Genomic DNA, 108573 nt, shown 5'->3' with positions numbered 1-108573 from the left:
TCTTACTTTGATTTTGCTCACATAAGTACAGTGGCGCCACCAGACCAACACATGCCGACCCCACTAGCCATTATAGACTGTGGAAGTACCACTTATGCATTTCATCCCAAATGCACAGCCTGCAGGCGGCGAGTCGCTCTGATGATCTGAACCGGCCCACACACACCCCCTCCCTGCTGCCTTTGCGTGCGCAGACATCTATAGCTAAAGATGTATGGAAGCGATTTTGTGGCATAGTTAAAATAAAAACCAGAAATGCTTTTTCATTTTCAAAATAAAGCTGCAACTTTTGACTCAAAATTAAAGTGAAAAAGCAATCCACCAAAATGCTTTTTCATTTTCTTCTTCAACACCGCTTATTCTGTCACTTATTTAAAATGATAATGAAAAGGGTATTTGACATTTCATTTTCAAAAAATTATCTGGTAAATGTGTAGCAAAATTCATTTAGAAATGTCTAATTTGACAATTAAAACGGATTAACAGAAATGCTTTTTCATTTTCAAAATGAAGCTGCATCAAATGACTCAAAGCTCAAGGCTATTTTCTGTTTTAGACCCTAAAGGCCTGTTCACACCGGGACGAATTTCACCGGCGATTTTCGCCGACGCTTAACGCCTCGTGACTAAACAAAGGGCACCAATGAGAGAGTGTGCACACCGACGCGAAAAAACGCCACGCGTCAAAGCGTCAAAAAAAAAACGCCTCGGGTTCGGTTTTTTTTCCGACGCGTCGAAATCTATTCGACCAATGAGAATGGCGCTTTTGCCCACGTGTCTGGAGCTTCTGAAGTTACAGTAAAACACAACTTGGGGGCGCTCAAACACAAAACTGCCTTGCTGAGCACACATACCAGCGAAGAAGATAGACGCCAAGTAGCGTCTACACTGCCGCGAAGAAATAATGACGGACATTCTAAAATATCCCCGAACCAAGCACCAGTAAGAGCTACTGGTGCTTGAAATATTCACGTTTTCTTTGTATTATTCTGACAAGCGTGTAAATACTTGCTCTCTTCTTCTGAGTGAAAAGCGACTTTAAGAAGCCTAAATTTGCGCAGCGCCACCTTGTGTACAGGAGTATTTCTGTTTACATTAAGCGCCATCTAATGTCAGGGAATGAAATTGCATGTTCACTCCACTCATCGTCAGCGAAAATCGCCTGAGTGTGAACACAAAAAACGTGGCGAAAAACGCTGGCGAATAACGCCTGGCGAATATTCGTCCCGGTGTGTACGGGCCTTAACAGGGTTTCTGTGGCTAAATAAAGTTAATATTTGTTGAAAGTGGATTTATGTTGCTGTTTTCTTTTGTTATTGTTAAAAGATATAATTTTAGGTATACTTAAACAATTATTATAGATACCGATCTTATTTATTGTTACCGCAGCGAGGGGGTGGTGGTGGTTGGGGGGGGGGGGGGGGGCATTGTCTTTTTCCTGGGGGGGCCTTGCAAAAAATAATTGAGAAGCACTGGTGTAATCGATGACATCATATCCGGCGTCAATAAATAAGAAAATAGTGAGCATGGTGTCTGAATTGCTTTTAAAATTCAGGGCACTACATGGTGCCGCACTATGTCGTTTTTTAGTAGTTAGGGTTCAGGGGGGGAATTTGGACAGAGCCAAAGTGTTTCCACGCATTGGACTGGAATGATGGACTGATCCATTTTCTCTGACATCACATGTGTGTTATCGGCTGTGGTTGTTTTTACGTTGCTAGGTAGTAGAATAAATCTTTTTGCCTCAATCCAAATGGTATCTTCCAAGTTCAATTATCGATTTTCTAATTTTGAGAGCATCTGTTATTAGTATAGGTTGATTTGATTCAGTTCAATTCTGCCTCAGACAGATCAATCTGGTTGGATTGAAGGAATAGGAATTGATTCATCGGTGAATCGATGAATCATCACAATCCTACTAAATATTTATCTTCAAGGAGAAAATGGAAGTTACAGTCATCTAAATGGCTTTTGGCTTTTGTTTGGTCTACGCAACAATTCTGCGACAAATTACAGCTGAATCTGCTCTAATCTGAATATTACAGCGGTGAAAACAGAACTCCACCTTCAGTTTCCCTTTTACTGTCCTCCACGTTTGAGCTCATTGATGGCATTTTTCTGTCACCACTTCAAGCAGGGGTTTGCTGACAGTCTCTGTACAAACATGGCAGCTTTTTTAAGAGTTAAGTGATCCATTAAACACCACTTGCCTCTCACAAGGTTTACATTTACTGTTAATGTTGTCGTTTTACAGCTCCTAAGGAAAAAATTGAACTAAACATAAATGAGTGCAAAAATAGAGAAAGTCTATAGTGTTTCAGTTTTCTTTATTGCATAAAGTTATTTTTTTTTAAGGTTTAGTCATTAGTAAATTGTTCTTAACTTAATAAATTACTTAATGCCCTATAATGTTTAAGCTAAACATATTAAAACAGTGATTTGTGAAGAATGAAGGAAATCAGAGGGGAAATCTCGTGATTTTTTAGAACACACTTACACACAGACTAACACACAAGTATGCAGATCAGTTATTAACTTTTACAGCATAACGAAATGAAAGAAGAAGAACAAGCGGCATCTCAGAAAAAATGAAAGCATCAACAGGAGTCTTTTAGAAACATTTTTTCCAGGACACGAAAAACATTACCATAAAAAAATAATAGTACGGTAATAAATAAATAATGAAACAAGAATTAGCTAACAGAAGAAATGTTACAATGTGTTCGCCAATTATGAGTCGACAAGCCGCCCATAAAGGTAAACAAAACTGGCCCATTGCAAATACACACTTTGCAAAAACGTATCCATCCGGCCAACCAACGTGTTCAGTCACAGGAGTCCAGAAGTCATAGAACATCTCTGACCTCAAATGAAGTTTAGCAGTTATTTTTTCCATCAAATAAACTTTCCTCAAAGCCTCCAGCCACTGTTCAAGAGTCGGGGGTGAGGTTTTAAGCCAAGATCTGGTAATCATCTTTTTTGCCACTAGTAGAAGAATTTGTATAAGTTTTGCTTTTTTCTTCTCTATACCTTCTTCAGGAAAAATGCCTATTATATAGATATAGTAAAGTAGATTTAATGGCAAATTGACTTATGCCATAACTTTAATATTGTTTTGAATTCCCTGCCAGTATGGTATCAGAATAGGGGGATCCCAAAAAATATGTGTTTGATCTCTAATTTTAATGCATTTTCTCCAACATAAATCAGATTTACTTTTGTCATATTTAGATATGGTGAAAGGCAGCTTGAAATATCTCATCATAATCTTCCAATTAAACTCATTCCATGTTGGACTGTTTGTAATTTTATGAGCCCCCTCGCAGATTGATTCCCACTTTTCTTCCTCAATGACAATGTTTGCCTCCAACTCCCATTTTCCTTTCAGATCTAATCAATTATTTGACACGTGTGCCTGCAAACATTTGTACATATTTGATACTATCTTCTTTGATTTATCGACAATGCTTCTGATCATGAAATGTTCTATTTGAGTTGGTGGTTGTCTCAAAACCTCCCATTCCCCACAAAACCTTAAGTAGACCCTTATTTGCAAATATCTATAGAAATCCTAGGAATCTATACCATATTTATCCTGTAATCGTTTGAAACACTTTAAGATGTCTCTGTCAAATAGTTGATGTATTGTTAATAAACCTTTTTTGCCCCAATCTGAGAAACCAGGATCTATGTTGTTTGGAAAAAATCAGCTAATTTGGAAATTTTTCGTACTCTTGAAGTTGTCAGGAGGGCGCCAATGTTTTCCTCACGGTTGACCATACGCTCTGTGTACACAATACCAAATCATTTTTTATTTTGAGGTCTCTCCATTTTTTCTGTCCCAAGAATGGTGCTACTTCAAATGAAACTGAGGGGGAAGCATAGTTCTCCAGTTTTATCCAATTTGTGTCCTCATCTTGACTCACCCATTCAACCAGCTCTCTTAGTTGAGCCGCCCATTAATAAAACTTGAGAATGTGGCAATCGCCGTCTTTCTTAGAACTACATAGTAATTTTTTCCGAATTCTAGGCTTTTTGTTTTGCCATACAAATGTCGAGATCATCTTATTTAATGTTTTAAAAGTGGAGGATGGGATCCATATGGAAAGAGCTTGAAAAAGATATAACAGGCGAGGGAGAACGTTCTGACCATTTCTATTCGACCTACTAAGGACAGAGGTAAGATTTCCCAGCGTATTAAGTCAGATTTTAAGTTTAAAATCAATTTACCATAATTTTCTATATACATTTTGGAATTTTGTGGCGTAACCATTACTCCTAAATATTTCAACCCTTGGGTGGTCCAATTAAATGAAACAATAAAGCACGGGTGAAATTCCATAGTCTCCAGCACACGTTCAAGATACAAGCAATTAACCCTATCAAATGCTTTTTCAGCATCTAAGCCAGGGGTCGGCAACCTTTTTTACTCAAAGAGCCATTTGGGACCGCCCCTAATGAAAAGAAAGCACTCGGAGCCACAACCCGTTTTGATATTATTATATATATTATGCATGTATATATTACATCAAGGGTGCTCATTACATCGATCTTCAAGGACATGAGTGTAGATCGCGGGCCAGAAAAGATAAAAAAAAAAAGTACTTCTTAAAAATCCACCAGCCAATCAAAATCCTCACTGAGAAGTACGGGACTTGATTGACATGTAGATTGGCCAATTGGACATCCTCTGAAACATACATCAATGCACATGCACACTGTGTTCTTAAAAGGATGATACCGCGGTCTAGTTGGGAGGAGCCACCAGCTGAAGTTCTGGTCTGATCGCTGCATGGAGCGATGTGTTTATCAATGCATGGTAGACACTGAGAATGTGGAGAGCTCAGGATTATTATTTTGAAGAGTTCTACTTGGTAATCATGTTTCCATGTTTGAGTTCATAAAATCATCCCAGGGAAAGTCTCTGCTTCAGCCCCGGCAGGGAAAGCTGCGTCTCAATCTGACGCCCGTGTTTTCATCTCTCTGACAGAGTTGGAAGGTAAAAGCCCTCCTCCGCCTCTTTGCCTGCTTTTCCTCTCTACCTGTTCACCTGTTCATATCCTCTGCAGCTGAGAGTTGGTTTCCCCCGCGCTCCTCAGTGTGTCCTACACAGAGAGCGCAAAATACGGTAGTCGGGGCGCTTCAGCGCAGCACAAGGATGAAAGAGCCGGACTCAGGTTATAGGGGGGATAGAGCGGGTTAAGAAAATGAATGGAAGAAGGCGGCCGCTGAAGAAATATTCAATATTGTACACATTTTATCATTAGTCAGAACTATCTTTTATTTAGAAAAATATTTTATTTTTCTAAATCAGTCCAGTGCGGAAAAAAACATCAACAAAAGTTATGTTGGGCGGTTTTTGGCTGGGTCTGGCAGTTTTCAGATGACTTTTGGGCTGGAAAACTGTGACTCTATCTGGCGCAAGCTCTCTGTCATCAGCAAGTTGCTCTCTGCCCCGCGGCACGTCAAGTTCCCGGCAGAAGATCACTCCGGACCGCGTTTGTCCTCCTGCTATCAGCTCTGCAGTTCTCGCCCGATAAATACGAGCTCATTTAGGAAGCTGGTTTTGACGTGGTACGCGCTTCGTACGGAGCCAGCAGATGAACAAACTAAAATAAAATTTAATTATTATAAAATACTCATTATTTTCCAAAGTCACAGGGAGCCACAACAAAAGGATGAAAGAGCCACATGTGGCTCCGGAGCCATGGGTTGCCGACCCCTGGGCTAAGCTGACAAGCATTGAAGGTTCTGGTTTCTTTTTAGCTGCCTGCACATTATTCAGCATTGTTCTTATATTATTTATTCCGAAATCTAGTGGTTGTACATTAAAATGCAGTCGGAAAGGGTAGGGAGCCAGGGCAGCTGGATTAATAATGGGGTGACATGAGAAAACCTGGATAATTTGGTTAAAAGCCTTGCAGCAGCGTTCTGGACAACCTGAAGCCGTTCTAGAGATTATTTGCTTAAACACGTGAAGATGGAGTTGCAGTGATCAAGATGGGAAGATATAAAAGCGTGGATTACCATCTCCATCTCAGAGCGTGACACAATTAGACTCAGTTTTGCAATGTTTTTTAGATGATAAAAACAAGAACGAAACAAGTGACCCGACATTAGAGTCAAGGGATAAAACCAGGTCAAGAGTCGCCCCAAGGTTCCTGACAGAGGGCTTGATAAGGGAAGCAAGAGGACAGAGCTACTGGACTGTCTGTGGGAGGCAACTGCCAGGAGCACAGACTAGGACCTCAGTTTTGGCTTCATTTAGTTGGAGAAAGTTATTATTCATCCAACTGAATCCGGACATCTGCGTAAAATCTATACTTTAAAAACATCCTGGGGTGTAAAAGACACATAAAGCGGAATATCATCAGCATAAAAATGATAGGATTAAAAGATTAAAAGAACTTAAAATATGCTGCAAAGGCAGCGGATATAAAATGAACAATAAAGGTCCCAAAACTGAGCCTTGTGGCACAGCAGAAGTGAGGGATGCAGAGGAGGACTGTAAGGATAATCTGGTTTACTTTGGTTTTGTGGTTCTTGTTCATGCTTTTGGTTTCTTTTTTGTCAGTCACACCAGTTTCAGGTTCATGACCCACAGCTGTCTTTAGTTCAGTTAGTTGCCCTCATCCTATTTAGTGTCTTGGTTTCTGTTCATCCTTGTCAGGTCATCTGCTCTTTTCTGCTTTGCCACCTTTTTGGTGCTCCCCATGGTTTTGTCATGTTTCCGTTTGTTTATTAAAATGTTTTATTTTCTGTCACCAAGCCTGGACTCCTGCATTTTGGGTCTTCCACCACCAGGTCCTGACAAGGACTTAGACTTGGAAATTACAAAAGAAAAAGATCTGCCAGTCAGATAAGAGGAGAACCAATTTAGAAAGCATTTTTCTAGTTGCATAATAGAAGTGTTGCTCAGCTATCCAGAAAGTCTTTAAACCCCTGTCTCAGTCAAATCTGTCTGTTCAGCTGGACGTTCTGACAGAAGACAAACCACACAGGTCAATCCAGTTTCTGCGTCTTTCGTGGGAATTCATCCTGCTTCATGAAATGAAATGTGAAGAATGTGCTGACAAAAGTCTCAGGTGTTTTACCTGTCGAACAGACCGAACATGCCCGCAGTCACAGTGTGTGACGACCTTCTCTCGGCTCATCTCTCTACAGTTACCTGCTTCCACGTCACACACACTCATAGGAGACGTCTATTTGTCACTTTTTTCTTTTCAAGTCTTAATTTGAGATGTTTTCCCACTGTAAAAAATTCACCCTCACAGTTAGGAAATGCTCAGTGTCCTGGTTGTAATTTCAGACCCCTCCACATGTTTCCTGCCAGAAGTATTTGTTGTTTGTGTACAGAAACCAGCATGAGAGAAAATGAGGATGCAAAGCCTGAAACACCAGTAATATTTGTGCATTCCAGTTGGATCTGGTACATCAGGGCTGGCATGGAAATGAAACCAGCATCAGGTTTTAGTCTTTGACTGTTTTTGCAGTGATTTCACTACAGCTTTAAAGATCCCAAAAGGCTTCATTTTTGGTTTATTGGTAAAACTTGACTGAATTCACTGATGACTGGGTTCAGTCACATTCATTTGTCCTTTGTTGTGCCATTGTGTGTGTTGTGTGTAAATGCCTCTCTGTTGCTAATGTTCACCTCAGACTGTTTTTCCTACACCCTATGTCCGACAGCTCTGCAAACGTGTTTGTTTTGGTTTAATTGCACCCATTTGAAAGGGTTTGTTTGAGTTTTAGCTCCTGTTCAGGTGGAAATTTGTTCAGTTGAAGAACAACCAGATGACATGCACAGATGACAGATGATGAAATAGAAGAACCGACAGCTCTCAACCAATTGTTTGGGGAAATAAAAATCACAACAGACTCCAATACTATCTGACTGAAGAGTGAATAACCAGGGTTCGATTCCCAGGGGGAGCAATGAGCGTCATCCAGCGTGGGTCCTTAGAAAAGACCCTTTGTGCTACCATGTAGCCACAAAGGGACCTAAGTCTGGATCTCCCTGTGGCAAACCACCTGTGCGAATCAGCAGAAGCTGGTTCACTGTGGCGACCACTGTGCCGAAAGGTGAACAACGACGATGATAAAAAAGAACCAACTGTCAAAGAACTACAGGATTTCTGGCTGGGGAGTTTTTGTTCTATGATTACCAACACCAATGACTGTATATGAGAACTGGACTGAGTGACTCCTCCCCCCTGGCGTTCCAAACAGGAAGTACCCGCTGGCCCCAAGAAGCCAAAATCCCATAGACTTCTATGGAGAAATTAACAGCTGTTACTCAGTCATTCTATTTGTCAGATAAACCATTATTGCCCTGATACCCTTTTTAACATGTTCTTAAAAATACTTGTTTTATTCATGATATTTTTTTCTATATTGCAAGTTCTTCAAGTTATAAACTGACCAATCAGATGCCTCAATAAAACATTTGATGCCTGCTGTCCCCCATGTTATACATTCAAAGCGTTTGATTGGCAAATCCCCCCCCCAACCCACTTTCTGTGGAGGGCAGTGCGGCCTTCCAACAAGCTCATTCCTGATTGACAAGAGTGGTTGCCATAGAAACGATGACTCAGACCCACTCAGACCAATCACTGCTTCAGTTTTTTGGTTCCAAAATGTCCTTATCACAAAAAAATGGTGACTGAATTGACTTCATTTTTTATGGTTGATGTCACACTCACTCGCTCCAGTTCTCTAATACAGTCAATGGCCAAGACTCAACTCGGTAGGGACAGATGGCCAGCAGTGTTTGCTCCTCAGTGGTGCCCTTGAGCAAGACCGATTTGCTCCAGTGGAGCAGCTTAGGTGCATTTGTGGTTGTGGAACCGTGTGAGGACGACCAAGGCGTCCTTGAAAACAGTTTTCTCTCAGTGGAGCTCAACGGTATAAATAAAGGGCCAAACAACTGCTTCTTCATTTCAGCAGCACTTCAGTTCCTGATATGTTTGTCAAACAAATCGCATTCCACGTTTGGGTTTTTAACAGGTTTCAAACTGCATCAAACGCCAGACAGACAGAGGACAAAAGCAGGAAAATGAATGACCTCGACTCACATTTTTCCATAAATAGCATTGCCCCTCACTCACCACCAAAACACAGCCAGTTAACCTCATGGCTAAGTCCTTTACATTAGTTTGATTTTCCCAAATGTAAATGTATTATGAGAAAAGTAAAAATAAGATAACTTGACTTGGTTGCTACAGGATGCTCTCTAATGCTTGTTCTTGGTAATTATTAAAGGAGAAATCACAAACATTCCGATACTGCAGCAGAATTTTTCCTTTTAAATATGTTTTTCAGTTTGCTGGTAAAATGGTTACTTCACACAAGAACAAATCCTGACAGATGATTGGCTTTTTACTGAATCAAAAACAGTTTCAACTTACATAAATATTTGTTAAAGAGTTGCACAAGTGAACCTTGTCTTTTAAAATACACACAGACCCCTGCATGAATGTGTGAAAGAAGATAAAGACAACAGACTCAACCTTTTTTTCCTGAACTTTGAGTCCTGTCCTGAAAAAATATCATTTTAGAAATCACGTTGGAACTAGAGGATTCAATCACTCATTTCATGCTTAAAGTTAAACGGTTTGCTGGTTCTGTCCATTTTCTCTTCCTGCTTTGTTCTCCATAGGTTCACGGGGCTCGTTGGAGGTTGTCCCAGCTTCTTCAGCGCGGAGATGGAGGTACAAGTCGCCAGTCCATCACAGGACCATGTTGTTCAAAGACAATGCTGAATTTTACTTGATGGAAAGTTAATCTACAAATTTGTCCCAATCTCTCAGCAGTCGTGAAGATGAGGTTTAGTGGAGTACAGAACTGGATTGAATGTGAGATTCTCTGAATATTGGTGAACATGAGGCATGGTGGCTGACAGAGCTAACGGGAAGTATATTTACAAACTTGTCTTTCAGATTTCAGAGTCATATCAGTGTTTCAAAGTGAAACCTGAACTCAGATCCGGAGAGAAAAAAGATGCACTCTGCTGACATCTGCTGATGCTAAATAAATGTGTCATGCAACAAGCAGTGCACTGTCTTCATTTGAGTTCTGTTTGACCCACAAAACCTGTTGTTTTTTTAGCAAAGGGGAACGTGCAATCAAAGGGATGTATTCTTTATACTCTTTGTGAGCGTGTTCTGAACGGAAAGTGACAGCAGAAGGAAACTGAAAAAGAAGAAAAAGCTTTAAAATCAGACAAAACGACAACTCCGATGAACACAAAATCAGTGGACCAGCTAAAACCTGTAGGCAAAGAGAAACAGGAAAAACGTTAAAAACAAGAATACAGTGGAACGTGCAAACATGAAGAGCCCATATAGTGGGGCAATATGCATTTGTCAGTCACTGGATCTGCAATTTGTTCCACCTAATAACTGAGTTTGGTCTGTAATGTTGAAACGTCAACTGTGAGAGACAGAATGTAAAAGAGAATCCAAGAAATCACATGGTTTGGTTTTTAAATACTTTTTTTTGTAAAATAGTGAAAAAAATAAGGATTTCTCACCTACAAACAACCAAGAATTCTGTCTTTCACAGACCTGTTACTTCTTCTTTCAGAAGCTCTTCCATCCTCCACTCATTGCCTGTTTTAATCTCACCTGTTTGAATTGTTTATCTATAGAAAAGACACCTGTCCACAAGACCCTGAGTGATAACCCCCTTCCATCAGTGAGTTTTGGGAATGAAACATGGATCTTCCAAACACATCACTCGAGTAACGGAGTGGCTACATGTAAGCACCTCATGATCTGGAGTGCTCTAGCCAGTCTCTGGACCTCAAGCTGAAAGTCTCTGTAGCCCAGCAACACCCCCAAGACTGCTCCTGAGCAGGGAAAAGTGGAGCAAAATGTGTGTTCAAAGCTGGTGCAAACGTATCCCTTGTGCTATCTTGTGGGGTCCGGATGACCCCACTCCCAACGTTTACGTGCCTTTTTTCTTCAATGATTTGTGCTCTTCACTGGTGTCCATGGATTACATGAAATCTTCTCACCTTTATCCACCTTTGTCATGGTAGGGAGAACACCTCAATGTAAGGGTGGGGTCATCTGGACCCCACAAAGGATATAGTATCCTCTCATTGACAACCAGGTTTACATTACAAAGTATTCAGGTGAAGCAAATTATTATTTCCGCGCCGTTAAACAAATACGTTCTTTAAGAATCAAACGCTGTGATTTCCTGGATTCTTCTTTTACATTCCGTCTCTCACAGTTCAAGTGTTAATGAACATTAAAGACCTCATCTTTTCCAATGGAACAACTTGCAGAATCTGTGCGGGGAAATACAATTTTGCCCCACTGGATAATAAGAAAAAAGGTGGCTACAGTAAAATAAAAGGTTCCTCTGCCAATGGCAAAATTAGTAAAGGAACTGTAGCACCTCAGCTTACATGTTTCCGTCAGAATACTTAAAAAAAGGAAAGTTTTAGGCGACGTGGAATCCTTGAACTGGTACCTCAACAGAAAAGCTAGTTAAGAAAAAGCTTCTGACTGCCGTGCTTCATGACAGTCGCTCTGTTTGTTGATTAACGTATCACTAAAACAGGAAAGAACATGTAACTGACATTTATGTCAGATTAGTCAGAGGATTTACTTCCATCTCTGACAGGATGTCATGAAATACAATAAAAACATCAAATTAAAAGATACAAGACGCAGAAACAAAAATGTCGCCTATCCAGTCAAAAAAGCCCTCGTCGAAGCTAACGATTAAAACAGTCCTGATCACAGGGCTGTCATGCTTTAAAGAAAGAGGGAAGAGCTGGTCATTTCATGGCTGCACTTTTGATTTTCCTCTAATCTCTACGTTTTCAAACTGAAAATGCAGATGAATTCAAAGTAAAATGATGCTGGATTGTTTCTTGATGATTAATGGTGGAGAAGCTTGACCCTGAAAGACTTTACGATCAGCACATAACAGCACAGAAGTGTTCTCATTCAAGTTTTCTTACATTTAACATTAGTTAGAGCAGGTTTTAGATTTTAATCTATTTAAAGCCTAAACTATAGATTTTTTTTTGAAAAGCTTAACAGTTGTTTAACAGGCCATCATCAGCTTCTATTACATAACCAATTTTTAAGACACCATTTAAATGACAGTTTGTATTATATGATTAAAATGTGTCTTATCTAAAAACCTTACAACCGCAAGTGCTGGTATGAAAAATAGATTTTCTAAATATTTTATTTTTTTTTCAAAGACGCCAAGATCACGGTTTACTTTTTTGAAAATTACAAACAGTCTCAGTTATGTTTACAGTTGTAAAAATGACAGGCCAATTGAACCTTCTCCATGTCTGCGGTTGCAGTTTAGGTGTAAATGAGTTTTGGTGAACATGAAAGCGCCTGTGGTGAGGCTGTGAATGGGTATGTGTGGCACAGAGCAATGTCCCTTCTGGATTTCCTTTGGCTCGGTAAGGTGGTCTGAGAAAAGGAAGCAAATGTGCTTATTTAATGAAAACCTTGAGTTTATGTGGAGCTTTAAGAACCTTTTTTTTCCAAAACTGTTTTGGTTCTGAATGAAAGATGGTGAATGTGTGCATTCCACAAGTGTTGTATCCTGTTTAGATGGAAAACAATGATTAATCTGAAAGTTATGCGGCTATTCAAACCTGTGGCTCTAGCAGTCTCTGTGACGTATTGTCCTGAGTTTCAGATTATTTTTGCTTTGTTTAAATTGTTGACTGAAGGAACAGATCAATAGCAGAATCATTAAGAAATCTAGGCACGGCAGGTTTCTGCCTGTTCAAACACAGTTCCACAAAAGCCTTAGGCAGTGTTAAAAGAAAATCACACAAAATTCAAAATATTTTAAAAATGGGGACAGTGCAGCATTTTAAAGAAGAAAGGCTTCGGGTAAGAGAGTTGTTTTGAGTTTGGATCTGAATATAAATTCAGATAGGGGAGAAAGTTTGACCGCTGCAGAAACTCAGCTGATTGGTGCAGCAAGGTTTGGTGACAGAGCTACATACAGCATACCTGTAGTGTGAAACATATGTGTGGATGATCTGACCCAGAAGGTTAAACCTACATGGGAAAGGTACGAGACTCAAACCCTGAGGCACTCCACATGATTTGTAGACCCATAGAAACAACATCACTTACAAGTTAGAGATATTGTGAAAAACTCAGTGGGTGTCATAACCCTTGTGGGCGGCTGTGGTGCAGCGGTAGTGCGGTCGTCCCATGATCGTAAGGTTGCAGGTTCGATTCCCGCCTTGCACGCCCATGAGTCGAAGTGTCCTTGGGCAAGACACTGAACCCCACCTTTCCTCTGGTGGTAGGCGGGCGCCTGTGTTTGACAGCGGAGCCGCCACCAGTGTGTGAATGTGTGAGTGAATGTGTGTGTGACTGTAAAGCACTTTGTCCTTGTAGGAAGAAAGGCGCTATACAAGTATACGCCATTTACCATTTACCTTGTGCTATCCAGATGACCCCCCCTTCCATTGACGTGTTCTCCCTACCATGACAAAGGTGGATAAAGGTGGAAAGATTTCATGTAATCCATGGACACCAGTGAAGATCACAAATCATTGAAGAAAAAAGGTTCAGAGCACTGTCTAGTGTCTTCGAGCAGCACCACCTGACCATAGTGCCTTCAGGTTGGTAGTAGGCAGTCAGACGTTGCAGGTGAACTTGTCTCAAAGTTGACAGACCACAACCATGACCAGGACCTAAGGACCTCTGACCTCAGACATAGTTTAGCAAACGCCACACAGCTGCAGGTCCGTTTACCAGATGTGGGGGGTACAAGCAAAGCACGGTGGAGTCCAGACAAGCCAACCGACTCCACCGCTTTGACTTGAATGACAGACGACCGCTGCAGGAGACTACACTGACACACGTATGCAGTACAAGACCATGTGACCTGGACAATGCAGCAACGGTATACCGTCCTGTTATGAGGAGTGTTGGGTCACCTTGTACTGGAATGATGGTTGTCAGTGTGGGTGGAGATGGCGAGGTGAGCACTACCCTGAGGTCAACATGGTCCCCAGGGTTTGCCTTGGTGGAGGAGGTGAAACAGTCTGGATAGACTTGAGTTGCTGTCAAGCCGTCATTGCAGCAAATGATGTAAATACCCACTATTGACTTTTATTTACTTTTGACTTTTACTAAACTTTTAGTCATTCATTCATCTTCTAAGCAGTGTTATCCCTTTCGGGGTCACGGGGCTGCCGGGGCCTATCTTGTGGGCGAAGGCAGGGGACACCCTGGACAGGTCGCCAGTCTGTCGTAGAGGAAACTTTTAAGTTTCATTAAAATTCAGACCAAATGGGAACAGTGGTCATGTGAAAAACAATGGGTGATTTAACACCAACATGCATGTGAAATGCTCCAGTCAGCTGTCATTAAATGAACACATCACATGAATAAAGAACACATTTAGATTTGAATGAGACTGTTTCCAGCCCAGAGGGCAAAGTCACAACCATGGCTACCAGCATGTGTTTACCTGAAAGAGAAGACGATCAGACAGAGTCATACTCAGGAAGGTTTCAGGGTGGAGTTTGTTATGATGCTGCTGTTTTTAGATTTGACTGGATCATGGCAAAGCCTCCACCTGCCTGTTCCCACCTCAAACCTGACTCCACCTGCCGGACGGGCCGGTTGTCGGTCATCCTGTCCATGTTATTTTAAGAATACCGAATACCATTTACGTACATACACAGATAATAAATCCTGCTTCTTTAAAATTTTAATTTCATACCAAGCTGAAAACATGTGCTACTTAGTTTACAACAATCTTTTTGTAAAATATTTTTTGTCATTTAATTGCAAATGAATAAAACACACTTTTAAAGTTAAGGTTGAAACAAAAAAATAAAAGACCTACAAAAAAAATTATATTTAAAGCGCTTTAGTGTAATTTGTCCCGTCTACATACTTGCTGCTCGACTCTCGCCTGGCTGCTCAGGAAAGGTGTGTCACCAGTGTGACGTCACGCACGTACCTGAGTTTCGGTAAGGCGGAAGGAGAGGAAGGTCCGAATCGGGCGAAAAGCACCGGCGGTTTGCAGCTGTCCGAGATAAGCCTTTTCTCCATCTGTTGTTGTTTATCAGTTCGTCTCGTCGAGGAATTCCTCGGCGAGCTTCGTGTTTTTTCGGAAAGTTCGGCTTCACGCAGGAAACAGACGGCGTTATTTGCAGCTGGTGGCTCTCAGTCCCACAGACAGACCTCTCCCACTTCCTGCTTCTGCTCAGGTATGGCTGCTGCTCTCTCCGCGCTCGTCTGTGTAGGTGTTTCTGCTTTTACTGCCTTTATTCTTACACACCTGTCGGTGTGTTCGCGCGCGCGCAGACAGGGTCAGTGAGTGACCTGGAGGTCACGGCGCGGCCGTGGACTGACTGTCTGCGTGGGTTTCACACTCAGCAGGAGGAGCAGTGGTGGCGCCGCGGGTGGGTGACCTGCTGGTTTCTGAGAAGGGCTTTTCCTTTCCTGTCACTCAGAGGATGTCAGTGACCCCTCGCCGCGTGCGCCTAAAGCCCTGGCTGGTCGCTCAGGTGAACAGTGGAAGGTACCCGGGTCTGGAGTGGATCGACCGTGAGGCCATGCGCTTCAAGATCCCATGGAAACACGCCACGCGCCACACACCGCAGCATGAGGACGAGGACACCATATTTAAAGTAAACACTCAACTGTTTTAGGCTTTATCACCTGGAAATGTTTGAGTAAACACCTATTTTTAATCCGAGGGGTCAGTGTTATATTATTATAAGGTTATATTTTAATTTATTATGTATTATACTAAAAATGTATCCACGCATTAGTGCGTTACTTTTTAGAAAAGTATTTGAAGTCCCACTCCAATCATCCCATTTTGATCTGTTTTCAAAGTGTTCCCAGTGGTCTTTTAATGATGATTATGCAGTTTTTAGAGGGGAAAAAAGTCCTTTTCTAGGTCATAGTTTCTGCAGAGCAGCAGGAGTTCATCAGAAAAATGCCTCTGGGTTGTGGGGCCCAGAGTAAGCCTGCCCCTACTTCCTGACATCCATCTCTTTACATGATCTCCTGCTAGCTCACTGTCCCTCACACCACAACTTTACTTCTTCTTTCTCTTTCGGCTTTTCCCATCAGGGGTCGCCACAGCGAATCATCCTTTTCCACCTCACTCTATCATGAACATCTTCTACCCTAACGTTAGCCAACTTCATGTCCTCTGTTAAGACATCCATATATCTCCTCTTTGGCCGTCCTCTTGCCCTCCGGCCAGGCAGCTCCATCTCCAACATCCTTCTACCAATATATCCACTATCCCTCCTCTGAACATGTCCAAACCATCTCAGTCTGGCTTCTCACACCACAACTTTACATTAGCGGTTAAAGCATTGAACAAAAATGGCAACAATTTCAGAGCTAACCAGCCGTACAGTTTGGTTCCAGCTTCCAGCTCAGACGAGGAAAACAAAGACGTTCACGGATCTATTTGTCTGCAAGTGGATGCATCAGAATGGAGCAGAGCATGGAGCTTGTGGCTTGCCATAGTAGCTTCTATGTCACATCTACAGGCTTTTTCCAACAGGATTTTTGTTCGTCTGTTCCTGATTCGCACCCATTTGAATAAAGAAATGCAATTAAAAAGCAGTTTAAAGCTAAATTTTCTTTAAAAATGTCCTTCATGCTACAAGAACATGTTAAAAACACCATTTGTATTGGAGTGGACCTTAAATTGCAAAATGACAAAGATCTATAACAGAATATTACTTACTAGACACTGACATAAATATATATTTTATTCATTTTACATTTAATGACTCCAGGATATTGATTTATCAATAAATTCTAGACATCTTCTCTAAATGAGACGTTTCTTACATGTATTTTTTAAATTATTATTATTAACTTACAGTAAAATGAACTGATATGAACTTTTTTTAATCACAAGAAGATATTTGCTCATCATGGCAGTTTAAAGGAAAAAAAACAAGTGATAATGCAAATGAAAGCTCACAAAATGTCAGACACGTTGTTAATCTCTGAACGTCACGTGTTTGTGAAAGTGTTGGACAAAGGGGTTTTTGGAGAAAACCTTGCGTACCACAGATGTAACTGATCCTCCTGTCTGCGTCTGACTTCTCCTGCAGGCGTGGGCCGTGGAGACCGGGAAGTTCCAGGAAGGCGTGGATGAACCCGACCCTGCAAAGTGGAAAGCCCAGCTTCGATGTGCCTTGAATAAAAGCCGAGAATTCAACCTCGTTTACGACGGCACCAAAGAGGTCCCCATGAACCCGCTGAAGATATATGACGTGTGCGACATTCCACAGCCTTCCAGTAACCAAGGTGAACGATTAGGAATGCACATCTGTCCGTTTTCCAAACCCACTTATCCCTTCTAAGGTCGCTGGAGCCTATCCTAGCCACTGTCGGGCGTCCATCCATAGCAGAGCACAATGCACGTTTTATCGATTTGATTGTTTTGTAATATGAACCTCTGTTTGTTTATTAATGTTCCTCAGATACTGGACCTTGGACACCAACAGAAGATGATGGAATTGAAGATGATGTTCCAAACACACCAGAGTCTCTTCCTCCGTACCCGTCCAACGGTGAGAGGCTGTAGCTGTAGTCTGTCAGTTGTAGTTGTGAAACAAAGAATAATTATTCAACTTTTTTATTATCATTGTGTGTACATGATTCCCCTCCATTCAGGCACCAGTCCTTCACCACTCATTCTGTGGTCCCCAATGGGTTCAGAGTCATCCATGCCCCCAGCCAGCTGTCCTCCCTCTAATGAGGCCTGGCCCAAAGAGGAGCCCATCAAAATCGAGCCTCCGGATGTGGAGATGCAGCCCACACCCATGGCTGACCTGCCTCCCGCTCCTCTTCCTGATCCAATTCTGCAACCGGCTCCTCTGTCTGATTCATTTTTTGCTTCTCCAGAAATGTGGATCAGTTCTCTCCCAAGTAAGTGTTTTAATCTGGTGTCTTTAAGTCCCACTCCAGTCGTCTTTTGACCTATCGTAAATGGGTTCCCAGTGGTCTTTTTAATTAGGATTATGATGTTTTTAGCCAAAATCAAACAATCTGTGTTGGTTTCTAAAACATAGTTTCTGCAGAGCGCCAGTAGTTTATTAGGAATTCACCTCTTGGGTAGGATCATTTGGGTGGAGCAAGCCCACCGCCCTTTCCCATCGCTAAGAGCTCAGAGCAGGCAGATTGTGGCCTACGCAGCGTCTTTTGTACGTCACAAATAAGCTCTTTTTCAAACAGCATTTTTTCGTCTGCTCCTGATTCACAACGATTTGAATAAAGAAATGCAATTTAAATGCAGTTTAAAGCTGAATTTTCTTTATGTACGTCCGCCATCATCAGAAAAAAACATGCTACAAGAACATGTTAAAAACACCACTTTCATTGGAGCAGGTCTTTAAAGAAGTCCTGCAGACACAGAAAAACTACCAATCAGGACCTAACAGCTCAAAACTCCACAGAGATGGAAGGATGCTTTCAACAAGCTCCAGTGAAGGAACGTCAAAAGACACTTCATGTTGGTGGGGTTCCCTTTTCTCTCCTAAAGTAGGACAAAAAGCTCTCATCTTGTTTTTTAGTAAATGGAGTAAACTTGTTTAGCGCTTTTCTACCTTCCTTGAAGGCGTTTTATAGTAACATTCCCATTCACCCATAACACACACATTCACACATTGGAGGCGGCTCTGCTGCCAAACACTGGCGCCACCCAATAACCACCAGAGGCAATGTGAGGACACATGGGCAGGCAACGCAGGAACCGAACCTATGATTTTCCTATCGGTCTGCACTACGTTGCCGTTGATGTTTGTTAATCTTTTGTGACCGAATGCAGACAGTGTTTCAGATCTGTGCGCTGTCCCAGTGTTGTCATTTCCTCTCCATGTCTGACCCAGTGACGGACCTGGAGGTGCAGTTTCTGTACAGAGGGAAGGAGATGTGTCCCACCATAACTGTCAGCAACCAGCAGGGCTGCAGGCTGTTTTATGGGGACCTGGGACCCATGGTCAACCAGGAGGAGCTGTTCGGGCCGGTGAACCTGGAGCAGCTGCGCTTCCCGTCCCCAGAACACATCACCAATGACAAGCAGAGGGTCTTCACTCACCGCCTGCTGGATGTGATGGACCGAGGCCTCATTCTTGAGGTCAGCGGACATGACATTTATGCAATCCGCCTCTGCCAGTGTAAGGTGTACTGGTCCGGCCCGTGCGCTCCAAACCCAGCAGCACCGAATCTTATAGAGCGGCAGAGGAAGATCAAACTCTTCTGTCTGGAGTCTTTCCTTAGCGGTACGTTTGTTTTATTTCACCATAAATACCTTTTTTTCTTCAAGGCCACAAAGCAAAGTTGGACACAGATTCTGATGCAATGCAGTTTTTAGATTCATGTTTTAAAAATAAGCATTTACTTTCTGACAAACACTGAGGACTGCATATGTAGCCCTTTAGAAGAGAAACAAAGGAGCTCTAGCTGTAGCTTAAAAAACAAATCAATGTTTTCCCCACATTCAGATGTCATCGCTCACCAACGCGGCCAGACACCAAGACCTCCCCAGTTTGAAATCAGTCTGTGTTTTGGGGAGGAGTGGCCTGATGGAAGACCCAGAGAGAGGAAGCTCATCATGGTCCAGGTGAGAAGCAGTGAGCTCTTTGACACCAAGCAAACATCCTCTATACCAGACTGCATTCCTGCTTGTTTTCCAACATTCCCAGCTCTGACATGTTTTCATTGGCTGAAATAGTGCTGTGATGCAGTCATTTTTTATGTGCAAATAAATGTTTGTGACCTGCAATTAATCTATTTTTAAATCTAGAATAATAATTGTTGTGAAAATCCTCATTCTGAGGTGTTTTCTATGAAGTTTGTGACAATGTGGCTCAGTTAAAGATCAAAATACAACATAGTGGCTTTATGATGTTTTTCACTACAACAGACTTCCAACCTTTAACTTTAGTCCATAGAACGGGATTTTACTCAAACAATTAAGAAAATATGTATATGTATCTATATCAGGTCCAGAGTGCTCTAATTTAACTCCCCAAAAAACAGAAGGAACACTTTTCTGAGCGATCCAAAACATTTTTTGCAACAAGCTTCTTATTAATACCATAATATTTCTGTTGACATACCTTATTCCACAGTTGATCACAGCAGCAAGACAGTAGAAAAGACCTGAGTGATTTTATAGTTTCCTTTAAGCTGTTTGGTGGATTGGATCGTTTTGAAAACTGGACCAAAGCAGAAGAAAATGATAGACGAGTATCTAAGAAGTAGGAAGTGAACTACTTACTCTGTTTCTTTGAAAGAAACGTTTGCTTCATCATCTAAGCGAAACCAAGAGCTCATAGGTGCACTTTACCTCTGGAATTATGTTTTGTTTAACTTATAATGAGGTATAGCAGAGTGATCTTGAAACATACAAACACACCGGCCCTCGAACCCTGGAGTTCCCCACCCCTGATCTTCATGGATCTCATCCATCCGAATGGCTCATAGTCACGAAGTAGTCGTGTCCCCAAGTTTCCCCATTTGGGCAGAAAAAAGTTTATTTATCGTCTTCGATGCTGAAACCAGATAAATGTGGAGGTTTAACAAAAAGATCCGCTTCAGCGAAACCAAAGACAGCTTACTTTACCATCTGCGTTTCCATGGTAACCCTTTCTCTCCTCACAGGTCATTCCGGTGGTGGCCCGGATGATAAGTGAGATGTTTTCCAACGATAACACCCGATCCTTCGACAGCGGCAGCGTTCGCTTGCAGATTTCCATCCCAGACATCAAAGACAACATCGTGACCCACCTCAAGCAGCTGTACTGCTTGCTGCAGACACACCAGGGTCAGGAGGGCTGGGCTTTGCCTCCTGGCCCCGGCATGAACATTGTCCAAGCCCTGCACAATCAGTGAGGTGGCCTTCTGCGCATGTGTTTTCTCACTCTGCTTCTGTTAGGAAAGAAGTACTTGACATGTAATCAAACCTACATGCATGCATAGTGTACTGTAGCCTCTGTCTCTGTTAAACCTTTGCTGTGAAAATGTTTCCTCGTAGTTAAGCCTTGAAGTCTGCATGATGCATCAAACACCCATGTGGTGTTTGAATGGGCCAAAGTCCTGTTCCTGTGAGGGAACATTCATGGTTAATAAGTTACAGATGTTGCCCCGTGTCTTATTTAGTCACATCGGACCGCTGATCGTCTGACCATTCAGTCCAGAAAGAGGTTCTGAAGCCTGTTTGTGTTTTTCCTGAAAGAACTCACATTTCCTAAGAGTCCAGCGGTCCAAGCTGGACCTGTGTGCGTTAGGGGTTTCTGGACCTCTAAAGGGCTTTGGCAGAATTCATCCTGGACTGTTATGGGCTTCTCTTCTCCCATTTTATCTTTCCATTTACACTGTAGGATATTTTTCGTGCTGTATCCTGACAGCCGTCAGCTTCACAGCTCTGTTTTTATTCTGCTGCACTTTGGGTGCTGTACTGTGTTTTATGACCTGTATATATGCTCTGTAACTGCATGTTTATTTTATCAATAAAAAGGATTACATAACTTTGGTTTTTATGGTTACAAATGACAGGATTGAAAGACATCTGTTGGTATTAAACATTTTCTTTGTTTATTCCCATTATTTTTTAAAAACAAAGTTTTTTTTCTCCTATTAACTTTTATTAATGCATCTTTTTCTGTAAAAAAGGAGTTGGGGACTTAGTAATCTTTTAGTACCTTCAAATCTGTCTGCTCAGCACAGCTGACCTTGGATCCAAGCCATTTGAATTCCTCTGGGTCTTTTAATTAAAAACCTGGAATGCAAGAAAAAAAGAGGGGGGGGGGGGGGGGCTTAAGGTGTTCATGATAGGAAGTCAGTGGGGTTAGTGTTCAGTTGAATTGTTTGCTTAGCACAGGAATCTGCAACCTGAGGCTCTAGGGCCACATGCTGGATAAAAATGCTAACAATCTGAATAAATATTTGATTTTTTAGTGACGTTTTGTCTGTTATGTTTAGATTTTGAACATGTCAGATAACTGAATAAACTGACGGTGAAAGGGTTAAACTACTTTCAGTGTGGTTTGTTGTTAGAATAAGTTAAAAGCATTTGTTTTTATCTTCTGCTGCACAGCAGTGTCTAGTTGCTGTTCAAGTTTTACTAAAATCTAGCATTTTTTTAACTTGTCCTGTCCGACAGCTAAACAAACAGATGAGAGCTGAAAGCCTTTTGTGTTGGACATATTTTACTTTTACAACAGGGGTTATGAATCTTATGATACACCAGAAATATATTTAACCACTTTACCATTGGGAGTTGGGTCATCTAGACCCACTAGACAGTGCTCTGAACCTTTTTTCTTCAATGATTTGTGATCTTCACTGGTGTCCATGGATTACATGAAATCTTTCCACCTTTATCGACCTTTGTCATGGTAGGGAGAACACCTCAATGGAAGGGGGGGGTCATCTAAGATAGCACTAGGGATAAAACAAAATGTATGAACCCGAGCAGCTGGATGGCCCAGTTGGCGCATGGGAAACCAGGGTTCGATTCCCAGGAGGTGTGGTGAGCTTCATCCAGTGTGGGTCAAGACGCTTCACGCCACGGCCTAACTATGTAGCTGCAAAGGGGTCCGGGTCTGGGTCTCCCTGTGCCGGTCCCCAGCCCGGATACAATACTGGTTTACGTCAGGAGGGGCACAGGCAGAAAAGTCTCTGCAGACCACCTGTGCCAATCAAAAACTGATTCAACAAAATGTGTTGACCCCTTCATGCCTATTGTTGCAGATGTGCATCAAACCACTTTGGAAGCAAAAATATTAGAGATTTTTGTTCAATACTGGTTATAAATTAGGAGAGAAAAGGGGTAAATATATTTTAACAAAAGTCTTTTACAAACATGGCTTTCCACGAAACAACACAACCCTGACAAATATGAGGCCAAACCAGACCTGAGACATTCAGGTTTTTGTCTTGGAAAAGACTCATTTATAATGTTTTACACCAGTGAAGATCACAAATCATTGAAGAAAAAAGGTTCAGAGCACTGTCTAGTGGGTCTAGATGACCCAACTCCCAATGTTAAAGTGCCTAGGATAGCACAAGGGTTACAGGTTTTAAAGGCAGATGCATTTCCCTGAACGTCTTGATCTTTGCCTCGCTGGGATGTAATTCTTCTGGGCTCCCTCCTCCCTCCCTGAGCCGAGACGACCTGATACTCCCCATCACTTCACGTAATGACACAGGACTTTGCACTTCTCTCCTTTCATGAGGAAGTCTGGGCGCGAGCTGCCCAGGAGCCAGGGGGAAATATGAACTGATCTGTGTTTCTTCTGAGGCACATTGAAAACTTGGAAGAAACAGTCAGCTGCTGCACCTTGCAAGGTAAATAAATTGGAGTTTTCACAATGTTTTGGATTGTTTCTTTTCTGTAAATGATATGTGGTTACGCGTCAACAGTTTGAGACTGTCAGTAGCTCCTCTATGCTGTACGAATATTCTGAAAGCAGGTGGACTAATTTTCACAATTTCAAAGCTCGTGCTGTTTAATTGATTATTTTATCCGTTCATTCCATTTATTTATGAAGCTCTTGTCCAAGCAGATCATTTACAGTACTGTGAGAATATTTGAAATCGTAGTCTTTAGAAAACAAAGTGCACTTTGCAGCACATCAGAATATAAACTTTTGTTTCCTGATGAAATGAAAGAAAGGAACACACTTATTTCTTTGAATGATAAATTCTGATTAAAAGCGACTGCATTATTCCTTATGGTGACTTTTTCTTCAACAAGGAGATAAAACACACACCTAGATGAATGATTAGCAGCCTAATTCCAGATGCCTGGCAGGTGAGTCAGAACACCCATGTGACATTTATGGCGTGTGTGTTTGACGTGGTAGGAAAGCCTGCAGGCTGCCGTGGACAGGATGTTCAGGAGCAACAGCCCCTTCAGCTGTGACACCAACAGCCACACAGGATCCATGAGGTCCAAGTAGGTCCTTTTGAGTTTCTCCTGCATGTTTTCATGGAGCCTCTTCACCTCAATACGCTTTCATGAACTCTGCTGTGCTGCTGCTCCTCAGCGGTTATTCCACGATGGATGAGACGTCATCGGAAATTTCAAACCTGTCCAGGCCTAGTGCAAAGTCCATTTACTGTGAGTTACTGCTGCACTGATTAACTCTTACACCAATTATTAATCAATAAAAAAAAAAAACTCTCTTTTTGACCTAACAGTGCAGAGAAGGCATTACGCAGCTGCAGTAACCAAGATGATGGAAAAAAATCAGTATAGGGTGGAGGTACGGCAACCCCTGAACACGAGTATGTGTGCTCCCGGACTCAGAACCCGATCCTCAGCGTGTGTTTGTGGGTCTTTACTGCAGCACCTGTTCACTTGTGATCTGGATGGGAAGGACCTGAGCAACGTCAGAGACTGTGTGGAGCGCCTGAAGCTGCTGGACCAGATGGGCCGAGTGTGGGGTCAGAACATGATGCTGGAGGTGCAGGGGGCAAACCTGCTGCTCAGTGACATTGAAACAAAGGTATACAGCATGTGTGCATCAGCATGTGTGCATCAGCATGTGTGCATCAGCATGTGTGCATCAGTGATGCAGAGGCACGAGTCCCTCACATGACACAGGAAACAAAAAATCAACTAGAATTATGAATGGACGTTTGTTACGATTCCTGGTTTTGTGAGTTTCTTTGTTTTGTGTGTATGGGTGAGTTTCAGCCCCTGCAGAAGTCCTACTTTACCTTTGCTGCCAACTTTCACCCCCTGCAGAGCTGATTTAAAGACCCGCTCCAATGAAAACTGTGTTTTTGGTGTTTATTAAGATGTTCTTCCGGCATTTTTCTGATGATAGAAGACACAAATGAAGAAAATTAAGTTTACAATGGCATTTCTGATTATTTTCTAATCGAAATTGTTGTGAATCCGGAGCAGTGGGCGGGGGTCACCGTGCCAACAGTCCCACCAAGAAACTCAGAGGTGAACTCCTGCCGCTCTGCAGACACTATGTCCTGGAAAACAACACAGATTTTAATCATATTGAAAACCCTTTAAAAAAATCAAAAGATGATCGGAGTGGGACTTTAAGGCTCCAGTAAGAAAAGAGGTTGAATAGGCGGCTGAAGTCCTGGGTGGAATCTGTTCCTCCTGCTGCCTAGAAGCTCGTTGAAGTCTGTTTTTGTCTTTTCTCTGGTGGACTTTCTAGCCCTGCTGTTGAACCCCTCTTACATTTGCTTCTGTGGTTTAGTTCTTGGCCGGTATCCTCTGCTGTTCACTGCTTTTTGAGTGGTTGCTGTGTTTTGGGGTTGTATTTCTGTTAATATTCTGTTGCTGAAAAGCCCAAACATTTATACTAATTAATTCAGACATTGCCCCACTTTTTTGTGTTTTTTTTAGTCTGTTTTGTGATTCCACTAGTCACCCCAAAATTGACTGTACTGCCTATCACTACCTCTTCCCCCTTTTTCTGTGCATCATGATCATAACTTTTTTTTTTGTTTTTTTGGAAGCTTACAAGTGGAATAGAGATAAAATATTGGGATGAACCCATCTAACAATACTTGTGGCGTTCAGTCTAACTTTTCCAAAGCATCTTCAGATTCATCCACATCTTTGTCTCCATGAAATAAAGGTTCATGCACACATGTGTGTGTTTTAGGAGGAGCTGGAGTCCATTTCTCTCAGCCACATCCTGGAGCTGAATGCCGTGTTGAATATTGAAGGGTTCAGCTCCCTCCTCATCATGTCGGTGCAGCTGCACAGAAAACCCACCACCATCTTCATGTTCCAGTGTGAGGAGATCAGGGTGAGGCTGTGCAGCTGTTAGATGTTCTCTGCAGATGCTGGAAATCTGAGGTTTCATCAACTCAACAGAGAACCTGTTTCCTGTTTCCAGGCAGATTACATTGAAAAGGATTTAAAACGAGCTCTGGCAAACAGGTTTGAGGCCTCAGACTTCAGGTACGATTAAAAACACTTTAAACCAAGTTTAAATCTCACCAACCTTTTATTTTTAAACATTCTGTTTTCTTTCTTTTGGAAGCAGCAAAGCAAGAGGGCAGAGACAACGTGGTAAGAACCTCCTCATCTCCTAGATGACCCAACGTTAAAGTGCCTAGGATAGCACAAGGGTTACAGAGGATTTGCTCTCACAGAAACTACTGTAGGTGCATCACATGTTTAGCTTTGGAACAAAGGTCGCCGAAAAAAGAAGCTGCAAACATACAAAACTGCACTCCTCACCCACTTTATTAGGTACACCTTTCTTGCTCTGGGTTTGACCCCTTTGACCTTCAGAACTGCTTTAATCCTTTGTAGAGTAGATTCAACAAGGTTCTGGAAACATTCCTCAGAGAGTTTGGTCCATAATGTCATGACAGCATCACACAGTTGCTGCAGATTTGTCAGCTGCACATCCATGATGCTGATCTCCCGTTCCATCACATTCCAAAGGTTCTGTATTGGGTTGAGATCTGGTGACTGTGGAGGCCATTTGAGTCCAGAGAACTCATAGTCATGTTCTAGAAACCAGTCTGAGATGATTCCAGCTTTATGACATGGTTCCTTATCCTACTGGAAGTAGCATCAGAAGATGGAACACTGTGGTCAGAAAGGGATGCACATGGTCAGCAACAATAGTCAGGTAGGCTGTGGTGTTGGAACCATGCTCAGCTGGAACAAAGGGGCCCAAAGTGAACCGAGAAAATATTCCCACACCATGACACCACCACCACCAGCCTGAACTGTTGTTCTGCTGCTGCAGTCCATCTGCCTCCAGGTTGGACATGTTGTGCGCTCAGAGATGCTCTTCTGCAGACCTCAGTTGGAACCAGTGGTTCTTTGAGTTCCTGTTGTCTTTCTATCAGCTGGAACCAGTCTTGCCATTCTCCTCTGACCTCTGGCATCAAGAAGGCATTTCTGCTCACATAACTGCTGCTCATTGGAAATTTTGGTTGGTTGTGAGTGAAAATCCAAGTAGATCAGCAGTTTCTGAAATCCTCAGAGCAGCATGTCTAGCACCAACAACCACGTCACATTCAAAGTCACTAAAAATCACCTTTCTTCTCCATTCTGTTGCTTCCCCTTTCAGTCTGGACCATGTCCACATGCCTAAATGCACCGAGCTGCTGCCATGTGATCGGCTGATTAGAAATGTAACGAGCAGATGGACAGGTGTGCCTAAAAAAGTGGCCAGTGTGTGTGCATCTGATTTTAGACGTGGGTGGCAGAACGAACAGAACTGCAAAACTGCAAGGTTTCTGCTCTGTGGAACTGATCTGTCTGGAAATATTTTCATTCAGCTAATAACTAAAAATAAAAAGTTACATTGTTAAATGAAACCATCCCCTTTTTATCACCGTGTCAAGAAAATGGCGAACTTGATGAGTCGAAAGTGGCTGGACCTCCTGAAGATTATGAGGAAAAAGAACCTGCGCCTCGAAAGCCTCCCAGCAGTCCGCCTCCTCCTAAAGCGTACACAGAACTCCAGAGGAAAGTGGTGCGTTCCCTTCATGTATTTACACCTAAATAATCCATCCAGCCGTCTGCAGAGCCGGCAAACCTGAATAATCACATTCAGAGTTGATTGAAATGTTCATAATTTTCAGAATTTTGAGAAAGAAAGAACATTCTTGTTTGAAAACCAGATTGGTTCTGTGTCTCTGCAGGATATTTTAAATCATATATTAAATGATGTAGAGGTCTTCATCGGGCGAATAGCAGCTGCTGGTGCCAAAAATCTAAAGAAAAATAAGAAAAAGAAAAAAGGTAATTCATCTGCATCTATAATTTGCATCATCATCCATGTGAAACAGTTAAGAGCAGGTTTTCTGTTGTGTGTTCCAGCTGTAAAAGGAATGCCGTCTACAGAGGAGTTTGCAGCATGTCTCCAGAAAATCAAATATGGTTTTAACCTCCTGGTTTGTGTCTTCTCACACGCCTGCATGGCTCCATCAGACCAAACCTCTCAGGCAGTAATGATGGGTTGTCTTTGACAGGGGGAACTCAACGGGCTGATCAAAGATCCCAGTGCTGCTGATTTTGTGCACTCCCTATTCTCTACATTAAAATTTGTGAGTTTTCTTAATTCAATTTTCCTTTTGAGTCATTTCGTATTATTTAAGAATGGTTTCAAACCCCAGAGTTATTTAGATTAAAGACCCACTTCAATGAAGAATGGTGGATGTAACCCTTGTGCTATCCTAGGCACTTTAACGTTGGGAGTTGGGTCATCTAGACCCACTAGACAGAGCTCTGAACCTTTTTTCTTCAATGATTTGTGATCTTCACTGGTGTCCATGGATTACATGAAATCTTTCCACCTTTATCCACCTTTGTCATGGTAGGGAGAACACGTCAATGTAGGGGTGGGGTTATCTAAGATAGAACAAGGGTTAACATGTTCTTGTGGCATTTCTCTCATGATGGAGGACATTTCTAAAGAATATAAAGCTCAAAACTGCATTCCTGAATGTTTCTCTGTGTCCCTCTTTGACATTGTGTTGTTTAAGTCTGACGAACTGTGAATCCCTGCTTTTCTAACCCTTGTGCTATCCTATGACCCCCCCCCCCCTACATTGACGTGTTCTCCCTACCATGACAAAGGTGGATAAAGGTGGAAAGATTTCATGTAATCCATGGACACCAGTGAAGATCACAAATCATTGAAGAAAAAAGGTTCAGAGCACTGTCTAGTGGGTCTAGATGACCCAACTCCCAATGTTAAAGTGCCTAGGATAGCACAAGGGTTAATTCTTGTGGAAAATGTTCATTAAGGCCAATAAATGGAAAATCCAGTGTTTGCACACAAACCACAGCTTGGTTGCTGTTTGCAAATCATTTTGTGGAAATGAAGTTGATTTGTTTAAAGAAAATATCAGTGCAGAGAGTAACCTGTTCCGTTTGAGTGAAGGTTGGCAACTTTTCCTGTCCATGAGATGTTCTAGTTGCTGAGACTTCAGGCTCGACCTGGACTAGAACCAGCCACTTGACAGATGTGAGAATTGCTTGTTCCTCTTAGGTGGTACCTCACTGTGCTGAAAATCTGCCTCAGACCATCATCGCGCCTCTCTTCACGCCTCAGTGTATCCGCTTCATGAGTGAAGAAGCGACACCAGAGGAGGACCAGCTGTGGCAGTCTCTGGGAGACCCCTGGAACATCCCAAGGTGCAAAAAATCCAAACTCTGTCACTGCTGTGAGAAATTCCGTACCGAGTCAGGAATGTTTTTGACCAAATCACCAGCACTCAGTGGCCAGAAGATGATGAGGACATTCCAACATACACTCTGGAGTTCTATGATGGCTGGCAGCCTCCTGAGGTCACGGCAGCATCAGAACCTGAAAGCAGACAGGAGAGTCCAGAACCTTCACCGAGTCTCAAACCCTCACATCAAACAAGCAGCAAAAATGAGCAGGTCGCCCTTCATCTTTGGGCTCCAGCTACTTGTTCGGAAACAGAACCACCGTGATGACTTTTGTTTCATTTGCAGATTCCCAGAGACCAGAAGCAGCAGCCGCAGCCGCAGTCGCAGTCGCAGCCACAGTCGCAGCCACGGCCACAGTCGCAGCAACAGCCCCGGCAGCAGCCACAGCCGCAGCCGCCTCCGCAAAGACCTCGGTGCGCTCAGACACACACTTCACTCTAAAAGAACAACCAAAAATACCTGAATCCAAACCGTTTGTGTTTTTCAGTCCAGTTCAGACAAAGATTTGTGACCTGCGTGTCAAGGTTGATTTCATTTCAAGAAACTCCAGAGAGCTCACTGTCAGAAGAGGAGAAATGGTTGAGGCAAATATCTGTTTCTATCCGCTCTGGAGTCACAAGAAACCAAAGCAGCTCGGCTATTACGAAGACCTCAACTCCTTGATCTCCTTTGTTTTCAGCTGCTGGACAAGTCAAAGCAGTGGTGGAAGGTGAGGAACAGTAGAGGGGAGGAAGGTTATGTTCCCAACAATGTCCTGGAGGATGAAGATGAGCAACCCTATGAGGTATTCACTGCCCAGCTGACTGAGAGGATGAGGAATGCTGAAGTATGAAAGGTAAAAAGATGCCCCGCTTTTACAGCAGGCTTTGGTGTCTCCTGTGCTAACAAAGAAGTCCAAACCAGCGGAGGTAAAAGCCTGGCTCGAAGACAAGGGCTTCAGCCCAATGTGAGTACTCAGAGATTTGAACTTCTATGTAACAAGGCCTCGCTAAAATGTCCGTTTCAACAGCTTTATTTGTAGTAGGCGTGCGCTGTAAGCGGGTTTCACAATCCCTGCCTTTTTGGTGTGGGTTTTCCAGACATATTTAAAGTCTTGAAGATCACTAAAGTCTGAGTAGTTGTCTCATACCTAGGTGTGTGACATTGGTTCTTCGCATTTGACCCATCCTCTGGGAGAGCGGTGAGCTGCAGACACAGCCGCTGCGCTTGGGAACCATTTGGTGCTTTAACCCCCCCAATCCGACCCCTTAAAGGGGGTAATGGTTTATACAGTATTAGCACTTTAGTACCTTCTTAAGACGCCCAAAGCGCTTTAGTCACAGTCCCATTCACACTGATGGCGGCTCTGCAGCCGAACACTGCCGCCAACCCAAAACCACCAGGAGCAACATGGGGCCCAGTGCCGTGCCCAAGGACACTTCAAATCCAAACCTGTGAATTTTCCAATCAGACACCAACCAAACTACCTCTGCACCACAGTTGCCGTCCTAAATGTTGATTAGGGAGGCAATGGGTTCTATTTTTAGACACTTTGCTGTGACTCGCCTGTGGATTTGAACTCACACTTCCGGTCTCAGGGTGGACACTCTACCACAAGGCCGCTGAGTTGGTTTTTGTGTTCCTTCATCTCCCAGCTGCCTCACCACTGTGTTCACTGTGGGAACATGGAGCATCCTGACGGCCACTCTGACAGCTTTTCATTCAGACCTCCTGCCTTTAGTTTGATCCTTTGGTTTTTGTGGATGGAAATGAGGAGGAGCACAGCTCGAGTCCTTTATGTTTATGGAGCAACATTCATGCCACCACGTTGCAAACAAAACTTTCTAAGCTGCAAATGAAAATATTAAATATTTGCTTTCAAATTTCTTTTTTTGCTTCCAAAAACTTTTCCCCCCCAATTTTTTCTTTTTTTCAATTTCTTCAATTTTGCGTCTGATGGCAGCTTTGTCACGGTAAACTGAAACTTATGTGAGCAAAATCAAAGATAGGGAAAAAAGCGAGATGAGACACAATGCATAGAAAAACATTTGTCACATAGATGTCATATTTTCATTTGCAATGTATAAAGTTTTGAGTGCAATGTTGTGGCATAAATATCACTCCATACAAGTTTGTTTCCAGCCTTGAGTATTTGTTGAGCACTTCTAAAAAATGTCATTTCCACCCGTTTGATTCGATGCATGACCCCAGAGGTGATGCGGTTTTCTTTGAAGGCATCGGTTGTGCGTCCTTCCCCTTGACAGGAAGGCTAAAAAGTGCTGAATGAAATACAAATGTATCCCTGAGGTGACTCAAACAGCCAGATACTTCCGTGTTGTTGAAGAGGTGTGATGTCATCTGTCGGGCAAACAGAAAACAAATTCTGGTCCGAAGTCTCCGAAGGCTGATTTAGAAAGTTTCCTTTGAAAAGCAAAGTTTCCCATGAAGTAACAGCGGCGCTCCCTGCAGCACCGTGCGCTGTCTGGGCGTGCTCAGCGGCTCCATGCTGCTGGGGATGAGTCGGGAGGAGCTGAAGACGGTTTGTCAGGAGGAGGGAGGACGGGTCTTCTTCCAGCTGCAAGCAGTGCGCTCAGCTTTGGCTGTGAGTGACACACCGCTTACTTCTGTTTCATCTGGAGATGAAATGATTTCATCCTGATTTATCTTTGTTTTTTAGAATAACATTTAGACGGACGGATGGAGGCTGCAGGAGATGTGAAAGTGGGATTGGCACGGCACTTCAAGAAAAACATATTTATATTTTCTAAACTAAAAATGTCACCAAATACATCTAAGTAGTTGGTTGGATCTTTAAAAAATGTTTCCTGTCTCGTCAGTGTACATAAATCAGAGCATCAAAATACCTCAAATTGCAGTTGAACTCATTTCTGCAACACACATTCAGATTGTTGTGTGTAACATGTTAATAAAAACCTTCTGACACACGTTTAGTTAATTCTCATGCTTTATTTCAAAGAAAACCCTCCTGGTGAAAAAGTACCAACAGTTTGGAGAAAACAAAGAGTCTTCAGGAAACAGAGAGAGGAAGGTTGTGTGGCAATAAAAAGGACATTTGTGCATAAAATGATCTAAAAGTGTCTGAAATGGAGCTCAGTGATTTTGTGTTTTGCCTCATTGGTTCTACGGTGCTTCAGTAAAAGTCACTTAATGCAGAATGTTGGAATCTCTCTGTTCAGAACGCACTCCTGTCTGCTACCAGAACAGTGAACAAAGCTGCTGTTTTGTTTGTGGGAATAAAAATGGCTGACTTTGATCTCAAATGACCAAACGGTTCAAACTTGAGAGTCCAGATTTACAGAAATAAAACGTCCAACGAGATGCAAGTGCAACTCTGAACCAGGGTCAAAGGAAAGTCGGAACATTTGTGAGGAAGGACGAATCGTGTGGCAGACGAGAAGAAAAAGCAGAAACCAGCTGGACGGGTTCACAGAATCAACACTTCTGATCACACCGATCAAACGACTGCAGCAAAGATTTCAACAAACTGTTCAGCAGGTGAATGTAAAACTTCAGGGAGGAATTGAATCTGTAAAATCTACAAACAAAGCGAGACAATAAATCACAGATTAGAAAATAAAGCTGAAAAGTTTCAAAAGAATACAAGTGAACACAGCAAAGCTGGAAAATGAGAATCTTTGTTTACGTTTGCCGGTTGCTAAGCAGCGACTTTGCCTCATCCATCATGGCTTTTCTCTAACATTTCATTTCAGGAACAGCTACGACAGCAACATCCAGACTGTGCTTAAAACAACAACAACAGACTTGACACCTACTGTTGGTTCTAACTACAGGATTCATTTCTTATAAAGTGTCTAATTTCACCATCAACGGCATCTTTCGCACAGAGCTCATTCAAATTCCGTAAACCACTGCCGCTCAGGCTGCAGAGAAACAAACGATCGACACATCCTAGCGGCTCTGCACCAGCCACGCACACAAACACGGCCTACATCCATAGTGGTCAAGTCTTGCTACTGATGTCGCTCTCTTTAGAGAATCTGGAGGTCAACGGTTGATGGGAGGCCGGACGGCGTCCAGCGGCGGGTGTGGGGGAGTGTGTGACGCAACACTGTTTGGGTAGAGAATGCATCAACAGAACTGGACAGCAGAATTTTGTGGCCAGTTGAAAGCGCTCCGAACGATTACGCGGCGTCACGCCAATGGCCGGCTGGTAGCAAGTCCGTCTGCTTCTGTGCAGGAGGGGGGGGGGGGGGGGGGCATGCGTGGCTGAAGAGCTGAAACTGAAAAAGGCACTGGGAAGTCTTGGTGCTGCATGCAAAAGAGGCTGGAATCAGAAGGTGCTTCGCCGCCAGCTCCACCAACACTCATTTGTGCTCTAAATACACACACACACACACACACACACACACACACACACATAGCCACTACAACATATCACCACATCTGCATGAGTTTCTGGATACGTTCTGTGCGCAGAAGGAATGATTGCAGGCAGACACTTGACATTTCCTCCTTTCTTCAAGGCCGTTGGGTTCCTCATGCTACTTGATGATCTACGGTCTTTAGAAGGCTTAAAGTAGAATCATAAAGGTGTGCGGCTCGGCGCGTGAAAGAGAGCGAACACTCAGGCTCTGTGTCGGGCTACGATTTAGCGCTGCAGCATTCGGACGGGTCAAACCCACGAGTGGCGTGATTGTTGTGCGAGTGCGGCCGAGGTCCGGCCGCCACCCCCAGCGTGCTGTTGCAGTTTCTGTGTGTCCAAGGCAGTCGGCTATATGTTGTGCAAATGCAGCAAGCGTGAATATATATGCGACCGCACGGTGGAAGTTCAGCTCTAACTGGTACGATGTCAGGCATGCCGGTGCATCCGTGCGTCACAGCAAACACGACGGGGATCATCCAGGAGCAGACCAACGCATGCAATGTCCGTCCTGATGACCCCCACATTAAGTTGATCCCAGCAAACCTTCATCAGTCATTTTCACAGGGGGCCACATCTAAGTGGCTCTCCTGGCGCCCCACAGAGACGGCAGGAAAACATCAAATCAAAGGAAAAGGGAATTCATTTAGATGATTCTCATTCCACATGTCATACAGGGAACTTAAGACCATGTTAGATCAAAAGGTGAAGAAAAAAAAAAAAGATGTCTTTTTGACAATTCTGAAGAACGCCGCCCCTCAGTACGAGGCAGCAGCGTAACCTTGGCTTTCTCAAGCAGGAAGCTGTTTTCGGCCTCATGGTGGGGTGATGGGGCGTCAGCGCCGGCCGGAGACGGGACCCATGGTCAAGGAGTCGTCCTCATCGTTGGAGTCCAGCTCTGTGCGCACGGCCTGAGTGATGAGATGCAGCTCCTCCGTCAGCGTCTCGCTGCGATACGCCACGCGGATGTCAGGAACGTTGGTGCGGCGGATGTCGTTGCTCAACGGACCTTCCTTGTAGTAGTTTGGGCCGAGCCAGTAGCTCTTAGCCTGAAATTGGAAGAAGGTCATTGGCTTCACATTCCACGCCCTGAACTGCAAGGACCAGATTGTTTTCACAATTCGTCTTCCTTACTGCGTCCTATAGAACATTCTATAGCTCCCATCTAGTTTTGATTCAATTACAGGAGCACCTTGAAGGCTCTCGTCAGGCCGACAGGATCTAAAAGCTGTGAACCATCTTACCCTGTGTGAGAATCCACTCATGAGGACGCTGTTTCTTGCCAGCTCACACATATCACATGAACTCAGTTTCCACACTTGAGCTGCGATGCTGTATTCTTCCATCAGAGGTTCCTGGGTGGAAACAAAGGCACTAATGAGAACCTTGTGTGCACAGAAACAACAGCAGAGGTTCTGCTGCTCATCTGCGAGTGCACCCACTTTGGTGAAGTGGAACTGGAGAGGGTCGTCGGTGGACAGGGAGATCATGAGGCCCCTGGACAGATACTCTGGCAGTGGGTTGCGGTGGTAGCTGAGGAACAGACTGTTGTTGCTCAGCGGCGACATGGCGATGCCAACCTGGGCCAAGTAGTACAGATACTGGAGTACCGGAGCCTGAATGCATCACAAAGGAGAAAGAACACACGGCCACAGCTGATAACAGCAGCTTTGAATGGGTTACTGTCAGCTCTGATAGGCTTTACATTGATGTAATCCCATGTTTTATCAGCTACCTGCCAGCGTGTACTGAGAGTCAATCCTGACATAACACTAAGAAGTTTTCTGTATCCTGCAAACATGTTAATGGTCTCCAACCTTTTTCAGGCTGAGGGTCAGTTTAATGTTTAATTTCTTTTTTTTTAGCTACCAGTTTCTCTTAAACTTTGAGGGTAAAGTCTATCTTCTCCTCTGTAAAATATCTGCAGCTGCTTTAAAATGCATTTTTATAATAATCGAAGAAGAAAAAATTCAAAGTTGCAGCTGTTTTTTCTAAAGGTTGTAATGGTTTCCATGAAAAATGACTTAATTTGTTGAAAATTTGCCCACTTTGTTGTTTTTCCCTCCAGTTTATTCAAATTCAATTTCATGTAAACCTCACAAAAGCCAAATAAAATTGTGTCCTTTCTAAATAGTCTTTTATTTTCACATTTTTTTTATGTTTGTACAAAAGCAGCTGTAATTTTAAAACAAATCTATAATCACAGCGTGCGACAAAAAGAACAACATTATATTCATGTTTAATTGTAACAACACAAAACATGAACATGCTGAACATTTATTAGATTTTCTTTCGGTTAAATAAAAAACGTAACAAAACCAAAAGGTTTGATTTCTTTTTGGGCGATTCAGTTATTTCATTTTAGTTGAATGTGTCTGTTGGAGACTTCACCTCAATGCTGCTTCTTTGATTTTCTTATTATACTTATATTTAAAATTAACTTTAAGTTTTTCAAAAGTGAAAGTCAAGTCTGAAACAGAATTTGTCCTTTAATCCAGACATTGTTAGAAAGCTGCTGTTTCTGTTATAAAGATGACTTGGACCAAATCATTGAATCTGCTTTTTATTTTATTTTAAGAAAATGAAACAAACCTTTTTTCTTGAATCCGTTTTATACATTTATCTCATTCCTTGAAAGTACCAAAAATAACTGAATACAACTCTGCGAAAATGGATTTAATTAGTTAAACATAAATAAGTTTTAACATTTATAACTTTCAATACTTTTACAATGGATGTGTAAAACGTTTAGCAGCAGGATGAACTATTGTTTTATTTATGGTAGAATAAATTGTTCTAAATGAAGACCAGAAGAATACTAATGGAAAGGCAGTAATCTATTACAGGGTCCCTATTATGATTTACACAAGTTCAATTTAAGGATTTAAAGACCAAGTCAAAGAAAATGAAACAAACAGGCAGAGTCTGCCGCTGCTTGCTCTACTGATGCGATTCAACCGGCTTGATCTCCAAGTTTAGATGTCTTTCAGTAAAGCGTGCAGTTTGTTTCAAAGGGATTCCCACTAACTGCTTTGAAGTCCTCCTTGTTTTCAACCCATTTCTCCATGAATCTGCACTTTCCTGCACCAATGAGCTTTAGCTAAATAGCTAACAGAGGTTAAACGATTTACGACCACAGAGAATCCTGGGAAAAAATGTTTCATCTGTGACAGGAAGTCCCATCGCATTGACAAGGCCTATTCACCTGAATTTAAGACACTTAAATGCTTTATACGTCTTTATTTGAGTAAAATTGAATTGAAGACCTTTTAAGGATCTACAGCCCTCCTGTACTGAATCTTAGCAACAACAACGCAGACTTTCTTAGACTCTATCAGCATTTATCATCATCAATACAGAGAGAAATCTAAGAAAATGGAGGTTTAAATCTAAATTGAGAAACAATGTTACATCTTGTCTACAGTTTTTTTATCTAGTCTTCTTTATTTCGTGGAAATATTTGACATGTATGGGATGTCATCAGTTAGCGGGGTAAGAGATTCATCTCTAAAAACAAATCCAACAACATAATAACCAAACGCATCTTTCATCTCAGGAGCAGATCCAAACCTCTCTACAGTCTCTACAGGACTCCAGCATAATGGAGGAGAACGTGTCGTGTTCTGACCTTTCGGAGCAGCAGTCCGTGGGAGATGTTCTCCGATAACATGAAACCTGACACCAGGTGGTGGATGGGGCCCGCTTCTCCACAGTGAGGTCGCAGCACAAACGTGTGGAGGCCTCGCTGCCTGCATCAGACGAGAAACCCGTGAATGTCACGCTCAGGTTTGTGTCATCTAAATATCTGCAGCCCGTCAAAACGTTCATTCACCCAGGAAATATCTAAGTTGTAGACCCTTATTTTAGGTGGTCTACAGCTAAAATAGTGTGGACCACCATTTTAGTGGTGGTCCACACTATTTTAGTGTAGAAAATGCACCTAAAATAGTCTACCACTATTTTAGTGGTCTACAACTCTACAACTTGGATGTTTCCTTTGTGCCCCCCCCCCCCACACACACACACAGACAGCCCATGTAAGGACCTGTAAGGACAGTCGTGACTAAAGCATAGGCTGTCTTACTTTTATGTTTTACATTGTACAGTACAAAAACCATGGAATGTGAGTGTTAAGATGATAAATGTCTGTACCTTCTGAGCTGGTTCAGAACAGTCATGTTGGCGTAGGTGTAGTACAGGTAGTAGGAGTACGGCGGATTGTCCTCTGTAGTCCAGTCAGCAGGCAAGGGACTGTCGAGGTTGAAAATGTGATGCTCGGGTTTGGACTCATCGTCGACGCTGTCGAAGCCCACCACCTACAGACAGAGTGACACCCTGACGGCAGGCCGATGGGGATAACCTGGGTTTTGGGAAGTCACACTCACGTGTTCCAGGAAGAGGTGCAGCTCAGGATGACTGCAGGGATTGATGGTGGCTTCAAAGAGAGGCATGAAAATGTTCTCCAGCATCTCCTGGAAATTAGCCAGCTGCTTCTTTGTCTGATACACATCACTAGCGAGAGGGTCAGAGAACAGGAGCTGTGGTCACAGATGTATTTATCTCATGTTTTTAATGATTTTTACATAGAAACACTTTGATTTGAGCGCCGGAAAACTCCAACTACAGTGTAATGTGACTTTATTGCCTCCTTCCTTTATCGTCAAAGAAAACCCATCTATGCTTGGCTAAAATAAGCTCAGCTTATATAAATACTTAAACAAAACACTTTTGAACTAGAGATGGGCCGATATTTTTTTCCGGTGGATACGATAACTGGTATTTCCCCTGCAACTGTGGCCGATGTCTGATATTTGCCGATGCCTAAGTGTCTGGAATAACACAACGTTTACATTTCCTTTGGTTTTTTTTATTAGAAATGCACAACTTTTCTTTTGCTATTCCATCAGATTGTACTTGACTTTTTGAACATACAGAAAGTAAGTATCACTTTAAAGCTTTGAAAATATATCTGAAACCATTTAGACCATTTATTGACTATTGGACATAACTGTAAACCATAAGCTTCCTATGGTTTTCTATTAGGAAAAAAATGTAATAAAAACAATAATGATAATGGATTACATTTATCTGTTCTTTTTCTTATTGTTCAAAGTTCTAACATTGTGTCCATTATTCATTCACTCCTCATTCATTCTTGATGATGGTAGCTACTAATGTAGCCTCAGCTGTCCTGGGGCAGACTGACAGACTGCCAGTTCACGCCTACGGCCCCTCTGACCATCACCGGGACATTCATACACATTCACACACCAGTGGAGCGGCACTGGAGGCAGGGAGGGTGAAGCGTCTTGCCAATGGACACAACAACAGTTGACTGGGGGGAGTGGGGAACCGACCCTTGGTCATTGGACGACCTGCTCATCCCCCTGTTTAACTGCTGCCAAATATACCTGAAAACAGTTGAATACTGACTATGACTGAAAACATAAGCTTCTCAGTGCACCCAGTGGTTCTATTAGAAACAAATATACATTAAAAAATAAAGTGCATCTGAAAACAGTCAGAACAATATTGGTTGATTTTATAATATCAGACCGAAAAACTAAAATTATGCAAACGTCGGCCGGTACCGCCACCGAGTTTACATAAAAAACCAGAGCGTTTTCTCTTCTCAAAAGCACCTGAAACAAAAATATAGGGCACTCACAAGAGACGAGGCACCTGGATGAGCCAGCGCACATTATCAGAGTACACCCTGTGAGTGACCGCCCACTGAGCCAGCCGGTCCCACTCGTCACGGGAGCGGCCGTAGATGGACAGACGCAGCTCAGAGTTTTGGTATTTGCTCTCCTCCAGGTCAGACATGACCTCCTGGAAAAAACATTCAGCTCAGTGTAAAAGAATCATGTTGATGAGCGTCAGAGTTTATAGAGTCTATTATGCATACCTTTACTATGTGTGCAAAGTATTTTCCTTCAATGTAGTTGTCCGTCTTAATGAAGATCTCTCTGAGGATGGATTCTCCGATAGGGTTGTACTTGGAATTGAACTTATCAAATCGATGAAATGTGTTTCGGTCCTAAAGAAAGGCCGGGGTTATTTTTAAGATCTCTACCAGTTACTCATGTTCTCTCTAAAAGACATCAGCACTCACCGCATGCATGTCGAGTGTGTCCACGCTCAGGTCGTAGGCCGTCAGGTTCATGCTCTCAAAAACATCCTTGAGGGTCTGCTCACGGCCGCACTCCACATGAACGATCTCTCCTTGGTATTTCTTCATGGCCCTCTTGATGAAGCGCAGCAGATGCTTCTGGTTCATGCAGGATGACGCGTGAATGTGTGTGTCCACCTGCAGCACAGCGGAACAGATACGCAGTAAACTTAACCCACCTTTGTCAAAGAGGTTTCATCGTTTCCGTTTGGGGGTGCAACAATTCATTTAAACAATTTGATTCATATCGTAATTTGTGGTTGATGATCCCATTCATAGTCAATGTCGGTTCCTTTTAAACGATCCGATTTGATCCGATTCTCTGACCTAAAATGGATCCAAAACTTCAACCGCTGTGACTCAGAGAGAAACACCTGGAACTGAACAGGGAAGTTTTCCAGATTCCTTAGATTTCAAGTTTAAATGAAATCTGTGTCCAAACAAACAAGTAAACTAGAATGAATGTCAAATCCATTCACAATTGAGTTTCCTAAAGTTCACCACTGTTGTTTTTCCAATCCAAAGGGAACATTCTTAGAACATTCTAGACACTGGATGGTCACATGACTTTGCTAAATTCAAAGTGTTTCCACACATTGGACTGGAATGATGGACTGATCCTATTAACAACTTGCCTCAGACAGACTGATCTGGTTGGATTGTACCATTGGAAAAATGGTAACACCCCCACAGTTTTAAGTTTATCAGCAGGTGAAACGTCCTCAGTTCTTGCCTTTCTTATGTTGTAGAAGTCGCGGTGAGGAACCCTCTTCTGAGCAGCAAGCTCTTTCATCTCATTCAGGAGGATGTGCATTTGAAATTTGGAGCTCAGGTACTGCAGGCGGCGATAGCAGAAAGACTTCCTGAAGGCCGTCCCAAAAAGAAGAAGAAAAAAATAAACAGGCGCGATTAATATTAAACCAAGCTACAGCCGTTACACGAAATATGACCTGATTGAACTTACACTGGCCCGTTGATAATGAGGGACATCATGACGTTCATGTCTGCGATGTACTCTTTTAAATCTGGATACAGCAGCTCAAGTTCTGTGCTCCTAAAAATGAATGAAGTCATTAGCATGCTGTGAAAATATTCTGCTGCTTTATGTGAATATTTCATAATACATGCAAATACGGTTCTGTGCATCTTAAACTATTAAAAAATACATTGTTTTTTTACTTTTATAAAGCTTAAAAGCAGTCTTCTATAAAAACAAATATACGTTTGACCCTTTCTAATAGTTCTTATTAAATGATCAATAGAAACAAACCAGATATTTTGGAGATTTGGTTTTATAAATGAGTAAAGTGAGGTTGACATGTCAACTCGGCTTCATTCCCCAACACTGATCTCAGTGGTTTTTTTCCAAAAACATCATTACAAATATGTTGAACACAGCTGCCACCTGCAGGGTTTCCCCTCCCACACCTGCTTCCAATTCATTTTATCAAAAGTGATCAAAAGTTCATAAACTCGTGGTACTTGTCCATGTTGTAGCTCTTGGTGAAAACATGGACCACACCATCGACCATCTTGCATCCATAACCAGCGTCCGGCGGCAGAATCATGGAGTCCATGTTGTCGTAAGGGTGCGTCTCTGAAACAGGAGGATGGACAGGAGCGTCTGGGAGAAAAAGACCAGTATGAGAAAGAAAACCACAGCAAAGGAACGATTTTTACTGCAGTACAACTTCAGTCAAAGCAGTTTAGTGTCTTAGTCACATGACCCGAACGGGTGCGCCAGGTTTTTGGATGTTTTTGAGCCTGTGGAGGATCGTAGATGAGTGAGGCCGTATCTGAAAAAGGAGTGCAGGTGTGTCTCGAAGTTCCCATGATGCCCACCTATAGTCATGTGTGGGGTTGGTGTATTGTGAAGTATTTGTGAGGATAACACAAGTTACATGGACTATGACGTACAGGTGGCGACCTTAAACCGCACCTCCGTTATTTGTAAGGTGTACGCATTGTCTTTTTGATTTGATTTATTGATTGATTTCAAGCATTGTAGTCAAAAGCAATAAAGAATTTACACATATTTATCAAACTCATTACAGAAATGTTGAAATGCAAAGTTTAAAAAGACAGAAAACAAAACAAAACAAAAAAAGTCACTTAAATGACATTTTGCTTAATTGATACAGTGATCATTAACTAAAATCAAGTAGAGCTTGAATTATTGCTTCAAAAGGAATTGAAAAGGTTCTTACTGACCATGTGCAAATTCTGCATGCACAGATGTGCGTGCGATACGCAAGTACCCGTAGGATTCCCACACACTGCACTGATTGTCAAATTTGTGCACGAACAGAGAGTGCAACAGATGTGCAAGAGCACATTTATGACCTGAGCAGCCCTAATCAGGAGCTCCCTGCACAGTGCACAGGGTTTGAGCCAGGTTAGAAAAACTGAAAAATCCATACAACAAGCCTGCATTTCACCTATTTCACCTTTACGTGTTGTTTAAGTGTTCGCTACTACCAGTCACCTGCAACATGCCCGTAAAAAAAAAAAAGCATGACTATTTATGCTCTTTAAGTTTACAGAGTGGTCTACGACCTTGATATTTCGTTTTGGCCACCTGCATGCCCTCTGCACATTTTCCCCATTTTTCCCCTGCAAACAGCCATAATCCACCCATAATGGAAGTTGTGACTAAGAAATAAAATGCAAAAAGTTCTAATAAATAAAAAAAAAAATAGTTCAGATATACCATTAGTGACAGTCTGGAAGTACAAGTCCGGCCAGTATGCTTGTTGTAAAGTAAAGTATACCGTGTGAAGTGTAGTTTTGTTCATTTTACAACAATTAAAAGCATTTAGGTCAGCTTATTGGTAGAAAACCTCCAACAGTGGGTGTAATCTGAGCTGTACAAGGATTTGAAACAGGGAAAAACATGGCCAGTCTTCTCATGAAATAATTAATGAAATTCTAAAGAGCAGTCAGGAAGACGGATGTTTTATGCGTCATAAAATATGTCACATTAGGTAGATTCACTCGAGTTTGCCGTCGACTGTGTGGCTGATCTGGGTATTGCAGGTAAATCTAGGTTATGGTTTGGATCTTTTAGTTTCCTGAATACCAATCATCCCAAAGGAAGTCAATAAAAGAATTAAAATGAGATTAAAATGAATTCAGGTGTTAAATGATAACATCGATGTCTTTGATCTGTTTAAATATTTACCTACCTTTACTCAGGACATGTGTGACTTTTGAGTCAACGGTTATCCCAATCTTGTGACTGTTTTAAAGGGTAATAAAGTGTTCAATATTCAAATGTGATGGTATCTTAATATATCTCACATTTCAAATGGTTGAAAAGTATTTATGCAAGAGCAAAAAGAGATATTTAGAAGTTAGAACTCAACACTTCTTGCTGAGGAGATAAGACAACAAACAAGTGGACCAAAACCAAAGACTACACAAGTGTCCACATGAGCATGTTCCAAACTGGATGTGTGAGAACCATACCAGCATCCACAGGAGTCTCTGAAACGTCATCATAGAATCCCATATCCAGAGTCTTGGTCCCGAGGTCGTGCAGCGCGTGAGCTGTGGTCTTACAGAAGTTCTGTAAGGAACGGTTTATGTACTTCTCCCTGATGAATAACGCCTTCACCACACATTTCGCAGCATCTACAAGGTCAGTGAAGGGCACCTGAGAAATCACAGTGACAATGAACACGTGCCAGACTCGCTTCACCCCAGTCACTCTTTCCAGGATGGACGGGTCAGAGAGTCCTACCCCGCACTTTTCGTCTCCAGATATCGAGACTCGCAGGTACTCCCTTTCCAGTGGCATCTGTCTCTCCCGAAAGCCCATATATTCAGTGTCCACACTCTTGTCCTTCAGTCTTTTGGGATACAGACACGGTTAAAGCAGTTCAAACAAAGAGACGAACAGGAGCCTCTAAAACTCAGCTGGACATTTGGTAGAAGGGTAAGCAAAGCTCTTAGTCTGAAAGTCCGATGATGTCAGCTGTTATGGGAAATGATTGTTTTGAGGAAGGTTTCTGGAAACTATTCTCCAAATGCAGGAGTAATTCAGACTTGGGGTAATTACATGCAATGAATTGAACACCGTCACAAACATTGTCAAGAACTTCCATGCAGACGTTAATTTACAGAAATCAAACACACTGGAGCAGCTGTTTCACATGTTTAGTAAGGAGCAAATGTACAAATGTAACCTCAAGAGTGTGAAATACTGAGTTTAGCTAATGTCTTCAACATGGACATCATAAATCTGATTCTTTAACTCAAATTATGAGGCTGGACGTTTATTTTCAAAAGTCAACAAAACATGAATGCATAGGTGAATCTGAAGTGACTTCTGTTGATACAAGAACCGCTCTCTGACATTGCAGAGTGCATCCCTCGTGGGTTCATGAGAAAAGTCACCTTTGTGCACTGATAAAGGTTACTGCATTTCCCAGCATGCAGCACAGGAGTTTGACCAGAGCAGACACCTTCACATGTTGCCAGTACCTGCATCTGTCCGACAGAAGCTGTTCTGAAAACCTTTTCTCAACCTGCCGTCGCCTACGTTGGCTTCTGCTAAATCTCTGCATTATGATGAGCTCGTTCTTCTTATGAGTAACTTAGAATTTCCTATAGACATCCTATCATGTAAAAAATATAAATAGTAATTGAAATCAAACAGTGGATGTGACAGTTATGGAGCTTGTGCTGTAAATGCTTGGCTTTTGACAACAAAACAGCAACTCCATGCGCTTAAACAAGCCTGATTGGTTAATTTTGTTGATGCATTTGCAGTGAAATATCAAATGTATAAATAATTGAAACAGTGCGGATGCATCACAAACACCTCTTCAATCCTTCTGAATAAAGTCTGTGAGCGCTTTAACACTACAATTATATTTTGACTCAATTGCAGGGAGATTTATGTTAAAAAAAAGTCTTCCAGTGCTTCTGTTAACTATTATTTACACGTCAATAATATACAGTGGAGGATCTCTTACTGATTTTGTATGTTTGCCCACTTAAAAAGAAATAGTCTGCCATGCTAATGGTAGGTTAATTTGTACCTAATTTGTAAAATCAAGAGCAAGAGAAAAAACCATCAAGAAACAACTTTGAGGAATGTATAAACCGGTACTTTTATTTAATTGAGGGACATAAATTTTTGAACCCTTTGTCAGAAAGACTTTGTACTTTGTGTCAAAACCCTCATTAGCAGCACAGAAGCCAGAGGGTCCTTGAAGCTGATGAAAACACATTAGGAGGAATTTTGGTCCACTCTACTATGAAAATGTTTTCTAAATCATTCCGATTTGGTGGCTGTTGCTTGGCAAAGCTGAGCTTCAGTTCTCTCCACAGGTTTTCTACAGGACTGAGGTCCAGAGACTGGCTGGACCGCTCCATGACCACGATCTGGCAGAGAGAGCCATAATAAGCCAAAATACAATTTTGTGAGAGCCATACAATGTATTTAAAACTAAAGACACAAGTAAATGTGTGCATTTTATGTAATTTCAACACTTTTAAAGTACAATAAGTCTGTGGATTCATTTTAATAACTTTGTTATTGTAGCAGACGGAGTTGGACTGGGTGGCTGTTGGGTCGCGTTCTAAGTTCCGGAATTCATTAAACGCATCAAGCAGAGATGCTGGTTGGCCCTCAGTTCTGTCGCTCAGCCTGTCGTTGGGGAGTTTGGACCAATGGGGTTCAGCTATGGGGCGAATAAGGGAAATAGGAGGGCTGGTGCGGGAGCGGGGGAAGAAAAACTTGGGGGGGGCGCTCTAGGCGGGAGAGACTCAGGAGTTGCTGAACAAGTTGTACAGAGTTGGTTACGGCTTGCAGTAACCAGAATAAAGAACCCTAAAAGAGGTTAAGACTCTGTGCCTCAGTGTGGGGAAGGGACACTACATTATGCTGTCGCTAATAAATGATGAGTATTTCTTAGCATTAATGTGACTTCTGGTGCTGCATGGTGGTTTTGTTGATGGTCTTGTCTAGTGGATCCGTGGTGAGTTTAAGTTTCATGCAGGCGTTGAGACTTTTGTTAAACGTGATCGTCTTAATGTTCTTTAGATGTGAGAAAGACTGCTCACATGCAGACGTGGAGCCAAACATTGTCAGTACAGCAATACTCACACGCTGCAGTGTGGGATATTTGACGGGCAGCGTGTTCTAAGTTTTGACAATCAGTGCGCCGTTTTCACCTCGCTGCCTGCGCCCACTACCCCTCCCCTCTTCCTTCTCAAAGACGGGAGCGCATCTGCAGGAGGGACGGCAATTCTCAGGTTTCAGGCTGGTTCAAACTCTGTGATATAACAGATAATAATAAACTGATAGTGGCACAGATTTTTTTCTCCAAGCATCACTACTACTGCGCCTGCACCGCATCGCGCCAAAATAGGACTGGTCCATTGAAACTTTTTTTTCATCAAAACTTTGGCCATCAAAAGAGCCAGATATGGCTCGTGAGCCATGGGTTCCCGACCCCTGCACTAACTGCTCTGTGTGAGCCAGAACTCTTAATGGTTACTAGAAGATCAAACACTTATTTCCTTCAATGAAATGCAAATTCATTTATATAAATTATATAAAGCTGATTTCTGGATTTCTCTATCTCTCACTGTTCAAATGAACCCACCAATAGGATGGCAGACTATCAATTACCGGTACATTTTAAGTGGGCAAACCTACCAAATCAGCAAGTAATCAAATATTTCCTCTACTGTAAAGTGTGCATACCCACATGACAAAAGCAGTGACACAAAGTAGACATTTGTATTGTAGGTTAGTCAAATAAGTATGCAAGTTCCAGATCATGCACATCTACTTTTCAGGGTACAAGCAAGCAAAACAGAGTAGATCGCAGTAGAACCAACAGAAGCAAAGAGCAGAGAAAGCATGCATACTGAGGCTGAGCTCACTCACTCTAGGTCTGCAGCACTGTCGATTTTCATGAAGTCCTGTTTGGCACGGAGCAAGATCTCTGGCTCAAGCCTTGGGGTGATGCGCAGCGGGGCGTTATTGTGTGGGAAAGGCAGGGGGGCAAACACCGAGGAAAGTTAGCACACAAGAGGAAAGACACAGTTTACAAGCAAAAAGCGGACACCCAAGCGTCCTTCCACAGATGTACGCAGAAAGAATGAAAACATCACCGGGCAACAGTCAACCCCAGCCAGTGAAACGGGGCCTAACGGGGGGCGTCGGTTCACCACCCAGTGATTGGCTTAGTAATGCAGCTGGCATCAATCTTAGTAACACAGACAGAGCCCACCTCTGGAGGAGAGTTGGTGTAGTTGAAGGTGTAACACAAGAACAGGTGGTGCACAGCTCATTAAACTGATAGCTGAGGTAAGTTAGTCACACAGTAGGCTTTTGGAGGTTGATAAGCATGTGCGCATGAACGAACAGCATCCTTTCCAACAGCAGGGAGGAGGGCTGTGTTTGTCCGTCTGGGGTCAATAAGATGATTTAGCGAGTCTGTTTGCGTTTCCTCACCTAATATCCTGACTGATCTGCCTCTCCAGGCGGTGCCGCCGCTCCTCCAGCTGTTCGATGGGGCTGTCCTCTGGAAACTCGTACGGTGCACTTCGCATATCGCTCTCCGCCATGGTGCGCGTGAAGAGCTCCTGGTGCCGGCACAGGTCATAAAATGTAGAGGCAGGAGTCATATTAAAAGCTTTGTACATGCAGACATATGGCAGACAGCGAGGCTTACACAAACACAAAACCATCTGTTATGTTAAGATGAAAAAAAGCAGGAATTATGGAGATTTCTTTCACACCAAAATAAGGAAAAGAAAGAACATTTCAACGTGTTACTCTGGATTTATAAAACTTATCTTTGTGTTTCTGCAAGTCAAGAATTAAATCTTCAAGAAGAGGCTCAACTCTAAAAGTGTTTTATTATTATTATTATATATTATTATTCAAAACCAAACCTAGTTAAGTGTTTGTCAAAGTTGTTGTAAACTAATCATTTAAATTGATGGTTCCATGAGGTTTGCATTGCGTGACGGCCTCACTGAATCCCCACCTCTGCGATCTCTTTGTATTTGTCCTCCATTGATGTGCGCAGGTCGATGGGAGAGTGAGAGAGGGAAACGGGGGTTCCTGGGAGGGATCGCTGAGGCTTGAGGGGCTTCGGCCCAGAAACGCCACGGAGGTCTGGGGAGGAGAAGAGGGGCAGCTTGGATCACACAATGTGCCACAGCAACAGTGATTTCTTTACTTCCACGTCTTCCTGAAACTAACAAGCCTGAAGAAGTTTTGTTACCAAAAAGATCTAAAACCATTTACATTTAAACCAACATTGCAGATATAAAAAAAAAGATGTTTAAAAATGATGATGTTTAAAAAAAAGACTAAACATCTCATAATAATCTTTACCAACGAAATGCATAATCGATTTAATTCAATCTTAAAAGCCATAATTTTTTTTTTATTTAACACCTTTATCAACAAAGTCTAAATGTTTGTTTAGCTTAAACCACGGGTTTATGGAAACTGTTTTTTTTATTACTAAAAGAATTAGGTCTGCAAACAGAAATGTACATAGAAAATACAAAAATAAATTTCAATAAATGAATTTCATGAATTTGTCAATCCTAACAAAATCATTTAAGGAACTACAAGATGATTACTTTTGAAGAAACTGAGATTAAAAAGTTTCAAAAAAAGATTACCCGTAAATAAGACAGAGTAAACAGCTGCATTTTGAAAGCTCTGAACATTTCATCAGCAGCAACATTTTTTTATTTGATTTGATTTACCTGTGCAGCACTTTGGATCTCTGGTAGATATTAAAGCGCTTTACAAATAAAAATCAACTGATTTAACAATTAACAATGATGGCAACCAATTGGTTGTGTGAGTTGTATTTAGATTCAAAGGGATTCTGAACTGTGTTTTATACTGGAATCAATCTGGATATTGAAACTGTCCCTCCTAGTCTAGGACACATTTTTAGCCCTTGTGCCATCTTGTGGGGTCCAGGTGACCCCACCCTTGCATTGACGTGTTCTCCCTACCATGACAAAGGTGGATAAAGGTGGAAAGAGATTTCATGTAATCCATGGAGACCAGTGAAGATCACAAATCATTGAAGAAAAAAGGTTCAGAGCACTGTCTAGTGGGTCTAGATGACCCCACAAGATAACACAAGGGTTAGAGAAGACAAACAGGGAATAACTTCTTTGTTTGAAAAAAACATACCAAAAGTTTATATGACTCTTTTCTTGAATTGTTAAAGTTTATTTTGAAAGTCTAAATATGTATCTTTAACTTACCCAAAAATGACTTTAGTGTTACAGGAAACCAAACCAACCCTTCTTTGTGGAGTGACTTGGCAGGTTTTAGAAACCTCTCTTTACTTTCTCTATTTTAGGCACAAGGTTTGTGTCTTTGCATAAAATATAAATAAAGCAGGAGTGCTCTGGGGTAAAAGAAGTTGTCTGGAAAAAGGCAGTAGAAATGTTTTGGGGGTTGTCACCACTGCCAGTCAGCACAAACGAGTCTCACATGATGGTCTAAATGGAAAGTATCCAGTCAACGTAAAAATCTAGGACACTGGCACTTAAAGAAAAGCAGTTGTTAGCAAGAAGCAGTCATCAGTGCAAATTTTATATCCTTCCGTTAAATGTAAATCTCCCTTTCTCCATATTATATGTATCCACCGTCTTAATCAGGTTTTTCTTTTGGATGAAGCGCATTGTCAGTACAGGATCTCTGACGTCTGAAGACCTCATCATCAATGCAAACAATTCAACGATAAGTTAAAAAAACAAGAAATACCACCAACAGGAGCGTCTGAACGACAATGATTAACTGCAGAAGTCTGGGAAGGTTTCTGCTGCTGAGGAAGGTCAGATCAGAGACTAGATGTCCTTCCACCTTCTGCCATAAACAGCATCGAAAAAAACTGCATCGCTGTGTGGAAGCGCCTCAGGGGGTGATGAACGCGACCCAGAAGATTGTCAACTGTTAGAAGAGCTGCGTCAAAAAGCTGAAAAGCTCCTTAAGGACACATCAGCCTGTGTGTTAGAACTGCTGCCGTCAGGTCCACGATCCAGACAAATCCAATCAGAGTAAAGCCATAAAACGGTTTTTATACAACGGCAATAACTTCACTAAACAACCAACAAATTACAGCTTAGAATGGATTGTTCACCTAGACCAAATAAATGATCTCTGGAGTTTTTATTTGTTATCTGTTTTAATATGGTTTCTATTTTAATTAGTATGAATTACTACTGACAGTCGATGTACAACTTTTGCTGTACATAAAATACGTTACATTAATGACAATCAAATCTTGTCTGGGAATGAACAGAGGAGCATGGAAAACCCTTTAAACACGGGAGAGTCGCTCTGAAAACGCGGGGGTCCTGTGACAAACCGCTTTTTAATCAACGCACACTAACGTCCGGGCTGATCCTCCTCTCCAGCATGGAGATGCACAGCTCAAATGCCACTGATCAGGCCTTCTAGTTAGAAAACAGAGTAAATAAATAAATCAACCAAAGTGAGTGACTAATAGCCAGATGAAGTCCTTCCTGTAGTGCACTGCAGATTGAAATCCACTGAGGAGCACCGACCATCTTGTTTTGTGAATTTCAAAGAGGCCAAGCGCTGTTGTGATACAGTCACACAGTCTTTCACCCAGGACTGAGTGCTCACCTCGCTCCTTCATTATTGGAGCCCTTGTTAGTGTGACATTGGTGTCAGGCTTCTGCTGCCCGAGTCTAGGCAGTGCAGTTCAGACGGAGCAGAGCCCAACTCTCATAACTACACCTACTGGCACACAGCAGCAACTTTCAGACACAAAGCTCAACCCAAGTAACAACGATGACACGGTTCCTGACATCTACCTACAGGATTGCCTGAATAAACAAGTTTTATGACCAGATGATCCAATAGCTTATATAGCAGCTCAACTACATGTTCAAAGGATACTGTGTCCGTATCAGATAACACGAATATACAAACTGTTCTTGTCAATACAGAGTGTACAGATCGTCAGATTGCTTTTTTGTTTTGTTTTTTTGCAAAACAAATAGGTGAATTTAAGTTACAAAACAAAGAATATTTTACCTGCAAGCATATGACAGTGAGCCTAAAAGGAACCTTTGCTGACAGGTTTTGCTATTCGGCACACATCTTTTCCAGCTTTGGGTTATCATTCTAAAACCCGTCATCATCAGCCCAAGCTCAATCTGTTGTTTGTAGAGCGTTTCATTAAGTCAGCGGTTCGGTTCCAAGTCTGAACCACTGAAAAAAGGGACATTTAAAAGTACTCCAAGTCATGTAACTAAACTAGAAACGCTCCATGTGGATGCAAACGAGTAAATGCTGACAGTCAGTGACAGAAACAAGACCTACATAAAGTCATCATTAAAATAAACAACTGCAGGTTGGGGAAAGAAACAGCTGTGAAGATGAACTCTAAAACACAGCAGCGCATTGCGTCTCCGTTAGAGACAGACTCAATACACACAAAGCAAGACAAGTAAAATAAAAGGTCAATTTAAATAAATCATTATGCTGCTCATGCCATAAATTCTGTTGACATTAAGTAAATTAAAACTAAATATATGGAAAACAACATTAAATATTGAATACTTCTAAAACTGACATTTTAGCAAAACCAACTAACTTTTTCAAAAGAAAAATTGATCTAGTTATGATTAAGAACTACATACTATAACTACTATATGTTGTTGCATTTCTTAGTTACTACTGGAGGTTCAAGTTAGCCATAGTTGAAATCACATCATCTGCAAAGCATTATGGGTAAAGTGTAGTTTAAGAAAAAAATTCTTGCTGTGATGAAAAGATCATTTTTGGGATGACACATTATTGTGTTTCTCAGCAACTCGTTTCTTACCGTCATCTCTTAAGACGTAATATTCAAAAAGATTTAAACAAAATGTCAAATGTATTCATGAATATACTAAAAACACAGAAAAGTGTTAATTAGCATCAAAGAGGAGACAGTTACTCCTCATTGACTCAGACTGTAAAAGGTTTTACTGGAATATGTCTGAATTTTTGCCTTAGTTCTTCTGTTAAAAAGTTGACAAACAGCTGTAATTTGTAAAATAAATATGAAACGCTTCATTTTTGTTTACATCGTCCCCAAAAACTTCAAGAAATTAGGGCAAATCATCCATATCTCCTAACAAAAGTCTTTAGTTTCTCTTGTTTTATCTTAGCATTTTGTCATGACATTACAGAGGATTTCATGAACACCTTACCCTACAAAGAGCAGCAGAAACTTTGAATAACACCAAATTCCCACCCAACAGCTGTATCCCATCGGGCACACGCAGGATAAGCAGTTATCATAAGATACAGTACCTCTGTCTGTCAGTAAGAGTCAGAGTTTCCTTTTCCGAGTGCCTGCGGGATGCTGGGACATGTAACTAGGCCCGGGACGTCTGATGAGCCCTCCCCCACTGATACAGAGAATGACAGCTAAACCGGAGTGTGCTCAGTCTCTGCACAACAAAAGCTGCACCGACACCAGAGCTAGAGTTTCCCCTTCTGTGCCGTGACTGTCGCTGCCTTCAGGGAACTGCTGAGCCACTACTTTCCCTTTTTTCACCTCCCGTTTTCTGTGTGAGCTGCTTCCTGGATCATTCAGAGCACGAACAGCAAAGCCAGCAAAGCTCCCGGATTTAAATACTGGGTTGGAATATACCATGTCCCCCCAAAAGAAGGGATGGATCTGGGTAAACCACTCCTGCTTTATTGTGTGGTAATTATGGAGGAGGCTCTGAATCGATGGCCACTCCCACTCCTCTCCTGGCTCACTAAAGCATCACTCATGAAAATATCTGATCCGTCTAAAGAGAAGGAAGGAGATTGATTCTATTATTTTCTCCCCCTTCATCTATGTGGGTTTAACTGAAGCACCTACTTTAATGCGCAGACATTTTTCCTAGCACAGATGTTAAAGCCACTTTTAATTTTCATCTTTAAATTCTATTAGGTCTAATTTACTGCCAGATGGTCAAACTAAATCTTCAAGAATAAACAAAAACAGGTGAAATGTATAGAACAAACCATTACTGAAGACTGACAAATACAGAACAGTTATTAGACTATGAAATAAGAAAAATCAAACAACTGTTTATTTCTTGTGAAAGACATTTTTCTGTACAGGACAAACATTTGATGCAATTCAGTCTAGTTTTCTGGATGGTTTCTTTGTCTGCACCTCATCAGCTGGGAGACACTTCTATTTAGAGAGCTCTTTATGTCGACAATGCTGAGGCTTTACACTTGGGACCATGTAATTATTCCACACAATACTGCAGAGCTGAGCTTCATTACTGATTGTTCTGCATAGTTCCCCAAAATAAACACCCAAATCAATTTCACGTGATCCCTAAAGGAGGGGGTCTGCACTCCTGGCACTACCCACCACCAAGGAAAACATTCAACTCTGTATGAGAACTGGATTTTATGACCCCTTCCCTCTGGCATTACAAACAGGAAGTACCCGTCCGCTCCAAGAAGCCACCATACCATAGCCTGAGTAAACAGCTATTACTCAGTCTATTTGCCAGAATAACCATTCTTGATCTACTACCTCTTTTGTGGCTGCCATAGAAACGTTGACCCAGAACAACTCTGACCAATCACTGCTTACTGACAACATCTGGCTCCAACATGGTGGCGTTCGTACCAAGTCAAAAAGGCAAACGAATTGACTTCATTCTGTTGGAGCTGTGAGTAAACCATTCTCTAAAAGTGATATCACACTCACTCGGTCCAGGTCTCATATACAGTCAATTGTAGGAGCGTAACAATTATTGGACCTAAATTATTTCTATTACTTTGATCCAATTAGATCCATCTGTCTGAGACAAGTTTTTAAATCAGGTTGACCTATACTGTTATAAAACAGTTTGAAAATTAAATAAATCAATTATATCAATATAAATACCTTTTGGATTGAGTCACGGTAGGTTTATTTTACTATAACATAAAAACGACCACGTCCATCACACTGGACAACGCACAAATGATGTCAGCAAAAACAAATCAGTCCATTGTTCCAGTCCAATATGTAGAAACACCATGAATTTAGCAAAGTCATGTGACCATACACTGTGCTAGAATGTTCCCTTTGGATTCTTTGGAAGTGGAAAAACAACAGTGGACTGAACTTTAGGAAACTAAAATGTGAATGGATTTGACATTCATTCTAGTTTGTTTGGACACATATTTCATTTACACTTGATGATCTAGAAACATTGACTATGAATTGTATCGTCAACCACCAATTATCATATGAATCGAATTTTTGTTTAACCCCTAGTCAATGGTGAGAATTAAAGACTGCACAACAGGGGCCAAAAATTGTAAGATCCAACAAAGTCAAGATAATTAGTTCAAACACCACAGATAATTGGCATGTGTAACTAAAGACCACTAAGCAGCAAAGTTTCCTTGCCTAAAAAGGTCATTTGTCCTTCATAGTTAACAAAGGTTAACAATGTCAGTAATAAAAGCTGCGGTTATATGTGCTAAATATTTGATCAAAGACCAGATTAGAATGGAACTGTGTACTTGGGCCCAGAAAAACTCTCTCTGATTATAACAAACGTTTACATACGCCACACTTTCGGTCGGAATAAATCATTTGGACATGCGCAGAACTAACTAAAAACCCTGAAACGCCCGTAGAAGAAGAAACATTGAGTTCTGTTGTAAACAAACAAAGCTGCAGCATAGAGCGAGAAGATCTTCTAAATGTGATTTTATTATTGTTAGGATTATTATTAAGTGCCTGTTAGCTCATAATTTGTTTTATTCTGTGCGGTCAGTGGTTTATTCTCGGCGGAACAGACCAAGAAGACGGGTTAGCGTTAGGCTAACACGTGCTAACAACATCTAGCTTTGGATGAACTTAAAATCCACGCAGTCAATGCTGCTATCTGCATCTTGGCTGCACGTAAATATGTGGGAATAACATCAGCCTTTATTTTGTCGGGACACGACTGGAAACACAAATTTAAATGATTGTTTACACGGTTTCTCAGGACTGTGTGGAGATGATTCAAAAGCCGCCTATGCATGACGTAAAGCCAGAGCAGTAGTGACCCATGATCGGAATGAACTGTTTATATGAAGCCCGATCGGATCAACAATCAGCATAACCCATCTATCTCCATCGGAAGGAAATTTTGATCAGAACGAGTCTGATCGGGGCAGAGTATTCCGAACGGCGTGTTTTTGATGACACATTTTTATTTTGATTGGGTGTTTATTCCGATTACTTTTGTCCATGTGACCGCAGCTAGTGAAATAAGAAAATATACAGTTAGGTTACTAAGTAGTGTGTTGTCAGCCTCAATGAAAAGAATGTGGCCTGTCCGGGTAAACAAAACTCAGCTACAAAACTGACAGAACCACTTTATCCACGTTTTAAAAGTAGGTTGTCAAACAACATTCAAGAGTTTCCTGAGAGTTTCCTGCTCTTGACATTTAGAGCAACATTTTTAGCTTAGGGATAAAACTCAGAATCTTCAGTGAAGCGTTGCTTTGCCTTTTGCTTCATAGAAGACTTTCAAAATAAGATGAAAACTTACAATTGTTTTCCCAAAGAGATTTAACATAAATATTACTTTGTATCAAGTGGAATGAAGTAGTTGGCAAATTTAGGTTTTCTAAAAGGAAAGTTTTAAAGATCATCAGATAAAGAATGCACAGCCCCTTGTCAGACAAAACTGTACTGTCCTAACAGGTTTCAGGAACCCGTCAAAAGCTTTCTGTTGGAGTTTAGTTAACCATAAAAAGCTTTAATAACAGTGTGTTTTCCCACAAATGGCACTTAAATCCAAAAATAAAATCAGAGAAGATTTATGCAACCACAAAGACAACACAAGATGCCAAAATTCAACTTAGCATGTTCATCCATCCCTTATTAGGACCAGGAACAGAGGAACAGCTCAAAATAGATGTTTGGAGACAAATACAGGGAAGCGGATGGTTTAGACACATTGAAAGGAGGAACAGTGAAGATGTTGGTGACAGGATGCGAGATTGGAGTTTCCTGGAAGATCTTAGAGGAAAACCAAAGAAGAGGATTGTGGATTAAACCCATACAAGCTTTGGGTAACTACGGTTATCTTAGGAATAAAGGATTCCATTCTAATAAAAAACCAAACAATGAAGCCAAAGTAACTGCAGATGCTGAGAAAAATGCTGGACTGATTTAATTTATGGATGACGCAATTCGCATTAGTTATAAAGGATCCTGAGAATTCTCAGGAACAATTACCGTAATTTCTTGACTGTAGAGCGCACCTGATTATAAGCCGCACCAGTTACATTTTAAAAGGATAAAACATTTTGTACATACATAAGCCGCACCAGTCTATAAGGCGCATGTGCCCGCATTGAAATGTGTTGTAGAATGAGGATGTGTATGTGCTGAAACCGCGCACGTGTGAAAGAAGGAGGGGAGAGCCCGTGCAGCATGGGAGGGAGTGAGAGCGCGCAGCGGAGGTGTGTTGGGGGTGTGCATTCATGTTTGATATACAGAGTGAAGGGGAACTGTCATAAAAGAAGCTTTCCCCCAGAAAAACAGTGAATGATTCTTTATTGACCCGCTCTGGAGACTCCGAACGGGGAAGTGAACCCCGAAGGAAGATCTGCCTTCGGTTGCATTTTCCATTGTCACATGCCTCTGCGTTATCATGACCCTATTGTGCTGCTACAACAAAGATGATTTCTCATTAAAATGCAGGGAACAACTATGATTCGAGCACACGCAGAAGCACATTTGAGCAGTTGTAATCACAGATTTGACATTGTAAGTCTAAATGAACACGTGCAAATGGGAATTTGTCAGTTGTAATTTTGTTTGTCAGACTTTACAGCAGAAGATCTTTTACACACAGATGCAAATTTTTGGTGTGTAAGTTCTCACATTCTATGTTACAAATCTCACATCAAATCTACAAGTTCGTCCTTTTTGGAACATATTTACCTTCATAGGCATGGTTTAGTTTTTGCAGGAGTAAGACAAAAATTGATGGAGTCTAAAACAGTGAAAAATGAAAGCAGTAAAAGAAAATCTAGAGCTGCAGCAGAAGATTACAGATTAGATTTTTGAACATCACAAAGAGCTTTGAAGATACTTTCAAGCTGGAGATGCACTGTGTGGAAACAACAGATGGGACCAAAGGCTAAGGCGTGACTCAGTGAGGGGGAACACAGGCGTTTTACTGATCAACAGGATGGGACGAGAACAACACTGCCAGGTGTTTTGTTTATTCCGTCACTCCTTAAAAATCAGACAATGTGATTTACTAGTTAGTTTTATACATTCCGTGTTTCACAGTTGAAGTGTATCTATGATGAACATTACAGACCTCACATCTTCACAGGTGGAACAACTTACAGGATCAGGGACTGAAAAATACTATTCTACATTCATGAATTCAACTAAACCTAAAATATAGTGGTTAGAAAGCTATCACAACACATGTGTGAGCCAACAGAACAATGACTAACAATATGAATATGTGTATATACATAGTCTTCAGTAAAGCTGTGCTCATCATCATCCTGCCCACAGATGCTGTTCCCTTTGTCACTGCGTCTGAATATAGCACGGGTACATTTGTCATTTGGCACATTTAACACAGCATACTTAGCAGCGCTTGGACATCAAAAGGTCAATATTTTGTTCCCGACACTAAATGCAGTTCAGCTCAAAGGTGTAAGAACTAATAGTTTTTATAGGCATGGCGTTGTTGAGCTCATTTTTTTTTGTTTTTCTCTCTTTTTCTCTCTTCAGCAAAACACGTGTGACGTGCAGCTACATGCATCAAAAATGAGCCACATAAATCAATGATGGATTAAAAACTCTTCTCCCAATCTTTTCCCACTGGATTACTGTACAGCACTGCGAGTAAACAAATGTCCCCAAATAAATCAGAAACATCTGCTCAATAAACTGAATTTTTCAGTGGACTTGTAGTTTGTGACCCGTTGAGGTCAGCAGACAATAAAAAGTCAGTTATGGACCAAACATCAGCTGACACTAGCTCATCCCAGGATTAAATGAAAGGAGATCTTTGTTAGGAACCATACTGGAAAGAGAAACATGCCAAAGCAGGCTACTTAACTGTACTCTAGCAATGAAATTCTACCCATCATAACTATTGAGTGTTGGGGAGCTTACTAATAACCCCACAGAGAGACGGCAGACACGCTGGCAGCCTGTTGAGCCTGCCTGTGTGTTTGTTTGTGCACATGTTATGAGCCATTTCATCGCCTTCAGGTTGGGGTGACACCTTCCAAGGCCTTGGGTCTCAGCTTTACAAAATCCCTTCTCCAGAATAGGAAGCAATGAAAACTACCAAGCTATTCCCAGAACAAGGAGGCCCTGGAATTTTCCAGGTAAACACATAGCAAGCTGGTCCTCAGTAATGCTGGGCGGTAGGTCAGGCACGGACTGGACATATTGACATCTACTTGATCCGGCAGATTCCCTGACTGTACATTTCCATGCCAGAAACTCCCTCTAGTGGTTAGAGAAGATAAAGCAGTCCTCCAGTTTTTTTAAACACCAACACAAACTGCAGAGGTTTGAGTCAGAGAGCAGAAATGGATTACAACATGAAGGAGCTTTAAGAAGTTGCCGATATTTTTTGTCGGAAAAAGCAATAAAAAAACTGAAATATTAAGTTACAATACAAATTAATCTCATCCAAAAGATTTAAAGGTCCCTTACCATGCTATTCTTAAGTAGAGTCTCTCTCTCTCTCTCTCTCTCTCTCTCTCTGATACTTTAATAGTTTCTCTTTTATTCATAAACACCTTATTTAATACAGTTTGTACTGTACCATTTCTTGGTTTTTGGTTGAAGTCACCGTTTATGTTTAGCGTCTTTTCTTTGATTTTTTTCCTAAATAAATTGACTTTCTTTACTTGTGTGTATCTCCAACACATGAGGTTGTCCATTTGTTTTCTACTGTGCTAACTCGTCTTTCAAAACACAGAGCAGAGTTAGCCCCAGTGCTGCAGATGGGTTAGAGGGTTCTAAAAAGAAGAGCCTTCATGCCAGGGAACCAAAAAAAAACAAAAAACAAAGGCAGTAGAAATTCCTCCAGCCCTCTGTGCATGATTCTTTACCAAACTCAGTAGATCCCGTCACATAAATTTGACTATAAAATCCCACAAAGTTCTGTTTTTTTCTGCAATAATATGAATATCTATGGCAGGGGTCTGCAACCTTTAACACTAAAGGAGCCACTTGGTCCAGTTTCTTACCGACTAAAACCCACCGTCTAGAAAAATACACTTTATTTATGTTTCTGTGGCCATTAAGATGTTCATTTGTAACAAGTAGCTTTTAAACGTTTATTTTTCTATTTTTGAACATTTAAATTGTTTTACTGTTGACAGCAGCTAATACAAGTTCCTTTTAAAATAAAACACATCCTGTGTTTAAAAAGATCCTCCTACTACAGCAGATTTATTTGAATTAAAAGTGCGAAAATGAAAAGTCAGACGTGACATTTTCTACCATTATGACTTTAGTGTGCCTTCATTCTTTTTCTCCTTTTATTTTCAAATATAAACATGATAATATCGGTGTGTAATCCTTTTTTTTCAAACCGTACATGTAAATGCAAATGAAGAACTTTGCCTCTGAACAGCAGCTAGACACCGTTGTTCAGCAAGAGATAAAGTTATCTTATAATAAACCACCGACAAGCCTGATGCTCATTTATCCGACATGCTGAAACCACAAAACCTGATGAAAACAAATTAACCAAAATTACAAAGCCATTACGGTATTTCTTTAAATCCTTATTTTTCTCACAACGGAAGGATAAAAGGTGCATGTGGCTCCGCAGCTTTAGGTTGCAGACACTTCAAATAAGGAAAAGAGTAGCCTTTAATAGAGCAGAAGAGTAAAGCGGATTGTTTGAACTTTTTCCATTAAACATGTAAGAAATGTGCAAAGAAGGAGAGCGATTTCTGCCAGAATTGGAAGTAACAAATATTGGTGCCAATTATTTTCGCGGCACAGCTCCAGTAAATCTCGTTTTCAGACAGGCGTGCTGTGGTGGGTCAGACAGAAGTGGCGTGGTGGTATCCTGCATATGCTGCTGAAGATGGACTGAGGAGAGCAGCGCTCAGTCAGGCGGCTAATTGAGAGGACTTAAATGACTGCATGGCTGGAGAAAGCTCTACGTTATTTATTACTGCAGCAAGCACAGGCTTCCTCAGCAAAAGCCGGAAAGTAAATGTCAGTGAGAGTTACTGCTTAGGATGTAGAGCTGCCTTCCTTCAAACATTTCATTGTGCAAAAGTCTATCAAGTTAACAGCTTTAAAGTAAATCAATATTTACATTTAACACTTTTCACTGATAAATAGCCCGGCTTGATGGTTGACCAAAACTGCCAGCTTGCATCATATCTTAAGATAAACAGTAACTTTTTTATAATTTAATAAGCATCCAGCTGTGTCAGTCGGATGAAGGCTGCTTTCCAAAATAAAATGTTGTTGTGTGTCAAGTAAGACCAGAGCCTCAGTTAACTATTTAGCCAATGAAGTGTTAGATTAGATACCTTGAGAGAAATTAAAACTAATCTGCAAAATAAAGGAAATTCTTCCAGCGTGACAAAAGATGTTTTCTGATTTAGAGGAGAAACAAGGATGCTGATGTCTGCAGCCTGACTGTTTCTACATTTTCTGTTTTCATTCAGATTTAAATTATAAGAGAAAAACTAAACCCGGATCTTATAATCACCTCTCTTGTCATTATTTTAATCCCACTTTTATTAAACAATTTGATGCCAGTTGTTTAGATCATTTGCATTTGACAGGTTTTAAAAGTGTTGTGATGTGAAAGTGAAGTCACAGTCAAAATCATTTCCCTCTGACTTCCTGAATTCTTCGTCAGTGTTTGATCCTAAAACTATTCAGAAACTACCACAGAACTGTCTGCTTCTCTCAGGATGACCTTAAATCTTATTTTGCACATGCACTTTCAGTTCAGCCAGCACTCCAGTTTGTAGAGATGCACCTGTGCAAAAAGAGTCAGTGAAATCCAAGACTTGAGTCCTTTGGTTTTAGACCATGTGACCATGACTGAACTTATTATTTTGTTGTTAATCGAGGGGGGGGGGGGGGAGGCACAGAAGTGACAGACTTTCTGTTGTGCAAAAATACTTTGCAGTTTGATGGATCTGGGAACTGAAGTACACAAAAGAAAACTGAATAATGGATACTCAGACTGTGCAAGTCGTTCAAACAGAACCAAAGCCTCAAAGACACATGAAATAATCATTAGTGAAGCTGAGCAGCCATTCCAACAAACTAACATTCTGCCATCTAAATCCAGTGACTTTTCTTTGCCTGAGCGCCTGAACCGGCGTGTTTTCTGACTCTGGAGCTGCATAACATCTGCATGTTCCCATTTCTTCCTCAGGACTCCCTGTCATCTTAACTCACCGGGGCTGGTGGTGCTCTGCAGGCTTGCTCTCTTGTTGAGCGGTGATGCAGGTTTAGGTTTTCCTTGACCATCACCAGCAGAGGAAGATGAAGATGAAGATGAAGATGACATCTTAACATGAGTACGCCTGTTAGCCCTGGACCAAAGTGTGCTGGAGCTGTGCAGCGGCCAGCAGAGGGAGAGACAAGCACCGCAAGAAACCCTACAGCTGTGACTCGGACTGGGGGAGTGCGGCGGCAGGACCCATCCTGAGCTCGGGGGAGCTCCTCTGCAGGATTGGCTCCTCCCACTCCCACCCAGCAGCTGGTCAGAACTGCACAACAACACTCTTTGCAGGGCCTTGCTGAGGGCCATCCTCTGCTGTTGTCCTGGCAACCAGGGAAAGAGCTTCCTGTAGTTGATGCAGTGAGATACAGCCATAAAAGGGGCATTGCTAAAGTGTGCTGCTAGCATGACAGCCTGCTCTGTCCGCACCCAGCCGAGGTGAACAAAAAGCAAAAAAAGTTCTTCCCCCTCTACAAGAAAAATCGGAACAATCATCCAAACAGACGGAGCAACAAAAAGAAGAAAGAAAAATAAATAAACGGGTGGTGAAGATAAGCACAGCCCCCAACCTCCTGTGCTGGAAACTTCTGAGGGGGGACAGCCTAAACACACACAGCCAGAGCTGCCTGACATGAAGTCTTATAAATAGTGACAGCCAATGCCCAGGAAGGGATAGCAACACATGACAGCTTAAGCAAGCCCTCCAACTCTTTCACATGGCTGCTGCTGCAGAGCACCATCTTCATTTTTCCACTTCACTTTCAAACGAGCAGTTATCAAATCAAAACTAAACCCGGAGATAAAAGAATACACCATCTTCCCTCTGATACGTTTCATAAAGTCTTAACATATTAGACACAATCTGTCTTTATTGCCGTATGAACACAAGAATACACTTTTTAGGGTTTTTTTTTTGTGTCACAATGGCAGGAGAATATATATTACAAGAAAAAAAATGGAAATCTTTAAGAATTCAAACGGACTTAAATGAATCAAAAACCAAAATCTACTCAATAAATGCTGATGATGGTTGGTCATTTTTGGGGGGGTTATGTTAATTCTGAAGTTCTCCATGAGTGTTTAAGGAGGCCTAGAAAGAATAAACATCTCCACCTAGTGGCACAAACAAACAAGATTCCTAACAAGTGATCTGAAGACGGTTTAAAGGCCCATCTCCAGGGTCAGCAATGTTTCTGACATGAAGTGCCAATTTGACATCTGTGACGTCACAATGTAAGCAAACCCACTCGTTTTCGTGGAGTGGGAGGGGCTGGTGCTCAGAGACCAGGTTTTCAGAGGAATGCGTGAACAGAGCAAAAATACTGCTTTGGGTTTTCTTTTGTGAGGAATGAATTAAATGAAATGAATTGAATGCAATACTCATGATTATGCCTTTTTAGCCTTTAAAATTGTTTGGTGGGACCGTTGGCACAGTGGTCTTGCTCAAAGTTTTTTCCTATGTCACTCCTGATTCACACCATTTGAATGAAGAAATTCTCAGAAATGCCTTTTTACTCATAATTCTTTTTCATACATCATCAGAAAAATATGCTACTAGAACATGTTAAAAACACCATTTGGGAGCTTCAAGGGAAAAACTAAAACTGTATTTAACCTAGTCTGATCATGGTTTTGGAACTAATCTGACATGTATAATTTTTAATAGACTGTCATTTTAGCAGAAGCGATTATAAGCATGTTCCTCCTTAAGTGACATTCTGCCAGGTTGGCTGCTGACCTCTGCATCTTGAAGAACATCCACAACATTAATAACAGGAACACTGAGAACAATAAGATGAAACCTCTAACTTTAAATGTCCCCATTTTTAACCTTTTTGTTAGGGATACCATCATTTTTGTCCAGCCCTTATTTCTATATCATTTACCAGCAGTCCAAAAGAAATGTGTAATTTTCAGTATTTTATGATATTTTAAATAGATCACAGTTTGTTGAGTGATTATTGTGGCCTTTTCTCTCACTAGCAGAGGAGTTCTAACAATTCTGTAAAAACCTGTATTTAAACCCAACAACTTTGTCTAAATGTGTCCATGCTAATTTTTCAAAGAGCTGTTGTCCAACCAGAACCTTGACAAGTTTCTCAAAAGAGTAGCAACAAAGTGAAAAATAGATTTTTGCATCAGTTCAGTCGTATACTCTACCTTTCAGAGTCAACACTCGCCATCTGTCAGCACTTCAGCAGCTAAAACAATAAACCTGTTTTTGCTTGAAAAGAGGGGAAAATACACAAACAGCTACTGGAATATCTCACCTTTTTCCTGAAAAAATAAAATAAAAAAATCAGCGTAAACCAGGTTTCAGCAGGAAACAGAAGGCAGTTGTATAATTTAATAGCCCCACTCTGGCTCTCTCTTTGCTTGTGCTGCCTGGGAAAGCGTTCTTTCTGCCAGCACGCCCGTTTGGCTAAAAATCAGACCACTGTGCAGACTACTAAGGGTTTTTTTTTTTTACTCCTTTTTCCCTTCAGAGCAAAGCTGGTGCAATTCAGCACTTTGTTTGCAGAGGCCAACAGCAAGGGAAAAACAACTCAACTGTGCTTGTTAGTATGTGAGAGCCCAAAACCCAGGCACTTTTTCAATTCCACTTCTAACATTTTATTCCCATCACATTACAATAAAACACAGCCCTTGTTGGCGCTTTAATAAGAGAAAATTGTGGTCATTTTTTAATTTAAAAAATAGAGTTTTAAGAAGATTTTGGCTTTACTATTGATCTAAAATAAAAGGGATTTTTCTCTGTTTAAACCAGAATTCATCCATGTCCAGAGCAGTCCTTATAAGTCTACCAAACCTAGAAGATTCTGACTGAAAAGCACTTTTCAAGGTCTTAGGAGAACCAGAACCAATCCCCACTGCTTTCATTCTAGCCCCATCGTCAGAGCATCAAGGAGCCCCACAGAGACACCAGCCTGCCCACTTTCACTCCTAAATTAGCTTTGATTAGTAGCATCACAATTGAATCTTTAGGCTAATGTGCTTTCCTTTTCTGTTAGATTTACCTTTAATCTTGTATATCATATTTATGAAATGCGTGCATAGAATAATCCCATATTCTTTTAGACTTATTAAAAATGAAAGCTTGACTCAAGCATGAAAAGCCCCCAATTGTTTTTTAAGAAATTGGTAAATCAAATATCCTGTAGGTCTAAGGTCACATTTGTGATCTTCCTGAGATCAAAAACCAAAGCTAATGCAAATACGTTTATTCTAAATTTTTATGTTTTTAACATAATTTTGTGGCTTTTTTTCCTAGTGGAGAACATATATAAAGAAAATTAAGATTAGAAATGCATTTCTTAGTATTTCCTTATTGAAACTGTGGTGAATCAGAAGAAGATGAAAAAATGCTGTTTGAAAAGCTTATACTTGTTTTGTACAAACTACCAATCGGTAAGCCACAAGCTCCCTGCTCCGCTCTATTCTGATGCATCCACTTGAAGACAAATAGATCCATTAATGTCCTTTTTCCTCAACTGAGTTGAAATCTGGTTCTAAACTGTAAGCTACAACATCGCTCACCATTTTCGTTAGCTAGCAGGAGAGAGTGTAAACAAAGGGATGATGGGAAGGCTTAGTCCACGCCAAGGGTCCCACCCACCACTCAGAGGTGAATTTCTAAAGAAATCCTGCCGCTCTACAGGAACTATGTCCTAGAAAACTACACAGCTTTTTGATTTTAGCTCAAAACAGCGTAATCATAATTAAAGACCGCAGGGAACGCTTTTACAATAGATAAAAAGATTATTGGAGTGAGACTTTAATTCAGTTTATTTCAGCTTGAAAAATAACCCAGTTCTTCTAAATTTCCAGGGTTGTTTGGTTGGGATTTCAGGAACATTTGCATTTAATTTGCAGTTCACTGGTTAGCAATGAAGAATAAGCTGTTCTACACACTTTTTATAGTCCCGCTCTGATAATCTTTTGATTTATTTTCAAAATTTTCCCAGTGGTCTTTTAATTATGATTAAACCGTTTTTAGACTAAATGAAAAAACCTTTTGTGTGCGGATCGATTGGCGAAGAGTAACACCCATTTACTGTATGTAGAGTACTGGACTGAGTGACCCCTCCACCCTTGCATTCCAAACAGGAAGTACTTGCTGGCTCCAAGAAGCCAAAATCCCATAGACTTCTATAGCGAAATACAAAGCTGTTATTCATTTTATTGGTCAGAATAACCACTCTGGCTCTGATACCTGAAGAGGTTTGAAATTCAAACAAGCTTACTAGCAACAGTAGTTGCCATAGAAACATTGACTCAGATCGACTCGGACCAATCACTATCGTCTGGTTCCACATGACGGCGTCCGTATCACAGAAAGATGGCGAAAGCATTTTCTATGGGTGACGTCACACTCACTAAGTCCAGTTCTCTATACAGTCACTGGTAACCCAACTTTCCCTTGTCCTCCCCATTGCTGAGAGCTCTCTGTTTACACTCCTTCCCAATAGCTTACAGCCCCTCACAATCCAAACCTTACAATACTGGTGCAACAAAAATAGTGAGCAATATCAGAGCTATCCAGCCGTCCAGTTCTGATCCAGATTCCAGCTCAGACGAGGAAAACCAAGTCGTTCATGGGTCCATTTGTCTGCAAGTGGATGCATCTGAATGGAACGTAGCAGGGGAGCTTGTTGAGTTTGTACGTCACGAAAACAACCTGTTCCCAACTGCCTTTTTTCTTCTGCTCCTGATTAACAGCGATTTCAATACAAAAACCGTCAACAACAGAAAACAACAACTTTGATCGTAGTGGGTTTTTGAACTATAGCAAATATTTACTAATGATGCCTAACTCTGTATTTAAACAGTTTACACTTGAAGGTTAACGGTTTTTGTTTGGTTCCCTGAAGAATATTTACTAACAACATGAGTTCCGTGGAAACAGCTGGAGCCCAGCGGTTGAGCGGACTGTCTTACCGTCGGTCATGGTCGTAGTCGCAGCTCCGCAGACAGTCAGACAGACAGGAACTGATCGCTCTGCAGAAAAGACTGAACACAAACACGCAGCTTTACACACTTTTAAAGCTCATTAAACCAAACGGCTAGCAAACACAGACATTAGCTAGCGACCTGTGAGTTCGTTTCAACCGAACAAAGTCCTCACTAGGTCAACCTGAAGCTGCTACTACTAAATGAACCACTAACAAGTTCAACAGCGACGCTCTAATTACTAATAATTCTACTTCCGGTGGTGGTGGGGGAGGGCTTCTGAACTGTCAGTAACTGAGTCGAGTTAAATTAAGTGCAGCTCAGAGGTAGTTTTCACCTTGTTGCGGTCCAAATGTGGTGTTTTCAGTCGAAAAAAGCGGGTCTCAGGCTGAGAAGAAGGAAGTTTGGAGGGAGCTCTCCGCTGATGGGAGTTCAAGGGTCGCCTGGTGTCCTCCAGCACTGCCGGAGCCGCGGAGGAGTGTCCTCCTGACGGTTAGATAAGACTTATCTGCGCGCGGCGGCTGTGTCCCAGAGGGTCACGAAAAACGAGCACGCGACCAAACCCCACGCGACACTTTGACATCGCATGCACGCGGCAGGAAGCGAAAGTCGCTCTGTAATGAGGAGATCTTCCCTGAAGATCCTTACCTGACCCAAACTAAAGTTTTTCACTTTTCAGAACAGAACAGCAGTTGGATGTCAAGGATCAGTGTGGGACTGTTGATCATTTTGCAGGTTCTGATTGCTTTGATGTGCATTCATTGGCTTCATGATCATCCCAGATCATTTTCCTCTCACAAAATCCACAAACCCATTAAAGCCCAATCAAATAAAACACGTTTGTTAATTACCAGTAGGGGTGTAACGATTAATCGACTTAATCTGTGAATTGATTTATATACTATAAAATCATCTCAAAATAATTTTTTTAATTGATTATATTGACTTAGGCAAATACCATTTGGTAGGTCTGTTTTACTGTAACGTAAAAACGACAGAGTGCATCACAATGAACAACACATGTAATGCAGCAAAAACTGATCAGTCCATCATTCCACTAGCAAAGTCATGTGACCATACAGTGTGCTAGAATGTTCTAAGAATGTTCCCTTTGGATTCTTTGGATGTGGAAATACAATAGTGCGCTGAACCTTAGGAAACTAAAATGTGAACGGATTTGACATTCATTCTTGTTTGCTTGGACACATTTTTCATTTACACTTGATGATCTTGAAAAAATCAAGAATCTGGAAAACTTCACCTGCACTGTTCAGTAGCAGGAATTTCTCTCTGAGTCACACTGATTGAAGTTTTGGATAAAGATGTCCTGGATCCATTTTGGGTCAATGAAACGGATGGTTCAAAATAGACTGATATCAACTATGAATCATTTTGTCAATGTAAATCGAATTGTTGTTTAACCCTTAGTCAATGGTGAGAACTAAATACAGCTCAACAGGGAGCCAAAAAATCGTAACATCCAACAAAGTCAAGATAATTAGGTCAACCACTCCAAATATTTGGCATCTTTAACTAAGGACCACCAAACGGCAAAGGTTCCTGGCCTAAAAAGCTCATTTGTCCTTCATAGTTAACAAAAGTTAACAATATCACTAACAAGAAAACATACAGTTAGGTTACTAAGTAGTGTGTTGTCAGCCTCAATGAAAAGAATGTGGCCTGTCCGGGTAAACAAAACTCAGCTACAAAACTGACAGAACCACTTTCTCCACGTTTTAAATGTAGGTTGTCCAACAACATTCAAGAGTTTCCTGAAGAGTTAGGCAATGTCCTGTTCTTGACATGTGGAGCAACATTTTTAGCTCAGAGAATCTTCAGATACGTGTTGCTATGAAGACTTTCAAAATAAGATGAAAACTTACAACTGTATTCCCAAAAAGATTTAACATGAATATTACTTTGTATCAAGTGGAATGAAGTAGTTAACCAGTTTAGCTACAACGTTACTGTCCTAACAGGTTTCAGAAAACCTTTCACTTCCTGTTTGGAGTTTAGTTAACCCTAACAAGCTTTAATAACAGTGCGTTTTTCCACAAATGGCACTTAAATCCCAAAATAAAACAGAGGAGAATTCTGCATCCACAAACACCTGAGTTTAAGACAAAGTGATGTACTTTTGATACTATGGAAAATCCAGTAACAACATCATGAGGAGAGCGCTGGACAAGGGCGCACTGAGCGCAAGGAGCAGAGACAATAGGAGCAGTTTGTTTATACACATATTTCATTTACGCTTGATTATCTTGAAGAAATACAAGGGATCTGGAGAACTTCACCTGCACTGTTCAGTACAGGTATTTCACTCTCAGTCACACTGGTTGAAGTTTTGGATAAAGATCTCCTGTTATGTGGGTTTAAGTTTTGTTTTAGATTCTTGGTTTTGTTTGTACCATTAAACTTTAAATAAAAAGTTTAATTCATAAACTCCTGACTACTTTAAAGTTAACTGATTAGTCACCATTCACAAGTAAGGAATGATCTGGATAGTGGCTCATATCTCTGATTGCGTTATGCAATCCCTGTTAATCTCTGCGCTCTACTCGTCACAGCAGCACTGTTACAGAAGTGTCATTTAGTCACTTGTATAACTAGGCAGAATAATTCCTGAACGCAGCAAAATTGAAAAAAATAGGAAGTCATATCAGTGGTTGCTGACTTGGGGCTTTCAAGACTGAAGTCTGGTTTCTACAGAAATCACGTGAAACCTTTGGCCTTTCTCAAAAGTCATTTTTAATAATTATTTGATTTAGCTGCTAATTTTACAAGTTCTAAGTTTACAAGTTTGAGTGATGATCCCATTTCTCTCATTAGTGGATGCATTAATATTTATAGAGCTGCAATTCAAACGCCACTATAATTCAAGGAGAATTTGATTAAAAACCAACATAACTTTATGGTTAAACCAAACTGAACTAAATTAATACTGTTTTAAGTAATAATAAACCCAGCCTCAGTCTGATTTTGTCTTTAAAAATTGGTGCAATAAATTAACCAAAACTGAACAAATGTTTTAATCTGAAGTGAATATGAATTCAAATGTTTTTTGTTTTTTACCCGTTATTAATTTAGCCTCTCAAGACCTGGCATCTACATGTGTGGACATCCCACTTTGGGTTATATTACCACAGTAATTTAACCCAAAGTGTCAAAGAGAAATAAAACAGGCAGATCAAATGAGATCGCAAACCTCAGTTAGGAGGTTAAGATAGTTCTGTGTTGTTAGACAGAATAGACTGAGCCAGAAGCTTTAAAACAGCAGCATGATGGGGTTGTTTGTGTCTCACCTTGATGGTTTCACCAGTAGAAGAAGCCCATGATGCTGTTATTTTTAGGAGACCCTTTCTGGTTCAGTTCCCTAATGAGACTGGCTCCTCCTACCGCCCACTACAGCAGTGAAAAATGTCACTTGGTAATAATTGCCATGGGGATGGCAGAGCGTCCTGGAGCTGGGGGCAGCCTGGCTGAGGTCATGGAGGAGCAAGGCCTGTCATGCATCAGCATCTTACAAAAAAAAAAGGCAGTCAGGACAAACCTTGCAGAGGAAAAAGCTCTCCTTTCTGCTGGAGCATCTTCTGTGTTTGTTTTATTTAAGCAGGATGAATGACAACGCTCTGCTTTGACCTTTACAACTGAACTGATCCCTATAGGTCAAAGTGTTTAGACTGTGTCCTCCCACAACCATCGCTTTGTGATAAAAAATAGAAAACAAAGAGGTTAAGACCCCACATAAATAGAAAAGTATCAAATAAAGAGCTAAAAATGAGTTTGCATCCAAAATAATTTAAAAACATAGAAACTTTTTATTACAACAGGACCTCTTCATCCATTTCAAGCAATGTTTTTTTTTTTTATCTGAACACATTCATCTTTTTTTCTTCTGTGGAAGTTATTCTTTATTTTAATCACAGCATTAAAAGATGTCTGGACAAACTTAAATAAGAACACAAATGTTCAACATCATTCACAGTTTAGACAGGATGAGAAGAAGGTAGTAAACTCAGCAAGCTATTGAGTTTCATTTGGTAATGTCACGGAAACACCCTCTGAAAAAAGCAGCGTTAAAAACCCTGTTTCCATAGTACATAAGAAATGTTCCTGGAGTCATTCGTGTGTCCAAATATCTCCACACACGTATCCCAGAACAGATTTCTAAAAAATGCCCCTCCATCAAACTGACATGTAAAGTCTTCACTCTCAGCTTTCAGTATCACATTCCCCCATCACTTCACTTTTTTAAAACCTCTAATGTGCAAATTTTATACCTGACAAAACACGTGATTAGAAAATAAGATCATTTCCTGCACTGAGGTACTGTAATAAACCCTGACAAGCAGAGTGGATCAAGGTAAAGTATCTGTATGCTCCGTCAGTAGAAAACCCCCTGAAAAGCTGAGAAATGTGAAGATGGCAGCAACTGCACTACAAAAAAACAAACAAAATATGAACCTCTTTGTCCTGAACTGAACCACGGATGCTTTATGTCACCGTATACAAAGAAGAACTCACTCACTGAGTGACACACACAACCCAAACTTACACTTTTACCAAGTTAGAACACACACTTTAGTACATAAAGCAACGTAAGAATCACATTTGAGTGTCAAGCAGTGCAACATGAAAATACTGCTTTAAGATCTATATCCAAACACATAGATAAATACAACATATGGCAGAAAGCTCAGAGAACCTCAACATGAGTTAGAAAGTTGGCTTGTAGCATAAGATTTGCTTTTTAGAATATTAAAAGAAGAATAAATAACTTTTTGGAAAGAAAAAGCTTTGTAAACAGCCTGTTTGTGAGGGTTTAGGCCACAATCTGTACACCAGGCATGTCCAAAGTCCGGCCAAATGTAGCCCACATTTAAATTTCCACCATTCCTGTCATGAAATTAATAAAATATGGCTCCCAGCTCTTTAAAGAACCGAGTGTGCAGTTTCTTAACGGTAAATTACATCATAAGCTGTTGTAAACCTGTGGCGACAGCTTGTGGCTACTGACCTTCAGAGCCTTAAGGGCCAAACGACAAGAACAGATTCCTTTCTGTGATCAAAATAAGATCACTGTTTCTGTTATTTGCCAGTTCACAAAATGTACATTTAGAAATTTACAGTGAGAATTTAATAGTGTATAGTATGTAACATTTCATATGTACCCAGATTTAATGTAAACAAAAGATTTTTTTGCCAGACAGACTTTTTCTTCATTTTATTTTTGGCCTTAAAAAATGAAGTTTACAGTGTTTTTAGTAAAACATGTTTTTAGATCTAATTCCTTCTATGTAATGAAATAAAAAGTATCCCATTTCAGGAAAATGTTCATTTGCATTTGTTAAATGCAGGCCAAACGGTTGTAGCTCACACATTGTGACCTCACCAAATCGGCCCCTCTTTGGACACCCCTGTTGTACTCTTCATCGTTGATTATTTTTAGCCTGACTCAACTAACAACCTAACAATCTTGGTAAATTTCTAAAACACAGAAACCCTTTATTCCATTTGTGGCTGTTATTTTCCATATTCCAGTCCTCTTTTCATTTTCTAATGAGTGACTTCTTAGTTAAACACAAGTTAAAATTGTGTGGAACTGCTTCCTTTTCATTGCTGACCAGTGAAGGCAAATCTTTCTAAAACACAACCAAACAAGAAGCTGGTTCTAATCTAACAAGTGTTCCTTAATTTCAACTCAGAAGAAAATTCCCCAAAATGACCCATTTGTTTCTTTGTGAAATAAAACCCTCTTCTTGCAAAGTATTTTTTTTGTTTTATTAAAAAAAGCTTTTTAAAACATGAATTCACTGAGTCGTTTACTGCTCCGAGAGGTTGCGTAAAAGGCTAATGCACAGCCAATGTAACAGTAATTTCCCTTTTTTTCCCAATCATCAAACGCATCACATTGCATTAAGCTGTATGATTTACTTAATCAGTAATTAGAGCCAAAACAATGAAAGATGAGAGAAAATCCCACAAATGAACTGTCCTGACAGTTTTTGCAACGATGGAAAAAAAAATCCTGATATTTGTAATATTTTTAGGTGTTTTCAGTATATAAAACCTCAATGAAACTTACTTGTCTGTATATATGTGGTTGCTTTTTGTGTGTTCGATTTCAATAAACTCTGACATTTCCTCTGCTATTTGTCCAGGAATACGGAAATCGATGGGGATAGGCTGGGCTGGCTCGGCCGGCTGAGAATGAGCCACGGGGCAGCAGGCCTCCCCCTTTGGACTGGAAGTGCTGCGTGAGTTCTGAGGATCCAGGTTGCAGCCAGTGCCCTGAAGAAACTGTAGAAAATTCTCCTCTATGGATCCTTCGCGGCTTGGCAGCCTGTCCTCGACTTCCACCCCGGCTCTGCGGAACAAACAGGGCAGATGCTTTCCCAGCTCCTCGCGGATCTGCCTGTTGAGGCAGCCGTAGAAAAAGGGGTTGGAGGTGAAACAGAAGTAGCCGATCCACGTGACCACCTCCTCCAGAGAGGCCAATGCAGCAGGTGGGCTGGCAGCCAGAGCCGAATACATGTGGAACGTGAAGTAAGGCAGCCAGCAGCAGAGGAACTGCCCACCCACAGCTGCCAACACCGCTGCAGCCTTTCCTCCCCCAAAGGGCCGATGTGGCGTCGCTCTGTCAGTCCCGGAGCCAGTCCCCGAGCTAGTGACCATGGTTGAACGGCTACTGAGGGACTCTGACCGCTGGCGACGCGGGGTGTCCATCCAGGTAGGCAGGGGGCCGTGGTGCATGGCCGCCACCCGAGCCACTTTGAACATGTTGCAGTACACAACTAGAATGACCAGCAGCGGACACAGGAAATACACCAGTGTGAAGAGGACCATGAAGGCTAAGCGGTTTGACCCTCCCCCAGTCCAGTGCAGTGAGCAGCGCCTGTGACCCTGAGCCGGGGGGGACGGGACGGCCCCTCCACCGCCTCCTCCAACCCCACCGCTCTCCAGAAGAGGAGTTCTCCCACCTTGGAGGAACCAAGCGATCAGTGGCAGAGCAGACATGGTGAGAGCTTTGACCCAGATCCCCACCAGCACCGAGGCCACCAGGCCAACCGTCATCTTCACCTCATAGCGCATGGGATGTATGACGTAGTAGTAACGCTCCACGTTGATGACAGAGATGGACAGAATGGCAGCACTGACGAGGCACACGCTGAGAAACAGATAGCTCCTGCACAAAGCCTCTCCGAAGAAGGCTCGGCTGGAGAGCATGCCGAGGGGCATCAGCACCAGGGCTGCCAGCAGGTCCACCACGCACAGGTGGAAAACAAAGGAAAATTTGTGGAGCTGGGGAGCCTTGGCAATGACCGCCATGACAGCCACATTACCCACCACAGCCAGCAGATCCATGAGCAGCATCGCCAGCATGGCTAGCGACTGGGACAGAGCCCAGCCCTCAGGCTGAAAGGAGGCAGACATGTTGGATGTGGGCTGTGGAGGTGTGTGGGAGGAGTTCCACACGGGCTCCATTGAAGGGTGCGGTGAGGCAGGCAGGCAGGATCAGTCACAGCTCCATCACCCATCCTTCAAAGCCAGAAGGTCAGGCCAGAAAGCAATGGCTTGAAATTTAGATCCAAAGTTGCGATGCGCTCCAGATGATGGTGCTGCGATCCAAGACGGCCGCGGGCTACCAATTCTGTCCATTCAAGAAAATCACCATTTCTGCCATCGGTCACAATTCACCCTAAAATAAAAAGAAGAAGAGGAGAGAATCTGTCTGTATGTTTGCCTATTATTTGTACAAATGAGCTTTTGTGACATTTGTGGGAATTTAAAAAACTTCTTAAACAGGCTGTTATTGCAGAGATCTACATTAACAAAAGCAAAACAATCTAAACAGATTTTGGGCAGCGTGAATGGTAATCCAGAGCTCACCCTCATATTAAGACACCTTTAAAGACCCACTCCAATGAAAATGGGGCTTTTGGTGTTTTAACATGTTGTTGTGGGATTTTTCCAAGAGAGCCTGACAGAAGTCCTGAACTGGAACCAGAAGTCCCCCCATATCCCTCGAAAAAAACTACATTTCTACTTCCGAAGCCTTTTTGTTTAGGGTTGGGGTAAGTTGTATCGTTTCCGCTTCCGGCCAATGATGTAAGGCGCCATGTTGTCTGCAGCCAGGTCCCTCTATCTACAAGTGGACGTGTCAGAAGGAAGCAGAACAGGCAGCTTGTGGCTCGTTGCCGTAGCTTCTACGTTACCGCTGAAAGTGTATTCCAACGGCATTTTTGTTTGCGTCTGCTCCTGATTCACAATGATTTGAATAAAGAAATACTCACAAATGCTAATTTAAGCTTAATTACCTTTATGTGTCCTCCACCAACAGAGAACTGGAGAGGGACCTGGCTGCAGACAAGAAAGTGCAGCTTACCCTAACCCAAAAGTGTTAAGAATTGTAAAAAAAAACTTTTATCAAAGCCTAAAACAGAAAAAATCGTAACTGTTGCCAGTTAAAATAAAGTTTTCTACGAGTGATATGGGGACGGGAGAGTTTCCTTGGAAATGTTAGGTGGGGGGTGTGAGGGGCTGTAAGCTAGTGGGGATGCATTTAAACAGAGGGGTGTTGGGAAATGGGGGCGGGTTTACTCTGCACCAATGGCCCACAACTCAGAGGCAAATTCCTAATTTACTCCTGCCGCTCTGCAGAAACTATGTCCTAGGAAACTCTGTTTTTTTTAAATTTTGGCTAAAAACATTATATTCATAAATAAAAGACCACTGGGGACGCTTTAAAAGTATTTTAAAAGATGATCAGATTGGGACATTAAGTCATTTAAGTTGCAAAAACACATAATTTTATTCACAAATGAATGCATCCTTGTTTTCAGACAGAAAGGGACAGAAGAAAATGCCTTTTTTTTCCACCAAGCAGCAGCGTGTGAAATCTACTTTTCAAGCAAACATCCTCTCAATGCACAAATGCAAGCTCACTGACCAAAGCTAATCCTGTCAGTGAATAGAAAAACACACTCCTACACCTCCTCCCGTCTCTCCATACTTCCAAAGATGTCAAACAACTACAATCAAATTTAAAAAACATTTAAAGTAGGTTATGTGTGTGTTGGGTTCCATTCACAGAACAGGACAAACCATAGCAATTCCGATGAGCTGAAAGCTTGCAAAAGATGTATCATATGCAACACGGACTGTGCATGCATTAAAAAACATGCTGCTTTCAAAAAAACTATGTTGTAGCTCCGATATATTCCATCTGCAACCTAAACAGAAATTACAAATCAACACCTATATATGTGTATATAGATGTCAGTGCTTGATTTTTTTGTTCATGTGCTCTAAAACCTCCAACCTGAACAGCTTTTTATTTAAACATTAATGACTAAAGCCAATAAAAATTAGATTGTTTGTACACTAAAACAATTAGGGCAGCTGTGTCTGTTGAGCATATAAGAGCGTCCTTCAATTCCAAAGAACCAGAAGCTTTAGAGAAGACAGAAGAAAAAGAGCCTTTTTGTACCTGAACCAGAGTTGTGATGCTGCCTGGTGCTTTGCTCTCTGAAGATGAAACCCCTCTTCCAGCTGCCACTGCTGAGGTTCACAGTGGAAAGCAATCCCTGTCTAGTCTTCGCGTCAAAAGCCAGTGTCTTCTCTGGTCCCTCGATCCCCCCGTCATCCGAGCCCCCGGATGACAGCATATGTGGCGGAAGGGGTTAATCTGTGATGATGCTGATGTAAATGTTCCCGGAGAGGACAGCGGCGTCCTCCCTCCCTCCCTCCCCGCTCTGCCTGCACTGGCACACGGTGATCGCAGAGATGGAGAAGGCGGCAGACACGAGCAGGCCCGGGGCCACGCGCGGTCCTAGCGCCCCCCTCATTCTGGTTCCAGTCTGGAAAAGAAAAACCTGAACAAATATGAAGAATTTTTTGGAAAATTATTAAAGAAACAAAAGTTGTTTATATGAAGTAGAATTTTATTCAAATTCAACGAGTTTCAACGAGTTTTTAATTTTTGCTAGTTCAAGTTATTTTGCTCACAATGTGCTTGGCATACTAATTAATAAAAGCATATAGAAAGAATAAAAAATTGATCATTTTCGTCGTCTTTGAATACCATTAAAAGCCGAATTTGAACAAGCCCACCTTTAAAACTTTCTTTTAAAGTGATTTCAATTTGGGGTGGCACGGTGGTGCAGTGATTAGTGCTTTCTCCTCACAGCAAGGTTCAAATCTCAGCTGTGACCACGGTCCAAGAACATGCTTCATACGTTGATTGATTACTCTAAAATTGTCTCCTAGGTGTGAGTTTGTGTGTGTGTGTGTGGGGGGGGGTGTTATTGTGTTGCCCTGCCACTGTCTAGGGTGCACCCTGCCTTCACCCAGCAGTAGCCAGGTTGGGCCATGGCAGCTCTGTGACACTGAAAGGGTTACAGCGGTTTATGGATGGATGGATGGATGGATGGATGGATGGATGGATGGATGGATGGATGGATGGATGGATGGATGGAAGTGATCGGGGTGCAGTGGCATGAGCCCTCACCCTACAGAAATATGCCAGCTGAGTCTCTCCTGTGTGAAGCTTGCATGCTCTCCTCATTAAATTCAGTTCAATTTTATGTGTACAGCCCAAATTCAAAACAACAGTCGTCTCAATGGGCTTTGTATCGGTAATTGAAAAAGTAAAACATAAAATCAAAAGGATCATAAATACATAGAATTCAATAGGAAAATACTAACTTGAACTAACTAAACAGACTAAACAAAACTGGCATCCCTGCCCTTAGACCCTCATTCGCAATAAGGAAAAACTCCTAAAAAATAACGGATTCTGGAAAAAACGAAAGAACCTCAGGGGTGCCCACATGAAGAAGGGATCCTCCCCCAGGACGGACAGGCGATTACCAGAACTCATTGAGAAAAATTAACTTATCTAACTCTACAACTACATATTTAAAGTCCAGCAGACAAGCTTCATCCAGACGGAGTTGGGGGGACAGTCAGGGGCGCGAGATAAGCCAGGGGCAGGATCCACAGCCAGGTGTAGAAGCAGTAGTAGAGGCAAGCCAGAGACGAGGTACACGGTCAGGTACAGGAGCACGGATGAGCCAACTGGAATCTGGAAGCACTCCCACTCCCCAGGAGGGGAAAGAGGGACAGTACATGAATCACACTGCACCAAACAGAGGCATGGAGAACTAAATGATAAATAATGATTAAGAATAGAGAAGAGAAGGAGGGGAGAAGTAGATGAGAAAAGAGGACAGAAATGCATGTGTGTGTTTTCTTCAGCTTCCTCCCAGTCTAATCGCATGTTTCATTGGTTAATTGGTGGCCCCTACGTGTGATGGTAACCTGCTTTAGGTGAACCTCAGCCAACAGTAGCTGGGTTGGCTCTAAGAGCTCCATGACCCTGAAAGGGATTCAGCTTGTAAATGGATGGATTTTGAAAGGGTTAAATAATATTATCTTTTCATATTTCATCTATTAAAATATACATGCACATGAGTTTTTTAAACCTACAATTTCCAGCTTGAGGATTTGTCTGGTCAAACAGGATAACTTGTCTCTGTCCTCCAAATTCCACTTTTTGTCTGAATACACTTTTTTTGTGTGTTAAAGTCCAACTCCAATCATCTTTTGATCTATGGTCAGAGTTCCCAGTGGTAATACCGTAATCCTTACCGGTAATTGTATAATAAACATGAAATCAGTCATACAATTCAATAGGTAATTGCCAAACTAAACTGAACAGACTAAGCCAAAATGGACATCCCTGGGTTTAGACCCTCCTTCTTGGTAAGGAAAACCTCCTAATAAGAAGAAAAAAAAACAGATTCCTGAAATAAGTAAGAATCACATGAAGGAGGAATCATCTCCCAGGATGGATAAGTGATGTACCAGAAGAATTAACTTATGTAACTCTACAACTACATGTTTGAATAGTGTCTCAAATGGGCTTCATCCAGATGGAGTTGGGGGACGGCTGGGGGGGCGAGACGGGCCAGAGGAGAGGTCCACGGCCAAGTGTAGGAGAATTGGATGAGACGAGCAAACTGGAATCTGGAATCACTCCCGCTCCCCCGGAGCGTAGTGGGACTGAGGGAAAACACATGAATCGCACTGAACCAAACAGAGGCATGGAGAACTGAATGATAATTAAATGATCAAAAACAGAGGAGAGGAGAAGTAGATGACAGTAGAGGACAGAACCCCAGTGTACCATACTTTCCCAAGCTTCTAACTTCTAGCAGCCTACTAGCAACTAATTCTTATTGTAAATACATTTAATTCAAACATGTTAATAGTAAGTTGCAAGCACTATGGTACATACAATGTATGGTGGTAAAAATGACTACAGAAAATCTGCATTTTTAGCAAACTAGTCTTAATACAATATAGTATTCATCTGAGCAGGGGGCCCTGGCCCTGTTTATGAAACTATGTTATCTCTGCAAAGAATAGATATATGTATAATGGATGTGATGATAATTGTAATTATTCCCCCAAACTTCATTACAACAGTGGGGAGCAATAAGTTCAATTTTACCGATTACTAGCTAGTCTGGCAATGAGCCTGTCAAAAGAGTAATGTTTAAGAATGTAGAAACTGAATTTTTACGTCTGCTCCTGATTCAAAATGATTTGAATGAAGAAATAATCAGAAATGCAAATTTAAGATTAATTTTCTTTATACATGTCCTTCATGGTCCAAAAAAACACCACAAATACATTTTTCATCTGAGTGGGTCTTTAAAGTCATGTTTAGGGTGAAGGGTTTCTTCAAGAAAAGGTTTTCCAGTTCTAGACTTACTGAGACTGCGAAACTCTGGTTGGGCCAGGTTTCAACCTCCACCATCTCAGCTTCTGAAACCACGACTTCTGTTGCCACGGTGATCCTACAGTTCATGTCATTGCTCTGTATGAGGAGAATGACATCTGAGCTATTACAAATAGGGCTAGTAAAAGAGTGGGCATGAAGCTGCGTGAGACCCGGGTGGTTTTCATTTGCATTTGCAAGGTTCCCCAGAATGCAACATTTGCATTTCTTGGAAATTTCATCTCACGCTTTTTGTGCCATTATAAATAACCTGTTCGATGTGCAGCAACTTTCATGAAGTGATTGATTAATGTAGCTCACTAAAAGCCTCATTATGATAAAAAAAAAGCTGGTTAAGCCACTGCAAAAATGTCCTATTCTGCTTGAAAGAACATAGTGGTTAATGCAGTATGGACCGTCGGTCATGAATAATTCTTATTATCAAAGGATCCCAAATGTCCTAAAATAGGTGCTTTCAGCACCAACAAAAATTGGTCAAAGGTTTCTCACTGACCATAAACTATAGTTTTTTTTAACATTAGCTTGCATAAATTGTTTTTCTGGAGCCTCAAATGAACATTTTCTTCTAAAATTGTGTGTCGCAGTAGAAGGAAAATGTTATTTTCTGATGCATCATGAACATCTATCAACATTTCGAAAAGGAAACCTCAGAAGAAAAAGAAACGAGGCATTTGGGTGGGAAGATTTCATGGAAAGCTTTTACTTACTGCTGATAAAGATGCATACAAATTTATTGTGGTGTTTAGATGACACAAAATGTGCACAGTTTGGTGTTTCGCTGCAATAGCTGGAAAACAGTGGGACATGTGTGAGGTCTTTTTTGTGCATTTTTCCAGCATCATTGTGTGTTTGCACCTGTACTCAGGCATGCACACACCTGTTTGTGTGTGTGTGAGTGTGAGGGAGCGTGTATCAGGTGATGCCTTGCGACAAAAATAGCACAGTCTTGCTCGGCCGGCAGCACCAATCACCGCCACCACAAATACAATGGTTTCCATGGGAACCTTGAAAATAGACTCCACATTTGCACTCAGAAATAGCAAAGGACGCTGCAATAACCCCAGAGAGCCTATACTGCCAATAATAACTACCCACCGATATGGATACACAAACAACAGTACACTCAAAAATCAAGTCATGCTGGTACATTTACCAAAACATAATTACTGCTGCCTACACAAGCAATCAGCTCCAGTTCAAATGCACTTACAGTATGTGTGTTCCAAAGCAAGGGCAAGCATTAACCAGCTTTGTGTTTAATAACACAAAAACAGAAGCACAAAGGAATTGTCATATGAAGCTGCACAACAACTGATTGACTATACAAATGCTGGACAATGCATCTCACGCGTCATCTGATCAGACAGCTTTTAAAAGTGAAAATGCACTAGATGGATGTAAAAGCAGAGAAAGAGGTGAATGTTGCCTTGGAGACTCTTCAGAGAGGAAGGTTTTTTATCACAGCAGACAGTCAATATGTCAGGATTCATTGCTTTTCTAAATCTTGGTACCCTTGGAAACTGAACGGTAAAAGTTTTTATTAGAGAAAAAAAGCAATTCCAATAGGAACTCACAAAGATCACCTCATGCTTTTTTGGACATCAGAGCTGTCAAAACCTAAACCTTCTGCAGCAGCAGAGAGTTTTCAAATTTCCATTGAGCTGCACACTTTAAAATGTGGTCTTGAGGGCCATGTTTGCATACATTTGGGTTGTTTTTCCTGATCTATTGGGCTATTAAATTAACATTCTTGGTTGCAGTGTTATAATGTAGTTATGTATGAAAATGGAAACTATAGAATCCATTTTAAAAGGCTGAGAATAATGTAGCAGTGAATGTAATGAAAGTGATGCAAAAACCACACAAAAAAAAGCACCAACAGGGTCAGAGGTCAGAGCTCTGTCTTCCCCTCTGGTCACCAGCGTGACCCATCTCCAGAGTACTGAATGCACTTCATCTCCCAGCAACCCCAGCGTGCACTTCCTGGATGCCACACAATTGACTCATCTACACAATCAACCACAGTCTACTTAAATACTTTGCATTGAGCTCAGCTCAGTGCAAAGTATATTCTTTCTGTCTCCTAACTCTGCCTTCCGCCTGCCCCGACTCTCGTCTGGATCCTGACTACTGTTTCTCCTCTGGTGATCTTATGCCTGTTATCGACTCCTGCCTGCCTGACCCTGAGTTAGCTGTGTGGACTTTTAGCTAAGCTAATAAACCTGCTGCATTTGGATCCTGCCTTTTGTCTGTTCTTTTGGCAGAATACATCGCCAAACATGGATCCAGCGGCAGGAGTTCCTAGCCCGACAAACCCAGCGGGGTTTGCTTCTTTGTTGCTGGAGCCCAGTCGCCAGCTCCAACATCTGAACTCTGCGACCGAAGCCATCATGATGCGGCTGCAAAGCAACCCGCATGTCACCAACACATCCACTGCCACTTCCTCAGTCGTTCATTCATCGTTAACAACTGCTGAAGGCGGCGCGCCCGGCGCAACTCCCGCACAGGAGGACAGAGAAAATTCAGCTGGAAACCAAAGCATTGAATCTGGATCTGATATTCTGTCTCCTAACTCTGCCTACCGCCTGCCCCGACTCTCACCTGGATCCTTACTATCCCTGTCTCTTTTCTGGTGATCTCATGCTCGTCATCAACCCCTGACTGCCTGACCCTGATTTAGCTTTGTGGACTTTTAGCTGAGCTAATAAACCTGCTGCAATTGGATCCAGCCATCTGCCAGTTGTGACAAACAGCCACTCTAGCTTTATTGATAAATTCTTTCATCTTAAATAAAGATAAGATAAAGATACTTTATTGATCCCAGCTTGGGAAATTGGGTTGTTGCAGCGTCCGCATTAGGCTCAAAGATACAAACACACAAACAATGGATGCGAAAAGAAAAACAGAACCTAATCAATCAGAACAAAGAAACATCAGAAAAAAACAATTGGTTTGTACAACAGTTCTGGAGAAAAACAGACCTCAAATGAGTTTATCTATTTCAAATAGGTGACGAGTTATAGAGTCCAATGGAGTGAGGTAGGAATGATCTCCCATAGCAGTTGGTCTGACAGTGAAGCTGCCTTAGCCTATTGGAGAAGGTGCTCCGCTGATCATCAAGAACAGGAAGGAGAGGATGCTCCGGATTATCCATGATGGATATGAGCTTATCTAAAGTCCTCCTCTCCATCACAGCTTCAAACATGTCCATTTTACACCCGATTACAGAGCCAGCTCTTCTAATCAGTTTGTTCACTCTGTTGGCATCTCTGGCAGCTATTCTGCCCCACCAGCAGACCCCCGAGAAGAACAGAGTGATGGCCACAACAGACTGGTAGAACGTCTCAAGCATTCTGCTGCACACATCAAAGGACCAGGACCAAACTCTGGGAGTAGAGTCCTTCTCTGGCCTTCTCATACACAGCAGTGCTCCTCTACCTCTGCCACATCCCTGCCGAAGATGCTGAGAGGCTGGGAAGCTGGTGGTTTCTTTCTGAAGTCCATCACCATCTCTCTGGTCTCTTCCACATTGAGCAGCAGGTGGTTTACTCCAGCCCACTTCATGAATTTATCCACAAGTTCCCTGTACTCCTCCTCCCGCCCACCATTGATGCAGCCAACAACAGCAGAGTCATCAGAGAACTTCTGAAGATGGCATGACTCTGAGTTGTACTGGAAGTCACTGGTGTACAAAGTAAACAGGAAGGGAGAGAGCACAGTGCCCTGTGGGGCCCCCACACTGCTCCTTACCACGTCAGACAGGACACTGGCCAACCGGACAAACTGCAGCCTGTCCGACAAGTAGTCGATGATCCAGGAGACCAGGGCCCCTTCCACACCCATCAGCTGCAGCCTCTCACCCAGTAAGCAGGGCTGGATGGTGTTGAACGCACTGGAGAAATCAAAGAATGTGACCCTGCCTACACCAATCATTTATATCCACAAATTGGACTTTTGACTGCAGCTGTAAATATGTTCAGTCAACTTTTTATTGATTATAAAAGAAGGTAATGTTTATAGAAAAGCCATAAATTATAGGTTTAGGTTTGTTTGTTTAGTCATTTTTAAAATTGACGACACATTTTCTTGTGCTTGATTCCTTCATGTTTCAGAAAAGTTTATTTTACTAAGACAAGTATCTTCTCCTAGTTCAGGGGTCTGGAGCTGAGGCTCTGGAGCCACAAGTGCCTTTTTTCACCCATCTATTGTGGCTCTGTGGCTATATGGCTAAAGAAAAATAAAATAATATTAATATAAAAAGGGTCAGCATTGATTTAATTTAGATTAGAAAAGTTGATCAATTTATGGTTGAGGTGCTCTTAAAAGTAAAATAACTAACTTCAAGATACCAATGAATTAATGATTATGTCGGAGTTAACAGCAGTAGTAAATAGGAAAAAAGATGATGCCTCACCACAGTAGAGCTAAGATATAACAGGAGAAACTGTCATTCTTGTTTTGCATCATTTAAAACCACAGGAGAACTTTAGCTGCCCTGATGATCCTGTTTGCCACAGGAAGTTGTTTATTTTTGAAAGGAAGTCATACGACCTCCTATCAAAAGTAAAAAGAAAAAGAAAAAAACGATTTTTATAATAATTATTCATTATGTAAAAAAATATGCAATCAGTGCAAAGTAGTATCACGTTGTCTTATGGGATAAAATAGGATTTCATGGCTCCTGATCAGAAAGACTCAGGCCTAAAAGGCTCTTTTACTCTTCAAGGTTGCAGAGTGCAACACTTCCTACACCTCTATAGACCATAGAGGTGTGGTGTTTCTATTGTCCCCATTTACCCTGATGTCTTTTTTTGGCGCTTTTTAAACGTACACAAAGAAAAGCAGAGACTGTAGGGCTGCATGTTTGTGTTTGAATACCCACAAGTGAGACCAACAAGGTTAAATTAGCTTCATAGTTGTTTTTAAACGGATTGCATTTAATTTTTCACAATAATCACTTTTTGAACTACTGTCACTTTTTTCCCTATAATTTCATAGTTTTAATAAACTCTTTACATCTTGACAAACATGGAAAGTAAAAATGCAAATCTTTTGCTAAAAAAATTATTTTCTACAGCCCTAAAATTTTGTCATTTTACGTAACACATCACATCTCTCTACATGGAGCTATAAACTTAGTAATGTTCTGAGGTTTTAAAACACGTTTTACAAATATTGTGAAATGTATCACAAAAAACTTTTTAATTGCATCTCTGATTTTATTGGGTTTATGTTACCGAAATTAGAAAACAATTTTTGTATATTTTTATGGCATTTATGATTTAAGGTAAAATCATGCATGGATTCTTTTCTCCATATGTTCAATTGTGTTAAATTCCTTTTAGATTCTTCTCTGCTCTGCAGTAGAACTCGGAGCTGAATTTCCTGCCTACACCAGAAGGTGGCAGTGTAATCCCTGTTTCATAGTTCAGGAGGGACAAAAGGTCAAAGCCAAAAGCAGATTTTCATCTTTATTTAGGAGATGGTCCCGTTGTGTCCATCATGCACAGAGACACACATTTACACGGACAACTTCAGGGTTAATAACAGTAGAAAATTAGAATAACAATCTAAAAGGTGGATAAAGGTGGAAAGAGTTCATGTAATCCATGGACACCAGTGAAGATCACAAATCATTGAAGAAAAAAGGTTCAGCTTTGAGGCACGTTAATGTTGGGAGTGGGGTCATCTGGACCCCACAAGATAGCACAAGGCTTAGTACGTTTATTCATGTCCTCACGTCTAAATAATCTTGGTTATTCTATGGATTGTTGGATTATTTTCTGTGGAAAATCCTTTAACTCTTCTTTCATTAAAAACAAATTCGCTTTTCTGTTTCTAATGTTTTTATTCCAACTTTGCCCTTAAAAAATCTTGACTTCAATGCTGCCATAAAACGCGAAAGCCCAACAAACCAAACAACTCCACTTGAAACGTGATCCAACATGCGATTTCTTTTCTAATGTAGTGTGTGAGCACACTGCCCCAGTGGGTGTCTGTGAGTTCAGACCTCCTGTTGTAACTGGATACGTTATGTAAAAATGTGGGTTCAATGCTGCTTTTGCTGAATCACAGCATCATAGGGCAACGACGTGGAAAAACAGACACAAAGCCGGTAACCACTCGACATTTTCTCTGCAGTGAAAGGTCTGGAGTCAGATGTTTTGGTCTGTTCAGAGGAAAATCAGCCAAAGCAAACATGGTAAATGCAAACATACCATATTTTCTGCACTATAGGGCGCACCAGATCATAAGGCACACCGTCAGTGAATGGGCAACTTTTGAACCTTATGTCATTTATAACATGCACTCAACTATAAAGTGCTTTAAGCCAGACAAAAATAAATCAGAGCTGAGTTTGCCAGAGATTTAAAGTAACTAAGGTCACAGTAACTGTCACTACACATTAGCCGCATTAGAAGGGTTCGGCGCGTTTGCAACTCGTAAAAAGGCAGACTGTTACGGCTAAAACAAACCATGTGACCATGCTGACTCCAACCCCTGTTGGTAACATGAAAAAAAAACACATTCAACACGGCTACATGTTAGCTGCATTAGCCTATTCACCCAAACGGGTTTGCAACTCCTACAAAAAAACGGACATTATGACAGAGCGTTGTCCTCTCAGAATCACTTCAAGGTCAACAAACACAACCAGAAATAATGCATAGTTCAGTTCAAATGTTTGTTTTAATGTGCTGCATTATTAAAAGCATGATAAAAAGACACATTAAATAATCATCATATTGACATTTTCCATGTGGCAGAAATCTAAAATGCTGTGATGAAAACGAGTCAAAGCAACAAATTTAGTTGTTAAATTGTCATGCACAGAGACACACATTTACATGGACAAATTCAGGATTAATAACAGTAGAAAACTAGAATAACAATCTAATTTTAAAAACTATTCGGAATTTTTTAATGGAACTTTAGTTCATAGGAAAGTTGTACATTATCAATAAATGAATAAATAAAGGCAGATGGAATTGAAAAGTGGATTGAGTTTTGCTTTATCTGTTGAGGTACATCACAGAAGACATTACGGAAGGAAAATGAATCATCTTCGGTCCAATCACTGGCTTAAAAACCAATTAGTATAACCCTTGTGCTATCTTTCTTGTACCCTCACATTGAGGTGTTCTCCATACCATGACAAAGGTGGATAAAGGTGGAAAGATTTCATGTAATCCATGGACACCAGTGAAGATCACAAATCATTGAAGAAAAAAGGTTCAGAGCACTGTCTAGTGGGTCTAGATGACCCCACTCTCAATGTTAATATGCCTCCAAGGCATAAGACAGCACAAGGGCTAAAGACAGCAACCAGATTATAATCTCACTCCCAAAACTGTATAATCTATTCTCTTCAAGCTGCTTCCTACTGATTTAAAGGGTCAGTCCCGCTGACAGGCCAGTATAAAACAAAAGCAAATCAAAGAAGCTAAAAAGTGTGTTAAGAATCAGAAGATTGGGTAAAAATCACGTTTCTGATTGTTGATTACCTCTTTATTTTAATATTAATACTAATATTGCTTTGTGTGGCTGCCTCAGTCCTGCAGGTTATTTACCATAAACAGGAGCTGAATGTTCTCAGGCGGGAGCCTGAATCAACACTGATATTTGATGCTTCCCAACTCAACAAACATCTGACTGGATCGGCCTCAACCTGAAACTCAAACCTGAATCACAATCGGCCATGAGAAAGGAAAAGCACTTTAATCAGGATGAGGGGAAATCACACACCGGAGAGAGGTAAACAAGCAAATTGAGAAATAGAAATTAGCACTATAAATATTTATGTGTTCAAAGACCAAATAACGGTTTTATTTTATTTTTACTTCAAACCTTTAAAATTCCAAAAATTTGTAAAATTTGGTTGCAAGATTTATTTTAGCATAAAAAAAGTAAATAATTTTACCATACAAAAGTTTGGAAACCAAAAAATTCCAGACTGGTTCCATCTTTCACCTGAAGAACTTAAAAAAAAAAAAGTTAAAAGAAGAAGAGACAGATTTACCTGGCACAACTGTCAATAGCTTTTATGATAAAACAATAGCTCTTATCTTAACTTTATTTTGAAACCTTTTGGGCCACACCCACCACACAGGAACCTTCTAAAAGAATAAGAGACAACAAATGATGTCACACCGGGAAAGTGTTTAAATCCATTTAAAAAAAGAGAAAATGCTAAAGGGCATGTACTTGTTTAGCACTTTACCACCTTCTTTGAAGGCCCAAAGCGCTGTAACCCGCGGACACACACGGTGAACACTGGCACCAACCCACCAACCCATCCCCACCAGGACCCATGTGGGGTTTGGTGACTTGTCCAAGTGGGTCTTTGAAGAGGTTTAATGTTTCTTTCTGGTTTCAGTGGTAACTGATACTGGTGGAGCTTCTTTAGACGACATGATGGACAGCTCCAATGTTGCTCACCATTTCTGTTGAAGCACCACTAGCCGTCGCATTGGTCTCCGTATTTGACCCATGAGCGGTGAGCTGCAGACACAGCTACGCTCGGGAACCATTTGGTGGATCAACCCCCCAATCCAATCCTTTAATGCTGATTGTCAAGCAGGGAGGCAAAAAGGTCCCATTTATAGAGACTTTGGTATGAGTCAGCCCAGATTTGAACTCACGACTTCCGGTCACAGGGCGGACACTCTACCACAAAGCCACTGAGCTGGTCAAGTTAGTGCAACGCTACTAGGCTGTTGCACCAGTAATGTTAGGTTGGGGGTGTGAGGGGCTGTAAGCTAGCGGTGGAAGAGTCAAAACAGCAGAATTGGACTGTGAAGGTTGTTTGCCCACAACTCAGAGGAAAATGTCGAATAAACCTCTGCCGCTCTGCAGAAACTATGTCCCAGAAATAACAAAAGGTTTTTTTGAATTTGTTCTATGTTCTACAACACAGGTTTTTAGACTTTGGCTAAAATGGCGTAATCCTAAATAAAAGACCACTGGGAACACCACTCCACCTTAAATCATTGTTAAAAACTAAAGTAGAAATATTCTTTACTGATTGAATATCACTAATTAACGTCATAAACATATAATATTTTCCTCAGAAGTTTCAATTTTTCATATTTTACATTTTCTTTACTTGATATCCCATAACAGTTTCAGTAAAGTGTCAATCATAAATCAAAACTCTGCAACTTTACACCACAGACATTTTAAAATAGCTTTTAAAAATATGTTTCAAATATTGAGTATTGTGCGTTTCCACACTGACCGTCTGCTCTTTCCTGTGAATCACGTCTTCCGTTTGCCTCATAAATCACAGCTGCGTTACTGATCTGTCCTCCTCTGCATGCAAATCACGTCCTTCATGGAATGCTGCAGGCCCCACAGGGACTGTCCTTTAGCAAGGTGATGAGATGATCAGAGTAAAAGGGTAACTGGGTGTTGGGGGAAATGCCCACCCTTTGAACACAGAAATACACCAAATAGCTCTGGCAGAGACAGTCTTTTTCTGCCGATCCCATATTTTAAAGAGGAAACTCCCTGTTAGATTAGGAAATTCTGAGCCGGTTGGATCTGGGAGGCAGGAGGGAGGTGAGACACCCCCCTCCCGGCTCTCCGATCAGCGCCTCCTCCCCAGAGAGCAGCTGCTGTCCGACACCGTGACTGGCAGAAGGAGCCGCTGCTGCTGACATGAAGAAGAGGCGTCGCTCCTGTGCCGGATCCTCTCTGCGAACGTTGTTTTGTCCGGCCTAAGGTAAGGTGGGACGTCTGCCCCCTAATCCTTTATGCTAAAGCAAAACAACCCTCTGCTACGGGACTGAACTTTTCCATCAGTGCAGCTGCAGAGGAGCTGCAGGAGCAGAATATTTGTTTAAGGCTGTTAGTTTGATGTCTCAGCTGTACTGATTTATTAATACTGTCCCAACAGCTTGAAGACTGTTCTGCAGTGTCTAATCCTGCACCATGGGGGCCCCACTCTGCAGATGCATCCCTCCTGCAGGGTTGAGGAAATGCCTTTTTGCTCTTCTGCAGCTTTTATTGTTATTGCCATCAGTCAGCGTCCAGAGGCAGCCAGTAGGCCCCCCCTTGGACTGCAAAAAGACTTGTGTGTGTGCCAGTAACATCATCAGCTGCTCTAAAGCAAATTTAAGCAACATTCCCACCTCCCTTCCACGATACACCACCGTGCTGGACCTCAGCTTCAATTCCATCACCAGGCTTCGAGCTGGCTGGACCTCCACACGTCTGGACAGCCTGCAGAGGTTACTGCTCAACAACAACGGCCTCAACTTCCTCTCCTCCGAGGCCTTTCTGCATGTGACCAACCTTCACTACCTGGACCTTTCCTTCAACGACCTCCGTCAGTTGGACGAGTTGATCTTTGAGCCGCTGGAGCAGCTCCAGGTGCTGCTTCTGTATAAGAACAACATTTCTCAAATAGATCGCAGTGCCTTCTCCGGGCTCATGCTTCTGCAAAGGGTCTACCTGAGCCACAACCGCATCTCACGCTTCCCCTTGGAGCTGGTGAAGGAGCAAACCCGCCTAGAGAGTCTGAAACTACTGGACGTCTCCTCCAACCGCATCAAAAGCCTCCCGATCAGTGATCTTCTGGCTCTGCCTGCCTGGATCGGCTCTGGAGTTTTCTTCCACAACAACCCACTGAGCTGCAGTTGTGAGTTATATGACTTGGTGGCGCACTGGTACATCAAAGATCTCACCTCGGCCATGGACTTCACAAGCAGCCACACGTGTGTGATACCCAGCCTGCGTAAAACAACCATGCTCATCCTGGATCTGCACAGGGCTCACTTGAATTGCAGTGAGGTCAAAGGTCTGAAAGAGGAGGCCTATCTGGGACAGTCCCTGGTACTGGAGTGTGACACAAAGCAGAGGAGCATGCTGAAAAGATGGGAATTACCCAGAAATGTCACACCGCCACAGGAAGTCACACGGGCTGTGATGCGCTCTGACGGCAGCCTCCTCATCGAGGCTCTCAAAGTAGAGGACTCTGGAATCTACACCTGCTACGCCACAAGTGACTCGCTGAATGAGACTCTGCATGTAACTGTAGTGGTGTTTAACTCCACTATGAGTGGTGGGCTAGAGAACATTAATACAGCCTACACCACCCTGGTGGGGTGCCTGGTGAGTGTGGTCATGGTGTTCTTTTATCTGTATTTCACTCCCTGCCGCTGCGCCTGCTGCACAGATCAGGACGCCGAGAAGGAGGACTTCAGAGGAAGTCTCCACTCCTCGGATGAAAACCTTTCTCAGGCCGGCAGGCATGCAGCCATGCCGGAGCAAAACGGGAATCTGAATCCCATTGGAGAAGAGAACGAGGGAGAAGACGGGAGGAAGAGGAGAGGCTCGGACAGTGAGTCAGTGTGCTCTGATGCTCCCATGGTGGTGTAAACAACAGGAACAGCTTTCAACGTGAACAATATTTCAAAGTTATGAACCTTTAAAACAACACTTTGGTTCGCATTCAGAGTAGAAAAGCAATATTATTATTGCAAAAAGCTGCATATTTAAGATAAAAATCAGGCTAAATGTGGCTAAAGTGTGAATTTAAGGAATCACAGCTTAAAAATACTGATATGAGTTGAGTGGAACATTCTCAAAAAGTTGCAGCACGAAGACCCACTCCGATCATCTTTTGATCTATTTTAAAAGCGTTCCCAGTGGTCTTTTATTTATGATTTTGCAGTTTTTAGCCCAATTAAAAAAACCTGTGAGCAGAGTAAGCCCAGCTCTACTTCCCGACATCCCTTTGTTTACACACTCTCCCACTAGCTTGCAGCCCCTCACAACTTCAACTTAACATTTTTGTTACAATAATAGCGAGCAGGATCGTAGCAATCCAGTTCTACAGTTCTGATCCAGAATCCAGCTCGGACGAGGAAGACAAACATGCACGTGGATCTGTCTGTGGATGCATCAGAATGGAGCGAGCAGGGAGCTTGTGGCTTGCCGTAGTAATTTGTACGTCACACAGAAGCATTTTTTTTCCTGCTCCAGCTTCACAACCATTTGAATAATTAAATGGCCCGAATTGCTTTTCTTTAGAAATGCCACAAGAGAATGTTAAAAACACCATGAACACACTTTTCATCAGAGTGGGTCTTCAAAGAGGTTTAATGTTTAACCTGCTGACTGACTGCATGAGGCGGAGCCTCTTTAGAGGCGAGGATGATTGTGAAAAGAGGAAACTTTTTACCAAAGTTCCTTAAAGTTGAACTTGTTGATCCAGAACTTCCAGAACCCAACTGTTACTGCATGATACTCAGAGGCTGAGCTTTTACATCCCTGCTTTACTACAGGTTTCGCAGGATGTGATGTTATAGCAATTATCCTTATGCAATATAATCAACACCTAAATAGTTGTATGATGAATGAGTACATATATCTGTGTGTATGACACCGTCGACACACTACTGTGATTAATTATTGCTTTTAAAATTTCAACTTTATGTTAGAAATCAATCCTTATCATTTCAAGTCTAAACACCAGACTTACATCTCATTATCCAGATTTCCAAAAGTATTTTTAAATTAGTTTAATCAAAAATTTAACGTGTCAATAAGAAAAAGACTCATCAGACAATTTAACGACTAGATTTGTTGCTTTGACTCATTTTCATCACAGCATTTTAGATTTCTGCCACATGGAAAATGTCAATTTATTTAATATGTCTTTTTATCATATATTAAAACAAACATTTGAACTGAAGTATGCATTATTTCTGGTTGTGTTTATCGACGTTGAAGTGATTCTGAGAGGACAACGCTCTGTCAAAAGTTGCAAACCCGTTTGGGTGAATAGGCTAATGCAGCTAACATGTAGCCGTGTTGAATGTGTTTTTTTTTTCATGTTACCAACAGGGGTTGGAGTCAGCATGGTCACATGGTTTGTTTTAACCGTAACAGTCTGACTTTTTACGAGTTGCAAACGCGCCGATCCCTTCTAATGCGGCTAATGTCTAGTGAGTTACAAACAAGTTTTAGAGTTACTGTGACCTTAGTTACTTTAAGTCTCTGGCAAACTCAGCTCTGATTTTTTTTTGTCTGGCTTAAAGCACTTTATAGTTGAGTGCATGTTATAAATGACATAAGGTTCAAAAGTTGCCCATTCACTGACGGTGTGCCTTATGATCTGGTGCGCCCTATAGTGCAGAAAATATGGTATGTTTGCATTTACCATGTTTGCTTTGGCTGATTTTCCTCTGAACAGACCAAAACATCTGACTCCAGACCTTTCACTGCAGAGAAAATGTCGAGTGGTTACCGGCTTTGTGTCTGTTTTTCCACGTCGTTGCCCTATGATGCTGTGATTCAGCAAAAGTTCCTTTTTTTTAAAACTATATGCCAATAGTATTTGGGTGAAATCCTACAATAAAAAGTACAAATGTGACTAAGGAATAGAAAGTAACCAATTGTAGCTGAGTAAAAACACTGATTTATCTTTAATCTAATTCAGTTAAAGTAATGCTGGAGAATTGTACTCTAAGACAACGTCTTTCCACAAAACGTTACTTTAGTAAATGTTAAATTCCCATCCACATCTGTTTAAAAGTCAAAGCTGGACTGAGTTTGAGAATCCCTTTTATTCTCTACAACATGTGCAATAATACTACGTACAATATGAAAGTTTTAAAACCCCTTCAACTACTTTTACTTGTTATCGTTATTATTATTTGATCTTTATTTCCTTGTGTACAGTGTTTTTTTTACTTGAGGGGAAATGCACAAGAATTCCAATGTATATGTGCTGCGACATATCTGTGCATTTGGCAAATAAAGCTCTACTCTACTCCACTCTAACAATGATACAAAGGCCGGGCTGAAGTCTTCTCCTGAACTCAGGATGTTTTTCAAATCCTAAACGTACCTTGAAAGAGTCGGTTAAAATTATCTCTACTAAAAGCTGTCTGCTTTTGAGATTAGGTCCAGTAAACAAACACGAACACACAGACTTGCTGAATGTCTTTTCTGTTTTTCAACTTCATAAGTAAGGTAGCAACTTTTGACCCAAAGGTTTTCATGTGATTCATGTGTTAAACCGAGTGAATCCAGGCTAAAGGCGTCCAGGTCGCCTCACAGAGGTCAAACACCAGCGCAGACCCTGCAGCCATTGCTGCTTTTCTAAAGCTGGAGGAATACCGTCAACTAAAGAGAGTCTAACAATAGATCAAACTGTGTCTACACAACAATGTTTGCAATAAACACCAATAGGATGAAGTACAAAAGCAGACACAACAAATACATAAAAAGAAGTTTAGTTTAAAGTGTAGTTCATACACAATTTTAAGACTAATCAAACATTTGCCGTGGTGCAGTGGTAGGTTGGTTGACGTCTGATCAAGAAAATTGCAGGTTTGATTCCCACCTGGCCCGTCCATGTGTTGCAGTGTCCTTGGACAAGACACTGAACCCCCCCTTGCCTTTGTTGGGAGGTTGGCGCCAGTGTTCGGCAGCAGAGCCGCCATCGGTGTGTGAATAGGACTGTGACTGTAAAGCGCTTGAACCAATGTTCAATGATCCCGTTCGGTAGACATTGACAGTGGATGCAAAGACATATTTTTGGCCAAAACGGAACCCCATAAACTATGGGGGATAAACTCTACCATCCAAAACACCGAATGTATCCTCAGAAACGGCATGTTTCACATCAGAGTCGTTATTGCTGTTCTGTTTAAGTCATCTTTCTGTTTGGTGTAGAATTCAGAGCTGCAGTGCTGTAACCATCTTCTGTTTTGACACGTACGTCTTCAACAACGTTAAACAAACATAAAGTGAATATTCTTCTTCTCTTTGGTGAAACAAAAATGCAGTAAAGTCTGGCTGTGAATTGAGAAAGACCTGCATATGTGAAGACTGCTGCAGATCATGAGGAAAAGCCAAACCTGACTGATGACGGGATTTGAATAAAATAGTTCAATAAACATGATGAACAAAAAGGGCTCAAATAATGAGTGGGTAAAAGTAAAATGTTATTAAATCTCACCACCAATCTCACAAGATTGAATGCATTTTTACATATTAAACTTGTAATATAATGATTGGTAGAAACAATGGGAACAAATCACTGAGATGTCTCTATTTATTCTAAATGAACAAAAAGTTTTTAGTTTGCAGATGTTCAGCATAAACAGGCACTTTTAGATCTTTAATTGAAATTATGTGTCTTACAGTGTTGAAAATGTTCTGCAGGAAACAGTTTGGACTGTTTTTATTTAATGATGAAATGAGTGGGGTTTTTTTTACCACTGGCACATTTACATTTTCCCTCTTTTCTGTTCATTTAATGTCGCTGTCACTATATGTATCATTTGTTGTGTATTTGATGACATTCAGTACCGACCCCATTCAAATGAATGGGAAGGTGTATCCAAACTTTTGGTCTGTACTGTAAATGACTAAAATAAAACAGAACACCAGCCTTGATATGAGTACTTGCAGCTTTCTTGGTTTAAATCCGTGTTGATCAAACAATTAAGACCAAAAGAAAAGAAAAGAAAGTGGGTTTAACTTTCTCAATGGATAAACTTTGGTTCTGTTGAACGTCTGACCCTCAGTCTTGTTTCACTTCAGGGACCGAGTTTCTTGTTAAGCACTTATGGCTGAGATGGAAAACCGCACCGAGTGTATTCCGCTGTATTCCTCTTCCCATCACATTAACTCACTTCTGGCAATATTCTGAGGCAATACATTAGTGAGCTTTCTCTGTGCCATAGAGGGACAGCTACAACCGTTTCAAGGCTGTGTCAGATCTCAAGATATTTACAGTTTCCAGGGGTCTTTAAATTATGATTAGGATACTCTTAGCCAAAATTAAAAAAAAAAAATTGTTTTCTGGGACGTAGTTTCTGCAGTGCGGAGGTGGTTCAACAGAAATATGTCTCCAGGTTTTGGGCGGGACTGTTGGCATGGAGTAAGCCCACCCCCTTCCCATCATCCGTCTGTTTACGTGCTCTCCCGCCACTTAACAGCGTCCCACACACCCGACCTAACATTAGCGATGCAACCAAATTTGTGAACAATATTGGAGCTACCCAGCCGTACGGTTTAGATCCAGATTCCAGCTCAGAAGACAAAGACGTTCATGGATCTATTTGTCTGCAAGTGGATGCAACAGAATAGAGCAGAGCAGGGAGCTTATGGATCCTCAAATTGTTCATAATTAAAAAGTAAATATGACCATGTGCAATCACACAATCAACCAATAAATCTCTCCTAAATTTATAAAAAGATAATTGTGAAAAACCTGCACTCAGATTTTAAATTATTATGTGATTGCACAAGGTCATATTAATTTGTTAAATTATGAATGATTTGGGGCTCCGTAGCAGCTTATCCCTTGTCCTATCCTATGACCGCCCCCCTTCCATTGACGTGTTCTCCCTACCATGACAAAGGTGGATAAAGGTGGAAAGATTTCATGTAATCCATGGACACCAGTGAAGATCACAAATCATTGAAGAAAAAAGGTTCAGAGCGCTGTCTAGTGGGTCTAGATGACCCAACTCCCAACGTTAAAGTGCCTAGGATAGCACAAGGGTTACACTTTTTCAAATGGCATCTTTTTGTTTGCTCCTGATTCACAACATTTTGAATAAATAAATACTCAGAAATGCTTTTTAAATTTTAATTTCCTAATGTCCTACATCATGAAAGAAATGTTAAAAACACAACTTTTATTGGAGTTTAAAGGGTTGTGTTATTTTGCCCTTTGCTTAGGAAAGAGGGGTAGTTGAGGGCGTTTTTGTGAATGAAACCTCTGTCACCGGCTGCTAACTCGCCTTTTGAGGTCTGCGGGGGCAGCTTTTTCATGTTACTGTGTTTACTCACAATCAGGCGTGGGGGCTATTTGTAAAATGAACCACAACAAAGCAGAATGGGTTTGACGGTATTTTAGGGTTGAGGATCACAAACAACCGGTTCCACATACGCTCAGCAGGGTTGTGCTCCGGGCGTTCAAAGGCTGAGATTCACTCTCTTTATAAATAAACTAGCAGATTATAAATAGAAGACGTGCAGCTGTCGGCGGAAAAAATCTCTGATCAGCAGAAGAGCCAGCCGACAATGAAGGACTGTGGTTGAAGGACTGAATTCTGAGTGAGATGACTCATCCTCTGCTCAGCCCCCTCCCCCACCCCCACTGCACAATGAAAAAGATGCAATGAGAACATCACTTTGGGGTACTGACTGCCATCTAGTGGTCTCCTGTAGCCTGATGGGATTCACAAATATCCACAAATCTACAGAACTTGACCCTTTCCGGGTCACGAGAGAAAACCCAGCTCCTGTGGGGTGAAAAGCCAGGCCACACCCTGAACTTGGCGCCAGGCTGCAGCAGAACCACACACTCACCTGCACACCTACGGGTAACTTGTAGTCCCAAATTAACCTCTGAATTAACCTTAGACAGTGGGAGGAAGCCAAAGTTCCCTGAGAAAACCCACCCATGCTCGAGGAGAACGTGCAGACCTCTCTAGGTTCTTTTGGCATCAGACACAATTGTGTTTTTTCACATCAGACACAATTGTGTTTTTTCACAATCTTTCCCAATTTTTCACATTTGAAACATGTCAGGTATGTGAAAAAACACAACTGTGTCTGATAACAGAAGAACCTAAGAGGCCAGATAGTAATCCAGACACTATGAACTTCATTGAACTAATACGAGAACATGCAGACTCTACACAGCTGGGTTTGAATCAGGAGACCCTCGCTGTGAGGCAAGGGTGCTAACCACTACACCATAGTGCAGCCTCCATTCAGAAACACGTGAAACTAAAATTCCACCTAGAATTCCTTTATTTTCCACAATTTTGTTTAAATACTTTTTCAGTGGTCTATCCAGAAATGTATTAATAATCAAAATATTTTCAAGGGATATTAAAAAATGTTAGATAGATAGATAGATAGATAGATAGATAGATAGATAGATAGATAGATAGATAGATAGATAGATAGATAGATAGATAGATAGATAGATAGATAGATAGATAGATAGATAGATAGATAGATAGATAGATAGATAGATAGATAGATAGATAGATAGATAGATAGATAGATAGATAGATAGATAGATAGATAGATAGATAGATAGATAGATAGATAGATAGATAGATAGATAGATAGATAGATAGATAGATAGAACACACACATATATAACACACATATAAAATATATACATATATATATATATATATAGACACATATATATATTTAATGTCAGGTTTGCTGAAACAATAAAAGGAAGATTCTTTTTTTTAAATATAATTTCATTATAAAAATGAATTTTGTCTGGAAGATCAATATGACCTTTTTTCTTTACATCAGTAAACCAAAAAAAAGCTGACTTAGACAAAACTATGAGTGGAAGCAGATGTGCTTCTTCTATTGAAGGCAGTCGTCAAAAATCACCAAACGATGCAACTGAGAGAAGAAATCTGCAGCTCTGATTCTTTGACACAAACATTGATGGTGATATAAAATATAAATAAGTTCATAGTAATTTCACCCGTTTGACTTTTGCTTTAGATAAAATGATAGGCGCATGTTTAAATGATTAAGTTGATTTAGAGTGAAGTACCGGTCTGTGGTAGAGTGGTTTACCTGCTTGATTGTGATTTCTTGACATATTCAGTCTCTTCATGCAGCTATAGATTCTTTATTAATGCACTTGATCTGATAAGAGCTGGATCATGGCAACTGTGTATAAAATACACTCCATTACCCAAAGCATTCACTCACTTGCCTATGAACTGAAGTACCATCCCATTCCAGACCTATGGAGCTCTATATGATGTCGTTCCACCTTTTATCAGCTACTACAGCTTCACCTTTTCTGGGAAGGCTGTCCACAAGGTTGAGGAGAGAGTTTATAGCTATTTTTGACCTTTCTTCCAGAAGTGTAGTCTGAAACGTTGCGTTCCCCAGACTCATCCAATAGATTGTCAGATGGAAATGCGCGGTTCATCACTCTAGAGTCCAGTAGCGGCGTGCTTTACATCGCTGCTATGTGAACAGATACGGTTTAGATCCGTGTTTGTGTGAAACATCTCGTTCTTGAGCTGAACGCCTTCAGCAAACTGTTACAGTCAGGAACAACAGACCCATGAGGTCAAAAAGACACAATAGCGGTGCACTTTAGAAACATTTCCTTTATTTCAGCAAACTCAAATACAAATTTGAATACAAATGTACAAAATACAGAATAATAAAAAACAATATTCGGAACAAGTCTCACTCACCTGGTTTCAGTTTTCTGATGAATCAGACAGGAGTTTTCTCTAATCTGGTCGGTGGGAAGGATGGATCCTCTCCTTCCTCTGAGCGTCGGTTAAACACGTTCAATACTCGGAGAAGCAGCTTCTCTGGAAGACAGATGGAGAGCAAAGGACGGTGTTTGGAGCCACAGAACGCGACCTGAAGGAGCAGAAAGGAGGACATGACATGAGGAGATCGGACACAACGCTTTAGCCAGCTGTCAAAGCTGACAAAGATGGACTGACCGCTGAGTTCACCTGAGGGGCAGTTTTCCACTCGCTGTCACTTCACATTTCAAGCGGCGATCCGGACGACCCATCAGGATGACCGACGGCGACATCCCGCCTGTGGAAGGACTCACTGGCGCCACCTCAGTCCCGGCGTTGATAAAAACTACCTGAAGACATCTGTGACACAGTTCTGAATGGGTCTGGTTCATTTTTATGACCCGTTTTGGGTCACATACCTCGATCTGTGACCAGTGTCCTCCTCCTACAGTAGAGATCTGCTGGATGGAAACAGTACAGAAGTTATGTGTACGGTAAGAAAATGATGTCTGCCTCGGAGCTCCCTCCAGCCTCCTAGCAACACAAGTTTGGTAAGAGTCACTTTGGGAATTTGATCCACCCTCAAAAACGACATTTGAAGGGTTTGGACGCAATAAAACTGACGTTTCCAACAAAAAACTGTTACACATATGATTAATATGAATATAGTTCAGTATAAATTACAAAAAGGGCTTATTCAAATATACACTTGGTGTGTTAGGAGATTCATAACCCCATGTTGTAACAGTCAAATATGTCCAACACAAGAGGCCTTCTGCTCTCATCTGTTTGCTCAGCTGTTGAACAGGACAAGTTAGAAAACCAAACAAAACCTGACGTTTGAATCGTTTTTCTGCCGTTTGAGGATCTGCCTGAAACAGATGAACACCTGCTGTTGGCTTCCTTTCGCCTTTGACCGGCGCCTCAAACGTCTCACGCCTGCAATGTGGCATTCTCAGCTTTTCTGAGGTCGCTCCTCTCTTTTCCTCAGCTGCTCCCGAATGCAACGCTCACGGCTGCCGACCAGGTTTAGGCCTTCAGCCGGTCAATTAGAGAGAAAGTGAACTTTATCACACATCTGCTAGTTAGGTTTGAAAAACCTATTTAAACCGATTTTCACCCACAAGACATCAAAAAATAAAGTTGATTTTGAAGCAAGTCCTTATGCTGCTTCTGCTTTTGGTTTTTAGAAAAGAACACTTTTTTGGGACAATTTAAAAAAAAATATGTAAGTCTTCAAAAATTCAACTTAATGTGATCTTAAATTACAAACTATGTGGTCCTGAACTGTAAATCTAAGCATAGATTATGAGTGACATCCAGTCCTGTTTTAGTCAACCCCGATTTTTTATAACATTTTTAAAGCTTCAAATTGGTGCAGTTATTTCCTCCATCTGTCTCACATTTTTTATCTACTCACTTCAGTGAAAACTGTTCAATTTTTATTTTTTAAGTTTGACATTCTACGTGTTAAACTACAAGAATTACAGGAAACCAAACTAAATTTGACCAAAAAAAGCATTAAAATGGGTTTGAATGAGGAAAGAAGTTGCATCACAGGAGAACTGACAGATTTTGCACATTTGGTTCATGAGTTTAGCTACAGGGTAACTAGAGCACTTTTTCTATCTTTTCTATACGTTACCTGCAGAACAGAAGCCGGTGTATCCCGCACCTCCAGAACCCCCGGCCGGCGCCGCTCCTCCTCCTCCTCCTCCTCCATCCTTCTGTTCAGAAGGAAGCGCGGCAGTTTCAGGTAGATCCTGCAGCTCGTGGCTTTGCTCCCACATCAAGTCTCATATTATACGCTTTTCAAAAGTGTCAAACTCAACAAAAAAAGTTAAAGACCGTATAGGCGATTGGTTCTTCCTTAAGTTTTGTCAAGTTAGGCAAATGGCGCCAGCAAGTCGAGCTTTAACTCCAGACACAGACTGAAGTCTGTCCTGGTCTCCTCCAAACTCCAGTGTCACAATCTGAGCTAAAACAAGCGCCGTTCCTTCTGGAAGCTGCTGCAGATGCTGAACCCGTACTTTCTGCATCCCTGCGCTGCTGGACTCGCAGTCGTGCTTCCAGAGAGGCCGTCTGATGGCGACGGCCTGCGGTGAGACGACGAACTTGATGCTTTTCAGGCACGCCTCCGGAAAAAAAGCAGGACAAGCCGTACATCGGAGGCGACGCTAGACTTGCTGGAAAAGTACTCTAGTGCGGCCAAATCTCAAATCAAACATGGACACACCCGACCGAGAGGCCGCGCTGGGTTCTCACACTTCCTGTCCTCTCGGCGGACGGCGACTCCTGCCGTCGGCGTGAAAGCCTCTCCGCTTTGAGAATCAATCCCCAGAACAGAACAGGTGACAACAGTCGTCTTCCGAGGCACTCTGGTTTCCCACGGAAACTCATGTTTATTAAGACAAGAGCCATCAAGTGCCTTCCGCACTTGTGTTTTTTTTTTTTCACAGTTGGAGAACCCTCTCAGGTCACTGATGTTCTCCACTTCTCTTGCAGATATCCAGAGCAAACAGCACAGATTTTTTTTTTATCCCCATTTTGAAAAAACACAGAACTTCAAATTAAAGCATGAAAAGCGAGCGTTAAAAAGTCTTCTTTCAAGGACCGCCGCGGGACAACCGCTTCCCCTCCTCGCGTTTGCATCACTCGAGTCCGAGGTGATGGCAGGTCCAGATGTGCAGGACAGACATCATGTGGTTTAGACCACATATGTGGTTTAGTACAGGTAGGAACCAGAATTAGAACATCAGAACATGAAACCCAAATGACGAGTCACCCAGTTTGGATCACACATTAATAAAATATGTTGTATGGGGAGGGGGGGCAAAAAATGCATAAAATATGTCAGAAATGAACATTACTCAGCAGTTTGATCTTAATCCTCTACAAAGTTAAGGTTTGCTGACCGTCTGAAGTAAAATAACCACAAACCCGACTTTGGATTCTGCCTTTTTTCCCACTTCAGTCGTTCTTTAGCCTCCATCTTTTCATTTTCTAGATCAAATATGCTCGCTGCTACACTCTGCGGTCTGTGAGAACTTCGTGAACCCTTGTGTGTCATGACAGGACCCCCACAGTGATGTGCAAAAAGATACACAAACACCCCAAACACTACAGTCTGCTCCGGGGTTTCTCTTTGTGCGGCATCAAATGAAACTGGCGATTAAAAACAATAAAAAGAATCATTTGGAATGGAACTTTCAACACAAGAATAAAGTTTTTGCATTAAAGGAGGAGTTTCTTTTTATCAAAAGTTACAAATCTTCAGTCGTCGATTGACTCTCGTCATAATTATTCAATGCAGATTCAACACTACAGGGTGACTGGATCCCCACTGCCCTCCATGCATTTCCTGAATAAAAGCGTGTAAAGTTGAAACTGTTTCTGCGTCATGTAAAAACGTACATACAGAATCTTCTGAGCGGCTTTGTAAGGAGAACCCTTCTGTTTTATCGGCATAGACAACAAATCAATCATCTTGTCAAATCTGCTCCCAGCATCAAATAAAAGACAGAATTCAGGTTGCACAGAATGAAAACGGATCTTCCCGCACTTCCTGATTCGTGCCTGGCCCTTCAACAGTCCCCAGGGGGCAGCACAGCCCCTCCTGCCCCTTTGCCTACGACGACGCGCCTCTGATTATGACCATCACCATGTAATCATCTTCAGATTTGGCGAAGGCTTTGGCGGAGGCATCCAAGAACTGCTGCGAGAACTCGCACGGAGGGAAGGCATGCAGGACTCCCGCGTGGTCTCTGTCGCGGCCGCCCCCCACCGGGAGGCTGATGATGCCGGCCGCTTCTTTGTGCTTCAGGTAGGAGACCAGGTTCTTCAGCGGCCGCTCCGTGGAGTTGCTGCTGTCCTGACCCTCGCCGTCGGCAGACCTCCCCGGCACGGCCAGGAGGACGGAGTACCCGCTGGAGCTGGCCGCCTTGATGCGGCGGGAGACTTCGTCCAGCTTGGGCTGGTCCATGCGCAGGCGCTGGCTGATCTTCAGCTGAGAGACTTTACCTCCTGTGGGGCCTTCCACCAGCAGACTGGAAGCCAAATTCATGTCTCCCCCCAGGAGGTGCAGGGAGGTCGGAAAGGTGCTGTTCTTGAGCAGGAGGACCCCCTCCCAGGCCTGACTCAGCTTCTGTCCATCAGGGTCAGACTTGGATGGAGACGAGTTTGTGGATGGATGTTCTTTCTTTGCTGAGCTCTTAGAGGAGTCCGCTTTGCCTTTGCTGTTCTTCTCAGCGGTGGCCACAAGCTCAGGGGGGCTGCGTGTCCTCCTCTTCTTTTCGGCAGGAGCCCCCTCGCGGGTGTTCTGCTTCTTTTTGCCAGGAGAGGTCTTCCCTGAGGGAGGCAGGCCTTCGGCGTCGCTGCAGCGACCTCCATCGCGGCTGCTCCCTCCGGGGCTGCGTTCCAAAGACCCGGCGTGGCGGCGCGTACCGTAGTCCCCGTTAGCAGGAGAGCGTTCCTGCTGCCAGCCATCGTCCAAATGTCTCCTTTTGCGGTTCAAATCCCGCTCAATAGACCACTTCTCTCTTGGGCGCCTCTCCAAGTGGTCAACGAGTTCCAAGCCTCTGATCCTGTCATGAGGGCTCACGCCGGACCACTCGGCAGAGGAATACAGATCCCGGTCCCGAAAGCGAGCAGGGGGCAGAGGAGAACGCTCCCTCATCCTCACAGGATCCATGAGGCGGTGAGAGAAAGGCTCAGAGACCACATCGTAATGTGGCAGTGGGAGTGGGAGCTGCATGAACTGCTGCTGCTGCTGGTAGCGATGCTCCGTGTCTGCAAAGTCCACTCTGAGCCTGCGGTCGGGCCCCCCGAGGGGAAAGCCCCTCATGTGAGAGCATGCAGCCTGAGCCGCATCCAGGCTTTCATACTGGATGTAAGCCCACGCCTCCCCTTTCCTGTAGTCTATAGTCCTGATGGTGCCAAAGCGGTCAAACTCTTTGGCCAGTGCGGTGAGGGGAACCCAGGGTCCGAGGCCCCCCACCCACAGCCGGGTTGTGGGCGTCGGCTTCCCATATCCAATTTTAACTGGGCTGTGGCCCAGAATCTTCCCCGACATGGCCACTTTGGCACGGTGAGCCATGTCCAAGTTCTCAAATTTGATGAAGCCATAGGTGTTGCTCTGTCCTTTCACCGGCCGCTTAATGTCCACCTCTGTGATCACGCCGAACCTGTCAAAGGCCCGCCTCAGGTCGCTCTCCGTCACGGAAACGTCCAGGTTGCCCAGAAACAACGTCCTGTTTGCCCTTTGGTCATCCTCCGGACAGATCAGCTTGTCCTCTCGAAACACGGCACATTCTGGGATGTACGGGGGTCTGTTCCTGGCCTCGTACAGGGGAAACTCTCGGTCTCTGTCCAGGTCTCTGAGGTGAGGCGGCGGAGGAGGCAGGCGGCCCAAAGCCAACTGCTGGAGCCGGAAGTCTCTGTATCCGGGCCCCGTGGGAGACAGAGCCCTCTGCGAGTGGAGGTGTCGGTGTCCGGAGGGGAAGCCGTCCTTGGAGATGGGCGAACGGCTTCTGCGCTTGCTCAGGTAGATGGTCTCTATTTTCAGCGGACGGTCATACAGCACCAGCTTGCCCCGGGCGTGCTTCGCCGCTCTGGCGTCATCGGGTCTCCTGAAGTTCACGAACGCCACCCTCTCGTCATTTTCGCAACTTATTTTCACACTCACGTCTCCGAACTTCTTAAACTCGTGGAAAAGTCCGTCTTCTATCTCCTCGCTGTTCAGCTCGGAGCCAAGTCCGCTTATTTTGAGCGTTTTGTACTCACTTCCTGGGTTTGACGGAGGCCGCAGGTCGGCGCGGGGACCGGGCCTGGATGAGTCCGCCACGGAGCCGCCGTGCGGCTTGTTCCCCGAAGCGGCTCCAAAGTCGTAGCTGCCGGTCCGACTGGAGGAATTCTCTCGGTCCAGGTCCCTCATGTCCCTTTTGTTGTTGTGTAAAATTCTCCGGGATGAGCCGGAGCCGCTTTGAGAGGATCCGCTGCAGCCGGTTGAGACTCCGCTCCTCTTGCCGCTAGGATAGCTTCCTCCTTGGCCGTCATCTGCTGCACGGGAGCGCTTTTTGAGCGGCGAATGTTCCTTCCCTCTCATTTCACAGAATCCAGCAGTTTCAGGAAACAAACCCAAATCTTTTTTTTTTTTAAAGTAAAAGTTTCGTGAACAAAATCAACCCACAGCTGTTCGACTTTCGCAGGTTTTAGCACGCTTCACAGGCATCCGACGTCAGCGCCATGTTGGATAAGTTGGACTGCTGCACCGGAAGTCACGCCCATTTCATTTGGCAGAAGCCGGTTGGATGTGTAACCTGTCAATCAAATTTGAAGGAAGGCAGCTGATCTCGAAAGGGTGCAGCTGTTCTGCCCTCTGGGGCAAAGTACAAGTTACTGTGTCCAATGGCGGAAAATTACAACCTTCAAATACTAAAATAACTCAAACGTTTTGGGCTAAATTTGTTTAATTGCAAAGATTTAGAACTTTTTGAGGACACAAGTGAAAATATTTAAAATTTAAATATGAAACATAGCACAAAAAACGATAAAAAACCTGGAAGGAAAACTAATGTGAAATGTTCATTTTTCTTTGTATGTTTTTTTTTTTTTGCTAATATTTTATCCAGTTACTAATTTCAGAAATCTCAGGGTTTTTATGGAAAAGTTTAGCCACATGGGGGCATCCAAGGTTCCTAAACGGAAGAACTGACCCTGTTGTTGCTTTGAGAAAATATTAAAGCTAATTCTGGAAGTATAAGAAATAGTATTAATCTCTCGGAAAAGAGATTTCTTAGACCTTTTTCTTCCCTTTTGAACTCCAAAAATAATTTGCACAAGATAAAAAAGACTATTTATTTATTTATTTAGCAATTTCAGCAATAAAAGCAGAGAAAAAGTAGAAATAAAAATACATAGGTATGCATAATGAATCTATTTAAGATATGAATTCAATATTTGATTATAAAATGAAGAGAATAAAAGAAAATGATGCTATCAACTTGACATTATAATTGCTCCTAATCATAACATTTGGACTTAAACATACAGTACATGACAAACTTTAATCCATCAAGTATATTGATTGTCAAATAGAGTTTGATTAATTGCTTGAAAGGCAGCAAGTAGAAACTAATTTATGCAGTACATAGCCACCCCTAACAGCTTTTTGTTTTTTACCTTTTTTTACATAGTTGACATTCAGCTTTTAGCATCAAAGTTATGATGCTTTTTCTGTCAAAGAGCAGATTAATTATCAAGTAACAAAATTAAGTTCTTATTAATCATAATATGTTTTATTTATTATATATTTTTATATTATAGACAAAATTCTCTGTTCCATAGAGGACATTATTATACAATAGCAGAAATCATTTTAACAAGTCACACATCATGAAACAAAAATGACATGCTTGTTGATTAACATTATTGTACTATTGTTTAATTTTAAAAGTGAAGGAAGACCAACCTAAATCTGTTTTTCTCTTTGTCTCTTTGTTCAGCTTGCCCTACTTTTATTTCAAACATTTTTTTAATCATCGCAGAGAAAAAAATCCCAGAAAAAACATGATTATGATTTCATCCACTTCTGATTGAAACACTAACACAACAACTAACAAATGTGACTGAAAACTAATATATAAAGACAGAAAAATATAGAAAAAACTTCCAAACTAAAATGTTTGCTTTGCTATTGGTTCCTATTTTTATGGCACATTCTGCGCTGACGGTGACTTGTTCCTTTCTTTACCACTTAAGACCTGGACATCACATTTTGGGTTATAATACCACAGTAGTTAATTCTGATGAACGGTGACCCTGTGACTACATGTGTAGCTCAAATATTAGCTTGGGTCTTAAGAGATTAATTGATTAAAAAAAAATTAAAAGTCATAACTGAAGGGGATCCATTATCCTCACACAGCTATCAAACTCATTTAGGAGTATGGACTGATAGTTCATTACCAAAACAACAAAGAAGTAAAATGCTGAGGCATGTATGTAGGGCACACCCACGCACAAGATTACAGGCTGCACAGCAGGAGATACGGCTGTTCAGTTATCAGACTGTGCCTTCATAGACTGTTGATTCAAACAGTCCGTTTTATGTTAACAAATTCAGAGACACGTGCAGACCTCTGTGTCTGCTGCATTGGTGATATGAAATAAATTCTCATCCAAACAGCTTTTGTCTTGATTTAAAATCAAAATGTTTGTGTCACACTTCAGTACTTGTTCTGCAATACTCTTGTTGCTGCTGGGGCCTCGTATGGCCTTCCCAGGTTTGGATGGTTTAAGGACACCAAAGATCTGATGTGCCGTGGGAAAAGAAGCAAATTGCACAAGAGTCTGCATGAAAGTTCAAACCTTTACAGAGGGACAGATTTCAGATGCATCAGACACCACCAGGTCAAAAAGCTCCGCTGTCGTCTGCTCTCTCTCTCTGCTCCCCAGCTGACATCTTTTTGTATAATCCATCCGAGCAACATGTAAACATGGAAAATATGTCATTAGATAGCTTCTGTGTCTGTGTGTGCTAGCAAGCAGTTATTTTCCCCCCAGTCAAGGACGGTCATGTCCGCATCTTCAGTCCGTGATCCACAGTTTCTGTTCCATAAACAACTCAGCACAGACAAGAAAACACAGACAACCTTGTGCTGAGCTCAGCACTTGCTCAGTTTACAGCAAGCGAGCACAGGTTTTATTATAAGATACACATACATTCATTTTCCACACCCGATTTGTCCCTTTCAGGGTCACGGGGCTGCTGGAGCCTATCCCAGCCACTCCTGGGCTAGAGGCAGGGGACATCCTGTACAGGTTGCCAGTCTGTCACAGGGCCACAATCACACACCCATGCACTCTCACATTCACACCTGTGGACACAGGTGTCCATACAGAAAGGTCCCCTATAGGTTTTCTGGCCTGGTATTGTACTGTAAGCAAAACTTGCATGAGTTTATCCAGGGAGTGACCATTTGTTTCAAAAATGGATGACACCAATGTTTTCGTCATCTGTTACATCCCTGTCATGGTGCCTCTGTCAGCTCTCCTCCTCCTCCCCTCTCTGCTTGGCTCCTGATTCATCTCAGCTGTGTCCACTCACCTCATCCCCCACCAGACCTTCATAAGGAGATCCAGAACCAGCATTCATCGCCAGTTTGTTGCCCCAGATGGTGCATAGTCTGGTCTAATGTATTTTCTAGTCCATGTGTTGTAGTTCTCGTCTAACGTTTTTTATCCCTCGCCTTCAGGACTTTCATACGAGTGGACACCTGAGTCTCCTGTTTACCGGAGCTGAGGAACCTTACAGAATTCCATGAACCCTCAAGCCACGCCACGAGCCAACTCTGACCTCCAGCCACGCCACGAGCCATAGCTACCTCCAGCGACATCACCTGTCGCTCTCCAGTGGAAGATCTCAGCTTCCAGCCACGCCAAGATCTCAGGCAACTTTCAGTAATATTAAAACAATTACTTACCATCTTACTCACCTGTGTTTTCCTTCCGTGTTCCAGCGCTTGGGTCTACCTTGCCTAGCTTGCCATGACAGAACGAACTGGCCTAACTCCAGACCCAGCTGACCCGTAAGGTTTTCGCCTCGCAGTCACCCAGCAGGGAATCATGCTCGGATGTCAAGTTGACGCCTTAACCCAGATGGCTGCCGCTCAACAAGATCTGTTTCAGCGTCTGGACGGTATGACACAGACTCTTCTTGAATTAACCGGACAATATTCTCATACCACAGCTGCAGCATCTCATGTACCGTCCAGCAACCTAACCACTTCGGCTTCCGGAACCAACACCGCGCCAGAGAATTTCCGTCTCCAACTGGAACCATTTTTTGGAGACGTCGAGGCCTGTGGAGGTTTCCAATTGAAGTGTCAGTTGATCTTCCAGCAAGCACCCAGATATTATCAGTCCGATTATAGCAGAATCACCCTAATGATTAACTCCCTTCGCAATAAAGCACTACGATGGGCCCAAGCATTCATTTCTGCCAATCCCATTACTATTCTGCCATACAATCGCTTCTTTAATGAATTTCGTTTGATTTTTGATCAACCACGCAAACAGGAAGAAGCCAACCGAAGATTGCTAAGGCTCAAGCAACGCAATCGTTTGGTCAGCGATCACAGCGGCCCGATCAAGCTCTGAAAGGTGTCTTTTATCAATCACTGAACGAAACCATCAAAGCTCACCTATGTACTCAACCGGAGGCCACCACTTTTGAAGGACTTGTAACTGCGGGCCTCCGTTCAGATATC

The 108573-nt window shown here is 41.9% G+C and overlaps 5 protein-coding genes, 2 long non-coding RNA genes and 1 pseudogene across 24 annotated transcripts; 4 read left to right on the top strand and 4 right to left on the bottom strand.

The window, feature by feature from the left end:
• The first annotated feature begins 8640 nt into the window (after positions 1 to 8640).
• On the top strand, positions 8641 to 10051 carry LOC110015090. 2 transcript variants are annotated; one of them, XR_002290162.1, is made up of 3 exons: positions 8641 to 9709; positions 9809 to 9853; positions 9938 to 10051. It is a non-coding gene; the product is annotated as an uncharacterized LOC110015090 (long non-coding RNA). The 2 variants fall into 2 exon arrangements; XR_002290161.1 differs by having other exon boundaries at positions 9809 to 10051.
• LOC110015091 lies at positions 9360 to 15083 on the bottom strand. Its single transcript, XR_002290163.1, has 3 exons — positions 14979 to 15083; positions 14481 to 14619; positions 9360 to 10190 (listed from the first exon to the last, which is right to left on the bottom strand). It is a non-coding gene; the product is annotated as an uncharacterized LOC110015091 (long non-coding RNA).
• Positions 14986 to 21960, top strand: irf6 (interferon regulatory factor 6). Of its 2 annotated transcripts, none has more exons than XM_011474636.3 (8): positions 14986 to 15228; positions 15475 to 15651; positions 17110 to 17305; positions 17482 to 17571; positions 17675 to 17929; positions 18889 to 19281; positions 19504 to 19622; positions 20666 to 21960. In XM_011474636.3, exons 2-8 carry the CDS (start codon positions 15478 to 15480, stop codon positions 20894 to 20896), a joined length of 1458 nt encoding a protein of 485 aa, XP_011472938.1. In that variant the 5' UTR covers positions 14986 to 15228; positions 15475 to 15477; the 3' UTR covers positions 20897 to 21960. The 2 variants fall into 2 exon arrangements, with proteins under 2 accessions (XP_011472938.1, XP_011472937.1); XM_011474635.3 differs by having other exon boundaries at positions 15398 to 15651.
• A 1232-nt stretch (positions 21961 to 23192) lies between these two features.
• Positions 23193 to 32113, top strand: LOC101167444 (epidermal growth factor receptor kinase substrate 8-like protein 3). Of its 2 annotated transcripts, none has more exons than XM_011474633.3 (20): positions 23193 to 23353; positions 23872 to 23963; positions 24055 to 24128; positions 24209 to 24273; positions 24358 to 24516; positions 25645 to 25791; positions 25882 to 25946; positions 26029 to 26057; positions 27353 to 27483; positions 27653 to 27752; positions 27831 to 27904; positions 27983 to 28057; positions 29005 to 29150; positions 29228 to 29399; positions 29475 to 29602; positions 29677 to 29773; positions 29869 to 29973; positions 30050 to 30135; positions 31638 to 31770; positions 31846 to 32113. In XM_011474633.3, the coding sequence occupies exons 2-20, from the start codon at positions 23899 to 23901 to the stop codon at positions 31855 to 31857; spliced, it is 1863 nt and encodes a 620-aa protein (XP_011472935.1). In that variant the 5' UTR covers positions 23193 to 23353; positions 23872 to 23898; the 3' UTR covers positions 31858 to 32113. The 2 variants fall into 2 exon arrangements, with proteins under 2 accessions (XP_011472935.1, XP_011472936.1); XM_011474634.3 differs by having other exon boundaries at positions 23195 to 23353; positions 26032 to 26057.
• A 9-nt stretch (positions 32114 to 32122) lies between these two features.
• On the bottom strand, positions 32123 to 66822 carry LOC101167198 (AMP deaminase 2). 7 transcript variants are annotated; one of them, XM_011474629.3, is made up of 19 exons: positions 66540 to 66744; positions 66191 to 66262; positions 47755 to 47885; positions 47217 to 47347; positions 46647 to 46715; positions 43485 to 43593; positions 43211 to 43397; positions 41225 to 41366; positions 40707 to 40796; positions 40476 to 40605; positions 39686 to 39880; positions 39479 to 39610; positions 39239 to 39402; positions 37956 to 38082; positions 37723 to 37886; positions 37199 to 37319; positions 35013 to 35186; positions 34815 to 34925; positions 32123 to 34619 (listed from the first exon to the last, which is right to left on the bottom strand). In XM_011474629.3, the coding sequence occupies exons 2-19, from the start codon at positions 66198 to 66200 to the stop codon at positions 34407 to 34409; spliced, it is 2400 nt and encodes a 799-aa protein (XP_011472931.1). In that variant the 5' UTR covers positions 66201 to 66262; positions 66540 to 66744; the 3' UTR covers positions 32123 to 34406. The 7 variants fall into 7 exon arrangements, with proteins under 7 accessions (XP_011472931.1, XP_004068589.1, XP_011472932.1 ...); XM_004068541.4 differs by lacking the exon at positions 66540 to 66744 and adding an exon at positions 66344 to 66462; XM_011474630.3 differs by lacking the exon at positions 46647 to 46715 and having other exon boundaries at positions 66540 to 66822.
• A 2934-nt stretch (positions 66823 to 69756) lies between these two features.
• Positions 69757 to 75996, bottom strand: LOC101166955 (probable G-protein coupled receptor 61). The gene is made up of 2 exons (XM_011474632.3): positions 75696 to 75996; positions 69757 to 73904 (listed from the first exon to the last, which is right to left on the bottom strand). The coding sequence occupies exon 2, from the start codon at positions 73688 to 73690 to the stop codon at positions 72287 to 72289; it is 1404 nt and encodes a 467-aa protein (XP_011472934.1). The 5' UTR covers positions 73691 to 73904; positions 75696 to 75996; the 3' UTR covers positions 69757 to 72286.
• Positions 75997 to 88192: 12196 nt separating this feature from the next.
• Positions 88193 to 94828, top strand: LOC101166711 (amphoterin-induced protein 1-like). The gene is made up of 2 exons (XM_011474626.3): positions 88193 to 88737; positions 88912 to 94828. Exon 2 carries the CDS (start codon positions 88947 to 88949, stop codon positions 90393 to 90395), a length of 1449 nt encoding a protein of 482 aa, XP_011472928.1. The 5' UTR covers positions 88193 to 88737; positions 88912 to 88946; the 3' UTR covers positions 90396 to 94828.
• A 3304-nt stretch (positions 94829 to 98132) lies between these two features.
• LOC101166467 lies at positions 98133 to 104582 on the bottom strand (annotated as a pseudogene). 8 transcript variants are annotated; one of them, XR_002290160.2, is made up of 4 exons: positions 99951 to 104582; positions 98725 to 98766; positions 98516 to 98665; positions 98133 to 98417 (listed from the first exon to the last, which is right to left on the bottom strand). The product of XR_002290160.2 is annotated as a putative RNA-binding protein 15 pseudogene, transcript variant X7 (transcript). The 8 variants fall into 8 exon arrangements; XR_002290159.2 differs by having other exon boundaries at positions 98725 to 98763; XR_002290158.2 differs by having other exon boundaries at positions 98725 to 104582.
• Positions 104583 to 108573: the final 3991 nt, after the last annotated feature.

Source organism: Oryzias latipes, chromosome 5 (assembly GCF_002234675.1).
Source record: "Oryzias latipes chromosome 5, ASM223467v1".
Lineage (NCBI taxonomy): Eukaryota > Metazoa > Chordata > Actinopteri > Beloniformes > Adrianichthyidae > Oryzias > Oryzias latipes.
This window is presented reverse-complemented; position numbering and strand designations above follow the sequence as displayed.

Excerpts from the sequence above, each read along its gene's own strand:
- irf6 (XM_011474636.3), top strand. The coding sequence starts at position 15,478 with ATGTCAGTGACCCCTCGCCGCGTGCGCCTAAAGCCCTGGCTGGTCGCT. Across the intron at positions 15,652-17,109 it reads ACGAGGACACCATATTTAAA|GCGTGGGCCGTGGAGACCGG; the intron begins GTAAACACTCAA and ends CTTCTCCTGCAG. Across the intron at positions 17,306-17,481 it reads ACAGCCTTCCAGTAACCAAG|ATACTGGACCTTGGACACCA; the intron begins GTGAACGATTAG and ends AATGTTCCTCAG.
- LOC101167444 (XM_011474633.3), top strand. The coding sequence starts at position 23,899 with ATGTTCAGGAGCAACAGCCCCTTCAGCTGTGACACCAACAGCCACACA. Across the intron at positions 28,058-29,004 it reads TATTCTCTACATTAAAATTT|GTGGTACCTCACTGTGCTGA; the intron begins GTGAGTTTTCTT and ends TGTTCCTCTTAG. Across the intron at positions 29,974-30,049 it reads AAGATGAGCAACCCTATGAG|CAGGCTTTGGTGTCTCCTGT; the intron begins GTATTCACTGCC and ends CCGCTTTTACAG.
- LOC101167198 (XM_023954721.1), bottom strand. The coding sequence starts at position 61,747 with ATGATTGTTCCGATTTTTCTTGTAGAGGGGGAAGAACTTTTTTTGCTT. Across the intron at positions 43,398-43,484 it reads CTGGAGACGAAAAGTGCGGG|GTGCCCTTCACTGACCTTGT; the intron begins GTAGGACTCTCT and ends GTGATTTCTCAG. Across the intron at positions 37,320-37,722 it reads GTTCTGAACCAGCTCAGAAG|GCAGCGAGGCCTCCACACGT; the intron begins GTACAGACATTT and ends CGTCTGATGCAG.
- LOC101166955 (XM_011474632.3), bottom strand. The coding sequence starts at position 73,690 with ATGGAGCCCGTGTGGAACTCCTCCCACACACCTCCACAGCCCACATCC.
- LOC101166711 (XM_011474626.3), top strand. The coding sequence starts at position 88,947 with ATGGGGGCCCCACTCTGCAGATGCATCCCTCCTGCAGGGTTGAGGAAA.